Source organism: Mesoplodon bidens (assembly GCF_964165515.1).
Source record: "Mesoplodon bidens genome assembly, chromosome: 14".
Classification (NCBI taxonomy): Eukaryota; Metazoa; Chordata; class Mammalia; order Artiodactyla; family Ziphiidae; genus Mesoplodon; species Mesoplodon bidens.
The window spans coordinates 73,618,160-73,762,338 of NC_138170.1; the positions used below are offsets into that span (position 1 = coordinate 73,618,160).

The 144,179-nt window shown below is 41.7% G+C and overlaps 2 protein-coding genes across 3 annotated transcripts; one reads left to right on the plus strand and one right to left on the minus strand.

Moving 5' to 3' along the window:
- Positions 1-16,409: 16,409 nt before the first annotated feature.
- Positions 16,410-113,307, plus strand: LDAH (lipid droplet associated hydrolase). Its single transcript, XM_081253668.1, is given in 10 exon segments — positions 16,410-16,477; positions 17,167-17,745; positions 18,128-18,211; positions 30,016-30,171; positions 39,616-39,759; positions 52,314-52,483; positions 84,386-84,475; positions 84,479-84,620; positions 97,686-97,768; positions 110,936-113,307. Coding segments are annotated over 8 exon segments (1,014 nt in total). The 5' UTR covers positions 16,410-16,477; positions 17,167-17,745; positions 18,128-18,174; the 3' UTR covers positions 111,128-113,307.
- Positions 113,308-126,706: 13,399 nt separating this feature from the next.
- Positions 126,707-130,803, minus strand: GDF7 (growth differentiation factor 7; the record flags this gene model as incomplete). 2 transcript variants are annotated; one of them, XM_081253687.1, is made up of 2 exons in its annotated part: positions 126,707-127,653; positions 130,413-130,803. In XM_081253687.1, 2 exons carry the CDS (start codon positions 130,801-130,803, stop codon positions 126,707-126,709), a joined length of 1,338 nt encoding a protein of 445 aa, XP_081109813.1. The 2 variants fall into 2 exon arrangements, with proteins under 2 accessions (XP_081109813.1, XP_081109812.1); XM_081253686.1 differs by having other exon boundaries at positions 126,707-127,665.
- Between the last annotated feature and the right edge of the window lie 13,376 nt (positions 130,804-144,179).

Below are 144,179 nucleotides of genomic sequence, written 5' to 3' on the forward strand. Positions count from 1 at the left end.
GGAAAAGATTACTTTGGAGGGGAATATAATATTCAGAGTCGACATAGGTCAGAAACCATACTGGATGAGAGAATTCCTGAGTTCAAGTCGTCATTTGAACTGAGAAAACACTTGTGAAGAACAAAGGAAAATGTAACTGACTGAAGTGCCCTGGACCTTGCAATACAATCAATGGTGATAGAAACAAACTTCCATCTCTATGCAGGTAGAATCGGATACGGAAAATCCATATACCTCTAAATTGAGCAACTACTGTAGGAAAGGTATTTTCCTGTTAAAGCCATAAGTAAAAGTAAGGTGACATCAAAGGAAGAAGATTTCTGTGAGAATAAAAACTACTTTTTTCAGGAGAAAATCAGTTGGTAAATGGAGTTGGGGCATGGGAGGGACTTAACGTGTTGGAATCTCATTCACAAGAGCTTGGAAAGCTGGTGAAGAAGTTGTGATGAAAACTGTCATCCTCCCAAAACTTATTTATGCTATGGCTCATGGATGATCTGGCAAATTTGATTTAAAAAAACTGTGAATTTCTTCTCCATAAAAATGCATAAACACACAACTTTTAAATGTTTTATTTCATTGAAAATTGATTTGTTCGATAACCTGGTATCGATATTGCATAGTGGAAAGAATATTGAATGGGCTCTGCCACTGACATAGGTGAGTTCATGTAACCTCTGTGGGTCATCTGTAAAATGAGAGGGTTGGACTAAATGACCTCTATGTGCCCTTCTAGAACTAACATCATACATGTTTGTAATTGAAGAGAAATTCCATATTCCTTAACGAAGGATCTTGCATTGAAAGCAGGCACTCTTGGGGAAAAGGGTGTCTTCCCCCGCTCATTCTTTCCTCCTGAGTTCTCCCTTACTCTTAAGGTCCCTGGTTGACTTTTGTAGTTACCATCATGCTGACTTCAGAAGGACTCTGTGTATCCTCATGCCCAAGATGGACACAGGCCCTTGCCTTGGTCTCCTGAATAATGCTTAGATGCACCTGAAACATTTAAAATGGAAATACACACAGAGAGTAGCACACATCTAGAATAAATTGACTCATAAGCTATGACTTACTCATGCTCACTTTGTGATCTGCTGCAGGGGTCCCACTCAGTCTACATCCTCATGGGCCTCCAGGGATAAAAAGGCAAACTTGAACACTCCTCACCTGAAGGTGTCCTTATAGAAACCTAGACTCCTCATAGATCAGGCTCAGAGAGGGTGAGAAAGGCTCAGTTATTTCTTTTATCCACTGAGTTCCCCCTTACAGTGGTTCTGGCCTCTCATCTATATGACAGAAACCAAGAATGATCTTTTGAGACCTGAAACCATAAAACGTCTAGAAGAAAGCATAGGCAGTATACTGTTTGACATCGGTCTTAGCAAAATTTTTTTGGATATGTCTCCTCAGGCAAGGGAAACAAAAGCAAAAATAAACAAATGGGACTATATCAAACTAAAAAGCTTTTGCACAGTGAAGGAAACTATCAACAAAATGAAAAAGGCTGCCTACTGAATGGAAGAAGATATTCTCAAATGGTATGTCTGATAAGGGGTTAATAGCAAAAATATACAAAGAACTCATACACTCAACACTAAAAAAAAACAAAACCAACCAACTTGATTTAAAAATGGGCAGAGGACTTGAATAGACATTTTTTCAAAGAAGACATACAGATGGCCAATAGGCACATGAAAAGATGCTCAACATTACTAATCATCAAGGAAATGCAAATCAAAACCACAACGAGATATCAGTTCACACCTGTCAGAATGGCTATTATCAAAAAGACAACAAATAACAAGTGTTGGCGAGTATGTGGAGAAAAGGGAACCCTCAGGCACTGTTTGTGGGAATGTAAATTGTTCAGCCACTATGGAAAACAGTATGGAGATTCCTCAAAAAGTTAAAAATAGAACTACCATATGGGGACATCCCTGGTGGCACAATGGTTAAGAATCCATCTGCCAATGCAGGGGACATGGGTTTGATCCCTGATCCAGGAAGATGCCACATGCCACGGAGCAACTAAGCCCGTGTGCCACAACTACTGAGTCTGTGTGCCACAACGACTGTAGCCCACATGCCTAGCACCTGTGGTCTGCAACAAGAAGCCACCGCAATGAGAAGCCTGTGCACTCCAACGAAGAGTAGCCCCCGCTCGCCACAACTAGAGAAAGCCCATGCGCAGCAACACAGCCAAAAAAAAATAATTAATTAATTGATTTTTTTTAAAAGGGAAAAAAGTCTTTAAAAAAAAAAAAGAACTACCTTTTGATCCAGCAATTCTACTCCTGGTTATTAATCCAAAGAAAACAAAAACACTAATTTGAAAAGCTATATGTACCTCTATGTCCATTGCAGCATTATTTACAATAACCAAGATATGGAAGCGATCTAAATGCCCATAAATAAATGAATGGATAAAGAAGATGGAGTACATACTTACAATGGAATACTACACAGCTATAAAAAAAAGAATTACACCTTGCCATTTGAAACAACGTGGATGGACCTAGAGGGTATTGCACTAAGTGAAATAAGTCAGACAGAGGAAGACAAATACTTTGTGATTTCACTTATATGTGGAATCTAGAAAACAAAACAAAGGAACAAACATAACTAAATAGAAACATAGTCATAGATACAAAGTACAGACTGGTGGTTGCCAGAAGGGAGGGGGTGTGGGAGAAGAGAAAGAGGTATGAACTTCCAGTCACAAATGAGTCACCGTATGAAACGTACAGTGTGGGGGAATATAGTCAACAATTATGTAATATCTTTGTACAGTGACAGATGGTAAAAAAAAAAAGGCAGAAAAAAAATGAATGACCTTTTGGAAGACCTCACCCTCACCACCACCACCAATTCAAGAGTCATGCTTTGGCGGGATTCCATTTGATCCTTCTATTAGGACACAACACAGTAACCCCAGCTCTCCTACTGGGAAATAACACAGGAAAGATATATATGAAAATAGACCAATATTATACACTTTGGTAATTGCTGTAAGGCAGATGTATCAGTCAAGATTAGAGTTGGTGCATGTAACAGAAGACCTAAATAGGGCCAGGTTAAAACACAATAAATAAACCTCTGTCTCTCATGTGAAGAGTTCAGAGGTACATAGTCCAAGGCTGTTAAGGGAACCTCACAGTGTCAATCTTAGATTTCTCCTTCTTTCTGCCCCACCATCTCTAACACACGGTATTTCTTCAAGGGAGCCTTGTGGTCCAAGATGAATGCTGGAGCTCCAGCCAATACATCCACATTTCAGGCAGTATGTAAAGATATAAAAGGCCAGTTCCAGTTTTCGCCTTTTGAGAGGATTTCTTAGAAGTCCCACTCACCATCTACTTGTATTTCATTGGCCAGAGATTGATCACTTAGCCAAAAGGAGTTTAGGAATTGGGCACACTGCCACTGCAAATAAAATCAGGAATCTCTTATGAATGGAAGAGGGGAGAAGGGATATTGGACTGGCTGTAAATTAGCCGTCTTTACTTCAGTAGGTGTGTACAAAATACAGTGGGAACTCTGTAGGATGCCTGAGGCAGGGTGGGAAAGGCTTCACTGAAAAGGTTTAGAATTTGAGTTAAAACAAAAGGAATTTATTAGCTTCCCCAGTTGGTGAAGAACATCCCAGGCCACACAAATAGGATGTGCAAAGACAAAGGGATCGGAATATAGGTTGTAGGGAAACTCTAGAAAGTTTAGACTCCTGGAGGGTGGAGATGAGGCCAGAATGGAAGATTAGGACCAGATCGTGAAGACCTTATTATGCTCGATAGAGTGTGGGTTTCAGCTTTTAGGTAAGAGGGAGCCAAGAAGCAATATATTTTTTTTAAGTTTATTTATTTATTTTTTTAATTAGTTCCTGCTTTATAACCAAGTGAATCAGTCATACATATACCTCTGTTCCCACATCCCTTCCCCCATGCATCTCCCTCCCTCCCACCCTCCCCATCCCACCCCTCCAGGCGGTCACAAAGCACCGAGCTGATCTCCCCGCGCTCTGTGGCTGCTCAAGAAGCAATATTAAGCATGGGAGTGACACAGTCTAATGTCCGCAGTTCAGAGGTCACTCAGCAGCACGTTAGGATGAGTGGTGCAAGGGGAGTTCTGTCACATCCTAAAAGGCTCACCCCAAGAGAGTCACGAAGAGACGTTAAGAACATCTCTAGTGCTGGGAGACAAAGAAAGGAGGAGCAAGGCAAACAACTGGGCTAGAATCACTTTCCAAGGGCTTCCCTGGGGGCGCAGTGCTTGGGAGTCCGCCTGCCGATGCAGGGGGACACGGGTTCGTGCCCCGGTCCGGGAAGATCCCACATGCCGCGGAGCGGCTGGGCCCGTGAGCCATGGCCGCGGAGCCTGCGCGTCCGGAGCCTGTGCTCCGCAACGGGAGAGGCCACAGCAGTGAGAGGCCCGCGTACCGCAAAAAATAAAAAAAAAACCACTTTCCAAAGACACACACACACACACACACACACACACATGCAACACACTACAGACACACCCAATATAAACACATTCCAAATCTGCAGAAGTTTACAGGGAATCCTGGGGCTCAGATGAACATAAAGGAGGGAAAAAATTAAGACATGGATAAAAAAGTAACACTTAATTCTGATCTATTCTTTTGTTCTGTCTTTTATAGATCAGTCTCCCCCACCACCACTTAAATCCTATCTCACTCTTAACATAATGGAGAGCCAATTTTTTAATCAAAAGCCATTTTTAGGATCAAAGAGAAACATATTTCTAGGCGGATAGTATGTTAGTTATATCTTGTAACATCATATGGTAAGGGGTATTCAACTAAAATTAGAGATGATATTCACTGAAATTCTCAAAAAAATCAAATGCCTCCAAATCCAGGGGGGGAAATTGAATCTTTTTTCTTCCAGGATATTTTTCTCAAGTACCAGCGGAAGTGCTAATGAGAGACAGGCCTCCTTGCCATTCAGTGACAAATGTAATAGGTTACATGAAACCACAGAAAATGAGTCTATTTAAAAATGTCAGATACAACACTAAAGGAAAACTAGGTCTTGTAGTTTTTCCTCTTGATCATGGTCTAATAGAGACAATTCAGAAATGATTTCTTCTGAACTTGGTGATATTCATGATTGAAATAGTGTTGCTAATGATAACAATGTGTAGAATTATTACATGGAAAGTACTAATAATGCAAATCATATGGTCTGTAGTTGCAGTTCCCCTGCAGATTATTTTTTCCTAGGCATATCTGATTACTCAGAGATTAGCATACTAAAACTCAGATTTGTACTAACATATAGAGAATTGGGGTTTATAAGAACAAAGTTAGACAATTAACCAAATTCTCACTTATGCCAGCTTTGCCATGTAAAATAATGACAATGTAAGGCAGGGGGCACTGAACCAAAAACATTATATTCAAATATCTTTGACATCTTACATTTTTGCTTAGATCTATCAATAAATATTTAATAGTCTATAAGACATTACAATATTTGAAAAAATTATATAAGCACTTGCTAAATCAAAGGCACAACTCTTAATTTATTGTGTTAAAAATAAGATGCATATTTTGGAATCTTTAAATATTGCCTGACTTCTTAACTATGTTTTCAAGAAAAAAATACAGTATTTTCTTTTCCCTGTTTAGAATTTTTTAAACTATCTTCATATCCCATACTTTTTATATATCTGATGGTTATAGAAGACCCTTTTTTTCCTTCTATAAGAGAGATCATTTATAAAGATATATTATATCGCTATGATTACAGGTCATATCCACTGGTTTTACGGAGTAATAAAATGAGAATTTAAAAGTTGCAAAAAGTAGAGGCAGTGTCCTTTTTCATATTAGTGAATTTCTATAACCATGTCCCAAAGCTGATGGGTATAGAGCAATGGGATTTTCTCAAAGAAACAAACCTGTAATGGAGGAACTTTTTTGACCAAAGGCTTGGCATCAAACAAATCATGACTATGACCACAAATGTGTCATAAAAGCAAAGACACAACTATAAATTTTGATAAAATTTAATTAGCAAAAATTACATCTTAAGTTCCATAAAATATACTTATTTGTTCAAAAGATGTTACTATGCCATATTTGAGTATGCATGATCTATTATATGTATATATAATATAGTATATAAAGGTACATATAAAAGAATATATATACATAAATATATTCAATATATGCTGTGTCAGACAGTTTTGCCAGCTGATGATGCAATAACAAAAAAACTCAGAAATCTCAGCAGTTTACAACAACAAAGATTTAGTTCTTTCTCCCATTACACATCCTTCACTGGTTGCTTCCACCTCTATTCCATGTCTTCCTCATTCTGGGACCCTGGATAAATGAACAACCCCAATCTGGGACATACTGATCTTGGGGCAGGGAGATAAGAGGAATGACAGAATCCCACAAGGGTAGAAACCCTCAGTGGACCATCTGTTAACATTTCATTGTCCAAAACAAGCCACAAGTTTGATACCAATGGGACACAAAATACAATCTCTCAGTGGGAAGGGCAGAAAATTATCGGGAATAACTTTATTGCTTAAGAGACTTCCTGGAAACATGTTTATCCAAACAATGGACTGTTCAGCTCTCTTCTTCACAGTAGATCTCTCAACTGGGCAAATCTGCTTGCTTATCAAATGACTTTACCCATCAGTACGTCAGAAATATGGGATAAAAGCAAAGCAAAGCTCAGAAGAAAATTCATAGCTGGAAAGTTTATATTTACAAACAAGTCTCAAGGTAGGAAAAAAAGAATGTCAAGGAAAGCAGAAGGGAAGAATCATAAAAAGTATTCAATAATGAATTTGAAAAGAAAAAACATAAAACTATTACATAAATCCAAGAGCTGCTTCTTCCAAAAAAACCCCGTAGAGATATATAAACACAAACCATTATGTCATCTGATCAAGTGGGGAAATGAGAGATAGCACAAAAGTACAAAAGTTGAAAATGATGATGGAATAACCACAAACAGAGAAAACTGAAAGATTCATAAGTGACTACTTTGCTCAACTCTAAGCAAATAAATGAGAGCCTGAATTAAAAGGGTAATTTTTAGAGAAAATATAAATTATTGATAGTTCCAATACTATTTAAATTGTTCCAGAGCATAGAAAATAAAAAGAATGAAAACTTCTAAATTCTTTTTATAAAACTAGTGTAATACTGGTAACAAAACCCTTAAAAGCCACAAATTAATCCCACTTAAGAATATCAGTGTATAATTCTATGTAAAATATTAGTCAATAGAATATAGCAGCATATTAACATACCATTTTATTATTATTTATATTTTTGACAAGACCCCCAAAATAGTACCCTTCATTGGGATTCTGAAAAAACTGAGAAATAAGACCCTAGTCTTATTTATGCTTACAGAACACCTAGAGGCCTAAATATCATCTCGATTTCTGATAAAGGCTATATTAGGGCCCATAGCTAGCATGCATATCAAAAGGGCTTGCAAAGTGAACCCCAGAATTAAACAGACTTACCCACTCAGTCAGAGGCAATCTTCTACGGGGTGGAGAGTTGCTTAGGTTATATCATGGAAGAGCAAAGACCTCCTACTCCCTATGGGATGCTAGCTCCCAGAAGAAGAAAACAGAAATGAGTTAAGCATGAATAGATTATTCTCCCAAAAGTTACATTATCAGGCAAGTCACTCCGCTTTCCCTTGGCAGAGTGCAGAGGGGCTTGAGAGAGGCCAGGACTGTTAAACTAACTGAGGTCCTTCATTTTGAAAAGAAACATTGAGAATGAAAATTATATTCCAGGTTGTTGGTTTTTTAAAAATTCATTTGGTTTGACCATTAGCCTATGGTCTATATCCATCAAGAGAGAGACCCATTAGGAGAGTATTGCTCCCACCCTCAGGAGGCTATTCTACCAATAACTGCTCTTTGGATGTCCTTCTAGGACCACTGATGGACAAGATAGATTTTGCCTCCAGAAGGCTATCAACTTGCTTAAGAGTATATTATTTAATAAATCCAAGGCCATGCTATGATTCATGCTCAAACCTAAAACTTTATTTTATCTACATTTTATTTTCCATTTTAAATTTTGTCCTTGCTACACTGTCTAAAATAGACCATCAGATGCTCTGCAATGAGAGTAAATGACAACATTAATATACTCCAGTGGTAAAATGCAAACACTTACTGTTGTCCTAGAAGCCCCAGATTGGAACCATGAGGACACAGTCAGCTAGATCCATTTTAGAGAAATTGAATATGAGATGGATATTTAAAAACATTAAAGAGCTATTGTTAATTTTGTGCAGTGTAATAGTGGTATTGTTGCTCTTTCTTTGAAACTCCTTATCTGTTAGAGATTCATACTGAAATATTTAAGGTTAAAATATAGTGTCTGGAATTTGCTTTTAAATATTCCATCAAAACAAATAAACAACAACAACAACAAAAACAGTCGTGTGAACATACAGTAGATGTAATAAATGTAAGACTACAGATATGTTTAAGGTATCTTGAAAGCCAAGTAGTCTAATTCTGCCTAGGAAAGTAAGGACAGTGATATTTGAGTGTTGAAAGCTGTGTAGGAATTTTCTGGGCTAATGGGGTAGGGTTACTGGGGAAGAGAATAGCATTCCAGGCAGAGGACGTGAGATATGTAAGGTCACGAAGGTTTGGAAACTATGTTGAAATGGACATGAAGGAGCACAGGGCAATTCTTCAGTAGAAGCTGTGAACAACCTTAGTGAAAATATTTGAGGTAAAAGCATTATTCGTCTTATTCTCCAGGATAGAGCATATCTTGGGTCACAAATCAAGCCTTGGTAAATTTAAGAAAGTAGAAATTGTATCAAGTATCGTTTCTGACCACAACGCTATGAGACTAGATATCAATTACAGGAAAAAAAACTATAAAAAATACAAACACATCGAGGTTAAACAATACACTACTAAATAACCAAGAGATCACTGAAGAAATCAAAGAGGAACTCAAAAAATACCTAGAAATAAATGACAATAAAAACACGACGACCCAAACCTATGGGATGCAGCAAAAGCAGTTCTAAGAGGGAGGTTTATAGCAATACAATCCTACCTCAAGAAACAAGAAACAACTCAAATAAATGACCTAAACTTACACCTAAAGCAATTAGAGAAAGAAGATTAAAAAAACCCGAAGTTAGCAGAAGGAAAGAAATCATAAAGATCAGATAAGAAATAAATGAAAAAGAAATGAAGGAAACAGTAGCAAAGATAAATAAAACTAAAAGCTGGTTCTTTGAGAAGATAAACAAAATTGATAAACCATTAGCCAGACACATCAAGGAAAAAAAGAAGAGGACTCAAATCAACAGAATTAGAAATGAAAAAGGAGAAGTAACAACTGACACTGCAGAAATACAAAGGATCATGAGAGATTAATACAAGCAACTATATGCCAATAAAATGGACAACCTGGAAGAAATAGACAAATTCTTAGAAAAGCACAACCTTCTGAGACTGAACCAGGAAGAAACAGAAAATATAAACAGACCAATCACAAGCACTGAAATTGAGACTGTGATTAAAAATCTTCCAACAAACAAAAGCCCAGGACCAGATGGCTTCACAGGCAAATTCTATCAAACATTTAGAGAAGAGCTAACACCTATCCTTCTCAAACTCATTCTACGAGGCCACCATCACCCTGATACCAAAACCAGACAAAGATGTCACAAAGAAAGAAAACTACAGGCCAATATCACTGATGAACATAGGTGCAAAAATCCTCAACAAAATACTAGCAAACAGAATCCCACAGCACATTAAAAGGATCATACACCATGATCAAGAGGGGTTTATCCCAGGAATGCAAGGATTCTTCCGTATATGCAAATCAATCAATGTGATAAAGCATATTAACAAATTGAAGGAGAAAAACCATATGATCATCTCAATAGATGCATAAAAAGCTTTTGACAAAATTCAACACCAATTTATGATAAAAACCCTCCAGAAAGTAGGCATAGAGGGAACTTACCTCAACATAATAAAGGCCATATATGACAAACCCACAGCCAACATCGTTCTCAATGGTGAAAAACTGGAACCATTTCTTCTAAGATCAGGAGCAAGACAAGGTTGTCCACTCTCACCACTATTATTCAACATAGTTTTGGAAGCTTTAGCCACAACAATCAGAGAATAAAAAGAAATAAAAGGAATCCAAATCAGAAAAGAAGAAGTAAAGCTGTGACTGTTTGCAGATGACATGATACTACTATACCATGAGAATCCTAAAGATGCTACCAGAAAACTACTAGAGCTAATCAATGAATTTGGTAAAGTAGCAGGATGCAAAATTAATGCACAGAAATCTCTTGCATTCCTATACACTAAGAACGAAAAATCTGAAAGAGAAATTAAGGAAACACTCCCATTTACCACTGCAACAAAAAGAATAAAATACCTAGGAATAAACCTACCTAAGGAGACAAAAGGCCTGTATGCAGAAAACTATAAGATGCTGATGAAAGAAATTAAAGATGATACAAACAGATGGAGAGATATACCATGTTCTTGGATTGGAAGAAACAACACTGTGAAAATGACTCTACTACCCAAAGCAATCTACAGATTCAATGTAATCCCTATCAAACTACCAATGGCATTTTTCACAGAACTAGAACTAAAAATTTCACAGTTTATATGGAAACACAAAAGACTCCAAATAGCCAAAGCAATCTTGAGAAAGAAAAACAGAGCTGGAGGAATCAGGCTCCCTGACTTCAGACTATACTACAAAGCTACAGTAATCAAGACAGTATGGTACTGGCACAAAAAACAGAAATATACATCAGTGGAAAAGGATAGAAAGCCCAGAGATAAACCCACACACATACGGTCACCTTATTTTTGATAAAGGAGGCAAGAATATATAATGGAGAAAAGATAGCCTCTTCAATAAGTGGTGCTGGGAAAACTGGACAGCTACATGTAAAAGAATGAAATTAGAACACTCCCTAACACCATACACAAAAATAAACTCAAAATGGGTTAAAGACCTAAATGTAAGGCCAGACACTATCAAACTCTTAGAGGAAAACATACGCAGAACACCCTATGGCATAAATCACAGCAAGATCCTTTTTGAGCCACCTCTTAGAGAAATGGAAACAAAAACAAAAATAAACAAATGGGACCTAATGAAAATTAAAAGCTTTTGCACAGCAAAGGAAAACATAAATAAGACGAAAAGACAACCCTCAGAATGGGAGAAAATATTTGCAAATGAAGCAAATGACAAAGGATTTATCTCCAAATTTACAAGCAGCTCATGCAGCTCAATATCACAAAAACAAACAACCCAGTCCAAAAGTGGGCAGAAGACCTAAGTAGACATTTCTCCAAAGAAGATATACAGATAGCCAAAAAGCACATGAAAGGATGCTCAACGTTACTAATCATGAGAGAAATGTAAATCAAAACTACAATGAGGTATCATCTCACACCGGTCAGAATAGCCATCATCAAAAAATCTACAAACAGGGCTTCCCTGGTGGCGCAGTGGTTGAGAGTCCGCTTGCCAATGCAGGGGACACGGGTTCATGTCCCGGTCTGGGAAGATCCCACATGCCGCGGAGCAGCTGGGCCCGTGAGCCATGGCTGCTAAGCCTGCATGTCCGGAGCCTGTGCTCCACAACGGGAGAGGCCACAGTAGTGAGAGGCCCACGTACTGCAAAAAAAAAAAAAAAAAAAAAAAAAATCTACAAACAATAAATGCTGGAGAGGGTGTGGAGAAAAGGGAACTCTCTTGCACTGTTGGTGGGAATGTAAATTGATACAGCCACTATGGAGAACAGTATGGAGGTTCCTTAAAAAACTAAAAATAGAACTACCATACGACCCAGCAATCCCACTACTGGGCATATACCCTAAGAAAACCATAATTCAAAACAGAGTAATGTACCACAACGTTCATTGCAGCTCTATTTACAATAGCCGGGACGTGGAAGCAACCTAAGTGTCCATCGACAGATGAATGGATAAAGAAGATGTGGCACATATATATACAATGGAATATTACTCAGCCATAAAAAGAAACAAAATTGAGTTATTTGCAGTGAGGTGGATGGACCTAGAGTCTGTCATACAGAGTGAACTAAGTCAGAAAGAGAAAAACAAATACCGTAAGCTAACACATATATATGGAATCTAAAAAAAAAAAAAAAAGAAAAAAATGGTTCTGAAGAACCTATGGGCAGGACAGGAATAAAGATGCAGATGTAGAGAGTGGACTTGAGGACACAGGGAGGGGGAAGGGTAAGCTGGGACAAAGTGACAGAGTGGCATGGACATATCTCAACTTTACCATCTGGGAAAAAAAGATCAAAAAAAAAAGCGAGAGAAAAGGAAAATGAATGTGGTTCTCTGACCTCTCTGAAATGTTGCAAAAATGAATGATGCTTAAACTAAAAGTTAAGATGCTTTAATAATGTGAGAAATTCAACAGTTAAAAAAATGTTTTTGTTTAACACTATCAATTTCAGTGAGGAATTCTAAAGAAGACCATAAATGAAAATGTACTCTGTGCTAATGACATGACTACATTTTAGTTTTCAGGAACTAGACTCTGAAAAGATAGGAAAGAACGAGACTCTTTTAAAAGGATCTAAATCGAAGAAAGCAGAAGTTGAACAGAGAAACCATAATAACAGAACAAGAGAATAGTAGACATTTTAGTTCCTCTGTTGTGTGGTACCCAGCATTGTGGAGAACAATATCTCTATTGGATAATTCACAGAGAGCTAAATCATAGGCCTGGGTCTCATTAAGGTTGCTACTGAGAGTGTGAAACAAATATGTTAGTCTGGTTGGTTTGGACTGAGAATAGAATTCCTTTGCAGTTTTTAAGGACACAACATAATGAATTTTTAAGCTATAAACTTAAAAACTAATACACATGGCTAAGCCAAAAGAAATCCAAACATTAGAGGAAAACATAAATTAGTCAATTAGCTTTCTCTCTATCAAGATTAAACACTTATCAAAAGTCATATGAAACAGGAATACAGTGGTCCCTTGGTATCCACAAGGGATTGGTTCCAGGATTCCGGCACCACCAATTCCAAAATACGCAGATGCTCAAGTCTCTTACATAAAATGATATAGCACTTATTCAGCAAATAGCAGAACAGAGGAACAATGAAAGAGAAATGGGCTTCTGTCACGTTTGGAAGAAGTAAGAGAAGTCTTAGGATTTGGGTAACAGCCTGTACTCTGAAGACTGAATTCTACCTGGCTAATATTATTCACTTGTTTACAAAACAGAAATGTCTAAGCCTTTATTTAGTAGGTATATTAGTTTCCTATTGCTGCTGAAACAAATTACCACAAATTTATTGGCTTAAAATGTATTATATTACAGTTCTGGAGGTAGGAACTTCAAAATCAGCTTCACTGGGCTAACATCAAGGTGGTGGCGGGCCTGTGTTCCTTCTGGAAGGCCTAGGGGAGAATCCATTTCCTTGCTTTTTCCAGCTATTGACTGCCTGCATTCCTTGGTTTGTGGCCCCTTCCTCCATCTTCAAGCCAGCGGCATAGCATCTTCCGATCTCTCTCTGACTGTGACTAGTGCTTTCACCATCACAGTTTCTTCTCTCCTTCAGCTTCCAGTGTCACATAGCTTCTGTGACTCTGGTCTTCCTGTTTCCCTCTTATATGAACCCTTGTGATTACAGTGGTCCCACCTGGATAATCCAGGCTGCTCTCCCCATCTCAAGATCCATAACACATTTTAATCATATCTGCAAAGCCCTTTTGTCATGTAATGCAGAATACTTATAGATTCCATGGATTGGGACAAGGACATCTTTGGAGGGTCATTACTCAGTCTATGACGGTTGAATAGATGGATAATACAGATAGACATTTTGATTTATGAAAAACTCCATACTTATTTTACTGGGGAATATAAAGTCTCCATTAAAAAATAAGAAGGAACAATGTGTAAAAGTTCTGTAGCAGTATAATTAGCCCACAAAAACCTTGTTGAAAAGAGCAATTAGTTCCTGAGGAATCCAATAAAATGGGAACATACTATACTCTAAGGGGGTATTCATCTGTAGCTAGTCCCAATCTCTACTTTGTTTTTAATTTATAGAGATAGTTGAACTACATTTCCCATATTTTTCTTACCCTTAACATACCGTGCTCTGCCACTAAAAGCTTCTTTATGGTATGGTTTCACTGAGGGGGACTAATTGATCATATCAATGGATAACAGTAAAACATTTGGAGTTGCAGTTATATAACATGTGGTGAATGACCTTGAAAGTCTTAAAATAAAAATATTATTCTAGTCTCTTTCATATATACGCACATATATGTATATATATACATATATATTATTATTTTTGATGGCCTGAACATCTAAATGTTGATGTTTGCCAGATTTTTTTTAGTTCATTCTTTTTATTAGCCAAGTGCCTCTACGAAGGCAATGCTATCAGTGAACAGTCCTATAGTGAGACACTCCAAGTCTCACAGTTCAAGTGTGCTGGCTTTTAGGACCAGCTATCTCTTGGTCAGGAGGAACAGTATAACTATAATATGGGGGTTAAATGTGGTTTGGTCGATTTTTAGCTACTGATTTTAAATTTATCTTTAAGAGAATCATTATGTGGACTTCTTGACCTAAAATGTTTGAAAAAAGACATTTATGTAGATCTCAGGGTACACCAGAGCCATCGTAAGGAGGCTGCATGGAGCAATGGTATTTTTACAAGCATTTAGAATTATTTACACTTAAAGATTTACAAATGAGAAAATTCACTATTAGAACCAGCGGAAAACCACAATTCAAAATTCACTGATACTCTCTCTAGAATATATATTGAAGATAAATCTTAGTTGTCTTCTACACTTAGAAATAAATCTTTTTTTCTCTTATTTCCTTGCTCTTTTCTTCTTTTTCTTTCTCTTGTTCCTTTTTATATAATATTCAATCTAAATATCTTAATTCAAAGGGTGTCTAAACTAAGAGTTTCAACTTTCTGTGTAATGAAATAATAAGGAAGATGGGAACATACTTTATTAATAAGTGCAGGTCCTTCTAATATTCTCATAACATCCACCAGAAATATTCTTTCCTGTTTTTCAAAACAAAACAAAACCACACTCGTAGATACAGAGAACAGACGGGTGGTTGCCAGAGGGGAGGGAGTTTGGGGGTAGGTGAAATGGGTGAAGGGGGTCAAGAGGTACAAACTTCCAATTATCAAAGAAATAAGTTGTGGGGATGTAATGTACAGCATGGTGACTATAGTCGATAATATTGTATTGCATATTTGAAGGTTGTTGAGAATAAATCTTAAAAAGTTCTCATCACACACACACACACACACACACACACACACACACACAAGAAATATTCTTTCCTATCATAAAGATCTAAGTGTTACCTACCACTCTGTCTCACTCTCATTGCTATTGTGGGCCCTCAATCACTTCTGCAAAGTGTCCCCAACTACTCTCTTACCTCTGCTAAAGTGTCCCCAACAGCTGTGGCAGTTTCTAGGAGCTGTTTTTAAAGATCCCTGCATAGTTGATCTGGGCCATATCAGAAATGCAAACTTTTTATTTTTTTCCTCTTCCTCTTCAATGATGTTGCCCATGAAATGGCAGGAGGCTGAGACACTACCTCCCCTGCAACTTCTTCCCTGTAAGTGCTACATGTGGTTGACAGTCTCCTTAAATCATCCCCTGTCCACGGGACACTGCAGAGCTTCTCTGCTCAACAGAAGGCAGGTTTCCTTGGTACTCTGTCACAGTGGTTCCTGAGCTGCATTGCCTTGGGATCCCAAAATCTCTCAGAGATTTTGTGGGAAATTTCTTCTTTCTGCTTCCTGCCATAATCCTTCTCTTGCTAGGACTCAGACGTGAATCCATATGGTTTGGGCAAAGAGTGGACCATTTATCTGAGACCATCATTCTGAACTCTGTCCTCAAACTTCTCTTTCCCTTCTAGACCTATGTAAAGCACTTAGCACAAAACTTGGCACAGTAAATGTTCAGGAAATATTAGCCATTACTCTCATTTGACAAAAGTCTCTCCTAGTAATTTACATTCCTTAGAGTTCCATAATTAGAATAATTATTCTACATAAGCCTAAATTTACCTTTTGAAGCTTTCTTTCCATAAATTATTCCTTGCCATGCAGCCATGAAGTTAAACAGTCAGAAGACCCTGCACTGCATCTCTTTGTGGACACTGCTAGATTAATGAAATGTGGAGTCATCCCCTGAATGCTTTCATAATGAGTCCCCAGATGCCCCTGGAGTAGGTCAGCCTCTGGCCAACAGCCAGTGAGGAACAGTGGCTGACTAACAATCACGTGACTGAGCTTAGTGCTAGATTTTCCACCCTCAGTGGAGCTTCGAGATATCTGCAGCCCTGACCAACCAGCTTGGCTGAAACCTCAAAGACTTTGAGCTCCAGGTAGGCTCTCCGGGATTCCTGACCCTCAGAAACTGTGCGAGATAATAAATGTTTTAAGCTGCTATGTTTTGGGGTAATTTGTTAAGCAGCAGTAGGTAATGAATGCACTCCTCACTCTCTTTTACCCTGCCTTTTAGTTCCTCTTCCACTTTCACTATATGTCAATGTATTTAATTTGTTTATTTTGGGCTTTGGTGAGAGCAAGTGTTTTTCTCTCTGGGTTGCCTTTGCGTCCTCTGTGCCTGGAAGGGTGTTTGGAATGTAATAGGTAGTCAATAAACACTGAACGAGTAATGGGAATCTAAACTTCTTATAAAAGGTGAAACTGTTTCAATTTCATTTATTGTTTTTAAATCAGTATACAATGGTCTAATTTTATAGCCATGTCTGCTTGTAGTAGACACCTTTGTGGAATGTTTGCCTGCTCACTAAAATCCCCTTAACTGTAGAAGGTCCCTGTCTACAAGGTACAGTATGACCCCTAGTGCTTGTTACTGATGATTGGACAATTGCTGACAACCAGACCCAAGATGAGGCAATCAGAAAGTCTCCCCTGAGTATTTAGAATTAAAATCAAGAGCATGCGAAAAAAGATCCTCTCTGTGTGGCTGTCCCTGTGTATCAATTAGGACAGGCTACATTGTAAGAACACCAAAAGTAACAACAGAGGTTTCTTTCTTTCTCCAAAGTATTCATCACAGGATGGTCAAGAGGCTTTATGTAGCAGCAGCTACTGAAGGACACAGGCTCTTGGGACAGACATCATTCAAATGTTGCCATCACCTCACCAAAGGAAAAAGCAAAGTTTTGGAGCATCTCACACAAGAAATCAACTGCTCAGCTGGAAGTGACACAGCATTCTCCTCACAACTCATTGGCCAGAATTACTCACATCCCCTTGGTCCCTACCTTCCTCCACTCCCCACCCTTGAACTATAAGGGAAGTGCAATCCTAATAAGTGCCTAGAAGGTAGAAAGTAGAAACTATTTGAACTGCAAATAATATGGGGATAATAACACAGACTGGCCAAAGGTCTGGAAAGATAGATTTAAAAAAAAATGGAACCCCTTTGGTTAACTTTTCTGGCACAGCCTTATTTAATGAAATCAGAGACACAAATCACTTGAGCAATGCACCATAAATGCATATGCAAGAACTGAAAGAACTGCTGCATTTGAACCACACTCATCGGAATTTTGCACACATTGAGCTGTGCATTAGTAACGAGGGACAACACCTTGAACATAGCATGTAATGTCACTGCAGTGTAAGCATTCACTTATTTTGTGCATTTGTCTATGTTTCCAGACTCTATGGTCACACGTTAATACTGACTTCATTGGGGTTGCTGTGAGGATTAAAAATGAGTTGATTCACGAGAAGCTCTTAGCACAGTGAGTGGCATCTTCTAAACTCATTGGGTTAACTATTATATTTAGGAAGTAAAGTGAAAGCAGGGAAGGTAATGAAGAGGTACCAGTCAACTTCCAACAACTGGTTGGAAGGTGGTGCCTATCACTAAGATGTTGAATGAAAAAGGATCAAGTCTTCTCTATGTGTGGGGGAGATTACTGATTTGCCAGTCTACTTGTCTGCTTCTACCCCTGGCTATAAAACTACTTTGTTTTCTCTATTGCATTTTTGAACAGATATATGCCACTCACCTATTACGTGCTGAGGATGCCAAGTTCGCAAGATGAATATGACTTTTGTCTTCATGGAGTTTGGATGTGGTAAGCTCGAAATACCTCTGGAATAGGCATTTTCAGCATTTTGCTAAAGGGCCGAGTAGCAGAGGCTGGGCATATTAATGCTAATAAACAGGGCAACTGAGAACCAACTTCCCTGTGAATGTGGGGAAAGGAAGGGAAGAGATGCAACCAGTAACGCAGGAAGGGAAACATGGGCATGGGGGAGAACCGGAGAACGGGAAGCTGAGGTGTCTCAAGGATGGCTAAAATAAGAGGCGGATGAAATTCATATGAAAGGGAAGAGAAAGTTCCAGCATAGCGACCGCTTCCCAGAGGTCTCGCTGGATCTGGGCCACAGGGCCCAACCCAGGGTCAAGAATCTCCCAAACCCCGCCACACCCCACGTCCTAAGGGCACCAATTCTCGGGAGCGGCGCGCGGCGCGGCGCTGTGACGTCAAAGGGAGCCGGGACTTCCGGTCCAGTGACGCCTAACCAAGACGGCCACGGTAGAGCCAGCTGCCTTCTAGTCTGACAGGTGAGGACCTGCCTCCCACGCTCGGGGTGACTTTGTAGGAGAAAGGGCGGCCGGGCAGGCACGCGGGAGCTGGAACCCTTCCTCTCTATGGCTCCTCGCAGAGCCCGTGCTGTCCTTAGCCAGACGGCTGCGACCGCTCGGGGGTTCGGGGCCACTTTGGCCGGGAGCCCCTTTGGCTGCTTGCCCAGCGGGAACGTATCATTTGTACTGCTAACTGTAGCCCGCCTGTGGAGAGTCTTATGGCGGCCCCTCTGGGGGGTAAGGTCCAGGACGTTGGGCGACTGGCAGGGAAGAAGTGACTAGAATTCCTCTTCCACTCTCTTCCCTCCCTGGCTCTCAGTTTCCAACCTTGTCCATTAACGGGCTCTTTTGGTTTGGAATCGAGTTTCTCATCAGGATCAGCTTCCTCCCCCACGCCTCTCCCAAATTTGTTACACCAGGTTTCCTTGAGAACTGACTCTTGAACCAATTTCTGAACTTGACACTCCCCTAACCAGTTGTTTGAGGTTCACTCTACCTGCTGTAATATTTCTCCGTGGCGCCAAGGTCAAAACGGCGCTTGCTCCCTTGAATTTGGAGTGCAGCATTTTGGGGAAACAATTGCGGCTTTTGTTGCCTCTACCGAGTGCCATGCATCATGGTATTTTTCAGAAATAGTCTGTCTCACTTTTTCTCATGTATAAAATGGGGTACATTAGTAGCCACTTGATAAGATTATTTTATTAACTGAGATAATTCATACAACACTTGGAACCGTGCTTTACGTGTAATAAGCACTTAGTAAACATCAACTCTTAAAGAATGACCCGTACACTGACTTCCACAGCTGTCTTGAAGTTCTTTGCAGCAGACACCTAGTGCTAATGCTGCTTTTCATCCACACATAGGCCTTACTGTAAACTGTCACCCTTGGGTTTTTTTTATTTTTCTACACGAGACAGGTTGCATAATTCCTTTAAGATCCATCCAAGTTGTTGAGTGTGTCAATAGTTTGTTCCTTTTTATCGCTGAGTAATCTATGGTATGGTTGTACCACTGTTGGTTTTACCATTCACTTGTTGAAGGACATTTGCGTAGTATCCAGTTATGGGCTGTTACAAATAGAACTGCTGTGAATCTTTGCTTGAAGGTTTTTCTGTGAATATGTTTTCATTTCTCTAGGAAAAATGCCCAATACTACAATTGTTGTGTCATAAGGTGTGCATTTAGTTAATTCATGTGATCATATGTTTTTTCTTTAGCATCTTGATATGGTGGACTACACTGATTGATTTTTGAATGTTGAATATACATGGAATAGATCCCACGTAATTCTTCTAATACATTGCTAGATTATATTTGTTAATATTTTGTTAAGGTGTAGATATGAGAGGTATTGGTGTGTAGTTTTGTTTTGGGGTTTTTTCTTGGTTTGTTTCTTTGGTTTTTTTTTTTTTTTTTTTTTTTTTGGCCACACCACATGGCTTGTGGGATCTTAGTTCCCCGACCAGGGACCAGGGATTGAACCAGGCACAGGCAATGAAAGAGCCAAGTCCTAACCACTGGACCGCCAGGAAATTCCCGTGTAGTTTTCTTTTTTTGTACTGTCTTTGTCCAGTTTTGGTATCAGGGCAATAGTATTCTGTCGGGTCTTTAGTGATAACCCCTGTTTCATTCCTGATGTTAGTAATTTGCATCTTCTCTCTTTTTCAGTGGTGGTTTATTGATTTTATTGATCTTTTTCAAAGAACTAGCACTTTAATTTTTCTGTTTTCAATTTTATTGATTTTTGCTCCATTTTCTTCTGCTTGCTTTAGGTTTATTCTGCTATTCTTTTTTCTAGTTTCTTGATTATTAATTTGAGACCTTTTCTTGTTTCTAATGCTAGCATATAGTGCTATAAATTTCCCTCTCAGCATTGCTTTTGTTGCATCTCACAAATTTTGGTGTATTGTCTTTTCATTTTCATTGAGTTCTATGTATTCTTAAAATTTCTTTTGCAACTTCCTGTTTGACCCGTGGATTATTTATAAGTGTGCTCTTTGGTTTCCATGTATTTGGAGATTTACCTGTTGTCTTTTCTGTTACTGATTTCTAGGTTTATTCCATAATGGTCAGAAACATAAGCTGTATGATTTTAGTTCTTTTAAATTTACATTTGTTTTATGGCTCATGGTGAGGTGTATCTTGGTGAATGTTCCATGGGCACTTGAAAAGAATGCATATTCTGCTGTTGTTGGATGTCAATTGCATGTCAATTATATCCTGTTGGTTGATGGTATTGTTAGGCTCTTCCATATGTTTTTGATTATCTGTCTAGTAGTTGTTTCCATTGCTAAAATTTTCCAACTATAATTGTGGAATTTTCTGTTTCTCCGTTTAGCTGTATTGGTATTTGCTTTATGTATTTTGAATGTCTGTTGTTCAGTGCATATATATTTAGGATGTCTTCTTGGTGGATTAATCTTATCATTATGAAATGTCCCTCCTTGTTCAGTAATTTTCTTTGCTTTAAAGTCTACTTTATCTGATAGTTGCATAGCCATTGTTGCTTTTTTAAAAAAAATAATATTAGCATGATATATCTTTTCCCATTCTTTTATTTGCAACCTACCAATGTCATTATGTTTGAAGTGAGTTTCTTTTAGGCAACATGTAGTTAGGTCATGTTTCTTTTTAAATCCATTCTACCAATCTCTGCCTTTTAACCAGTATAATTAGACCATTTGTATTTAAAATGATCAATGATATGTTAGGGCTTAATTCAGCCATTTTATTATTTATTGTTGTTGTTGGTTTCCTCTGTTAACATTTTTCTGTTTCTCTTTTCTTGCCTCCTTGTAGGTTACTTAAATGCTTTTTAGAATTTTATTTGACTTATTTACATTATTGAGTATATCTCTTAGTATACTTCTTTTTTTCATGGTTGCCCTAGGTATGACAGTATATATACATAACATCACACAGCCTACTTTTGTATTGACATTTTACTACCTTAAGTGAAGTGTAGAAACCTCACTTACATTTACATCCTTTTACCCTTTCCATTTTTTAAATAGAATTATCAGATTTCCGCTACATACACTCAATACCACATTAAACTTTTGCTTCAACCATGAAATATTATTGAAGAAGCTAATGACGAGAAACATAATCCATTATATTTACCACTGCTTTTACCTATTCCATTGTTCTTTTTTTATCTGAAGTTAAACCTTATTCACTTATTCCTTTCTGTTTGGAGAACTTCCTTTAAGAGACCTTACTTGAGAGGTAGATATGTTAGTGACAAATTCCTTTAGTTTTTCTTCATTTGAGAATATCTTTATTTCTCCTTCATTCTTGATGGATAGTAAGGATAGTTTTTTCTGATAAGGAATTTGGGGTTAAGAGTTACTTTCCTTCAGCACTTGAAAAACATTTGCCACTTCTTCCTAGCCTCCTTGGTTTCTGAAGAGAAATCTGCTGACATTCAAATTATTGTTCGCCTGTAGGTAATATGTCATTTCTCTTTGGCTGCTTTTTAGATTTTTTTCTTTGTTTTTAGTTTTCTGAAGTTTGACTATGATGTGCTTTGTATTGTATTTCTTTGGTTTTATCCTATGTGGGGTTAACTCAGCTTCTTGATCTGTGGGTTTTATGTGTTTTGCCAAATTAAAGAAGTTTTTATCAATTATTTTTTAATAACATTTTTCAGCCCCATACTCTTTCTTCTGTTTCCCTGGGACTCTGGTTATACAAACGTTGGGCCATTTGTTATTTTCCTACCAGTTCCTGAGATCCTGCTCATTTTTTTAAAAGTCTGTTTTCGTCTTGTTTAGATTTAGTAAATTCTATTGATGTGTCTTCAAGTTCACTGATCCTGTTCTGTCAATTTAACTCTACTAGTGAACCCATCCACCAAGTTTTTAAAAATGTACTATACTTTTCAATTCTATAATTACATTTGGTTCTTACTTTTATAAAGTATTTTATCATTTAAGGAGAATTACTTTGAATATCCATGTAATTTCTGAGCAAAATTAATGATAGCTGTGGATTATTTGTGCATATAAACTAATCATCTTACTCAAGATTTTAATCTTCTCAGCAGAATTATTGCTTTAATTAGCAGAAGAAAAGTGAACACATGTAATTTTTCTCTCCTTGTTTCAGGCAATTTCTTATTAGAAACCTAATAAAAGGGAAGTGGGGAAGGAAATGAAGAAGGAAATTTAGGCCTTGGTAAATGGCAAATTGTAGTATCCCACTAGCAGGTGGAGTGGGAATTTTGGAATTCTAGAAAAAAGAAACCAAGAAGCAAAAATGAAATGAAAAATTTACATTTGCTTACTAAAACTTTTAAAGGAGTTTTGTGATACAGTTGCAGATTCAGAAAGCTCCCTCCTTTCCCCCTTTTTCCCTTGAGTAACACTAACGATTTTAAGTACAACAGGTAACTTTCACTGGCCATACTTGAGATTTAGGTAATGTTGATTCTTGGTTTTATTGGTTCGATTTCTACCCTTACCAAATAATTAAAAATTAATCATGGACCCAGTTGCCAGATTCACTGACATTATAGCACTGTGATTAAGAATTATTTCCCAGTAAGTATGAAAATTTAATATATGAAAAAGTGGGGAAAAGATGATTTTTTAATTAAATAGGATTATCACAAGTAGCTCTCTATTGTAAGAAAAACAAAATTGAATTCTTATATAGATGGCTTAAAAGTTAAAATGTAAAAACTAGAATAATAAAAATTAAAATAAACATCTAGGAAGCTATATGTTAAATTTAGGAGTCCAGAGAAGGGTTAATATCAGCAATATACAAAGTTGTCTCACAAACCAATAAGAAAATGATAAATAACCCACTTGGAAGCCAGGCAAAGGATATGAATAGACAGTTCACAGAAAAGAAAGTCCAGAAGGCCAGCAAACATGAAAAGATGTTCAAATATACTAGTAGTCAGAGAAATACAAATTAAAGAGTGAGATATTTTATACCCAAAGACTACAAGAATTAAAAGTAATGGTACTGCTTATTGATGATAGGATCGTAGTGTTTCCATTCCCCTCATCTTTAGCATCAGAATCCAAGTCATCTTTGTCACTTTCCCTTCCCTGGATTCCCTTACAGAATTATTACCAAGACTTTAGTCTCTCATTCACTCCTTTCCCATTCTTGCCCTTATTTCTTGCTTAAGTTATTTTGATAGCTTCCAAACTCTAGTGAAATCTTGTGTTTTTTCTGTCTTTCACAATCTTCTTAATAATATAATTTGAAAGGGTCTGCAGAACTAAAATCTTTGTTTAACCTATTTTGACAGATTGTGTTTTCCAAAGTTGGCCACAACAATAACTCCCATACCACATACTATTCATATGATATGATACTTCCCTTATTTAGAGAGGTCCATTTTGCTCCCCTTGCATATTGGTGAGCTTGTGGTTAATATGGAAGTAATGCTGTGTGACTTCTGAGACTAGGTCTTAAAAGGTGATGCAGTTTCAGTCTGTTCCTCTTGAGACAGTTGCTCTTGGAACCCAGTTCTCATGCTCTGAACAAGCCCAAAATAGTCCATGTGGAGAGACCATACAGAGTGGACATGTATAGATATTCCTGGCCAGCAACCTATCTGAAAGCAGCATCAGTCATCAGACATGTGAATAAAGATACTTCCAGAGGACTCTCACTTCCAGAAGACTCTTGCCCCCAGTGAACATATCACACCCACCAGTGACCACAGGAGAAGCAAATAATAATATTAATAATAATAAAGATAAATAAAAGAAATAATAACATTAAAAACCATAGGACAGCCCTCATTGAGGGCAGTGGGAGAGGAGGGGCTGCCCGGAGTGTGGTCCTTGCCTGGATTTTGACACAGCAACTTTCTGTAGTGAGCACTTTGTATGAATTGTGGACTTCCTTTTCTCAAGGTGTGGGTATTTATTCTGTAATCTGTCTAGAGCACACATTGAAATCCAACTTCTAATAAACATAATGGTGCATTTCCTACCCCCTGCCCACAGTAAAAAGTCTCCTCAGCTAAGGCCCCAGATATTACAGATTAGAGATAGGCTATTCTTGCTATGCCCTTTCTTAATTCCTGACCCACAGAATCCATGAGTATAATAAAATGGTTGTTTTAAGCTACCAAGTTTTGGGATGATGCAACAGGCATAACTAGAACACCCATATAATGTATATAATCTTGGTGTTTGTGACTAATGACAGCTATCTTTCTTCCTATCCAATCTATATATATTTATTTCTCTTCTGTGTCTTATTACATTGGCAGAGACCTCAAGTACACTGTAGAATAGAAGTGTTGACAGCAGACTTTCTTGTCTTGATGTCAAACTCAGAGGTGCTTTTAGTATTTCACCCTTAGTAAAATATCTGCTGTAGGTTTTGTTGTTGTTGTTGTTTTTGCTGTAGGTTTTTTATAGATCCTTAGATTCTGTAAAAGATAATCCCTCTATTCTTTTTTAAGAGTTTTTCATGACTGTGTTGTATTTTATCAAGTGTATTTTCTATATTCGTTGAGATGATTATATATCTTTCTCCTTTATTCTACTAATGTGTTACATTGATTACATTTTGAATGTTTAAACAACCTTGCATTTCTGATTTATTCACAATTTGGTTGTCGTGTATAACCCTTTATGTATCACTGAATTTGGTCTCCTAATATTTTGAATAGAGTTTTTGCATCTATCTTTCTGAGAGAGGTTGTCCCATATGTTTCCTTTCTTATAGCCCTTGTTAGGTATTATACCAAGGTTTACTGGCCTCATAAAATGAGTTGATAAATGGACCCTCTTTTTCTGTTCTCTGGCCAACTCTGTAAGATTGGTATTATTTCTTCCTAAAGTGTTGACTCTCATCTGGACTAAGAGTTATGAATTCAATGTCTGCTGGATATAGGACTATAAAGATGTTTCTAGCCTTTTTGTGTTTGTTTCAGAATTTTCCCACCTCAAATTTATTGGCATAAAGCTCCTCATAATATTCTTTTATTATCTTTTTAATGTCCATACAATCTGGAGTGATATCTTCTCTTCACTTCTGATATTGGTTATTTGTGCCCTTTTTCTTGATGTGTCTTCTCAGGGGTTTATTTATTTATAGGTCTTTTCAAAGAGCAAACTTTTGGCTTTGTTAATCTTTTCAAATGTAAACTTTCTTTTCCTATCCCATTAATTTCTATTTTTTCTTATTTTACTTTTTCTATTTTATTTATTTGGATTCATGTAGTTTTTCTAACTCCTTAAGATAGATAGTTAGATCCTTGATTTCCAGCCTTTTTTTCCTACTATTTTAGAAAATATTTTAGAAAGTATTTTAAGACTTTAAATTTTCTTGCATTCATGCCTTTATCTGTATCCTATACATTTTGATATATCATATTTTCATTATTTGTTTCATTATTGTTTAGTTCTAAATTGCATTGTGACTTCTTTCCCTCATCAGTTATTTAGAAGTATATTGCTTAATTTCCAAAAATTGGCAGATTTTCTTATTATTTTTGTTATTTATTTTTGGCTTAATTCCACTGTGGTTAGGGAACATTCTCTATATTATTTCAGTTCTTTGAAATTTGTTGAGTCTTGCTGTATGGCCAAGTATATGGTCAGTTTTGGTAAATGTTCCATGTACACTTGAAAAGGATATGCATTTTGCACTTATTTGGTATAGAGTTCTATATATGTCAGTTATGTTGACTATGTTAGCATAAATATTAATTATGTCAATCAAAATTTATATATTTTTATTGATTTTTTTTTCTGTGCTCATTCTATCATTCTAAGAGGTGTGTTAGAATCTTTCACTATGATTGTGGATTTGTCTATTTCTCTTTTTACTTCTCTCCCCATACAATGTTGTTACAATATTATTGACCATAATTCTTATGCTGCATATTACATCCCTGTGACTTATTTATTATATAACTGGAAGTTTGTACCTCTTAATCCCCTTCACCTATTTCACCCACCTTCCTACCCACTTCAGGATCAAACTTAATTTTAATGTACTTTTTTTTTTTTCTTTTTGCGGTACACAGGCCTCTCACTGCTGTGGCCTCTCCCGTTGCGGAGCACAGGCTCCAGACACGCAGGCTCAGCGGCCATGGCTCACGGGCCTAGCCGCTCCGCAGCATGTGGGATATTCCCGGACCGGGGCACGAACCCATGTCTCCTGCATCGGCAGGCGGACTCTCAACCACTGCGCCACAAGGGAAGCCCTAATTTACATTTTAAACTAAAAAAGCCTCTCTAACTTAAAACAACTCCTAGACTCACTTCTATTATATACCAAACATTTAATATACTACAGAGATCACCAGCATGTCAAAGTTTGCTACCAGCCTAATTAAAAAAAAAAAAAAAGAACTTGGAATAAAGCTTCCGCTGCCAATTTTGTATGTATTTGTACTTCTTATATTGTATTTTGATAACAATTACAAATTTTGTATCTCTTCCCTGGGCCTTTAAAAATTTGATCCGCACTTGTCTAGTCACTAAATACTTTACAAGTAGGTTTAGTACTATGCCCAGGAGTACCACTAATTAACTGCCAGTCAAAGTGCAGATACATGCAGAGTGTATGCTCTGCTTTGTGTAACTATGGGACAATAACACAGGTCACAACTTACATTTGATAATAATATATATGAAATTTTTCTCATTTGAAGAAGTTTCAGCAGCTTCTTATCTGCCTTATATACATGATAAATAATACGAGTTATTTTTAGATTTTGTTTGTGCTTTAACTTTGAAAGGAAAGTATCTTACTATCTCTTTTTCAAATGTAATGTAGTTTCATTGAAGACTACCTGGACATTGCAGTGAGTTTAAAAAAAATTTCTTTTATCATGTGCAGTTCTTACATGATGGATAAAGTAGAATTTTGAGTAGCCAAAATAAAATGCAGACATTACTTGGATGCTAAAGCTGAGTGAGGGACTCATTTGTAGTGATCAAATGCTGCTTTTCAGTTTTGTGTATTGTCTAGGTTTGTATAAGATTTAATTGGAAAAAAACTCTTTTACTAAATAAAGTTAGAAACCCATTCATATAAGCAGATGAACACCTATGCTTAGCTGAGTAAGGATTGCCTAAGTTGTACAGATTATATCTACACTGTACACATGGTTTTTATCCAGGCTAAGTCTTGCTGCTTATCAAAACTGATCATTAAAATTGCTTGTAGGTGGCAGCTGAAGGCGCGGCCATCAGCCTTTAATAATATATATTAGAACACATTGTCCTGTCTTAACCTGCCCATTGTTGGCAGCATTGAATTATCTTGGGTTCTTAGGTAAGGAAGAAAGTAAAGTTTTTCTTTACTTTTTTTCTTTGGCTGTGTGAGATTCAGAAACATAAGAATGAAGTAAAATAAAAAGATGCTTTACAAATACATACATTAACTCAGTGTTTCTCAGTTGTATTTTACTTGAAGTGTTTTAGAGTTGTTACTTTTTTGTTTTCTAATTTTCATAGACTGTTTAAGTTTCATATCTACTTGCATTCTCATTAAGTTTGTGGCTAATCAAACTCCTAAGATGTCATTTACTTTGAAGTTAAGTATTTATGAGTTGAATACAGTTAATAACTTTGGATTCTCTTGTGGTGCAAATCTTAAATTTAGCCAGTGTTCTCTCTGTCAGCGCTCTAATTTAATACCGTGTATAACAGTTAAATCTAATATTGTTTCTAACACTTTACAAATGTCATAAGACCTTTATAAATGTACTGTATTTTGTGATAGTTTCAAAGATTGGGCTACAGTGACGTTTATAAGTGAACTAAAAATACACAAGAAAAGGTGAGATGATACTTTTATTTATTTAGTCAGTCAGTATATTTTTAATATAATTTTGAAAGGAGCCCCCACTTTTTAAGTGAAAATTTTTCATTCCAGATATTTTTCCAACCTTGGCACTATTGACCTTTTGGGCTAGTGATTCTTTGTTGTGGGCACTGTCCTGTGCAGGGTAGGATGCTTAGCAGCATCCCTGGCCTCTACTCACTAGATGCTGGTAGTAACACCTCCCCTGATACCAAGTTGTGACATTGAAAACTATTTTTATTTATTGCCATATGTCTTCTGGGAGCAAAATTTTCTCTGGTTGGAAGTCACTGCTCTAGAGAGACCTCACAGCCTGAGCACGGGGGTGAGGGGACAAGTGCTCCAGAAATCTTCTGAGAGGGTACATTGAAACCAGGGGAGGAATCCTTCTTCCTGCAGTGTCTCTCTTCCAGCACACTCTTCAAGGTTAACATCATATCAGTTGGCAGAGGAAGAATATTTAAAAGACCCAGATCCATTTTTCCAGAGAAGGCAATGAAGGATGAATTTGGAGGCAATAAATTGATAAGTTGCACAAGGGGGAAAGCATTCCAGAAGTGGTGGCAGAGTAAAACCATTAGCAAAGGTATAGGAGCAGAAAAGCATGAAGACACTGAGGAAATGCAGGGACAAGATAGACCAGAGTACAAGCTTGGCATAAAGTGGTAAGAGGAGAAAAAGCTTTAAGGGTACTTATAATCTAGACTCTAGAGGGCTCTGAATGAAAGGAGGATAGTTGACGAGGAGGCTAGGAAGAACAATGAAAGTTTGGGACATGGTCATATTGATAGACACAGGGAAGGCAGATGTGGAGGTGGAGGGGTAATATAAATAATTTGGGACTGCATTTTTGCACATATCTTGATTATTCAGAAAATTGTAAATGATGTTATCTCATATTCTGTTTTCTTCCACCTATCCATTTCATAATTTAATAATGTAATGCTTTAATAATGTATAAAAATATACTTACAGAATTTGGGATGAGAGGATTAATAGAGGAAAAAACTCAGAGCTCATCAAGGAGTTCACTGTCCCTCTTTACAGTTCTATCTGAGAGAGTACAAGGGCAGCCACAGCCTCTGTATTTTTTCACCAGACTTCACCAGGTGAAGGTAGGGGGACTTCTCTCATTGGTAGAGCATATAGCTATACAAGAATTCCAGCAGAGGGAAAGTGGAAGTTAGCCATGGATATTGTCAATTTAGACTGGAGAGGAGAGTGGTGGGATTTTTGTTTTGATTCACACTCCTCTGTAGTCTTTAATTTCACCAAAGACATGCCCCTCTTTCTCTCTTCTCTTGTGGTTTAATTTTTTTTTCAATCCTGTAATCTAGAATAGCTGAATAGTCATATATCTCTCATATCTCTTTGTGACATTTCCTTCTAGGTATATTGAATTTTGTCTTTTTTATTCTTGAATATTGTCTTTGGCTCAAAGTTTTATATTTTAATGACTCTTCATATTGTTCTTCTCCCCTTATTTAGAAATGGACTCAGAAATCAAGGAAGAAATTCCTGTGCACGAGGAATTCATTCTATGTTGTGGAATTGAAACCCAGATTCTAAAATGTGGGCCCTGGACTGACCTCATTAGTGATCAAATTGCCAACAGGCCTAAGCTGCTTATTTTCATTATTCCTGGTAAGTTTAAAAATCTGGATGAGAAGACTGTGTACAGATACTTGTAACTATTTCTGATTTTAAAAGAATTTGATAAATATAAAAATCCTTATAGAAGGAAATAGAATCACTCAAACCATTGATAACAACCACCCTTGATACTTCAGTGGCTGGATGTTTTGTTTGTCATCTATGCATTAATAGTATATATATTATATACATTTTAAAAATCACAATGTATACCATAAGTAGTTTTATAATCTGCTTTTTAAAATTTCGTAACAATATTTAGAATAATTAGAACTTTATCAAATAATATTTTTTGACAGTTTTTAAAATAATTTTTACTGTCTCATTTCAAGATGATTATAAGATTATGGTAGAACATATATTTATTCTGGGATTTGTCAACTAGGTCATTTGTGACTTATGCTGGATCAGTATCAATAGAATGTTAGGGGAAGATGCTTGATTGTAGGTATTCGAAGCACTTTTTAAAAATATAAGCTTGAAAAATATATGTGCATGTATATATATATATATCAGCCTAAAGGTTGAAAATGAAACTGTTAATATGTATCATATTGTATCATCTCATGTACATAGCTAGGCCTATGGGGTATTATGATTTCTTTTCTTGTACATTTTTGTTTGTTTTCCCTGGATTAATGGTTGTCCCTTTTATTTGCTTAGTTTTCTATGTTTCAATTGGTAATTTATCCTAAAATTATTCTCAAGAAGTGAAAAAAACTTCTCATTTTTTGAGTAATAGGGTTTCTGTTTTGTTCTGGTTTGTTTTTTGGGGGCTGTCCCTCCCAGAACTCTGTGTTCCTCGGCTCTAGTCTAAACTGGTTGCTCTCTAGGCTTCTTACACAGGCCATCCTGGGGACTCCTTTCACTTTTCTCCTGGTTGGATTCCTTTTTTCCTGTATCCCGTATTTTTTTTTTCTGGGTTTATTCCCTTGTTTTTGCTGGAGCATACCTTCTAGGAGCTTCCTGAGAAGAGGTGTATGGGAAGTAATCTTTTACAGTTCTAGCATGTCAGAAAACGTCTTAGAGTTCTAGGTCGGAGATTATGGTTTCCTTAGAATTTGGAGGGCATGTTCATTGCTTTCCAGGGTTCAGACTGTTTTTGAGAAGTCTTGATATTATTCTGATTTTTTATCTTTTGTATGTGAAGCTCCCCCCATCCCCCAGCAAAAAAAATATTTTAGATCTTTTCTTTGTTGTAAGATTCTGAAATTTTATAGTCAGCCACCTTGGTATGGCTGTTTTTCATACACTGGATTTTGGTGGACCTTTTTAAGCCAGAAACTTAACTTCAGTTCTCAGAGCTCTGTGTTCTTTCTTTTTTATAGTCTTCTGTTTCATGTGTTTTTTGGCTTCCTGCATTGTTAGAGTTTTTGCTGCATTCCTTTTTCTGTTTCTATTAGTGTTTGTTTTTCCTCAAATGTTTGATAATCCTTGACTACCCTTTCATTTTGAAGAGAAGATGTAAAAATTTTATTGGAAGCTTGTATTCAGGGGTGGGGCTTGTCCACAGGTATGCCTAGGGTGACCAGCCATCCTAGTCTGAGGGGTGTTCCAGGACACATGACTTTCGGTACTAAAACCATGACAACAGGATGGGCAAAACGGAGTGGTTGGTTACCTTAGGTAATCCTCACCTTAAGGTGATTGGGTAGGGACCCAGCATTTCATTGGAGGATTTCCAGCTTTCAGTATCTGTTGCTGTTTCTTGGATTGTTCAGTTTTCCAGGAAGGAATCTTCCAAGTATCCTAGGAATGGAAGCCTGTCTGCTAATGTTCAGAGCTGAACAAGGGAGAGGAAGTTGGAGTTTCAGTGTTTCTTCTCAGTATAGTGCTTTTGTTCTCAACTGGGCTAAGACTTCTGATCCAGAATCTCTCTTTGGTTTAACCTGTTCTGAAAATAAACTTCCAGTGTTCTACCATGATGTAACAGTCTTTTTGGAAAGCAGTCTGTCAGCATCTATTAAAATTAAAAATATAGGGACTTCCCTGGTGTCACAGTGGTTAAGAATCCACCTGCCAGTGCAGGGGACACAAGTTTGATCCTTGGTCCGGGAAGATCCCACATGCCGCAGAGCAACTAAGCCTGTGTGCCACAACTACTGGGCCTGCTCTCTAAAGCCCGTGAGCCACAACTACTGAGCCTGCTCTCTAGAGCCTGTGAGCCACAACTACTGAGTCCGCGTGCCACAACTACTGAAGCCCATGTGCCTAGAGAGCCTGTGTTCTGCAACAAGAGAAGCCATCACAATGAGAAACCCGTGCACTGCAACGAAGAGTAGCCCCTGCTCGCCACAACTAGAGAAAGCCCGCGTGCAGCAACGAAGACCCAACGCAGCCAAAAATAAATAAATAAATTTATTTTAAAAAAATTAAAAATACATATGCTCTGCCAATAGTGAGGGAGAGTTTGAAATTATAGTCATGACAAGTGCTATTAGATGAAGCAGAGATTTGGAGGCAATGGTAGAGTGTGGGATTGAGAAAATAATTAGAAACATTATCTTGGACTGGAGAAGGAATATCTTTCTGAGGCTAGAATGAACGAGGTGACGTTGGTTACTGAAATGGAGAAGTGTGAAGGTGTGTCAGAGGAAATAAAGTAGTTCCTGCTCCTGACCTCTGTTTTCTCTGTTAATTAAGAGTTGAGGTGATCTGTGGAGAGTAAGGATGGCAGAGGGTGGATTGGGGCCTTAAGGAAATTGGTCAGCATTGAAAATAGCAGATATGCAGGATGAAAGGAATTATTGACCAAAAACAAGTAGATAGATTTTGAGCAGGGCTGTGATCAAATAGCAAATATTGGGAGTGAGGTCTAAAAGGGTCAAAGATTGAGCTGGAGAAGGACTATCAGAGTTAGGATGCTTTGGATGTAAACCATTTCTGGGTAATGAAGACATAGGCCTGTCATTGTTACCGTTGTTGTCAGGTTCAGCAGCATCACCTAAGAACCTGTTACAAATGCAAGTTTGGGGACCCTATCCTAGGTCTTCTGAACTGGAGACTCTAGGGGTGGGGCATCTGGGTTTTAAGAAGCCCTCTAGTGGATTTTGATATGCACACCACTGATCCAGGCTGTGGCTACTGGCATTAGTTGCTTAAATTGGATATAGGTGAAGTTCTTTGAATTTGATCGAGATAATGAATTATGGGACAAAGGTGTTGGCTCAGTCAGTCCTCCCAGATTTTGCAATCACCTAACTTACGGAATGGCAAGTGAAACTGACATTTAAGGGTCAAGGTTTTCAGGGAATGTGTGAGAATGACGAGAAAGTTGAAGATGGAAGCAGATGGCTTCAATCTTAGAGGAGGAGAGCTTCTTACAGCAGGATGAACTATAAGTGGAGCAAACAGCCCACTCTCTACTTCCCCAGTCAGAGGTGTTTTCACTCACTCATTGGTATTAGGTGCTAGGAATGGTGTGTTGCAAAAGCCTTTGCTCTCATTGAGGTATATGAAGTGTTAGAGAAGAGTGAGGTCTCTTCTGCAGGGCCTTGAAAGGAAGAGAGTCCAGCATAGGGGAGAGCCAGGTTTAAAATACGGTGAAGAGATAGAAGGAGCATTCATTGAAGACACTGAGGAGAAAGGGAGGTTTAAAATACTTGTTTTTTAATAGTGTCATTGTTTTATAGTGGCTTTGACATTTTCAGATCATTTTGTTTCCTGGTGTTCTTTTATGTTTGCCCTTCTATTCTCCTTGCTGCCCTTGGCCCGTTTCCCTGGGCTTTGTGCAAGCTGTAGGCTCTTGCTGCTCTTCAGTTTGTGGAATTCAAAATTGTATTTTATTTGGGGAGCTAGTCCTTTTATATTATTGGGAAAATTAGGATGACAGTATTTCAAAGATCGTTCAGCCACTATAGACCTCATGTTTGGTCCATCTCTGATAGACTGATGTAACATTTTATTTTAAATCACTTTTTTTTAACATCTTTATTGGAGTATAATTGCTTTACAATGGTGTGTTAGTTTCTGCTTTATAACAAAGTGAATCAGCTAATCCCCATATCTCCTCCCTCTTTCGTCTCCCTCCCACCCTCCCTGTCCCACCCTCCCCTCCCACCCCTCTAGGTGGTCACAGAGCACCAAGCTGATCTCCCTATGTTATACAGCTGCTTCCCACTAGCTATCTGTTTTACATTTGGTAGTGTATATATGTCCATGCCTCTCTCTCTCTTTGTCACAGCTTACCCTTCCCCCTCCCCATATCCTCAAGTCCATTCTCAAGTAGGTCTGTGTCTTTATTCCCGTTTTACCCCTAGGTTCTTCATGACATTTTTTTTTTAATTCCGTATATATGTGTTAGCATACGGTATTTGTCTTTCTCTTTCTGACTTACCTCACTCTGTATGACAGACTCTAGGTCCATCCACTTCACTACAAATAACTCAGTTTCATTTCTTTTTATGGCTGAGTAATATTCCATTGTATATATATGCCACATCTTCTTTATCCATTCATCTGTCGATGGACACTTAGGTTGCTTCCATGTCCTGGCTACTATAAATAGAGCTGCAATGACCATTGTGGTACATGACTCTTTTTGAATTATGGTTTTCTCAGGGTATATGCCTAGGAGTGGGATTGCTGGGTCACATGATAGTTCTATTTTTAGTTTTCTAAGGAACCTCCATGCTGTTCTCCATAGTGGCTGTATCAATTTACATTCCCACCAACAGTGCAAGAGGGTTCCCTTTTCTCCACACCCTCTCCAGCATTTATTGTTTGTAGATTTTTTGATGATGGCCATTCTGACCAGTGTGATGTGATTCCTCACTGTAGTTTTGATTTGCATTTCTCTCATGATTAGTGATGTTGAGCATCCTTTCATGTGTTTGTTGGCTATCTGTGTATCTTCTTTGGAGAAATGTCTCTTTAGGTCTTCTGCCCATTTCTGGATTGGGTTGTCTGTTTTTTGATATTGAGCTGCATGAGCTGCTTGTAGTAGTTTAAATCACTTTGCTCATACACATAGCAAAATTAGTTCATCACTTTTAAGTTAGTAATGATAATGAGGAATTATTTATTGGAAGCCACAGATTGAGGAGCTTTTAATTTAGTTTCATCTTTTCCAATGAACTTTTGTTGTAGTATTTCTGCTAATAGCATCCTTGGACTTCCTTTAAGTAGTGAAATAAGCAAAGGGAGGCAGTATGAGAACTCACTGTAGAACACAGTGAATCATTATAATTCTCAAGTGGTCATATGGGGATAATGGAATCATGTGGCATGTCTTGTGTTGTGAGTACAGTGATTGGAGATGGAGCAGACAAGGCTCCATGGAGAAGCCCAAAGTTCTGTCCACATGACAACCTTCTCTAGATGCCATGCCACATTAACTTGATATATGGAAGTCTTGTCCCCTACAAGATTAACTAGAAGGCATAAGTCTACCAATTGCAATGTTAAGTAGTTAAGGGTTTATTAGCAGTCAGGGTCTAGAGATGATCACCACAGCCTCTGTTATACGTTGCTTAGGCATTTCACTATGTGTATGTTCAAGCATGTGTTTATAACACCTTTTTTGATATCCTTTGATAAAATGTATAACTTGCATTTCTGTATTGGAATGCTTTTGAACATCTTTACACCTGGAGATAGATATATATACATGCATATATATCTGATTTTAGTTGTATAAACAAGACCCTTTTAATTTTCTCTGTGATCTCCTAACCAGGAAGTTTAGTTCATGGTTCATAAAGTGTAACATAAGCCATAACATTTAAGTGGTGAAGTAAGCAATGACATTTAAATGTTTTGCATTATATTTTCTACCTCTGTCTCTGTTATAAGTTGGATCTCCATGTTACTGGCCAATGTGGACTGTCTTCAGGAGCCAAACTCTTTATTACTTGAGGGCCTTTGCACCTATTCTTCCATCCTAGTATTCTTCTCCCTCAAATCTTTACATGGTGGATTTCTTCTCATCTTTTGAGTTAAGCTAAATGCCACGTCCTCAGACATTTTTCTCAGGCCATCCTAATCTTGTCCCTTCTCTATCATATGATCCTGTTTATCTCCTTCATAGAAATTATCACACTCTTGAACTATCTTATTTATCTACTTAGTTATGTGTATATATTCTCCTACTAGAATATAAATTACAAAAAAAATAGCTAAAAGAATACAGTGAGTCCCCTACATATGAACAAGTTCTGTTCTGAGAGCACGTTTATTAAGTCCAATTTGTTTTTAAGTCCAACAAAGTTAGCCTAGGTACCCAACTAACACAGTTGGCTATATAGTACTATACTGTAATAGGTTTATAATACTTTTCACACAAATAATACATAAAAAACAAACACACAAAAAAGAAAACAGTTTTAATCTTACAGTACAGTACCTTGAAAAGTACAGTAATACAGTACAACAGCTGGCATACAGGGACACGTTCGCGTCTTTGAAAGTTCACAACTTGAAGGTTCATATGTAGGGGACTGACTGTATACAAAAGAAGCTATAGTACTGAATGGAATAAATGGACATGGAGTAGTTGGCATTATCATTTACTTCATGGTGATAAAACAGTAAATCAGAAAGTTTAAGGGGATTTGCTTAAGATCTTACAGTCATTAAGGGAAAGAACTCAGACTTAAACCCGGAGATAGAGAGGAAAAGTTGTTTTTTAGCAGTTGCATTATCTAGTACTCATTCATTCTGGTTTTATGTATCCTATCATTGCAACTATTGTGTCTAAATCATGTAGTTGTTATCTTTGGATTCTCCTTAAAGTTAAACCGGTTTAACACTCTCTACATCCTAAACTTACAGAATGCTACATGTTAAATCTATTCAACTTAAAAAGTTAAAAATTAAAAATGTAATAATAATTGTAGTAATGATAGCAATGGTAGTAGTAATGATAGTAATAATAACAATGGCTGTCCACTCATTATCCTTGGTGATAATGTCAGCTACTTTATAGCGCTGTTGTAAGATTAACTAAAACAAGGTATGCAGAAGATCCTAGACTAGGTACTTTTATGTTCTTTTTAAAATTCAGTATTATTTACTTTTTATGTTCTTTCAGTCTTCAGATATTTATTGAGCACTTATCATTTGTATGATAACACTGGTAACACCTTTGGCAAGTTATTTAACCTCTCTACCTTAGTTTCCTCACCCATAAAATGAAAATAATAATAGTACTACCTCATGTGAAGACTAAATGAGTTAATATATGTAAAACACTTAAATACTGCCTGGCATGTAATAGGTTATAGTACTTAAAAGTGTTATTATTTTCTAGTCCTATGAAGAAAACTATAAAACTTTACTGAGAGACATAAAATATTTGAGTATGAGGCATGACACATTCCTAGAAGGTTATACTCAGTAATGTGGAAAATATCAAATATTTCTAAACTTATGTATAAATGAGATAAAATTTCAATCAGAATTCCAAAGAAATTTTTAAAAATTGAAACTGTTGAAAATAATTCTAAGGGCCTACCAGTTACTGAAACATTAAAAAACAAACAAACAAACAAAAAAACCACAATGTAGTAATCAAGACAGTATGGTGCTGGCAGAGAAGAAAAGGAAAAAATAAGTGGAATTATTTGGAATCAGAATTAGCAAACAAATGTAAGAATTCAGTATTGGATCAGAAGACATTTCAAATCCATGCAGAAAGAATGGGTAATATAATAAATGCTCTTGGGACACTTGGCTATTCACTTGAAAAGAAGCTGGATTACTGCTTTATACTTTACACTCAAGAATATTCCAACCGTACTGAAGATTTAAATATAAAACATGAAACAGTGTCATCACATGCACCATTGATGTTACAGTAACTCTGTGCTGATACACACCCTGTTTCCCTTCTTCTCTAGCTGCACAGCAGACAATTAATCAGCTGACCAAAGAACACATTACTGTATTTGAGGAAGTCTTCACCTATTTAACAAAGATGACACTAGCACCATCACAAAAAGGAATTTGGAACTTGAGTCACTAGGTCAGAATGCAACAGAAGCAAAGTAACAATAGGGGTGATAAGGCCTTCATATATTACCATCATGGCTAGACACTGATGACAAGTTTGAATAGCTAACATTTATACAGCAAGCAGTGTATTGAGCAGTGTTTAAGTATTTTACATATATTAGTTCACTTAGTTCTCACATGAGGTAGTATGATTATTATCCTCATTTTATGGACAAGAAAACCAAGGCCTGAGAGGTTAAATAACTTGCCAAAGGTCAAACAGTTGGTAAGTGGCAAAGTAAGAAAACCATTCCAGGCAGTCTGGCTCCAGAGTCTATGCCCTTAACCACTTTGCTACATTGCTTATCTAGGAAACTAAAAGATATAGACAATGAAGAAGAAATCAGTAAAATTTGACAAGGATGGCAGAGGTTACATCAGTACAGCAAAACCCTGTCATGTAATTGCAAACAGGAGAAAACCTAGCAGCATGGAGAAATAGATAAATTGATTGGAAAAATAGATATTGATGGAAATGGACTAGTATTTTTGAAGGTGTTATACAGATGATGATTGTAAGATGAAAACCCCATTTCACTCTTTTCCCCCAAAGATGTATCAGATTTACTATTTTTTAAAAAGATCATTTATTCATTCTGTCTCTTTATAGCAAACCCACCTCAAAAATACCTTCTGTACATACACAAGAAAAATCTACATGTATTAGTTGGTGGTCTTTTCCCCCAAAGATCAAACTATACATCTCCACAATATAAGTACTTGTGATAAATGACCAGAAAACAGTTAGTAGACTCCTTGAAGTTTTCTTTGTGAATAATTCTGACACTGATTGGTTTTTGTGCAGCTTGGTAACTGATCATAGTCAAATCTTGAAGGGGCTGACAGGCAGTATTAATGATTTTAGACGATGCGAAACCACTGGAAGGTGTTTAAGTAGGGTACTGCTGTGATTCAATTTGAGGTTTGGAGGTATCTCTCTGAGTACCCTGAAGAATGGGTTCCCAGGGGACAAGAGTAGATAGAAGACCTGTTAGGAGGCTGTTGTGGGAAACCCAGTGGGAAATGATAACACTAATGGAGAGAATGGGACAAAGCTGAGGTGTATTTTGGAAGCAGAGTTGACAGGACTTACTGATGAATTGGATGTGAGGAACAGGAAGGAACCAAGAGTGACTCCTGCTGTTAGGACTTGAGTATTTAATTTATGATTGGTGCTTCCACTTTTTAAGATGAGGAACATGGAGGAAGAATTTATTTGAAGCAGTTGGAGAACAAAGCAGGAGCAGAAATTTTCTAAATGATAATTCCCAGACTTAAGGTATAAAGGATATTAAAATTGAGTTGTATGGGTAAATGTTACTACGTTTGTATAGTAACATTTAGGGAAGTATAAGGAGAAATAGATCTTTCTTTTTCAGTCAGCACATTGTCTTATGTGAGTTTATTGCTTTGGTTAATCTAAAAGTCTGTTTCTTTTCTTAGGTAACCCAGGTTTTCCTGCCTTTTATGTACCATTTGCAAAGGCTTTGTATTCTTCAACAAAAAGACGCTTTCCAGTTTGGGTTATCAGTCATGCTGGGCATGCCTTGGCCCCCAAAGACAAGAAGATTCTTACAACCTCAGATGGTATGTGTTTGTTAACATCTGCTTTCCTTTACAGTGAGTGGGTGTTCATATTTCTAGAAAGCCTGCTAAGGTTAAGAGTTATACCAGTGGAAACCTCCACTTGTGGCATTGGGCCCATGATGCCACATTCTGGCAATTTTAGGATTTGGGGGGTCAAATAATTCTGCAGGTAATTTTCTTTAAAAGATTGGGCAGAGCTTCCCTGGTGGCACAGTGGTTGACAGTCCGCCTGCCGATGCAGGGGACATGGGTTCGTGCCCCAGTCTGGGAAGATCCCACATGCCGCGGAGCGGCTAGGCCCGTGAGCCATGGCCGCTGAGCCTGCATGTCCGGAGCCTGTGCTCCGCAATGGGAGAGGCCACAGCAGTGAGAGGCCTGCATACCACGAAAAAAAAAAAAAAAAAAAGTTTGGGCAGATCAAACAGTTTGTCTAGGACTTGCCATCTGTATTTACCAACTAGTAACCAACTGTATGTTTATCGATCATGTACTATAGTCCAGGGTTGTATTAAGAAGAATGGCGAAGTAGTATAAGACGACGTGGTCCTTAGCCATGGTTCCTACTCTAAAGAAGCTCTCATTCTCATGTTAGAGAGTGATTAAGTGATAAACTCTGGCCTGCTGATCATGTGGATACTTAAGGAGTAAACAAAGGAGAGAGTAAAAGAGTTTTAACAGCTGAGTAGAATTTGGAATTGAGGGGTGGAGGTGGGTGCATTCTGTATAATAGGCAGAAGGATTAGCATAGCAGGAAGAGAGATTCAGTAGGTACTTGAGTGCTAGGCAGGGCCAGATTGGGAGGAACCTTGAAAGCTGAAGGGAGAACTAGGACTTTACATGGTAAATTTCTGGAAGCCTTTAAATGGAGGAAGTAGTACCACAGAGTTGCAAATTACCTGCTTCTAATTCATGGGTATTCTAGCGTGTTCACTCTTCTAAAAAAAAGTGAGATGAGAGGAAAAAAGAAAAACATAATTTCTGTGTGGGCATTCCCTAAGGGTTCCACTTTGTTAATCTGAAGTGGGAGAGAGGTGGCTATGGCTTCATTGCCTAGTTTGCCCCTGGTTCTGGTATGCCTCTCCTATGGTATGAGCCTCTTCTTATACTTATTGAGCCTCTAATGATAGGGAAAACCATGTGTGGGTAGGGAGGGAGAAAGAGGTAGGTGATATGGGAACTTTCTGGACTAATCTGTTCAAATTTTCTGCAACTCTAAAACCATTCTAAAAAATAAAATCTGTTAATAAAAAAATACTGGAGGGCTTCCCTGGTGACACAGTGGTTGAGAGTCTGCCTGCCAATGCAGGGGACACGGGTTCATGCCCCGGTCCAGGAAGATCCCACTTGCCGCGGAGCGGCTAGGCCCGTGAGCCATGGCCGCTGAGCCTGCATGCCCGGAGCCTGTGCTCTGCAATGGGAGAGGCTACAACAGTGAGAGGCCCACATACCGCAAAAAAAATAAATAAATAAAAATAAATACTGGAGGTTTTTAATAATTTTAATATTTACATTATACTTTTTATCATTGTATTAGTTCAGACTCCCATAAAAAAACCCATAAACTAGGTAACTTAAATAGCAGGAATTTATTTTCTTATAGTCTACAGACTATAAGTCCAAGATTAGAGTTTCAGCACAATTGTGTTCTGATGAGAGCCCGCTCCCTGGCTTTCAGGTGGCTGCCTTCTCTTTTAGTCCTCACATGACAGAGAGAGAGAGGGAGAGGGAGAGAGAGAGGGAGAGGGAGGGAGCATGATAGAGCTAGAAGGAGTGCAAGCCAGCAAGCTCTCTGGTGTCTCTTCTTATAAGGGCACTAATCCCTTTATGAGGGCCCCACCCTCATGACCTCCTCTAACCCTAATTACCTCCCAAACTCCCCATCTCCAAATACCATCACAGTGGGGGCAGGGGGGTTGTTCAACGTAAGAATTTTAGGGAACATAAATATTCAGTCCATATAATCATGAATGGGAATGTTATGTATTAACATTTTAAATCTGATCACAGGTATAGGTCAGCATATACATATGACATTGTACCTGAGCAATAGTAGAACATACAAATTATCTCTTAAAACATTTTTGCTAAATATTTGTTCAAGTTTTATTAGCTTCCCTTTGGTCCATCCTCAGAAGTATTATCTTACAGTTGTTAGAAGCAGGCCCTTTGAAGCCTCGATCCTGTTGAGTAGCAAAGGAAAAGTTTCTGTTCTAAGTGGCAGCTCCTTCCACATTCATGAACATCTGCAGGCAAGCTAAATTATAATATTTTTTTTATTTGAAGAAGTGGGTGACAATTAAGAGGTGATTCCTATTTCTATCCATGTCCTATTTTTGGCTGTTAACATACATATGGTCAGGACACAATGTAGTTATTGCAGAATTTAAGAAATGAAATCACCCTGTGCATACAGAGTAGGTAGATACTCTTTGGTTCTGTAGTTAGCATGGGATTTGGTTCTCTTTTCTTTTCCCTCCTGAAGTCATAGCTCAGACTATTCATGTGTCATCTCACTGTGAACATCACAACTCCCTGGCTCTTGATCTCTTCTCTTAACTCTCACATATCGTGGTATAGATCAGCTTCCTGAAATGTTAGTTCTGGTTCCAAAATCCTGTGTTAATTTTAGATTGACTTTAACATCAGATGCCAACTCTTGAGAATGGAATTTAAGCTTTCTTTTTTCCTAATTCCATTTACTCAATTTAATCTTTTTTGAGTACCTGCTGTGAACCTGCCTCTTTGCTAGCACTTATGGAAAAATACCTCGGTGCTTAAAGCAAATCGGTTGCACTTACATTGTTTATTATTAGGTTATCTCACCACCCAGACTTCCTGTGTCTTTCTTTTTAAGGCATCACATGTAAGATTACCTTTATCTTGGCTAATCTCCTCCTCTCTGTTAAAACAGTTTCCACTCTCAGTGATCAGGCCCTTGATAAGCAGGATCATCCAGACTTTGTTTCAGCTCTTTAGTTGCTCAGATTTCTTCTACTACCACTTTCACCTACTGTATCTTTTGTATTTCCCTAATTATCTTCTATTTAGAATTATAAATTTACAGATTAAGTGCAATCCCTATATAAATTCCTACAAAAATTACAGCTGCATTTTTTCACAGAAATAGAAAAAAATGTCCTAAACTTTGTATGGAGCCACAAAAGATATCAAATAGCCAAAATAATCTTGAGGAAGAAGATTGAAGTTAAGGTTCAAAGGTGAAGTTATCACACTTCCTGACTTCAAACTATATTACAAAGCTAGTAATCAAAACTGTATGGTAGTGGCATAAAAACAGACCAATGGATCAGAATAGAGAGCCCAGAAATAAACCCACAAATATAGGGTCAGCTAATCTTTGACAAGGGCACCAAGAATACACAATGGGGAAAGGACAGTATCTTCAGTAAATGGTATTGGGAAAACTGGATATCCACATGCAAAAGAATGAAATTGAACTCTTCTCTTATACCATACACAAAAATTAACTCAAAATGGATTAAATACTTAAATTTAAGACCTGAAACCATTAAACTCCTAGAAGAAAACATAGGAGGAAAACTCCTTGACATTGGTCTTGGCAATGATTTTTTTGGATATGACACCAAAAGCACAACTAACAAAGGCAAAAATAAACAGTTGGGACTGTATCAAACTAAAAAGCGTCTGTACAGCAAAGGAAACAGGCAACCAAATGAAAAGGCAGCCTATAAAATGGGAGAAAATATTTGCAAACCATATATGTGATAAGGAGAATTTCCAAAATATATAAGGAACTAATACAACTCAATAGCAAAAAACATTTAATAGCCTGATTTTTTAAATGGGCAAATTTTTCCAGAGAAGACATACAAATAGCCAACTGGTATATGAAAAATGCTCAACATCATCAGTCATCAAGGAAATGCAAATCAAGACCACGATGATATTATCACCTCACACCTGTTAGGGTGGCTATTCTCAAAAAGACAGAAGTTAACAAGTCTTGGAGAAAATGTCACTTGAGCAGTTAGCTAGGTTACCCAAAGCTTTCTGAAAGGAAAAGCCTTCATGGGTGGGGGTGGCCTAGTTCCTTATCTGGTGGTTTTGCTAGTAGCTGGGTCATTACAGCTGGCAATATGTTTATTCAAAGTGGATGTCTCATCAATCAAAAGCTTAATGTCAGGCACTTACACTCAGTATGTGAGGTGATGCATGTGTTACTCAACCTGACTGTGGTAGTCATTTCACAGTGTATATGTATATTAAGTCATCACCTTGTACACCTTTAAAAACAGTCATGTTGTACAACCTAAATATATACAGATTTTATTTGGCAGTCATACTTCAGTAAAGCTGGAAAGAAAAAGGAAAATAATTTTTGAAGCTGGACCATGGGTACATGGGGGTCTATTATACTATTCTCTGGACTGTAGTGTATGTTTCAAAATTTCCACTATTAAAAAAAGGTTTTAAAGAAAGAAAAAGAATTATAGGATCTTAGAGCTAAAAGTATCTACCATATGATCCAGCAATTACACTCCTGGGTATATAACCAAAGAAAGTGAAAACACTAATTAGAAAAGAGATATGCATCCCAGTGTTCATAGCAGCACTGTTTACAATAGCCAAGGTAATGGAAGCAACCTAAGTGTCCTTCAGCAGATGAATGGATAAAGAAGATGTATACACACACACACACAGTGTTTTACTCGTCCATAAAAAGAATGAAATGTTGCCATTTGCAGCAACATGAATGGACCTGGAGTGTATTATGCTTAGTGAAATAAGTCAGACAGAGAAAGACAAGTACTGTATGTTATCACTTATATGTGGAATCCAGAAAGTAAAATGAATGAATATAACAAAACAGAGAAAGACAAGTACTGTATGTTATCACTTATACGTGGAATCCAGAAAGTAAAATGAATGAATATAACAAAACAGAAACAGACTCATAGATATAGAGAACAAACTAGTGCTTACCAGTGGGAAGAGGAATGGTGGGGGGGGCAACACAGAGGCAGGGGATTAAGAGGTACAAACCACTGTATATAAAATAAATAAGATACAGGAATATACTGTACAGCATGAGGAATGTAGCCAATATTTTATAATACTTTTAAATGGAGTATAATCTATTATATAAATGTTGAATCACTATGTTGTACATCTGAAACTAATATAATTTTGTAAATCAACTATATTTTAATTTAAAAAATCAACCTAAAAAAAAGTATTTACATTAAATTGCATCTTGAACCCTTATTTTTCAAGGAAGTAAAGTAAGGCCCAACAGAGCTACATGACCTTGTGCTGGTGAGTGGTAGAACGCAGACAGGAAGCCAGCACTTGTGATCCTGAGGTCAGTGCTCTAGTCCTGTGGTAGGTCATCTCAGGTAGCTGGTGCAAAGTGCTAGTGATTAGCCCTTCCATGGTCACAGATTGTACCCTGGTCTGTCACCCCTTTCCTGCTATGACTTGTAAGGGGGACAGGATAAATGGAGTGTAGATGAAACTATGCAACTCATGGCAAAATCTTGCCTAAATACCTCAAAGTGCCTCTTCTCGTAGTGTCTTTTTCTATCTGTTTACGTGCGTGTGTGTGTGTTCCTCTGTGAATGCAATTTACTTTCGAGCCTTTTACACTTAAAGACTAGGGTATGCTTTGAAAGGCAAGCAACTATTGATTACCTAGCAGTGAGAGATTTTGTGAAGTGAAACCGAATATACAGATTTTATTGCCTCGATTAAAAACATTTATTTCAACAGCTGTCACAGAAATGTGGCTGAATGTGAATCAAATGTATAGTATATACTTGCTTTACCTTGAAATAGTTTAAAAGATACATATTTATTGAGTTATTTCTTCATATATACCCAAAGAAATTTGGGGGTTTTAATACCACAGTTTTTCCTCTGTCAGGAAATTTGTACGTCTGCTTAGAATGTGCTTTGGCTGTCTTATGTGGTATTGGAAAACAGAGGTGTTAAAAGAATTCTTAGAAAACAGGCTTGTTTTAACATGCTAAATCTCGAAAAGCTACCAGTTTTGCTGGCCTGTTATCTTAACTCTGGCAAGAGAAGAGAAAACCAAGGACTGGAGGAGCTAGGAAGTAGTGGAAATACCTCATAGTACTCATGAAGGATAATACCTCTCCTTTCATGGTGTTCAAACTTAGTGATGATTAGCTAACATGTCTTATTCCTATATTCTTACCTCAGTGAGAAAGGTCATCCTAATAAAAGCTATATATTGAATTACCTAATGAAAGCAACATCCAACTCAGTTATCACAGTAAGCCCTTAAGTCATACTTGAAGACAAAACAAACGTTGAGCAGAACATGAGTAGCAACTTTGAAAGTTGAAAATAGACTCAAAGAGTAACCCTGCATCAGGGGTTCTCAAACTTTGGCTGGCATCAGAATCACCTGGAGGATTTATTGAAACACAGATTACTGGATGCTACCTCCTGAGTTGTTGATTCACTACAAGTAGGGTAGGACTTGAGAATTTGCATTTCTAACAAGTTCCTAAGTAATACTGATGCTGCTGGTCCTGGTACCACATTTTCAGAAGCCCTGCCATAGATCTTCACCAGTAAACAATGGTGGGGAAAACCAGCAGAAAGTATCTATTGTGTCTGAATTTCTGAGAAATGTCTAATTCTTGTTTTAAATTGACATATTATTTATAACTTTATTTTGAGTATGCTTATTGCTTAGGCTGCTTGTGTGCTGTTGAGTTAATGACTTAGTAATTAGAGCCTGGGTCCTTTGCTACTAATGAGAACAGTGCCATCTAGAGGCATTAGCCCAAAGGGCCACCACAGGGCCAAAGGAAGCTGTGGTTTCTAGAGGGGGGTGAAAGGGCAACTCATCCATCATCAAGGATTTATCGACAACCTACTAGATTATTATGTGTGGTGCTACAGAGGTATACAAAGAAATGAAAATGCTGTCTTTTAGTGACTTTCCATCTGTGTTGTGAGTAGCCCAAAAGTTCTATAAAGGGCACATGGGGCTCTGAGCTTCACTAGTCCCCCCCATTCAACCAGAACAGTTCTGCCTTCATCCGTTTTACAAATTGAAGCTTATGTTTATAAATGCATGCTACAGTAGACTGAAATGGATAGGCAGGACAGATATATTATTCATCATCCAAGATTATTGTTCTAAAGTACAGGTTTTCTGACATGCAAAATATGGTGTGAAAAATATGTAATCATTGAGAGAAAAGACATAAGCTATAACCACACATCAAATGTTGAAAGTACGTTTTGCTTCATATTAGCACATGTAAAATTATGAACAGTTGGAAATAATATTCTAGTTGCACCACATTATCACAATCATAAATTGGGTATAATTGGGAGAACAGATGTTCACCAGTGTCAGAAGGAGGTGACTCAGGAAAAAAAGTGTGAAAAGAAAATTTGAGGAATTAGAAGTATAAACTCTTTCTGGCTTTGATTTACTATGGAGTCAGCTTACTTGATGGCAGATTCATTATCAACTATTTTGTCATTTGTTCCAAACGTGTAACAGAAAAGCTAGAAATCATAGTGGTTTAGTTTCAACTGGTAAAACATTACCTAAAAAAGTTACATAGTCTTTCAACTAGTGATGAATTTGCGTCATGTTTATCCCGAGAATCATTAAACCACTCCCAAAACTGAAAGAAAGAGAAAAACCAGTAGGGCTTTCTCTTGCCAGGACTCTGATTGGCAGAACATGGAGGCTACAGGGAACGACTAGATTCTCCCGAGGCAGGGACGGTTAGTCAAGTCTCAGGGCTCTCAGTCACTAGAAATAAGCAAGTAAGTCTCTCAGTAGGTGGGAAGAAGCAGAAAACCAAAGGGTAGAGCAAGAAGAAGAGTTAAGAATCGAGCAAACTGTTAGATTCTCAGGGAAGACAGAAGTAAGAAGCAGACAAGAGGAGGGAGAAAAGCATTGTAGCTGATGTCCTGTAACACAGACCGGATCGTTGTCCCTCCCTTTGAGATCCTTGGGCATCTTCTCACTGCTCACACAGTGGAGTCCAGACTCCTTAGTTATGTTCAGGGTCCTACTTGATCTAGTCTCAACCTTCCTTTCTAACCTTATTTGTTCCATCTCTCTTATAACCACAAACCGGCACAGTACTCATCGCAGTGTCCAAAATTACACCTCACACTTTTATGCCTTTATGTTCTAGTATCATGAATTTAGAGTAAATTTCATTTCTCTTTTTTAGTTATGTATATGTAATGCTAAACAATACATGATATTGTTTTGTGTGTTTTTTAAAGCTTGACCTAAAGAGTAAACTGTATATTCATCTTGCTCAAAGCATTCTTTAAAATATGAAGTGCTATTTTTAGCCTTTTAATCTCCACCTGTAAGTTGTTTAATTAAAGTTATTATTAAGGTATAGCCTTGGAGTAACGATGGGAGCAGGATGGAAGACTTCACTAGTTGAGAAAATTCTGGTGTAAGATTTAGAGAGTTTCTGTCTGCAGACTCAGTCCTAGCAGAAGGCTTATGTAGCCCTAATCTTTGGTCTTGTTAGCTCTGTGGTCGTTGGCGACTTGTAAATACTGTTTGTGTGACAATATATAGTAAAACTTATGCATTTTTATTCAGTGTGTATCTAGATAAACATATATGTGGATGTGTTGTTAAAATCTGTGTTGTTAATTTTAGACCATTGTGATAGTATTCAAATGTGTAGTTAAAATTACACAGTTATAGTAATTTGTATGTAGTAAATAGTATTTTCCAGGTATCTCTCTTGGTTTATTTGGAGAAAGGCATAGTACTTTTTATGAATTCAAAGGGGCAGGGCTTCCCTGGTGGTGCAGTGGTTGAGAGTCTGCCTGCCGATGCAGGGGACGCGGGTTCGTGCCCTGGTTTGGGAGGATCCCACATGCCACAGAGCGGCTGGGCCCGTGAGCCATGGCCGCTAAGCCTGCGCGTCCGGAGCCTGTGCTCCGCAACGGGAGAGGCCACAGCAGTGAGAGGCCCGTGTAACGCAAAAAAAAAACAAAGGGGCATTACCTTTCTACTTTGATCCAATAAAACCCTCTTATTTTCTCAAGGAAATGCTTGAGCTATACTTACTTCAGTGTTTTGTAATAATGTTTTTATCTACTTCTGTTTCCTCTTATTAGACTGTGAGCTCCTTGATGACAAAGGAGTATATTGTATTTATATCTGTGTTTTCAATATTATCATGGGCCAATTAGTCACTGTTTTCTGTCAGAGTAGTCAATTTAGTTCATGAGAAATGGAAGAAAATAATAGTTATCAGATTTACCTGTCTCCTGAAGCTATAAAGGATGCATGATATTTTGATCCAGAATTGACAGAATTTTAATAACTGGATCAATCAGTTTGAACAACTAGTTGAAAAGTAAATGTGAAGTACTGATATTATTTAATTCCCCAAAGAACTACTTAGGAACAGATTATACCTACCTTTTGAAATAAACTCCAGAATCAGTAAATGATCTATGAAGTGAATTCCATTGAGATGGGTCTAAGAAACAGGCTCGGGTTCTAAAAGGCAATTGTCAGTAGCATATTCAGGGCCATATATTGATAAAGAATTGGTGACTTGGATTGCCATCTATCAATTCAGGCAGTTTTCAGTTTAGAAACAGTTTACTTTCCAAATATACTTAGTTGATTGTAACTTGGAGTACATTTTCCCTATAAAAAGAATGGTATAAATCATTTCCATGTTATCACTCTGATTTTGATATAATTGAATGTGTTTTTTTACAATATTTTTATGGAGAGTAAGTAACTGATTCCTAGAATTTGTTTCAGAGTATATTAAAATCATAATAGGAGAGAAAGTATAGAATATACAGTCCAGTATATAGATATTCTTTTAGCTTTTAGTTTTTGCTAGTAAAATAATATCCAGAGAGCACATTGAAATTTTCTATCATTGATTATTTATTTATAGAAAGTACTTTCCCCATTAATCTCATTACTTCAGAAAACACTAAGTAGTGTGTTTATCTTGGAAATCTACTGAGCAATTCCCAGAGGCAAAGCCAGACTTACCTCTGAAATATTCACTTCAATAATGATTTGGATTGTAATGGTCATTAAAGTTCATCTGAAATATGTTTTAGGGCCTTATTTCTAGTATCAGTGAAGTTTCTAAATGTTTATTGTATTTAGCTCATTTTCTTTCTCTTTGCTCTAACCATATAAGTGTGTATTTGAGGGAGGCCTTAAATGACAGGAATTGAAATGATAGCAATCATAAGTTTCATTTCTCAAATACTTTATGCCAGACACTTCCTATGTGCTTTAAAGTGTTACGCAAGCAACATTCCTTGGAGGCTAGAACTACTATCTCTGTTTTATATATGAGGAGAATGAAGCCAGAGGTTAAAGTATTTGCACGGAGTCACATGGTAAGGTGCCTAGCTGGGAGTTAGAACCAGATTTTTTTTTTTTTTTTTTTTTTTTGCGGTACGCGGGCCTCTCACTGTTGTGGCCTCCCCCGTTACGGAGCACAGGCTCCGGACGCGCAGGCTCAGCGGCCATGGCTCACGGGCCCAGCCGCTCCGCAGCATGTCGGATCTTCCCAGACCGGGGCACGAACCCGTGTCCCCTGCATCGGCAGACGGACTCTCAACCACTGCGCCACCAGGGAAGCCCAGAACCAGATTTATCTTGTCTCCAACGCCCTTGATCTTTGTACTACACCATAATGTCCCAATGAAAGGAAGACTTCAACATTTTCAAAAGCTGTATATTTTTAAAAATAAAGAACTTGGGTTGCAAATATTATGGGTATTTGTTTTGGGGTATCAGAACAATACGATCACTCCTGGGTAGAGTGATCAGAGAAGATATATGAGAGTAGTGGAATATGAACAACTCAAACCTAAATAGAATATTAAATAAATAAAAACTTGGATTTGGAGCCATCAGAGGCCCTATGAAAATCAAATTTCCAGATTCTGTCTCTTTGCAATTCTGTTTTTTGGGGAACTTCCTTGTTAAATAGAGAATGACTTCTAGGCTTACCTGGGAAGAATGGTTAAAGCAGAACATGTCTCACCTGGGAAATCTCCTGTTTCAGTGGTACCCCTGAAATGGGGAACTAAGCCTCATTAATTCAATAAAAAGCGCTTCAATAACTGTATGCCAGGCATTGGAGAAAGAGATAAGCAAGACAGGAAGTACAGAAGTAAATTAGGAGTAGTGTGGTGAGACGAACATGGGATGTGGTGGAAACTGAAAGGAAGGCTACTTTACTCCTCATCTACTGAATCATAAAAAGGCTTCTCAGAGGAGGTCACACTTGTTGAGAGTTTGAAGGATAAAGAGGAGTTAGCCAGATTAACAAGGGGAAGCTGAGCACTGAAGGAAGACAAACCAGCATGTACAGAGAAAACTGAAGAGCAGTTCTTCCTAATGAGTTTGGGGTACCTTTGTTATAGTTTGCATCAGTACCTTGAAGGCAATTGACTACCTTGTGATATCTTGAAATATTACACCCTGTCATTGGGGTTGTATATGTGTTCATAGGGAAAGCCTATTGAAGTTTTCTCTGCTCATAGAATATCAGAGCTGGCAGCATCCTCAGATTGTCTAGTCATTTCATATTTTCATTCAACAATAATATTTACTGGGTGCCAGTCACAGAGGACACAGAAGTGAAAGATGGACCTTGCCTTCAAGGAGTTCGCAGTCTCAGGGAGGAAACAGACAGTTATACAAGTATGATAAAGTGCTATAATAAGAAGTGAATACTAGTTAAACACAAAGGAAGGCTCATTCATTTTTCTTGAAGATTAGCTAGATAAAGTTTTGAGTAGATCTTGAAGAATCTTAAAGATGTTCATTTGTGAAAGGAAGAAAGAATATTTCAGGTCAGGACTGTGCTGGTTAAAAGGAACAGTTGAAAACATTTCTACTTATGCCTTTCAGTCTTGACTTCTTCAAACAAAGATTATCTAAAATAATGAAGCAGTGTCATGGATTTTCTTGGTTATATATTAATCATGTAACTTAGCCTAACCAGTGGTTCTCAATGTGTGGTCCTGGGACCAGCAATATCAGCATCTTCTGGAAACTTAGAAATGCAAATTTTCGGGCTCCAGCCCAGACCCACTGGATCAGAGACTCTGACGGTGAGGCCTAGCAATGGGCGTTTTAACAAGCCTTACAGAGAATTCTGATGCATACTCAAGTTTGAGAGCCAGTGGCCTAAACTGTAGTAGTTCCTGGAATAGTTGAGAGTTCATGGGCTTTGAGGACAGACACCTGGGTTTGAATCTCACCTGTCCCACTTAACAAGTATGTAACTGCCAATCTATCGCCTAACGTCCGTGAGCTTTGGGATTTTCATCTATAAAATGAAGACAGGAATACTTCCTTTCCAGGGTTGTTGTGAAGCTATAATTTAAATAAAATGCCAACACTGTGGCTTGCACATGGTAGGATTTCAATAACTGATAACTACTGCTATTGTTATTGGTTTGGGTTTTTTTTTAGGTATTTTCCCCAGTGAAGTGATTGCGTTCACTTATTGAATGAAAACATAACATATTTTTTCTTTTAGATCCAAATGCTCAAGAAATTAAGGACATCTATGGACTCCGTGGTCAAGTAGAACACAAACTAGCTTTCCTGAGAACTCATGTGCCAAAGGAAATGAAACTTGTGGTCATTGGCCATTCCATAGGCTGCTACTTCTCCCTTCAGCTTCTGAAGCAGGCCCCTGAGCTCCCAGTAAGTATGCCTCAGGGGGTGACTGTCGGTGCTTGATTGTGCACTCGCACAAATCCTCTCAGGTTTCCTTTTTTGTCTTGCTTTTTTGAATTGATAAATAAAACACAGAGAGGGATACTTGGTAGCTGCCTTTATCCTTATCTCTATATTACTGTGGGCCTGTGTGAGTGTATGTTCATACATTTCCCATAATGTTTCAAAAAATAACGCTGAAGGAGGTAGGAATTTTCTGAATAAATGCCTCTTCTTTTTAAATTGAAGTATAGTTAATTTACAGTATTTTATTTGAACAAATGCTTTTTAATCTAGGGTTATCTGGAGTTCTTAAGTTACATACAACTTGCTGTCTTTGGTAAAGGAATACTTCTTTTTTTAATATTTATTTATTTTTTGGCTGTATTGGGTCTTAGTTGCAGCATGCAGGCTCTTCGTTGCGGTGTGCGGGCTTCTCTCTAGTTGTGGCACGTGGGCTTAGTTGCTCCGCAGCATGTGGGCTCTTAGCTCCCTGATTAGGGATCAAACCAGTGTCCCCTGCATTGCAAGATGGATTCTCAACCACTGGGCCAGCAGGGAAGTCCCTGTAAAGGAATATTTAAAAGCAGTCACCAACTAGGGCTGAGGCAGTAATCTTGTCTAGGGAGAGTATTATGCAAATATTCATGCCTCCTCTCAAAAGGAAGAAAAATTATTATTATCACCATTGTTGATAGGCAAACAGTTATTCTTAAGGAACATTAAATCTTTATTTAGTCATAGGTCTGAATCCTTATCTGTTCTATAGCTTGGCAGCCTTTTTGAGACACTCATTTATTCATTCATTCATTCATTCATTGACAAATACTTACTGGGTGCCACTATGTGCCAGATATTAAGTGAGACACTGGAGATATAAAGACCTATTTAAAGTGCCAGGAAAGCTAGTGAACTATACAGCACTTCAAAACAAAACAAAACCTCATACTTTCACTGACATATACCATTGAAATGACCCATTAAATGAATGTGATTCACAACATAAATTATTTCTTCATTCAACAAACTTATATTAAGCACTTGCCATGTATCAGGCCTTGTGCTGTGTTTTGAAGACATCCCAGTGAATAAAATAGTCTTTGAGGTAAGAGCCTGAAGTCTACGGGAGGACACAGACTAATCCATAGATGTGATACCTACTTCTTATGTAAATAGAGGGTGTGTGAGATCATGAAGGAGTGCTGTTTAACCTGGTAATCTGAATACAAGATAGGCAGTGATTCCTTCCTGGAATCTCCCTATCCTAGGATATTGACTTTTCTCACTCCCTGTGTTAAAATATCTTCAGTGGAGTCTTGGAGCTCGCTAGGAATTTGCTTCTTTCCCCGCCAGCTTGACACACTTACTTCTTACTTATAATTAATTGCCTTTGGGAAAAGTACAACTATAGCCTCCTTGGGTGTGGTTTTTAATACCAAATGGAGTTTGTTAATTTCTTACATTGGGTATCAGAAAGTATATTTTTCATTTCTAAGTGTGAATTCAATAAATTCTAGATTGCATTCCATTCACTATATTATTGCTTCTACTCTGGTTTTTTTTCCCCCTAAATAAGGCATCTTAATCAGAAAACGGGCTTTCCTTTTGTTTTTAGCATTTTGCGTGGCTTCTAACCTCTGTTGTGCCTCTAAAGCTCCTCTGGTACCACGTTATGAGTTACTGTTTTCATAGTGTCCAGTCTTAGCCCTTAGCGGTTCTCTTTGCACAGTTGCCACAAGTCCTCACTCTAGAAACAAGACACCTACGTTCAGGTACTTGCTGTCATATTTTGTCTTGGTGACCTTGGGCAAGTTATTGAGTCTCTGTACCTTTGTTTCCTCATCTGTAAAAGGGGGATAGTAATATGTTCTTCAAAGGATTTTTGTGAGGAATTATATAAAGAATTAAGAATGGTGCCTAGAACTTAACAGTTCCATATAAGTATTAGCTATTATTATTATAATGGAAATGACTGAAAGCACTGGCTCAGTCATTAGGTTAACTACTGTGTTAGGAATCTACAGCTGTGTAACAAGTTACCTCAAAACTTAACAGCATAAAACAATACACATTTATTCTCTCACAGTTTCTGTGGACCTGGGACTGGTCACAACTTAGCTAGGTTCTGTGGTTCAGGGTATCTCACAAGATGGTAATCAAAGTGTCTTTCAGGGCTGTGGTCTCATGTAAAGAACTGAATTGAGGAGGATCTGCCTCAATTCACTCCCTCAAAGGTCGTTGGACGGAGGGCCTTGGTTCATCAGGGGCAGTTGGGTGGAGGCCACCCTCAGTTCCTTAGAATGTGGGCCTTTCTAACTCGCCCCATGAGAGCAAGTCTGGGAGAAGAGCCAGAGAAAGAGTCTGCTGGCAAGATGGAAGTCACAGACTGTAACCCAATTACAGAAATGATATCTCATTACTTTTACAGTATTCTCTTTGTTAGAAACAAATCACTAGCTCCAGCCCAAACTAAAGGGGAGGGGATTACACTAGAGCATGAATATTGGAAGGTGAGGATCACTGGGGGCCATGTCAGAGGCTGCCTACCCCACCACTACTACAGTTAGGGTTTCACTTGTGTGATGTACCATCAAGCATGTAGATATATAGGTATATATCAATATATAAGTTAAAATACTGAATTTATTTCCTGGTGTAGGAAGTAACTTGGTCCTGTCAAATAAAATGTTGCAAACTGATATGACATATAATTTTTGGCTATTAGTTGTTCCAGGTGTTTTAAAGAGAGTACTTGCATGTTTGAAATAATAATAACATTATTATTTGTGATGGTTAATTTTACATGTCAAGTTGATTGGGCTAAGGGATACTCAGATAGCTGGTAAAACATTTCTGAGTGTGTCTGTGAGGACTTTTCTGGAGGAAATTAGCGTTTGAATTGGACTGAGTAAAAAAGATCTGCCCCCACCATTGTGGGCGGGCATCATCCAATCTGTTGATGCCCAAATAGAACAAAAACTCCCAGGAAGGGCAAATTCTTTCTCTCTTCTTGAGCTGAGTCAGCCATCTTTTCATGCCCTTCGACAGTGGAGTTCCAGGTTCTCAAGCCTTCGGCATCATCTGTTCCCCTGGTTCTCAGGTCTTCGAACTCGGACTGAATTATACAACTGGCTTTCCTGGTTCCCATCTTGCAGATGGCATGTTGTGTGGGACTTCTTGGCCTCTATAATTGTGTGAGCCAATTACTATAGTAAATGTTCTTTTATCTGTATCCATATATATAGTCTGTTTCTCTTGAGAACCCTGACAAATACACTACTGTAAACATAGGGAAGAAAGTAACCATTTCTGAGTCCTTCAGTTTGTTAACTTAATCAGAGATCTTTCCTTTTGGTTTTTGTTTGTTTGCTCCACATTCATTCTGCATGTAATGTATAATTTCTCTTATGCATATTTGAAAACAGTTGTTCAACACATTTGTTTTGAACCCATCTCTCTTTTTTGGCTTGCGTTCGCAGTGTCTGTTGGGAAAGCAGTACAATGCATCTTAAGGTTAATGTAGCTTCTTATAGCTTCCTCAGCTCTATAACTTTCTAATTAAGGCTCTGCTTTCAGGTGTTCTTACCCTTGCAGGAATAGTGGTGAAAAGGAAAAAGGCAGATGAAACATGAGCTTAACCTAGTCTAATTGTGAAGACATAAGTCATACTGTGATTATAGAGTTTTCAGAGAGACATGAGAAAGTGTGTTTTCTTAAAAAGAGTGTACTCTAGAAAATAACGCATATAATAAATTGTCCACAAAGGTTACCCGGGGAGGAGGGCGAACATCTGTATGATTTTTTTATTATTCAAAAGCTTTATCTGGTTTCAGTTAACTACATTATTGAAGTCCACGCACCCCCCACCCCCGCCTGGCTTAAACACCTGGCCCAGTTAATATTGGTGGTGTGACCCCTGCTGAAGTGTTGAAATTTCAGTGTCTCTGGGCTACTCTAAGATGGCACAGTGCCTGCATGCCTGAAGTTAGCATGACACACTCCATTTAAGATGCATTTGACAATCAAATAAGTTTGTATTAGCCAGAGTGTTGCAATCCCTAATCATTTTGCCAAAAATAAGTTAGCTGTTATGTTTTACAACATATGAAGTGTGATAATAAGAAACTTGTGTTTCCATCTCTCTGTTATTTTTACTGGAATATTTGACTCCTATAAGATTTTAAGGACATATGTGTAGTTTAGTAGCTGGTTTATTTGGTTTTATTTTGGTTTAATTCTTTATAATATTTTTGTAACTAATTATAGGAAACTTTGGTCTTAAAATTATTTTAAGAGACTTACTGCATATTTTAGACATAATGTCTGACTTATTTTTTCATATTCTAAAGAAAATAATTAACTCAAAAATCTGGCATTAAAAATTCTGTTTGTTTCTTTAAGCAAATTTGGTACATAGAATTATAGAAAGTCTTCATATATTTTGACAGTAATGTCCAGAATAAAGCACTTAAAAAAGAAACTTAAGAAAATAGATAAGCGGAAGATTATTAAATAGTACTGTCATGACTTAAAATAATAAACACAATTTCAGATTCATAGGATTTTTAGAGAGAGTCTAGTCCCGTCTTTAATTTTATAGGTAGAAACTGAGAGAAAAGTGCCTTGCCAGGATCCAGCCAAGGCTCTGTCTTAATCTAGGGGTGGGGTACGGTTATGTTAGCTGTGGATATAAAGACAGTCTATGAAGATATCTGATGGTTCTCTCAACCTTTGGATGATGGCAGAGACTCCAGATAGTATGGCCTGTTCCTGGAGTGTTCACAGCTAGCTCCACGTGAGCTCCTCATTACATTGCAGCTCAAGGAGTAGGAGACCCCATGAATACTGTTCTAGCAGTTGGGGGCAGATGGGGTGACATGGGAATAAAAAAGTAATCATCTTACCCCCGCTATCTAGAATCTTCTTTCCCTCAACATCAATCCTCGGTATGTTTAAAATGTGCCATCTGATTTTGCCAAAAAATTGCATAAAGTTCAAGGTTGGGAGTTGAAAGCCCTCAATTTTTTTTTTTTTTTTTTTTTTTTTTTTTTTTTTTTTGTGGTACGCGGGCCTCTCACTGTTGTGGCCTCTCCCGTTGCGGAGCACAGGCTCCGGACACGCAGGCTCAGCGGCCATGGCTCACAGGCCCAGCCGCTCCGTGGCATGTGGGATCCTCCCGGACCGGGGCACAAACTCGCGTCCCCTGCATCGGCAGGCGGACTCTCAACCATTGCGCCACCAGGGAAGCCCTCAATTTTTTAAAAAAATAAATTTATTTACTTTAGGCTGCGTTGGGTCTTCGTTGCTGTGCGCAGGCCATCTCTAGTTGTGGTGAGTGGGGGCCACTCTTCGTTGCGGTGCACGGGCTTCTCACCGCACTGGCTTCTTCCGTTGCAGAGCACGGGCTTCAGTAGTTGTGAAAGCCCTCGGTTCCTAACTGAGCACTGCACTAAGTGCATGAAGCGAAATTCAAGTAACTTAACGATTATTTTCCTCTAAGAATTTATATGGCATTTAATGATAATACTTCCTCCCCTTCCAGGGGTATCAGATCCTTCAAAACTTAATTTTTTATGTTATTTGGCCTTCCTTCGGGAAGATGCACAATAACATAGACCTTCCTTTGTCTATCTGGTTGGCAAAAACATCTTCTCCGTAAATGAAATTTCCACATCACTTAAACTGCCTCCTTTAAGCCCCAGACTATTTTATCCAGTTGGGTAAAAATTTGTCTAAAATATATTTTTTACTTATTTGCCTTCTTCAACAATGTAGGTTGATTATGGAAGAATTTTTCCCTAATGATTCAAGGACATCATTTTGATACTGTTCCTATACTACGGTAAAATACAATTAAGGGGATTTTGCCTATGTCCTGAAATTTCTTAGGTGATAGTGCTTCGTTAAAAAAGAATTCCCATGTTTGTTTATTTTATAGCTTTTCCATCTCCTCTAGTAGTGTTAGGTGCCAGTTTCTCTTCCCTACTTATACTTCGTTGCTACTAATTTGCTGCAGATAGAGAAAACAGATAACCATGTTAGAATTTTGTCTCAAGTAAGAATGAACACATCTTAAATGAAGATATGAGAGTAAAATTGACAAAATTAAGTAAATGGATTTTGTTATTGTTCAGAGCAATGAAAAAAAAACCTTTCTTTTGTTTCTTTTGGGATCCCCAGTGGTGGTGTACATACTCAGGATTTTAGAGACTCAAAACACACCACAAGTACAGCTGAGAAGCTTGAAAAACTTTACCGAAAGAGTCAAAATAGTATGTTAGATCGTGTATGTGTTGAATCAGGAGTACATCTCATCTAAATTATGAAAAAAATAAATTCAAATATTCTGGAAGTAATGAGATCATTGAGCCTGTGGTGTATTTACACTATTCTGATGAACCTGCGTATCTGCAAGTTAGACATGCTTGTGAGAAACATTTATATGACGTCACTAAGTTGTGTTCAACAGTCAAGATAATCTGGAGGTGGGGGGAGAATAGGAGGTAATTCACTTGTCAGAGTAACTGTTGTCAGAATCCTGTCCCTAGATTAATTGATAAGAAGCCAAAGGCAAAATGAGGAAGTACCGTGAGGCTCCGAGTGTTTTAAAAAGAGAGGTGGCTTCTAACTGGGAAGATCAGAAAAAGCATCATTAAAGAGCTGGTATTTGAACAGAGGAAGGATGAGTCAGTATTTAGAAGTATTTATAAACAGAATTTGATGGGGTTTTTTTGGGGGGTGGAGGTTGCTATGCCTTCTAAGCAGTAGGAAATGTATGAAGAGAAGAGAAATGGGCTTTACCACTGGGCACATGAAGAGAGCAGTGGATGGTCGGATTTGGATGCAGCACAGTGTGTGTGAAGGGAGCAGTGGGATAGCAGAACCTAGGCTGATAGAGTGGAAAGGCAAGAGAGTTTGCACTCTGTTTTCTGGACAGCAAGGAGCCACTGAAGGATCTGCGATAATAATAGTCATTCATTGGGTAAATTAATGTCTCATTGAAAAGGAAAATAAGGGCTTCCCTGGTGGCGCAGTGGTTGAGAGTCCACCTGCTGATGCAGGGGACACGGGTTCGTGCCCCGGTCTGGGAAGATCCCACATGCCGCAGAGCGGCTGGGCCCGTGAGCCATGGCCGCTGAGCCTGCACGTCCGGAGCCTGTGCTCCGCAACGGGAGAGGCCACAACAGTGAGAGGCCCACGTACCACAAAAAAAAAAAAAAAAAAAAAAGAGGAAAATAAAATGGAGAGAGAGTATAGAGTAAAAAGTGAACAACCAAGTGATAGGCAAGTTTGCTAGTCCAAATGAGAAATAATGAAGACAATATATGGGATTTGCCCAGGGAAATTGTTAAGAGAGAAAAGAAACAGGTCATAGATGCGTATTAGGGGAGTGACTGTATTTGGTGGAAAGGAGGATGAAGAGGAGGAAGCAGAGAAGAAGGCAAAATGTATAATAATTTTCCACGCTGTTGGCTGCAGTCTATTAGTGGGTCTTGAATTCACTTCAGTGGGTTGCAACTAGTGGATTAGTCAAGATGCGGTAGACTATGCCATGGTAACACAGTGTCTGGGGCTTTTAACGACAAAGATTTGTTTATCGCTCATGATATAAGTCCTTTGAGGGTAGGCTGCCCTTGTGTAGTTCTCTCCATGCACTCTTATTCCAGAATCCAGATTGATGGAATAGCTTCTATCTGGCATATTCCAGTCTCGTGGCAGAGAATAAAAAGGAAATAGTGAACTACATGCAGCATTTTAAAACCTCTGCCTGGAAGAAGTGACATTTGTCACTCCTCATACTGCATTGGACACAGCAAGTCACATAACCAGGTCTGCCAACAGGTATTGGTAATCGGAAGGCCATTAATGGCCTGGAAGAGAACATTTTTAGTGAAATAATGGGAGAAGGAGCTTGCAGGAAGTTAGGTGATCCAGGAATTGGCCAGTGAAGGGGAGAAGACAAGAAGATAACTTAAGGAAGAAGCTAGTCAAGGGAACATCTTTTCCCTGTAAGTGGGAGATAATTTAGCACATGCTGGGGGGAATAACCCATGCAGAGAGAGAGATGCTGAAAATGAAAAAGAAATAGAAATGTTTATCGGAGCAGATTTCCTTCTCTTTGTCCTTTAAGCCTGCACACTTGAAAACCAGGAAAATTGGATTTTTCTTTTTTTTTTTTTTTATTATTATTTTTTTTTTTGTGGTACACGGGCCTCTCACTGTTGTGGCCTCTCCCGTTGCGGAGCACAGGCTCCGGAAGCGCAGGCTCAGCAGCCAAGGCTCACGGGCCTAGCCGCTCCGCAGCATGTGGGATCTTCCCGGACCGGGGCACGAACCCGCGCCCCCTGCATCGGCAGGCGGACTCTCAACCACTGCGCCACCAGGGAAGCCCTGGATTTTTCTTAATCTTCACATCGTTGCAAAAGTGTTTTGGTGCCTTATACTTGGTTCTTCATTTGAGCCCAGAGACCTGAAACAGTTAAAAATTGAGGTTATTGTCATTACTAACAGTTATACATGCATTTGAAATTTACAAAACATGTTCATATGTAACAAGGTTATTTAACAACCTAATTTTTTCCCATTTTACAGATGAGACCGAAGTTCCAAGGAGTTATGTGTCTTATCCATATGTCAGTTAGCTAAGTAAATGGCAGGACTAGGACTCTCTATTCTGTTCTCTAACTTTTCCATCATCAGCCTTCAGGTGAATTAGTTAGGAAGGTTACGATTATAAATAATTAGAGCAAGTTACTTCGACAAACCATCAAAACCTATTTAACCTAAACTTAAGGTTTCTACTGTTATTTCTTTAAGAACTGAGGTCTTCAAATACACAAGGAGGGTTTTAGCAGTTAGTGAGTGAATGCTTTCGGGGGAGGTCAGGGAGAATTGGGAGAAACAAGAACATGTCTTGAGCGTCTGGAACATAGAAGATCAAGGGAGCTGGTGGTGAGGTATGGACCAAGGGCAGAAATTAAACTCCGAAGACAGTGAATCAGAATCCTAGAATTGAGCTAGGGCAGAAGGAAGATTCGAATGTGAAGGGAACTGGAAGATTCTGCAAACACAGTGCACTATAGTCTACAGTTGTGTCTGCATAACCCATTAGTGAACCCCAGTGTGTGAAAACCACAGGGGTCAGGCAGTTGACAACTACTCTGGTTTGTGAAAGACTCTTCATTTCAGAAAACAACAAATCCCCTATTCTGAGGAAAGTTCATACTGAATATGATGAAATGCTATTTTTCTAATCACTTATGCATTTATTTAAATATATATATGTTATCTGTTTATGTGTACACACACACACACATTATCTTTTCTGAATTACCCACAGACTACCTTATTGAAAACTAGACACATGGAAAGTTTCAACTTTTCAACTGCAGCCATTTTTTAGTTATCTGCATATTAAAAAAAGATCCTGAAATTGCTTTGAAAGTGGAAAAATTGTGTGGGCTTTTTTCATTTTTCATAACTCAAAAACTATTTAATATATTTTTCTCAAACTTTGCAAAAAAAAAATCACCTTTGGGCTGAAACCAAGCATGGAAAATTTCACCACAAAGGGCTAATTTTTTGGAAAGCTGCAAGAAAATGAAAACAGTGGTTTATAATAGAACGTTCTTCATGCATGTTAATACTTAGTACTTTATCTAATGCATTTCATCTGAGAATTTCTGAACACTTTTCAGATTTAAATATTGAGCCATTTTAATATATGTGTATCCGTGATATGGAAAATTCCCCCCATGCTCTCAAAGGTCCAGTATGTATTGGGAGTTAGTGAGATGTGTTTAAAGGGACAGGTAGGACAAATGATGTGAAGTGGCTACTAGCCAGAGAAAGCCTTACATTTACTGCCTAAACATATTTTATCACCACCTCTTCCTGGCCCAGGAGTAGTTGTGAGTAGAGTATACTTGATGACATGAGGTATTTGATTCATATATCTGAGCCAGTAGTTCTCAAACCAGTATCAGCATCACCTGGGATCTTGTTAGAAACACAAATTATTGGGCCCCACCCAGACTTAAGAATCTTAAACTCTAGGGCTGAGACTCACCAGTCAGTGTTTTAACAAGTACTCTAGGTGATTCTGATGCATGCTCTAGTTTGAGAACAAGAACTTTTTCCAAAAGCTTGGAACGTAGAATATTCTGAGATGTTATGGACAATTAAATTTGTCCTCGGTCTTTCCATACATGTCATCTCTGTCTTCTCATATCATTCCTTGGAAGTAGGAGGAATACTTACCAAGTTCTCTAAAAGAAAGATCTTCTTTTCTGTATTTCATGTATTCTAGCTCTTTGCACCTATGACCTTATGCACAAGCACAGTGAGCCCCCTTGAGTAAAGATGTTGATATAGGGAAACAGCACTACCAAGATGTATTTTCTCATTTCCATAATTCAAGCCTGGGATGGGACCATATATTTCATTCTCATTTCTTTGAAGTCTTAAGATCCAAGATTTAAGCAGCAAGGTAGCAGAGGTCTGTCAGGGGAAGCTGATTTAAGCCCTGCTCTTTTATGGGCAAGTTCTTGATCTTAAGTTTCGTAGGGGCCCTCTGCATTCCAGCAAACTCCAGTGTCAGTATTTTTGTGTTTAGGCACTGAAGTAGTTGTGTATGTGGCATTGTAACAAATTTTGAGTATATTCTCCTGATGACAGAAGTGGACTTTTAGCTGATCACTGGTGCCCCAGCTTGTAAGGGTGAAGCTTAGGTATAGCCTGGGAGAGGTGTTTAAGCAGTTTAAGGTATATGTCTTCAGTTGCAACCCATCTTGACAGAAGCATGAATATAGCTATCTAAGCTAATATCAATGGAAAGGAAAAGGAGACATCTTTTTTAATTGATCATTTAAAATTTTTATTATGAAAAGTTTCAAACAGAAAAAAAAAATTGTTTAATGAATCTCCAGGCACCCATTATCTAGATTAACATAGCTACTAATATTTTATCTTTACCTCTTTTTTTTTTTCCTCAAATACTTTGAGGTAAATTACAGCCCTCATAATATTTCACCCTTAAAAACTTCACTGTGCATCTTTTAAAAAGGACTTTTTCTTATATAACTACCGTGTCATTATCACACCTAGCAAAATTAATGGTAGTTCTTTGATATTATCTAATACAGTTCATATTCAGATTTTCTTAGTCCCCAGAATGTCTTTTTACAATTGGTTTGTGAGATCTTTCTTTAAATTAGAGGCTTTTTTTCCCAAGTATAAAAGTTACTATATTTGTAAATTTCAGGAAGGTAGGAAAAGCAGTAAAAAAAAAAAAGTAAATGTGCCTTTGAGGATTGCTGTTATCCAGAGAGATGTAACATACTTACCACAAATTGCTTTTATAAAACAACAAGTAGCCTCTTAAAACAGAATGTGAAATTGTTTAAAGAAGGGTACCAATGGGTCTGAGAATAATTTGTTATAAAGAAATTTGATATAAGAGTTCATGATTTTAAAAGTAATTAATTTGTTCCTTGAGTTTTCATGCTTAGACCCGAGAGGATAATGCAATACCCCTTTCAATTTTGTTTTTATTTAATAAGAAAAAAAGGAAAACGTGGGATGTTTTTGCACTACTATTTATTAGGGTGTATTTAAGATACTTAATTCCCTCATAGATATTTAGCATAATTAAAGGTTAAGTTATTAACTGTTATATTACTATAATTATAATGTAAGGACCTTATTCTTTCAACAGCTCTTGAAGGGGGTTATTCTTTTCCCATTTTATGCATGAGGAAACTGAGACTTAGGAGGACAGAAGTAACTTGATCAAGTAGACAACTAATAAGGGGCTGTGCTGGGATTTGAATCCACATTTGTTTGGCTCCAAAGTCCATGTTCTTAGCCACTAGGCTAAAAGTTAATTTCTTACTATAAAGAATTTGTGGACATCAGTAAAAAGAACAGCAGCTTCTCAGATAAAGGTGCAAAGGACATGAACAGATAATTCACTGAAGAAGAGCTAGATAATAAAGTCTATCAAAAAATGTGTACTTACACAATGTATGACACAGTGCTTAATAAACTAGTGTCTGGTAGTAGTTAATAATGTCTGCCTATTAACTGAAAAAGTTCAGTGTTGTATGTGTATACTTCTTTATGCATTTTTAGAAAGTCTGAGCAGGTAAATACCAGGTGGCTTACAGTGGTTATCTGTGGGGGTTAGAGGTAAGGGTATATATAGGAGCTGGAGACTCTACATTGTTTCTACTCTTTTACAATGACCATGTGTTACCAGAAAAAAAATAGTTCCTATAAAAAGTGTTCATAGCCTTTGAACCTACTAATTCTTTTCTTTGGAATCTATATTAAGAAACTAATCTCAAAAATAAAGAACACATTTGTGTACAAACATTATTTATTGTATCAAAAAATGGTAAACATCCTAATGTCCAACTCTAAAGGAAAGTTTGAATATGGAATTTGCAACTATTAAAATTATATTTTCAAAAGACATTGTAATACATGAAAGTTAATTGTAGAGTATTAAGGATGTTAAAATATAAAGAGAATATAGAGTAAACTATATGTCAAAGAAAACATACATTTAAAAGCTTGAAAATAAAATGACCAAAATGAATACAGTGGTTATGTTCGAGTGGTGAGTTTTGGAGTGATTTTTTTTCTATTTATTTTTTGTCCTTAAAATTTCTTTCAATGGCATGTATTTTTATAATGATTTAATGGTTATGTATTTTCTTTCCTTTTTTAAAAAGCAGTTTGATTTTATGACTTCATAACAGAAAGTTGGTTCAGGAGAGATAAAGTTTTCAGTAACTTGTTACACAGCAAGAGACAACAATCACAAGGGGAAAGTAAGAGGGTGATGTAATGTCAGCTTTACGGTTTCTCTGCAGGAAAACCCACCCCCGAGACCAGCAGTGGCCCTTGGTTGTTAGCAGCCATCCTAGCCTTTTAACTCATCCTACTCTACTCAATTAGTGAGGCTTTTCCCCTTCCTTGCAATTTTTTTATAAACCCTGCCTTCCCCCCCTTTGCAAAATAATTTGGGTTGTTGTTAGGTATATATTTTGATGGCCTGCCTCACGATCATTATTTGAATGTTTTAACAAAACCACAGGTTGGGATTAGCATCATCATTCATCCTACTGCTACGGTGAAGCAAACCTTATTCAGATCTCATTGGACTACAAGTTTCACAGTGGCTAGGACTTCAAGAGGGTCTGAGGTGTGAGTGAGTGAGTGACCCATGCTAAGGCAGAGATGTTGTCTTTGTGAATACCCTGGCAGTTGGATGGATACAGGTCTGAAAAATATAGCTTGTGCCTTGCTACATTTAGACCTTGTTAAGCCAATGAACTGGATGTTCACAGAAGAGCAGATTCTCAGAGCCTCAGTGGACGGAGCATAGCAGTCAGAAAAGAGATAACATAGAAGAAAAGTAGAAACAGATGAGCAGAATTCTGTGAATTTGTTTTTTTGTGGCTATTGTTGATTCCAGCCAGAAGATTCTTTTCAGGCCTATCAGTTTGTGGAGATGAGAACTATGAATATGATCTTTAAGGAAGGAAAAGACTCTTTAACACGGTTACCCTGTGTGCATGAGGCTGTTTTACCCTCCCTTCTTGCTAGTATGGAAAATCTGTGAACAATATGCAATGTAGGCCACAAAAAATTCCCTGAAGTGGAAAAAGCCTAGCAGGCACTAAATGAAAGATGCTTCACAAGAATGAAATGTGGTTGCTTTGAGACCTTACATTCCGAGCCAGTTCAGACCAATTGTGTTTGGTTGGGAAGAAGCCAGATTATCAGGTATCAGGGAGGTGTATTGACAAACGGATAAAGACTGAAGCCAGCATCATTTCTGACAACCTGTTCCTAGGAAACCAGACAGTAAATCATTTCCCATTATCAGTCATACAGAGACCAGAGGAAACATGCATGAATGAAGTCTGCAGACAGTCCAGAAACTCCATTTCAACAAATAATTTTATCTCCGCACCAGTACAGTTGTGGGAACTTCTGTATAAGCCAAACTGAGTGTTAGAGATTCAGGCTTTTCCTCTTTCTTAACCTACTACCTTCAGAAAAATGCTGAGGAGTTTCTCGTGCCTATTGCAGAGGAGAAAAGTTCTAGGACTTCAGTAATATTACACAAATGTTGATTGACAGTGATTCAGAAGTGATTTCATAAAATCTTAGGGACAATTCTGATTATCTGGGTGCAAGGGGAATTCTCCTCAAGGTCCTCTGAGGGAGATGGCCTCAACTTGTCCCCTTCGGTTGTAGTCCCTACGCCTGCCCTGTACATACCTAGTACTCTTCCTAACTATTATTATTTCTTGTTGTCCACTTCCTTTCTGTTTTTCCTACCACCACCTAACAGATGGTGTCTATCCACCTTTTCAGGTCATCTCAGTGCAAACTTCTGTGTGAACTCTTTCCTGATTCTTCCCAGTTATTTTTACTGTCCTTCCTTTATAACCCTTTTTCTCAAAATTCTACCTTGTATTACAGGCATTGCATATTTATTTGATTCTCCCTATTAGATCTCTGAGCTTTTTTTTTTTTTTTTTTGCGGTACGCGGGCCTCTCACTGTTGTGGCCTCTCCCGTTGCGGAGCACAGGCTCTGGACGCGCAGGCTCAGCGGCCATGGCTCACAGCCCAGCCGCTCTGTGGCATGTGGGATCTTCCCGGACCAGGGCACGAACCCGTGTCGCCTGCATCGGCAGGCGGACTCTCAACCACTGTGCCACCAGGGAAGCCCTGAGCTTTTCTTTTTTAAAATTAAGGTGTAACTTTCACACAATAACTCTTTTTTCTCTCCCTGCTTCCATCTGGTTATTCTGTCCTATTTTCCAGTTCACTAACTCTCACTTCAGCTATGTGTAAACTTTTAAACCCATCTGTTGAATTCTCAATTTCATTCATTCTATTTTTTGCTTATAGAATTTCCATTTTATTATTATTATAGTTAGCCATTTCCTAAAATTCTACATCTCATCATTTAATTTCTTTTTTTTAATTAATTAATTTATTTATTTTTGGCTGCGTTGCATCTTCATTGCTGTGCATGGGCTTTCTCTAGTTGCGGCGAGCGGGGGCTACTCTGCTGTGGTGTGTAGGCTTCTCACTGCAGTGGCTTCTCATTGCGAAGCACGGGCTCTAGGCGCACAGGCTTCAGTAGTTCTGGCACGTGGGCTCAGTAGTTTTGGCTTGTGGGCTCTAGAGCTCAGGCTCAGTAGCTGTGGCACATGGGCTAAGCTGCTCCGCGGCATGTGGGATCCTCCTGAAGCAGGGCTCGAACCCGTGTCCTCTGCATTGGCAGGCAGACTCTTAACCACTGTGCCACCAGGGAAGCCCTTGTCATTTAATTTCTTGATCATATTAATCACAGTTATTTTGAAGTTCATGTCTGACTTTATTCTCCTTTGTACTGCCAACAATTTTTTGAAGTACAATTTTACTCTTAAAAAATAAAATTCAGAGGTGACATATTTGAAATAAAAATAAATGAAAAGCATAACTGATAATTTTAGTGTCTAAGCCTCTTGTAGTTACATTTCTTTTCTGCTTTTTCCTTCTTTGTTTTTGGTCATGTTGCCTTGTCCCTCAGTATGTTTGTATATTACTCAGGGTTCTCCAGAGAAACAGACCCAATAGGATGTGTGTATACATAGAAAGTGACTAACTATAAGGAATTGGCTAACACAGTTATGGAGGCTGACAAAGGCAAGATCTGTAGTCAGTAAACTGGAGACCCAGGAGAGTCGATGGTGTAAGTTCTAGTGCAAAAGCAGGCCAACTCGAGACCCAGGAAGAGTCAGTATTTCAGTTGGAGTCCAAAGGCGGGGAAGAAAAAACAGTGTCCCAGCTCAAAGGCAGTCAGCAGAGGAATTCTCTCTTACTCAACCTTTCTGTTTTATTCAGACCTTCAACTGATTGGATGAGGCGCACTAACACTGGGGAGGACAATCTTCTTTACTAGGTCTACTGATTCCAATGTTAATCTCATCCAAAACATCCTCTCAGACACACCCAGAATAACATTTGACCAAATATCTGCTAATCCCTTGGCCCAGTCAAGTTGACACAGAAAATAAACCATCACTGCTTGGTAAGGTTCTTTTTAAATTGAATACCTGACATTATATATGAAAAATTATTAAGACAATATGAGGCTTCTGTCTTCCTCCAGAGAGGATTTACCTTTGCTTTTGACTAGCAGTTATAGTGAGGATCCACCACTTTAATGTGATAAGGAATTGGACTGAATCAAAACTATCTTTGTGAGGCCTGGTTCATCACTGCTTCTAAGGGGTAACCCATTTGTAGTTCCCACTGAGAGCCCAGGTGCCTTCTCTTTAATGGGCACCAAACGCCCAAGTTTTGACCCTTGAGCCACAGAAGATTTTCAGAAACTGTTCAGCTTCTTGGCCTTATAGCCATTGCTTGCAAATTGGTAAATAACTGAGAAGAACTGTTTCAGCACACCTCTCAAAGTTTCCTTTTTCTCTAGAATTTTGGCCCTTCAAATCTCCTCTGCCTTTGATGCTTCCAAAGAGACTTTTAAAAAGTGCTTTTTCCAGCTTTTCTAATTGTTCTTGGCAGGCAGATGGCTCTGCAGTAGGCTAGCCTGCCACGCCCACTCCCCATGGCCACCATTACCACTGCTGCCTAGCTTCCAGTTCTTCAGGCTTTGCCCTGAGAAGTGTTCCATTTCGAGTTTTTTGTTCTTTATGTGCCCTGTTTTTTCTCTGGACAGTTTTGGAATCTTCAGTTTATCTCCATTATATTTTGTGATGATACTCCTTGGACTGTTTATCCTTTTTAATCTGGAAACTGGCATCCTTACGTACTGAAAACTTTTCTCGCATTTTTTTCTACTTGTTTTCTGATTATTCATGTGTTAAACCTCCAGAAAAGATTATCTTGATTTATTTCATTTTCCATTGTTCATCTTTCTCTTCTCTTTTAAAGTTATATACGATGAGAAATGGATATTTTTCCCAGCCTTATCTTGGAATTCATCTAATTAAACTTTTGATTTCAAGCCTTCATACAAACAGTTTCTAAGATAATTTCTTGTTCCTTGTTCCCTTTTTGTACAGTCCTTTTTATTCATGGGTATTTCTCTCTCCCTCTCTCTCTCTGAGGAAAGCAAATTTTGGGCGTTTTGCTGTATTCTTGTGCTGTCTCTATTCATTCTGAATTTTCTTTTTCACGTTTTGCTTATGTTTATCTATAATAGAAGGTTTCTCAGATGTCTAACATTCCTTTTTATCTATTCACATTTAGGAATGAAGCATTGGAAATCCTAGGAGGTTTGTGTTGGGGAGTGGGCCTTGTCAGCTAGGCAGCTTCACCACAGGGTCATGGGACAGGGGTCCTGACTTTCTTTTTTGGTGCTGTTTCCCAGTGTCACTATTAGTATGTTCCTTCTCTAGAGCCATTCAGTTTCTCCCCCTAAAATCTTCAGATCTCCTGCCTGAGAGCAGCATCATCTAAGTGAAACATGAGAGGCTGGTGTTTGCTTGTGCGAGTGTCAGCATTCATGTTGGGCTTTCACTTGATCCTCCTTTCCATTGATGGCCCTTTTCCCCAGCCATTCCCTATGCCTGGAAAGCTCTCTGCTTCAACTTCTGTACACAGTAAACCTCCATTCCCGAGGTGCAGCTCCGGAGGAGGAGCTGCTTGGGGGTACTGGATGAGGCAGTCAACATGGAGACCCTGCCCCTTAGCCTGACTTTCATTTATTCAGTTTGCTGTGTCCTTGCACTGTCACTGAGCACCTGGTATGGACTTAAAGGCACCCATGATCAAAACAGGAAAAAAGCCCTGACCTTTCAGAGGTCATAGTCTGCTAAGGGGAGATGGTAATAAACATAAAAATTAGTATGTTCAAAGGTGAGATTGCCTTGATAAAAAGTGGAGCAAGATACGGGGATTAGAAGTGCCATGGCTGGGGGATAGAGGGCAGTGGTGGACTGTACTTTATTTTTTAATACTTTATGTGGAAATGATTTAAAACTTACAGAAGAGTTGCAAGAATAAGAATAGTACATAGAACATCATATACACTTTAGCCCGATTTACTGTTGTTAATATCTCACCTCATTTTACCTGTTATTTGCTCTCCTTCTTCCGCCCCCTACTGCTCTCTCTGTCTCTCTCATACATATATATGAGGGAGGTAGGGAGAGAGTGTGTGTGTGTGTGTGTGTGTGTGTGTACACATACATATAAGTAATATATATATGTGTGTGTGTATATATGTGTATATATAAATATATATATATATATAATATTTCTTTCTGAACTACTTGAGAATAAGTTAAATATATCATGGTCCTTTGAGGTGAATGAATGTTTTTAGTTGGTGGCTAAAATTTGAACTGGTAACAGAGTATATGATCCCCATTTTCATCATACAGTATTTTCAGATACCATGGGACATTTTTAGTTGATAAATTAGTGACTATCATATTTGTATGTCAAGTGCAGCGTAACAGTTGGCAGAGATGTTTAAAGGCTCTCGGGAATGCAGGCCAGTCCTGTTAGGGAAGGTAGGGCCTCCCCAGCGGCATTTGGCCACTCTCTGAGCTCTGTAGAAGCTGAGGCCTCAGAATCCCAGTGAAGCAGAGGTAAGACTCAGGAGCTAGTGCGGTGTTTGGCTAAGCCTAGGAGTTATCATGGCAGCGCCAGGAGGGTTGCTACCCTCAGGAAGCTGGTGTGTCTGGGTGACAGTGGGAGAGGAAGCACCCCCTTCAGAGACCTGTGAGGGAAAAGATATGTTAAGATATGTACATCTCTGATACATCTTTATTTTTTCCTGAGTTGAAAGGAGGACAGATTCTTACCTGTTTCACTATCATAGCTGGTATTAGGGTTTATGGACTTTCTTCAATTATTTGGGCCTAACTTTTTGTTGTGAGTTAACTGCTTTTTTCCCCAAGTTTTAATGTGTATCTCACGGGGTCTTAGCTTCCCTAACTGTTGGATTTGCCTGCTGTCAGATAAAATGGGACATACTTTGCCGTACTTTGTGCCTTCCTTTTGACTTCTGAGAAGCTAGGAGTGTTTACTGGGACAGCTTCTGTGGCAGAAATCCCTTGTTGTCTGGTGCTTTGGCCTGCACCCAGTGTGTGTCTCTGCCATGGGCCCTTTCATTGTCTCACTCTCCCTAGTCTGAAGCCCTGTGATGGATAACTTTGCCTGGTCTTCGTACAGGTACGAAAGTGGTATTTTAGCGTATGGAACTGAAGCGTATACATTTCACAGTGTCTTTCAGCAAAGTTAAACAGGGAAGAATCTTTTTTACTGATTTCCCTGGATAACCCTGAGGTCTGTCAACAGCACTTTGCTTATGTAGACATTCAATGAATGTTTGTCAAACAGTTTCTCTTTCCATGGCCCTTTTCAAAGGTTCCTAGATGCCAACTTAAAAAAACTGCAGAACATGAGAGCTGTGAGTTAAGTTTTACTGGGGGCAAAATGAGGACTATAGTCCGGGAAACAGCGTCTCAGATAGCTCTGAGAAACTGCTCCAAAGAGGTAGGGGGGAAGGTCAGTATATATGTGATTTTGGTGACGGGGGAGTACATGCAATCAGGCACATATTTTTTGCAGAAGGTTTCTGCTAGTCACGAGGAGCAGACGTCACCATGAAGGATTTTAGTGCTTTTCTAGATTTGAGGAGATACAAGAATTGGGCTCATAAAATCAGCTCCTGAAAATACCTAACTATCTGCAGACCTGTCCTGCCAGTTTTCCCCGGAGCACAGAGGCCTCATTTCTGCTCTCCACCCTGAGCTCCTTTCAGCGGGTGTTGGAAGTCAGCAGCTACAGCAGCACATGATTTAATCCTTGTAGAGGTAGATGGCAAGTGCCAGTGGCAAGTGCCAATTTGTAGTTGACATACGCCACAATGAATAAGAGGTTTCTCGTGCCCATTTTATATGTTTCTATGGTACTCTTTATTTCCCTTAGCACGGTACCTATCGTGCGTTACTGTAGATACCTCTCCCATTCGACTTTAAGTTCTCTAAAAGCAGAGGCTCTTTCACCATTTTGTCTCCAGCACTCACCACGGCATCTGGTGTATCTTAGGTGCCAATATATCTTTAATGAGTGAACAAATGAACAAACTAACAAACAATCAATAAACCCAATGAACGACTCTTCCCTCTCAAGTGGCTTAAGCTTTTCAAGACTGGCGTTTCTAACTTAGAAAAGTCCCAACCCCATTGTCAAATTTCTTGCTTCCTGACTCACACAGAGTATTCCAGCTCCAAGTTTAAGGAATTGCCAAGTAACAGTTTTTTGATCAGCAAAGCTATTCTTTCAGATTCTGTGTAGCTTTGCCATTATTAACCAAGAGAAAGCTGATGTTGCCGAAGGCCATAGTAGCTACGTGAGAATATCAGAGCTGTAGACATGAGGATGGGTTTGTTATTGTCACCATTCACTGAATTCTGAGGCTACCTGGAAAACACTGTTCAGTTTGGAATAACAGTTGCTCTGTAATAGATTGCTGTACTCCAGAGCAGCTTAAGCTTCATTAATTTTCTGTTTGAGTTCTTAGTGATTCTGAATCTGAAAGACTCAAAAGGAAGTAGATTACAAGAGATTTTAAGCTGAGGAGAAGAGTATTTTGCTTTCAAAATAAAATAAATCTGAAGTGTATAAAATGACAGAAGCTTGAGAAGAATGGGTTATAGGAAGATTTTGAAGCTATGTTTCAAATATTTAAGTGTAATCATATGCAAATATCACTGCAAATATGCAGTGTTCCTTGTAATTAACAACGCTGACATGTAGATTAAATGCATGAAATGGCTTTTTTTTTTTTTTTTTACATTCAGGTAATTAAAGTGTAGGAAAATCTCTGCCCCAGAAGATCTGAGTATAATTCACATGAATGGGAAATGGTAAAAGTGGTCAGTTTCATGAACGCCATCTATCTTAAGCAAAACATATTGAAGTGGCATAATTTTTTTTCAGTATCAATTTTGAAGGATCTTCCTTCTTAGGATTTAACGTTATTTCTGAAGCTGAATGATTTGAAACACTTGTAAATGTTGAAATATTGGCCTATCTGTAACAATAATGGTAGCAGTTGTTTAAACCACAGGGAATTATGTCACCAAACAATAATTATTATGAAATTCTTTTGTCTGCAAGTATGTCACCAAACATTAATAATTATTAAGAAATTCTTTTGTCTGCAAGTATGCGGTGTAATTAATGGTTAATGGCATGGGCTCTGAAGTTACCCTCCTTGGGTCCATACTTCGTCTTTATCACCTAGTAGCTAAACCTCACTTTTCTCATCTATAGAATGAAGAAATTTACTTGATGAGGTTGTTATGCATATTAAATGAGATTATGTATATAAAGTACATCAGCCTAATTCCTAGAAGATAGTAAACTGTCATGACTACTGTTATTCTAAGCAGTTCCCTACTGTGGGGCATATTCCTGTCTTACTAATGTATAAAATTGTTAAGACAGGATATAAGATCTCAAAAAGCAAGCTCTTGATCATTAAAATAGAATGGAATTTGCAGTTTATAAGCTGAATACATACGATTAAATAAGCTGAGTAGTCTCATCCTAAAGAGAGGAAAACATGGCCTTTTGGGGAGAAGAGATAAACTAAACTAGGATTATTCCTAGGTCTGCGTTTTGACTACTAACAGCTTTATCTTTGAAGGCTGCCTGGTTTATATTGCATGTTCTCTGACATGTCTTAACAATGTTGGCAGTCATACGAAAGGAAAAACTATGTGCTATGTTTTCTTGTTTTCAGCTTGTTATAGTAGGGAAGTATCCTGCCATTACTGCAGCAGGTGGGCTCAGCTGATAAGCAAATAGGGAAAGTAGCAGTGATGCCATTCTTTCAAAGATGTTGAAGTACTGTTTATCATGGCTTCATTTAGTCATAACATATAGGCATCATTGCTGCACCCCAGAAAAATAAGCTATCTGAACAGTATAAGTGTATTGAGGATATTTTTTAGATTTTACTCTGTTTAAAAATAAAATGCCTATTTAATGAAACAGGTTGTACAAAAACCACACCTGAATATCATACTCCTTACTTTATGGCTATACTTCAAATTGTTTCCTAACTTCCTTTCTGGAAAATGATTAATAATAATAATAAATTCAGGAAAAATAAACATCAAAATACTGCCTCCAATTCCCCAAACGTACCCTGTATAAAAAGTCCCACTGTGTATATTTGCTTTCCCATACTAGTCAAGAAAACATGGTTGTGCTTCATTATCAAAAGTTGACTCAGATTTCAAATGAGAATGTGAAATATATAAAAATGTTTCCTTAGAGTAGAATGAATTGGCCAGCCTAGAAGTTCTTTCTTTAATGAGACAGTAACATAAGAAAACGTTTTGTCATGTACACAGACTTGGAAACTTTCTCTGCACAGCTGTGTTATAAAATTGGGTATACTTCCTTGACCTCAGTGATTTTTTTGCCAGTAGGTGTCTATACGAATAAAAGAAATTTTTATTACTGTTCCTTAACCTATCATATTTGGACTATAAATTTCATTGAAATTATTGTTATGGTATCTAGGAAAAGTATAAGTTTCACCCAACAGGTAATAACTGTTGCTCTCCAAAGGCAAGAGAGGAAAACCAGTTTCATCAACTATTAGTTGTGATAAACAATCTTTGGTTTTCTTATATTTCTGAGAGGCAATGATGCCTTCAGTGTACACATTAGAACTTCCTTATTGTTTCAGTACATTCCCATGATTTCAGAGTGCACTTTAATTCTCAATTTATTATTGATATAGATCAACCAAATGTAACCCTGTAGTTCCTCGTGTATTTTTAGAGTTTTTCCTTGCATGCAGTTTTGTTTAACACAGGTCACAGTAATGGATCATTTATACAAAGTAACGGATTGTTTCCTCTTTCTGCCGACTGATTTGATCAGCCTGAAGTTCCTTAGATACTGTGGGTTACATAACTAGTATGGAATCTATATGGTACATTTTTTAGTATGACAGTAACTGTATTAACCATTTACTCCTTTGGACATTTTAATAAACACAGGGAAGCCCGTTATTTTGAAGTGAATAAACTTGAAACTAAAATGAGCAATGAGTTACCATACCGGACTCAATTACCAGACTTCTTGGAAAACAGATTATTTTCATTAGTTGATTGTTCTGGTTAACTGTGGATTGGCCAGGGAAAAAAAGACAAAAAACGAAAACCATTTCTTTCGAACTTTCCCCTTTTAAGTGTTTGTAATGTGTTTTAGCATATTCTCCTGCTTTTATAAGCAGAGTACGATAGAACATAATTTAGTTTTACTTTCCTGAAGAATTTGTAACACCTAAGAGTCCTAGTTATGAATATTTTCTCTTATCATCTCTGGTGCCATTATAAATGCAGAAGGTTTGAGAGTTGAATAGTTAAATTCTAATCAGTGGAGACTGCATTATTCAGTGACATCTAATTTTCCAAGTATCACTTATAGGATATAGTTGAAGAACCTGAAAATAAGCAAAATTACCTTTGTCCTTTCAAAATAAAAAGTTCAGAGAACATATGAGCCCCAAGGCTTAGAATGTCTTCTTTGAAGCTTGCTAATTACCTTTTATTCATAATTCCAACTATCTGGTTTCCAAGAAGAAACAGAATTTGGACACCCTCATTGTCAGCACATGCGAGTCTGCCTAATGTTCATTATAGCATAGTATTCCATTAAATAGATATATCATAATTTATGTAACCAGTCCTAATTATGGACATTCATCTCCAGTCTTTTGCTATTCTAAATAAATAATTCTGTTTTCCAGTTTTCCCAACTGCATTTATTGAACAACTCTTTTTTTTTTTTCTCCACTGATACCTTTATCATAAACTTAATTCCCATATATGTTCAGGTCTGTTTCTAGACTCTTTTTTGTTCTGTTGAGCTGTGTGATCCTTTTCTGATCATACAGTTTTAACTACTGTAGCTTCATAATATGTGTAATGTTTAGTAGAGCTAATCTCCCCTCTTTCTCTTCTTTTTCAGAATTTCTAGGTTTAGTGCCTTTCATTTTCCAGATGAACATTAATATAATTCGTCAAATTTCAAAATAAATATCATTTTTATTATTTTAATTGGTATTGAATGAACTGAATTGATTAACTTTGTGGGAGAATTTATATCTCTTTTGCAATGGAAGAACAAATGTCCCTTTGGATTTTAAAGTTTTCTTTATATAACTGTAGTACATTTCTTTTTACAGTGGTATTTAGGCTGTTATTTTTATACATGAGATTTTGTTAATGTTTAAACCATAAGCTGAAAATAATGGTAATTTTACCTTCCCAATATTTCTAACTCTTACTTTTGTTTAAATCTTGTCAAATTTCATTGATATAGTACTTCTAGGACAGTATTAACAATACAATAACCAGAGTAATCCTATTAAGATGGAAGCCAAACATATCACCCCTGTTCTCAAAACCCTTCAAAGGCTTTTAAGTTACTCAGAGTGAAATCCAGAGGCCTATTGGACAGTCCATCATCTGCTGCCCCTGCGATCACAGCTGCCACGGCCTGAGCTGCTGTCCTCTCACATACTCGGCTCCCACTGTACTTCTTGCTTTTTCCTCAAACACCAAATTAGGTTCTGTTTTATGGCCTTTGCACTTGCTCCTCCCTCTCCCAGAAAAACTCTTTTCCCAAATATCATCAGCCTACTCCGTAACAGCCTTTGCACAAAGGTCACCTTTCACTGAAGCCTTCTGTAAACACCCTATTTAGAGCTACACCACCACTTCCAGCAATTCCTAGTCTTTTTTTCATTATCTTATTTCTTTCCTACCTCACCATAGGACTTGAGATTTACTAGTATTATACATCTCTTAATTACGTATTATTAGTTTATTTTTATAATTATTCATTCCTTAGATTGTCATATACTTATTTTTAAATTATTAATCGTTTATTGTGACTTACTAACATACACGTTTTATTCATTGTTATATCATTTACTCGGTTCTTTATTTAGTATTTACTGTCACTTATGTTTTTATTACTTACATCTTTCTCATGCAAAAAATGGTAAGAAAGAAGAAAAAATGGGGTAAGGAGATACAAAAACTAGAAAGCACAAAATAAGATTTTAGATTTAACTCCAGAATATTGGCATTTTTTAAGTGAAAATGTAGTAAACGTATTAGTCATGTTAGTTAAAAGACACAGACTTTCAGATTAGATAGAGATAATAATCCAACTCTCTTCTAAATATAAGGCTATAGAAAGGTAGAAAGTAGAAGGGTGGGAAGGGTATATCTTGCAAATTCTAACCAAAAGAAAGCTGGTATAGCTATGTTAACATTAAACAAAATAAGCCCTAAGGGAAAAACATTACTAGAGATGAAGAGAGTTCCTTCATAATTATAAAAGGTTTACTCTATCAGGTACTAATAGTCAATAACAGAATAAAAGAGGTAATATCACTACTGGTGGTCCAGAGATTGATGTATAATAACAGGATATTATAAATAACTTCATATCAATAAATTTGGACGTTTAAATGAAATGGATAAATCCCTAGAAAAAGGTAACATCAAAACAGATTCTCTAGGGCTTCCCTGGTGGCGCAGTGGTTGAGAGCCTGCCTGCCGATGCAGGAGACACGGGTTCGTGCCCCGGTCCGGGAGGATCCCACATGCCGCGGAGCGGCTGGGCCCGTGAGCCATGGCCGCTGAGCCTGCGCGTCCGGAGCCTGTGCTCCGCAACGGGAGAGGCCACAACAGTGAGAGGCCCGCGTACCACAAAAAAAAAAAAAAACAGATTCTCAAGGAGAAATAGAAAGCCTGAATGGTCCTAAGCCTTTAAATAAATTGAATCAATCAATAGTCAAATCTTTCTAAAAATAAAACTCTAGAGATTTCCCTTGGTGGTCCAGTGGTTAGGACTCGGCGCTATCACTGCTGTGGCCTGGGTTCAATCCCTGGTCAGGGAACTAAGACCCCATAAGCTGTGTGGTGTGGCAAAATCAAAACAAAACAAACTTTAGGCTTCACTGGTGAGTTCTATCAAATATTCAGAGAATAAATCATTCTATTATATTACAAAATCCTCTGAATAATGGGAAAGGAAACCATAGTCTCCAACTCTGTTTTCTCAAACTAACAAAACCTTATATGCAAACCTGGAATAAATAATATAAGAAAAGCAAATTATAGGCCAGGCTTACTCATCAACATGCAAAAGTCCTACACAAAGTATTAGGAAACCAAATATAGTAATATAGTAACATGAGAAGGATGTATCATGACCAGGGTGGGTCTATCCCAAAAATGGAAAGTTAGTTTCACATTAGAAAATCAATTGATAGTTTACCACATTAATAAATGAAAGGAGAAAAATCATACGATCATTCCAATAGGGACAGAAAAGTTATTTTATAAAACTCAGTATCGATATATGGGTTTTATCCATATAAAACTCATATCCGTATCCAATGCAGAGAGCCAAAAATACTCAAGGCATTTTTGAAGAACAAGAAAATGGGGTTTAAGTTAGTCTACCAAATATCAAAATATAAAGCTTTAGTAAATAAGACGTGTGCTCTTGGCACAGAGTTAGAAAAGTAGGCCAGTAGGACAGATTATAGAACCCTGGAAAGGACCTATTCACATATACCCAGGATTTACAACAGAAATGTCACTGCAGAAAAGCAGGAAAAGGGCAGTCTTTGCAGTTAATAGTGCTGGAACAATTGAGTTTCCATATGGAAAAAAATTAAATTAGACCCATATTTCACACCACACATAAAAATCAGTTTCAGGTAGATTATGAACCAAAAAGTGAAAAACTAAGCCGTCGAGCTTTTAGAGATATTATTGAAGAACATTGGCTGCCAAGGAGCCTGCAGTGACCGTGAACTGTGGCCGACCTGGCTTTCTTACCGTATCGTGTTCCTATAGCTCCAGGTGGGAGTGACAAACGAGAGCCCAGCTGAGACTGAGAAGTCAGTTTCTTCATCATTGTCTTTGCTGCCACTGCAGCTGCTAACAAGAAACCTGCTCTTCAGCCTCGAGGGAGAACTCTTCCTGTGGGGTGGGGAAGGGAGCTCCTTCTTAGCCCTTCAGCTGAGAGGCCTCAGCAGGGCAGTGAGAAACCCTGCCTCTCTCAACACCAAAGATTGCTTTATACAAATCCACCCCTGTTTGAAATCTCTCAAGACTTAAGTCCAACAGAACATTGGTAGCACTTACAGGAGTTGAAGGACTCATGATGTTAGAATTACGTCAAGAGATAGGGGAAGAAATCTGAATTTGAAGGTATAAAAGTCAGTGGTTAATTGTAGTACCACTCCAGTTGCTAAAAGATTTTTTATCGTTTCTACCCCTCAGTCTTAAAGCGTGCTGTTTGGTATCCAAGTGAAATGCCAGATCCCTGAATTAAACTGCTAACATTAGACAATATGATAAAATTTACTTTCTATGTGAGCTCCAGACACCTACCAAAGGGATCATACTTTCGAAAACAGAAGAATAAAGGCTAATAATTAATGCCATATTGTTTAAGAGTTCTTGCTGATCCACATCATTAGTACTTGGTATTGTTAGGTTTCTTATTTTTTGCCAGTCTGAAGGGTCTATTCCATATCTCTAAGAGAGATAGCGGCCCTGTTTGACTTTGAGCCATTGGGAGCAGTCCTGAAGGATGTCTTTGGACAGAAAAGGCAAAGGTGGAGCAGCAGCATACCCACTGCATGTGGAATACGAGAATACGGAGACCTGTTCAAGAGCCCTGGAGACAACGGGAAGCTATCAGTTTCTTTACTTATGCTTCCCAAGACTGAAGGCGACTATAGTTAGGATGCTCATGCTACACATGCTGCTTACCCTGTGTCCTCAGCACCATAGTCATCACTGATGGATCAGGAATGCTGTGTCCCTGTGTTACGCTAGAAGGGGAAGAAGAAGGTGACCAAGTATCAAAAGGCCCAGGATCCCGAAGCTGACTTCATTCCTCCTGTGTTTGTGTTCAAATGCATTGAGTTAGGGACTTCCCTGGTGGTACAATGGTTAAGAATCCACCTGCCAATGCAGGGGACGTGGGTTCGATCCCTGGTCCGGGAAGATCCCACGTGCCACGGAGCAACTAAGCCTGTGCATCAAAACTACTGAGCCTGCGCTCTAGAGCCCATGAGCCACAAGTACTGAAGCCTGCGTGTTCTAGGGCCTGCCTGCCACAACTACTGAGCCCCCATGCTGCAACTAGTGAAGCCCACGTGCCTAGAGCCCGTGCTTCGCAACAAGAGAAGCCACCACGATGAGAAGCCCACGCACCGCAACAAAGAGTAACCCCCTCTCGCCGCAACTAGAGAAAGCCCGTGTGCAGCAGTGAAGACCCAATGCAGCCAAAAATAAAATAAAAATAAAAATAAAAAAAAAACCAAGACAAATGCATTGAGTTAGAGTTCACACTGAAATTGGCATCCAGGGAGAATGATTCCTTTAACTGACTTTTCTTGTCCAGTCAGACTTCCCAGAGATCCTGTAACATTTGTGTAAATCTTTATATATAACCTTTGTATAAACCCATTGTAATACAGGCAGCTGGCTCTGACTGGAAGATTCTGGATCATCCCTGACATTCTGGAGCCCACAGTGATCTGCATCACAAGTGCCCATGAATGCCCCATAAAGGCCCCAAAGGCCTTTATTAAGCACAGTCCATGCAGCATCTCCTCTGCTTTGTGCTTGAGAAGATGCCAAGGTGGCAGAAACTCCCATATTCTGGGTGAAACTCAGCGTTCATTCAAAAAGCACATTATGAGCACTTTGCCATGTGTTGTTACCAACTCAGCATTTTAAAAATCATCTGAAAAGGCTGTGCCTCCTTGCTCCCAAAGAACATCAAGGCCACAGGGAACAGTACATTCTTACTTATGTGACAGAGGAGGAGATCTAGTAGAGATCAAATTACTGTGACCAAAAATAAACAACTAAAATATCTCAGATATTGTTGAGAGAAAAGGAAAAGTCTGCAGGAAATGGCTAAGCACTTAGCTGATAGATATGACCAAGGAAGAACAAGAAGATAGCATGATTAGAAAGAAGAGTCCTCCACAGTTTTCACCCTCAAATCCCTGTTCTCTATTAGTGAGACAGACATGAAGGCAGAATGACAGGTGTTACCTGATCAACTTTAACATTTGGTCAGTGCCATCAAATAGGTTACTATGAAAAAGGACTGTCAACAGTGGAAGGTAAAAAAGAGACTGAGTCCACAAAACCCCACCTTTACTGTCAGGTCCTACCAGGAAAAGTGCATCAAGTTCATCCAGAAGGAAGAATGTAAATACATAAGGGAAGTGGCAGATCACTGATGCCTGAAATCAAAGGAACAGACTCACAGCTGAAGTTAAACACAGCCCAAGGCTTAAATCCACATTGTAGAACAGATAAGAGGTAGCATGAAAAAATAATATCTTCTAGAATTTCTTAAACCACAGACAAAGAACAATAACTGTAAGAGAAAAGACTGTTAAATTCAACTGCATCAAACTTAAGATCTTATCTCCATTAAGAAAAAAAAAAAAAAGAATAAGGGTTGAACAGGCAAGCCAAGAACTGCAACATGACAAAGGGCTGGTATCTAAAATAAAAAGCAACTTCTACAAATCAATAAAAAATAAGACAGTCTAATAGAAAAATGGGAGACTTAAATAAGACATTTGCAAAGGATATATAGAAAATGTCCAAAAAGCATATAAAAGCCTTATCAGTCATCAGAGAAACACAAATTAGAGCCACAATGAAATACCTCTAAAACACCAGGTTAGTCAATTACAATTATAATTACAAAGTTTGCCAGTACCAAATGTGAGGAAATGTAACAATATGAACCCTCATGTCTGATGGTAGGGGAGTAAATTGGTATAAGTACTTTGAAAAACTATTTGGGAAATTGGGATTGACATATATACACTAATATGTATAAAATGGATAACTAATAAGAACCTGCTGTATAAAAATAGATAAAATAAAATTCAAAAATTCAAAAAAAAATTGGAACTACCTATTAAAGCTGCACGTGTGCAACCATATGACACCATATTTCTACTTCGAGGTGATACAGTCAACAGAAATACATGCACACATGCACAAGAGATGTGTGTAAAAATATTATAACAGCATATTTGTAATAACACAAATATCTGTCAGTAAAATAAATTGTGTTATGTTCTTACAGTGGAAAACTGTATAGCAAAGATAATGAGCTATCGCTACATGTATCAGCATGGTTGGATGTTATAAACAATGTTGAGTGAAGCAAGTAAAATACAAAAACATACTCTGCATGATTACATTTATATAAAGTTCATTAACAGACAAAAATTAACTATGGTATTAAGGGATAGGTATTAGTCTGCTCAAGCTGCCATAACCAAATGCCATGGACTGGGTGGCTTAAACAACTGACATTTATTTTCTCATAGTTCTGGAGGTTGGAAGTCCAAGATCAGCATGCCAGCATGGTCAGTTTCCAGTGAAACTTCTTCCTGGCTTGTAGATGGCCACCTTCTGTCTGTGTGTTCTCCAGACCTCTTCTCTGTGTGTTCTTGGGATGAGAGTAAGCTCTCAGGTGTCTGTCCTTATAAGGATACTAATCCTGTCCATTAGGGCCCCACTCTTATGACCTTATATAACCGGAATTACCTCTCTCTACATGCAGTCACCTTAGGAGTTAGGGTTTCGTCATATCAATTTGGGGGTGACACAGTTCATGATAAGCATTAATATAAAGCAAAATAAGGAAGTGATTGTAGTATTAAGGAATGATAAGTATTGATATAAAGAAAAGTAAGGAAGTCAGGATAGAGATTACCTAAGATGTGAGCAGAGGAAGGGGTTGTGATGGGAAGATGCCATGCTGGCAATGTCTTGTTTCTTGACCCACACAGCTGTTCATTTTATAAATTATTTGTTAAATTGAACATTTATGTTTTATATGCTTTTCTGTATGTTATACTTAACAATTTAAAAGGTTTTTTTAAAAGTAAAATCATGTGTCCATTCTCATTTCCTGTTCTACAATCTGCTGACATTGATGAGCTCTTCCATTTATGTTATCCTATTATTTATATGGATTATACTTAACTGTTTATATGATCCCCATATAAATTATTTTATATATTAATTTTTTTAATATTAATATGGTAAATAATGGTAAATTTTAAATGTTTTAGTGATGCTCTTTTCATCTGGTGTATTATTAAAATATATTTCATGATATTCTAATGAATTGAGTTGAAATGATATTTTTGTCCTTAAACATTTTCCCACATAGATAGAAATTCCCAGCTTCTTTTGTCCCTGACCTACACTTTATTGAGGTTGAATCAGTTGCTAAAAATATATTTGGTCCTATTAGAGATTATCTTTGGCTGGTAAGATTAAGGAATAGAGGAGCTTTTCAAAAGTGAACTATCTCCAAATATAATCAATAAAAGAAATTCTGACTAGAAATGGAGTCTTTTATGTAGCTTTATTCTCTTTTGGCATCATTAGTCAGTCAAGTTGGTATAACTACTAACATGGTACATTCATTTCTACTTTCAGCAATCCTTCAAAGGGGTTGTGAGTTGCTGTCACAATCAAGACCTTATCTAGGAATCTGATTTCCTCCTCACCCTGAAAATTAACCCCAGCAACTTAAGGGACATCCTTATATCCTATCCAGGTCGGTTGAGGGCTGAGAAGGCAGTGGGTGGTACTTCTTCTCAGTCTGAATAGATTGTTAGCCATATTATAAAACCCAGTCCTTTGTGGATACGATATAGAAGAAACAATAAAGCAATGACTTATCCCTTAAGAAAACTCATCAAAGTGTTTTTTTTTTAACTGTAGGTAATTCGCTCTTTTCTGCTCTTTCCAACAATTGAGCGAATGTCTGAGTCACCCAAAGGCAAGCTCGCCACTCCACTTTTGTGCTGGTTTTGATATGCTTTCTATGTTCCTGGCTACTTACTACTTAAACCGTGGCCTGAGAAAATCAAGTCCTTGATGATCAGAATGCTCCTTCGAAGGATGAACCTACAGAGTGAATTTTCGTTTCTGAATATGTTGGAACCGTTCTGCCTCAGTAAGCACATTTTAAAATGTATATGTTTATTCTTGTATCAGAAAGTGTTAAGAGAATAATCTCAGACAGTGGATGAGTATCAAGCAAGGAATTATTTGTTGTATTTTTCTCCCAAAAGTTTAAAACTAGAAATAAAAAGAAAATAGTGAAGGGTATTCTAAATGACAGAAAAGCCTCATCAAGCTTTAATTTTAAACCTTATCCTTCTGATTCTCCACTCTAGCTACAGGATGATGAGAAAGAATTCTTCTGTATCGAGTATATATGGAGTCCTTACAGGAATCCAGGGTGTGCCCTGTTAAGCTCAGTGTGTGCACTTTGCAAAGATCAGCCCAAGGAAATCAGGCCTAATATTCCCATAGAGTGAACAGGCTATGATTTTACTTTGCTCTTTAAAAGTTTTTCGAGAAGTTTAAATTATAAAACTAATAATAAATAATAGTCATGGTAATGCAACACTGGATGCGTTACTGATTATGGTTTCTGAATGTGCCAGGGGATGTTTTTGCTACTTTACTTCTTGGCTTCAAATGTTGTTTTTGAATGTAATTTATCTGTTTAGTTAATACTAATTTATATATTTACAAATGATTTTAATAATAAAATATGCTACTTTCTTAATCCATAAAATGGGATAATAATATCCCATACCTCAAAAGATTATTATAGGATTAAATGTGATAATATATGCAAAGTGTCTATCTAGTATTTTGTTTATAATAAGCCTCCAATGAATGATATAACAACAGTTGCAGCAGCAGCAGCTAATAGCTGCTGTTCTAAGCTTTAACCTGTAGTCCTCAGAAGAACTAATAAGGTTTAGGTATTATTATTGTCCCCATTTTACAGATGAAGATACTGAGGTTCAGAGAAGTTACATGATTTGCCCGAAGTCACACAACCAGTGGGTAGTGTTCAAACTCCAGCAGTATGCCACTGTGTTAAGCTTCCTTTTACCATAGCTGCTGCTATTATTGTCTCTTTGCTCCTTTTAGTCATAAAAGCAGGACTCCTGAGTAAAGTTTACCATGCTCACCTACATCGAGTGCCACGAGATCATGTGCATAGTGAATCCAGAAACAAGTCACAGCTCTGCCTTTAGAATTGTACAGCTACAGATTGTATGGGAAGTGTTTTTCTAAATATGTAGCAAGAAGCAGTCATCACAAATACAAAGTTCAATATATTTTCTGTATTTGTGGATTTTTATGCTCTCCCCAACTTTCATTCTTTGTTATAGGCTTAGCATAGTAGCAGCAGAAGATGAGATAGGGAGTAGGGAAGCAAGGCTCAGGACAGTCATAAAAATCACAAAACACTGAAGTTGGAGATGTCCCTTGAAGACTTTCTGGTCCAGCCCCTTATTTTTCCCTCATAGAAGAGAAAGAAGTGGCCTAGTAAGTGAAAATGGCACTGACTACAAGTCAGAAACCCTCAACTCTCATTTTGGTTTTGCCTCAGACTCCCTCTGTGGCCTTAATTTAGTCCCTTCCCCTCTCTGGTTCTCAGTCATTGATCAAATCAAGAGTTAGACTGGACACATTTGGAAATTAAGATCAAATGGAAATCACTTGAAATTCTGGCAAACATATATAAAACTACTCCATGTATACTTCACTAAGTCATTACAGTTTACAGGGGTTTTTTTTCCGTTCTTTAATCTTTTTCTTTTTACCCTTAGAAAGGATTTTAAAAAAGCATTCTCTAGTTAAGGAATCCATTTTCCTCCAAGGACTTCTGCTTCCAGGAAGATGAAATAGATATATTCTTCTCCCTGTTTCTCCTACTAAGTGCTAAAAATCCTGCATATTATATGTAAAACAAATATAAGACTCTGAAAGGCTGAGAAGAAAGCAGACTATGTAGGGACCTTGGGACCCACAGAGCAACACAGTGGTAAGTTCCGTGGGTTTTCTTTTTACCACGTATATCCTAGACTTGGAGCCAGTGACCCAGAAATACCAATGGGTGTGGATTTTTAAAAAGCCCTGAAAAAAGCCTGCACTCTGTAGCCAGAGGACCAGGAAAATGACAACCTTTCTAAAAGAAACTTTTGGATAATGACTGCCCTAATCTAGCCATGCACCATAGTAAAAACTGTGGCCTTATCCCTACCCAAACCAACAAAGGCCAAGTGGGAGGCCTGGACTTTACCCCACACCCAACAGTAATGAGGCACCCCTCTCCTTCCTCACTAGGGTGGTGTCCAGAAGAGGCTGATTGGAGAGGCAGGACTTTCACCACTGCCCAGCAGTAATGAGGCCACTACCACCACCACTCCTATGAGATCAGTGGGGATCATATGGGAAAAGCAATAAGGCAATCCTACCTCTCCTAGCTGGGATGGTAATAATGGAAGCCTAGTGGGGAGTCAGAATTCCTACCCATGCCCAGCAATAATGAGGAGCCCCTCCACCCCTTGGTTGTCAATAGAAACCAAATGGAGAACCTGGATTTCTGCCCCACCTGGCAGTAGTGAGGTGGCACTTCTCCTTCCCCACTTCCCTTGCTGAAGAAGTGTCAGGGAAAACAAAAAACAAAAAAAACCCCACCTAAAATAGAAAGTTTAAATAAGATCAGGAGTATCATAATATCCCATTGTCCTTGTTTTAGTTAAAAATCACTTGTCAGGGCTTCCCTGGTGGCGCAGTGGTTGAGGGTCCGCCTGCCGATGCAGGGGACACGGGTTCGTGCCCCTGTCCCGGAGGATCCCGCATGCCGTGGAGCGGCTGGGCCCGCGAGCCATGGCCGCGGAGCCTGTGTGTCCGGAGCCTGTGCTCCGCAGCGGGAGAGGCCACGGCAGTGAGAGGCCCGCGTACAGCAAAAAAAAAAAAAAAAAAAAAAAAAAAAAAAATCACTTGTCATACCAAAAACCCAGAAAATCTCAATTTGAATGGAAGAAGACAATAAATGCCAATACCGAATGACAGAGATATTAGAATTTTTTGACAAAGATTTTAAAGCAGTCATTATAAAAATACTGCAATGAGCAATTAATAAACATGTTGGAAAAAATGAAAAAATAGAAAGTCTCAGGAAAGAGAAGATTTAAAGAAAAACTGAATGGAAATTTTAGAACTGAAAAATATAATAACCAAATTAAAAGCTCAGTGTTTGAGCTCAACAATAAAATGGAGGGGACAGAGGAAAGAACCAGGGAACATAAAGATAAAACAATAAATATAGGAACTTCCCAAATTTGGTAAAAGACATAAACCTACAAAATTCAAGAAACTAGATGAACTCCAAATAAGTAAACCCAAAGAAATCCACACCAAGACACGTAAACATTTGAACACTAAAATAAGGAAAATATCTTGAAAGCAGCCAGAGAGAAATGATACATATTTATAGAGGAAAATCTATTCGGTGACAACTACTTTCTCTTCAGAATCTATAGAGGCCAAAAGAAATGGCATATATTTCAAGTGTAAATAGAAAAGAACCATCAATACAGAATTCTATATCCAGCAGAAATGTGCTTCAGGAAGGAGAGAAAATTAAGACACTCTCCAATGAAGGAAAACTAAAGGAATTTGTAACTATTAGACCTATCTTAAAAGAATAGCTATAGGAAGTTCTCTAAACTGAAAATAAGTGATCAAAGAAGGAATCTTCAAACATTTAGAAAGGAAAGAACAGAAAGAAAAAATGTGGGTAATTACATTTTCCTTCTCTTCTTGAGATTTCTAAATTATGTTTAACAGTTGAAGCAAAAATTATAACATTGATATGATCTAAGTGTATACAGAAGAAGTATTTAAGGCAATTATATTATAAATAGGGAAGGGTAAAATAACATAAAGGGAAGTAATATACTTCTGTACTTCACTTGAACTGGTAAAATGTCAACACCAGTAAACTGTATTAAGTTACATATATAATGTAATACCTAGAATGACCACTTTAAAATCTATAAAAAGAGACATACTCCAAAACACTATAGATAAATCAAAATAGAATTCTAAAACATTTATTAAAAAATATAGGAAGGCCAGAGAAAGAACACAGAGAAATAGAAAACAGACAACCATCAGAAAACAAATAATAAAATGGCATACAAGCTCTAACATACCAATAATTACATTAAATGTAAATGGTCAAAATATACCAATTAAAAGATAAAGATTGACAAAGTGGATTAAACAACATAACCTAAGTATATACTGTCTTCAGAAAACTTGGTTAAAATATAATCATATAGGTAGACTGAAAGTAAAAGAATGGGAAAAGATACATCATGCAAACATTAATCAAAAGGAACCAGTAATGACTATATTAATATCAGATAAAGTGGACTTCATAGCAAAGAAAATTACCAGGAACAGAGTGACGAGACATAATAATAACAATAAAAGGTTCAATTTACCAAGGAGTCATAGCAATTCTAAATGTGTATACACGAAACAAGTGAGTGGCAAAATATATGAAGCAAAAACTGATAGAACTGAAAGGAGTAAAGGACAAATGCACAATTATAGTTGGACGCTTAAACACCCCTCTCTCAACAATCAGTCAAATAATAGAACAGAAAAAATTAGCAAGGATATAGATAAATTAGCAACAGTATCAACCAACAGGATTTAATAGACATTTATAGAACACTCCACCCAAAACATCTGGGTTTCTGATAGGCATTAGGTAGGGAGCTACCTGTGCTTTCCTTCTACCTCGTTAGAAATATTTTCTAAACCCAAATCAGCACATGGGATATAAGAAAGTTTTATTTGTTTTTCTATATATATTTAGTGACTATGTAACACATCAAATATGACATATGACGTGTTTAATGTTTTTTCATTAAAATGGGTACTTATATAAAGATTTTTTTTCAATTTTTCTACAACAGAATTGTAAACACCCTCTTGAAGAAGCAGGCTCCATAAGCTGCACTTGAGAGAAAGGAATCTTCCTTTCAGCTGCAGTGATTGACCTCTTACTGAGTCTTCCTGGAGCCGCAAGTGCAGGCATCAAGGAACAAGACAGTTTGGACATAGGACACATTCCCCTCCCTGGCTCTGGAAGGCAACCAGAGCCTTCCAGCTGCATTGTTGCTTGGGGAACCCTGGGATTTCTTTCCCACAGTAGAGTTATATTGTGTGCAAAATAGACTTTTAGACCAGACTAAACACTCAGCCACATTGCTTTATCTCTGTTCCAAACAACCAACTTGCAAACAAACTTTTGGAGCACAGCTCTTAGGTTTCTGACATCCTTTTCTTCTCTGATTTTCTGTTCTCTTCCTTCTGGATCTGCCTTTCTGATATCCAGGTAACTAGTACTTCAGTAGTCTCTTTTGTTTCCCCATTACCCACCCTGTCTATATAACCTTGGGTAAAGAGAAAGGAGGCAAGAATTACTTGTCTTCTTGCTGCTTTCTGTTCTTGGTTTATTCTCTACATGGGAACTTAGTTCAATCTCCTAGTAGTGACCGTAGGCTAACCCTTAAGCAAGCATTGCAATCATCCTAGCCGGCCTCTTTATACCTCTCCCCTTTGAGTCCCGTGTCACCCCTGCTCCTCTTGCAACAGCTACCACAAAACCTGCCTTTACCCAGGCTTGCCCTGGCCATCCCTCTAGTGATTCCTGTTCCCTTGCTCATGACAAATGCGAGAAGGCCCCCACGGAGAGGGACTGATACTCATCAGATAAGACGCTGGCCCTTGTGGATGATTAGTGCACTCCTCCCGAGCTTATATCCCATAAATGGTGAAGGGTAATCGATATTCAAACCAGTCACTTGAGTTGGTGACATGATTTTCATGTTACACAAAGAGAGGGGTCATCAGGGGAAAGGAATACCAGGTCTGAGATCATTTTCAGTGGTCAAATCTGTGCCGTCCGGACCTTCCTCCAGACCTGCTTCTCTGTGGCTTGACTGTCATCCAGACAATGACCTTTAGCGTACCAGTTTGACTTTTAGGAGGACTTGGGGTGTTTTCACATTATGTAATGTCTGTGCTTCAGTAGAAATCTTACGGAAACAAATAGAGGAAGTTTGCCAGTCCAAGTAGTGGATAATAAATCCTGACCTATCTGGATAGAAACTGATTTTCCATATCCTTTAGTTTATACACATATTTTTTTATTGTAGTAAGGTCTGAAAAATTCAAGGAACCAAATTATTCAAGTATTTCAAATGCTGTTGTCCTTTTGGCAAAAATGGCGCTTCTTATTGGCTGAGATGCTGTGTATTAGCCTTCTTCAGCAGGCTGAGTGAGTAAAACATCCCTTCCTATCCAGCATTCAGGATAGAGTAGCCCTAATTCAATTAGGATACTTTATAAACTTTACCACAGTGTTCATTAGTTCAAATGATATAACTAGATTGTTTTGAATGTTATTTTTAAAGAAAATATGTGGTTTTTTCTTTAATTTTAATTCTGGAATATTTGCTACTACATATTTTCTTTAGAATAGATGTTCTTCTGTTTCATGAGAAATAAATTTTTCAGGGAGACAGCTGAATTGGATTTTCTGATCAAAGCTAGAAGCAAATATATTTTAGCTTAGCAGTATCACAGGTCAAGATAATTAATGTTAAAAAATATTCTAGGGTCTTTTTGTTAGGCCAAATTGATGTTTTAATTCCTTTCAGTTACCTAACTAGAAAAACACAGTGCAGACAAAGGGCATTCCTGGTAGATTACGTTACTTCTGTTGCATACATTCTTGTAAAAGACATTTTCATAATCTTTCCTTTCCTTAATCAATACGGAAATAACTTTTAAAAACATGTACAGTGATACGAAATGAACAGAACTATTCAATGAACTGACACATAAGCCTCACTAAAAAATCACAAATTTCTTCTCAGAATATTTTTTACTTAATCCCAGAATAATATTTTGAATAAGACAAAACCAGACTGCCATGTTACCTATTCTCTCATTTATGTATGTAGCTTAGGAAAATCCATTTATAAAAGGCAACTTCAGCTTTAGTTATTCATGGAAGTTTAGCCTAAAATTCAGCAGTGAAGGAAAAGATTTTGTGTGTGTGTGGTCAGTATTAGGATTTAGGGCAAAAGGTGATTAGATACAGTACTAGAATATCATCTCTGGTTTAGAAGTAAATGACTCAGTGAAGGTTTTATTATTTTTTTCTATAGAAATTTATATATATATATCTTTAAATTATCTGCCACTCTAAAAAGTTGTATTATTTTTTTAAAAATCATACACCTTGAGTTGTATGTTTCACTTTGGTGAACTCAGTGTCACATAGATAAGATTATCTGTTTGCAGACTAAATCAATGGTTATAATAATGAAAGTCTTGGCTTATGGAGAAACATGTGAATAGTAAACATTACTCCAAATTATGCAGAAATTTTAGAATGGGAGAATTGCTTTTTTAGATCTGTTTTTCACATTGTTAAAAGCCACAACTGGCACAAATAGCAACTGTAGAAAACGATCAGGAAAAAAAGACCTACCAAAGAACTGGCCCTTGTAAGACTTCATCTGGGTTTCTGAGCATGTGTAGTCCTGCTTAACTTCTGACAAACTCTCCTGGTTTATGCTTCTTGATTGCCTAGCCTTAACTTTGCCTGAGCAGCTCTGGACGGAGCTCTGCTGGAGCGTGGGATACTCACATCTCCGGTACTATCCAGTTTCACAGTCTGTCCTCAGCCCCAAGAATTTTGCTACCTTGCAGCCCTGCTTGGCTCTCACCTAACTGCTCTACATTCGGCAACATCTTGCCAGCCTCAGGACCAGTTAGAAGATGTGCTAGGAGGGGCTATCCTTGGAACAGCTTTTTTTTTTTTTTTTTTTTTTCTTTTTCTTCGGTACGCGGGCCTCTCACTGTTGTGGCCTCTCCCGTTGCGGAGCACAGGCTCCGGACACGCAGGCTCAGCGGCCATGGCTCACGGGCCCAGCCGCTTTGTGGCATGTGGGATCTTCCCGGACCAGGGCACGAACCCGTGTCCCCTGCATCGGCAGGCAGACTCTCAACCACTGCGCCACCAGGGAAGCCCGGAACGGCTTTTTTGCACTCAGCTCCTACCTCTTCCCTCCTATAGGGAAGATCTAGTATGTATAGATAAGGCTTGATGCCACCCTGCTCCGCTACTCAAGTACCAGAATCTGATAGGAACTTGACGACAACATCAACCCCTGTTAACCAAAAACACCCAGAAAATCCAGAGACCCCATTTTTATTTGCTTTTATTAGCTAAGACTGAATTTGGCTATAGATAACAGAAAACTAAATTACAGTGGCCTAAACAGATAGGGATCTATTGATATTTTTCTCATGCACCAAGAAATATAAAGGGGAGATAAATAGTATCTCAACAGTGCCATCAAGGATGTGGGTTCTTTCTAGATTTCCACTCTTTGTCCTCAGCACATTTATCCTCATGCTCGTCATCTCATGATCACATATGACTTCCACTGCTCTAGGCCTCATGTCTGACATTCAGATGGAATTAAGGAAAATGGGGCAAAAGCAGAGGCTTATTCCTGATGAGGCTTTGGCTTATTTAGGAAGAGAAGTCCTCCCCCAGGAACCTTGCCTCTACATTAATAGCCAACACTAGGCCATATCCCTAGCTATAAGGGTTGTGGAAAAGCCATATGTTTTGACTTTCCCATGTCTCTTGTCAAGGAAATGAGGGGTTTTTTATTGGCTTTTGGGTAGGTACTAGTATTTACTACATCCCTACTTCAAGATGGTCTTGGACCTACCTACCTACTCATCTTCCATGGACCTACCAAACACCTAGCTAGTTAACTCCATCCATACTAGTTAACTAGTAATCTAGACAGTTAACTCCATCCTCTTCACCATAAGTAAAGTCCACCACATCCATGTCCCCTCCAGAGTGTCTTTGGGCTTCACAAGCCCTGACAAGACCACCTCAGACTGGGGTCTGCAGTTTATTTATGGGAGACCCTCTTGGGAGCACCTCTAGATGCACCTATCCACAGGAGAGCCTGTCTTGGTTCCCATGATTATTAGTACTACCCTTATTATTTTAAAGAGAATTTAAATGAAAACTTTTTGCTGTTTACCTCTATTTGTGTGCTTACTAGTGGCTTCTGTCCTCAGCCACCCTCCCATTGTGGAGGTAAATATACCAAACCCTTTTTCTAATCCAGCAAATCTTGTAAGGAGCATTTTTTTAAGAGACTGGTTTTTTTCTTCTAAACCTTATGGCATACTTTGGACATACAGAACCTAACAGCCATTTTAAAGAAAATTAAACTGACTAGAAATAATATCTTGGTCAGAACAGACCAGGAGTAACAATCACATTTTACACTGCAGTGCACACACCCATGTATGGGAGATTTCCTACCTCCAAATTTCACCTGCCCTAATTAAACTGTGCCCAGTTCAAGTAATTCCCTTTGCTTCAGCACCATCAATCCTCCCTCCCCAATATAAAGGCAAAACTGAACAAACTGGGGCATTCTACTGTGAAACTGTGCTAATGGCACTGGATCACATACCACCAAAACAGCAGGACAACTTGGCTTCCAACCCCCAAGTTCTACTTCAGAAAACTATACATACATCTCCCCCAAACCTCCTATTGTATCATTAATTGTGGTTTTTCTTCCCTCTGCATTTTCTCTCACTGCTATGGCCAGTGCTTTATGTGGCCTAGTTTGGGGCCAGTCTCAACAGAAGCTCTTAGATTGCCACTCTTGCCTGCAATGATTTGTCCCAGTTTTATACCAGTACCTGCCAGCTTGGCTTACCATGTCAGTGTTCTGGCCTCTCTTGTGATGTCAGCTCTTGCACCACTTCAAGGAAGGCAGCAGGTTTTTCCTTCTGACCCGTTTCCCTCCTACCCCCGCAAAAAAGAAAAACACTGGCCGAGTCCCTTCCCATTTATTTTATTTAACAGCCCTTAACTCACAGCTGCCATGAACCAAGCACTTGCATAATCACTGGAGAGAATAATAAATGAAATATAGGTGCTGATATATATATATATATATATGGCATGGTAGGGGAGATAAATGTGAAGAATTTTAACATATCACAGTTACGACTGTTATGAATACAGATACAGGTCAGGAATGGTACCAAGAAAAGGAGAAATTAGTTCTATCTAGATAAGTAAGGGAGAAGACAAATGAATTTGGACTTGAAGATGAGTTGGGAATTTTCCAGACAGACAAAATGGCATCAAGATAGGTGATTGAGTTAGACAGAAGGCAGCCTTCTGTTGTAGATTATGTGTACTTGGAGAATTTAGTGGTACCGTTTAGCCTGTGAGATGAATGTCCTATTGGTCCTCCAACTTTAGCCCTCACTCATTTCGTTCCTTAGCCACTCCACTGTGAGTTGATGTCCTGTAGTGATATTTAAACACTAAGCAGATTTCAGAAGATGATGATAGCAAATAAAATAGAACATTAGACTCAGTGAGGTTTTTATTACACCTGTATTTAGATTTTTAAGGAAATAAATAAGTACCATTCTTCTAAACCATTCTCTTCCCTTCGTGTTCTGTTTCCATTACTCCTGCTCCTAGATATTTCCTTCACGATGGTGCTTGAAACTGAAATCAGCTGGGTTTCCAGGAATGCTGTCGATGGTCATTGCCAGGAGAAATGTGTTTTCCCCTTAGGAAATTACACTTCCATTTAGTATTATTGTTTCTGACCACTGTGCTGTGTTATGAGCATTTTTTTTTTTTTTTTGCGGTACGCGGGCCTCTCACTGTTGTGGCCTCTCCCATTGCGGAGCACAGGCTCCGGATGCGCAGGCTCAGCGGCCATGGCTCACGGGCCCAGCCGCTCTGCGGCATGTGGGATCTTCCCAGACCGGGGCACGAACCCGTGTCCCCTGCATCGGCAGGCGGACTCTCAACCACTGCGCCACCAGGGAAGCCCTATGAACATTTTTGAGGAAAGAAATAGAAAATTGCTTCCTTGGAGCAATTACCGGAAAGGAAACTGGTATTCTACTTTCTAAAAACAAACAACAAAAGAGTACACTTAGATGGGAAGTTACCAGGAAAAACAAGAATAAGAATAAAGGTGAAGTGAGGTACATTCCCTGATGAAAAATTTACTTTTAGAAATGTAAGATTCCTTACAAGTTTTTTGAATGTTTATATTTTTTCCAATTCAACACTACAGAAAAGTGCTTAAGACATAAATGTTTACCTCCATGAATTATCAGAAAGCAAGCTCCCATATAACTCCCACTCAGCTCAAGGATCACCATTGCCTCGATCTCAGAAGCCTCTTTTATACCCCTGCATATCCCACAATCCACTTCTGAGTTCATTCAGGTTGTTGGCAGAATCCAGTTCATGTGGCTTTTTGACTGCAGTCCCCATTTTCCTGCTGGCTGTCAGCCAGGGGTCCCTCTTAGCTCCTGGAGGTCACTTTCAGGTCCTTTTCACATGAGCTCCATTTTCAAACCACCAGTGGTGCATTTAATCCTTCTAGTGCTTTGAATCTGTGACTTCTTCTTCTGCCACTAGTCAGAGAGAACTCAAATTTTGAAGGACTCGTGTGATCAGGGTGGGTCCACTGGGATAATCTCCCTTAAAGTCGTCTCAACTTTATAACATAACCTAGTCATGGGAGTAATATGTCATCATACTCACAGGTTTCACCCACACTCAGAAGGGAAGGATTGTAAAAGGGCAAGGAGTATTTGTGTCGTCTGGGAATTCTGCCTACCACAGACCACCTGTTTTCTGCTGCTCTGAAATGCTACCTTTGTCAAAAATTAAATATCTATATATGTGTAGTCATTTGTGGAAGAATTTATTTAAAATCAATATTATTTCTTCCTTAAATGTTTGGTAGAGTGGACCAATGAATTCATCTTGCCCTCGAGTTTTCTTTGTGGAGAGGCTTTAAATTACAAATTTAATTTCTTTCATAGATATAAGACGATTGAGGTTATCTATTTATTGTTAAGTAAGCTTCAAATTTGTGTCTTTGGGCAGACTGGCTGTTTCATCTAAGTTATTGAATTTCATGACATAAAGTTGTCCACAAAATTACTTGATTATCCTTTTGATGTCTATTATCTGAAGGGTTGTCATTTTTCTTTCATGATACTGGTAATGTTTTATGTCTTCTCACATTTTTTTCCTGATCAGTCTGGCTAAAGATTTATCAGTTATTGAACTTAATTTTAGTTTCATTTAGTTTCTCAATTGTCTTTCTGGTCTCTATTTCATTAATTCCTGCTGTGAACTTTATTATTTACTTTATTCTGCCTACTGACTGGAGTCAGACCAAATATTTTTTATATCAATATACATGAGTATGTTAAGTCCCTTTATTTAAGAGAGAGAGACTTTAAATTTTGTTTTTAAAGAAATCTATGTATGATTTCAAGCGACATACTTAAAACAAAATGACAAAAGACTAAAAATAAAAGACAAATAGGCAGATGATGCCAAAAAGAAAGCGAAGTAACAATAATAACACCAATCAAAGTAGAATTCAAGGCACAAAGAATCAAATGAAAATTTGTGTAGCAGTACCAGAAAATCACATAAATTCATGTTATCTCTGGCATTCTTCCTTTTTCTCAGTTATTTGACATCTTGAAAATGAGGGTCACTCTGCTCATTCCGCAGTCAGTATAATAGAACTAACCCTCGTAAGCAACTCTTAAAGATCACTTAAACCTGTTTTAAAATAAACATTCTTTTTAGTTGTGTCCTTTTTAAAAAATTATCAAGATGGTTTCATGTTCATAACTATGGGTGGTTTCCCTGGTATACATGATTTATCTATCAAAATTTGTGATTCTAATCCTTAAATCATAAAAATGCCTTGATCGGGTATGATTACACACATCTGCTGTGGTATCTGACATTAGGCCATCATACTGCTATCGCTGCTATTGAGAAAGCCAGGTGAGGGTGAGAGAGATTATTCCACAGGGCATGCTCTTGTTTCCAGAGACAGTGCAGGTTGCTGACTCACATGCCTCTCTTGGCCTCACTAATATCTCACATCACATAGCACTTGGCAAAAGAAAAGAGTAAAACAGGAATATACTACAATTAATTTGACATTTGTGTTTGTTCTATATATTCTAAGTGTTTGCCTTTTTTTTTTTAATGTAGTTAATGCTGCCTACCTTGGGAGCCAAGAAATGATGGAGGTGGTGAAGAGAGACAATGAAACCATAAAGGAACATTTATCTAAGGTAATCACTTTATTGCTACAAGGAAGTAAGTAGATGGGCAGAAATACTTACTGAGGATGAAAGGCTAGAGTTGGTTAGAATCTGTTAAGACCTCAAGGGTTTGTAAATTTCAGATCAAGTTCTACTTCTAGTTAACATTAAGGCAGTCCTTGAAAGTTGCATAGAAAGTAAGTAAAGCTGACTACATAGTTACTTAAATATGTTTTGCCACTTGTTTTTGTTGGGTTTATTTTTAGAATCGATACTTCTCTCTAGAGCTTTGTCCTGAAAAGACTCTCAATAATATTTATGGAAGAAATGAGTTACATTAAAATACAAGTGAAACATTGGAAAAGAACTAACATGCCTATGATCTGATGATCCAGTGAGCCCGTCTCTCTTATTCTCCAATGCATTAGAGTAGGAATGCGCAGCTGACACCAAGGCGAGTTTTCTATACAAGCAGGTGCAGAAAGGCAACAATTGAAATATTTAGCATTTTTGAGTTGCTGCTGTAAGTGCTAGAATCTTAACACAGGTGTATTTGGAAGCACAGTTTCTGAAACTGTGAGGGGCCATGGTTTAGAATATGTCTAAGCACCCTAGAATTAAGGTGGCCCTGGTACTCCCCTGGCATCATTTGTCTGTCTGTCCATACAGCTGTCTGTCTGTACAGCTGAATAGGATAGAGCTGTACCATCTAACACGGTAACCACTAGCCACATGTGGTTATTTGTGGCTACTCTGAATTGAGATGTGCCATGAGTGTAAAATACACATTGGATTTCAGAAACTTAGTACCAAAAAAATAAGTAAAATAGTTCATTAATATTTTTATATTGATTACCTGTTGAAATGATAATATTTTAGATGCGTGGGGGTAAATAATATATATTATTAAAAGCAATTTCATTCCTTTATACTTTTTTAAATGTAGTTACTAGAAATTTTTAAATTACTGTGTGCCTTTGTATTTCTGTTGGACTGTGCTAATATAGAGCTTTGCAGTCCAGTGCTGAACCATGACATCTGCTGGATGCAATGAAATGAGGCCCACTGAGTGACCAACTCTTACAGGGCCCAGGAACCTACAATCTGCAAGTAAAATCTTAGATATCCTGCTGGGTTTAGAATCTCTTCATAAACTTTGAGACATTTGACTTAAACTTGCCTATAGTGTTAATTCATATTTCTATAACCTCCCAATACAATTATCTTAAAGCAAGAAATGTATATGTTCTTAAAACAATATTTTTAGAATATCGATCTATCGTAGCTTCACCCAGAGAGGACTTTTGAAAGTGCCAGTCTGTGTTTGTCTTATGGCCATAGTGGTCATCATATTTCTAAAATAGCAATTGGCCAGAGATTGAAATTTTGAAGACAGAGGAAACCCTCATTAGCTGAATGGAGGAGGTTGGGGCCTCATAACGACCCTCTTTCCAGGGCTTTCAACTGTTTCCACTCATTGATGTACGTGAAAATGCAAGAAAAACAGTATTTTATTTTTTAGTTAAATTATAAGTGAATTTGTTTCAAAGCTGTAAGTTCTCAAGGCTGGAAGTTCATAAAAACAACTCAGTTCCCAGTTAATAATAAGACTGGCGGATGCTCATTTCCAAAACTCACACTTGCTGAATGACTAGACCCATCATGTGTCAAAGCCCGTCTTACCACCTGTGGAAGCCAGCTGCTGTAAAGTACTCATCATTCCTGGATTCTGTTTGTATGTTGTGCTCAGAAGGAGGTCAAAGGAAGGTGCTAACTTATTCCTGTCCTAAGTTAAATCCATATGCAAGTGTAATCATTCCCAGATAGAGGGCTGCTCATGGTAACTGTGTCAGGACCATACTTTACTGACACTTTTGTGGGAGAAATATGGGGGTATAATGGTAGATGGCAGGCATTTCAAGGTTAATATTAACACACGGTCACAGGACTAAACTTTTCCAACTACAGGGAATGGTTTTATTTTGTTTTTAAGATAACATGACATGTACTTGTGGAGTTTGGGAAAGCAAGGCACTGTTTAGTTTAATGATGCACAACTACCTGCGATTAATTGAATGTCCTTTCTACCGGCTAAGTTTGAACTCTCCATGAGAATAATACAATTCCAATTCCTAAGTGAAATGAGGTATAGAAAGACAGGAAGTTTATTGCAATTTTTTTGTTTCTGTAATGAAAAAAAATGGAAACATGCTGTAATTTAATATTGGTAAAAGTTGAATCAACATATGTCTCAGTCTGCTTGAGAAAGTAAGGAAACTTAAAAGGGCACATAGTTCTAGCAAAATAGTGGGCATTTTCCCCTGCCTTCCAAACAACCCTGATAATTAGTCAGACTTGAAAATCAGTTCCCAAGACTAGACATATCCCTACTTTAAATATTCTAGTCAAGGATACTCTGTCTCATTCCTGCCCAAATACAAGCATTCAGAAGCTTTGTGCCTCTCCAGGACTGTCCACTGTAAAGATGTTTTGAGCCACACTTTTCGTTGCAAAAATCGTTAAATAGATCTATTATTCAACTTTTAAAACAGGTCTGGAAAATGTATCTTTGTGCCATCCAGTCAGGAAGCCACAGGAGATTTAGTCTAAAAACAGTCACTCTACTACCACACGTGGATGGCTTTTGGATTCTTTCTCCTCCTCTAGAAAACTATTATATCATAATCAGCAGACTTTGGTTCTAAATTCAAATTTTCTACCACTAAATTTCCACATGAAGAGAACTTTTTATCTTCTTGAGGGAAATGCGCCTTTTTAACTCTGAAAAATCTCCAGAGCTGATTGTCTCCCTTCCTTCTTTCCAAGGTCTAGAGACTTTACAGATAGTGTCAGACAGTGCTGCAGTACTACATAAGGTTATTTCCCTTTCCTGAAGCAAATATGTCAGACTCAGTTGTTTCCAAAAGAATATAGTAGGGCCTATGGCATCATAGGTTGTGTTCTTTCTTCACCTGACTAAATTCTACCTGTCCTTTAAGACTTGGCTCCATTGTCATCTTTTTTTTTTTTTTTTTTTGCGGTACGTGGGCCTCTCACTGCTGTGGCCTCTCCCGTTGCGGAGCACAGGCTCTGGATGCACAGGCTCAGTGGCCATGGCTCACGGGCCTAGCCGCTCCGCAGCATGTGGGATCTTCCCGGACCAGGGCACGAACCCTTGTCCCCTGAATTGGCAGGCGGACTCTCAACCACTGCGCCACCAGGGAAGCCCTCCATTGTCATCTTTAAGAGGCCTTCCCCAGCCCCTGGTTTTGGTTAGAAGTCCCTCCCCTCGGCTCCCATGGCTCCATATGTAAAGTTATAATATTGCATTTATCACACAGTATTTAAACAGTCGGTTTTCCCCTCTCACCCACCTTGAAGGTTTTTCTCATCCTGGTATCCCTGTGGCCTAGCACAATGCATGATACCTGGTGAACAATCAATAGATGTATACTAGATGGATGGACAGGAAAATTGTTACAGATTCTAAGCCTTTTTTGTGCCATGGTCCTCTCCAGCTGTGTCGTGTGTGGACTCCTTCTCAGAATAATATTTTTAAGTGCATGAAATAAATACATGAGATTACCAAAAAAAAATTATATTGAAGTATAGTTATCAAAATATATTAAAAGCAAATTTGTGATATATAGTTTGTGCATCTTTATTAACAAACTAAATAATGAGATATAATAGCAGTCAGAATTACTATTGTAAATATGTAGTGATGTGCATAAACTTTTAGTTACTTAAAACAATTTTACTGTAATTTGAAAATGTCAGTAATTTTATAGATGACAAAAGATAGGTATTTCTAATATTTCTGTGGTTTGTTGCCTGTATTCATAATTGAAGGAAATACTAAATTATTGTTAGAGGTTAGCAAAAAAAATGATATATTCTTTTTCCCATCCAAGTTTACATTACTCCGCTCCCCTCAACTGCCACTGCATCTACCCATGAAACTGCGTGGACCTGTAGATCCCAGGTGAAGAAGTTGCTTTGAGGCACTAGAGAAGGTTAGGGAGTATGGTATTGTGGTTTGGGCACTGGCCTGAGAACAAGAAGCCATGATATGCTATACTAAAGAGATTATTTTGAGTTGTTAGGGAACCATTGAAGGATTTAAGGAAGGGGGTAATAATCAGGGTGATACTCAGAATGTTTGACAGCCATATGACATAACCACTGACCCATCAGAACATATGCCATCTGTGAACAAACAGCCAGTTTCAGAGGTGCCAGTTCATATCAGTTAGTCCTAGGAATGTGGCTAGATTAACCAATGAGAGGAATTATTTGGGGGGAAATGTGTATCAGAACGTTGGAAAAGAATGAAATTTGAAGTGGGAAAACTGTTTAGAAGACTTTTACAAGAACTAAGGCAGTGGAATTGGGGATAAAGAAGGGGTAGAATTTGGAAAGATTTGGAAAGTAGAATCAAAGACACTTAGTACTCATAGGATATGAGAGAATGGAGATGGAGTCTAAGATTATTTCTCTGTATTTGGATTTTGTAACAAGATAGGGAATATGGGAGAAGAAGTGCCAGCAAGTTGTGGGAGCTGGTTGAGAAAGTAGTTCATTTTGGTACTTTTGTTTGAGATACCTGTGGGACATCCAGGGGGACACATGTCTGGCAGGTAGCTGGATATATGGGTGTGAAGCCTAGAAGAGGAATCTGGGCTGAATTTTGATTTGGGAATGAGGAGGATATATTTGGAGTCATGAGCATGGAAATAGTAACCCAAGGAAGTATGTAGTATAAGGAGAGAATACATCTAAAGGCTGACCCTTGGGGAACACGTTTAAAGGTTGGGAGGAAGGAGAGGAACTAATGAATAAGACGGAAATGGAGGGGGGGCGGGATGGGAATGAGAACCAGGATGGAATGAACCAAAGTAAGAGAATCAACTGTACATTTTCACCACCCCAGTCCCAATCCTTCTGGGAGCCGCTGGGGTATGCTCTGCATTAGGAGGCACCTGGTGTGTCTGAGGCAAATAGGAGGTCAGCATTCCCATTCTGTCATTGTTCTCAGCTATAAGGGGATGTATTCTCATTCAAAGAAAAGTGAGTTAGTGTTTGGTTTAGAAACTTGAAGTTTTCATTTAAAACCCACTTAGGAGGGAAATTCTAAACTGCCGTGACCATCCTTGGCCTAGGCTTATGGAAACAGCTGGTGTGTGCTACTGCGAGACCAAATCTGAACATCACTGTCAGTCAATAGGGGTCTGAAATTGTTCCCAGCGAGAGCGCATGAGACGCTGCTTTCTGATGAAGGTAGGCAGCGGTGGAAGGACTTCCTGCAAAGTGGTGCTGCCCCTGCCCCCAGAGGGCCAGCCTGGGGCCAACAGTGTGGTTGGGAAAGGGGCAGGGTGTCCTCAGGAACAGGGACCCCTCTGCTACGGCTCTCCCCATCCTGCTTAGCCCGCCTGAGCCCAGAGGCGCATGTTGCCTTTGGGAACAAACAAACCTTGCACAGTTGTTTGCAGATCTGGGCATGCAAATCCTTCGGACATGCACGCGTCCCGCTTAGTGGAGCATAGGATGTGCTCTCTGGACCAGCTAACCAGGACTGCCTTTCCGCCAACCTCGGTCTGAAACTGATTGTGTTAGTTCTGCCTGTTTAATTTGAAGCCTGTTCAGAATATCATAATCATCCTGGAAATAGATAGGTTTGTTTGTATCTCAACCATTTTGACCTTGAGAGCTTCATTTTAGGCACTCATTTGTGTCAGCATACCCTTGAGTTTTCTAGTGGAGCGTGATCAGGGAGCAGAGTCTTCAGAGGTACAGCCTGAGCTTCAAACTCCAGCTCCACCATTTGCTTACTTATGTGGCCTTGGTTAAGTTACTTGACCTCACTGTGTCTCCTTTCTTCATCAATAAAATGGTTTAATAATACTATCTATTCTCATACAGTTGTTCCAAAACTATAATGCTATATGCAAGTCATATAAAGACCTTGCAAGAGTGTCTGGCCATGTACTAAGCATTCAGTAAAAGTTTATTATTATTATTACAAAGTTAGTTATATCCTAGATATGCCTCTGAGTACTTTAAAAAGACTTTGCCTAACTTTTCCTCCCCCTGCGCACCCCTTCAGATATTTTCATTCTATAATGAAAGGTTTTGGTAATATTAAATATGTAGCCAAGTGACCCTGGAATGCCCCAATCCCATTCTGGCCACTGCTTCCCATAAAATGCCTAAGGGAGATGTTGTATAGGAACAGCAGTGAAGGAAGACACAGGAGTACTTAAACTTTACCAGGACTTGGGCCCAGTACGGAGAATTCAGATGAGCTGCAATTGGCCATTTCTCTAAGTTAGTTAAGCAAGACCCTTCCTGGCACATCTGCCAGTTTCCTGAGCCATATAACCAGGGAGAACCAGAAGCACAGGAGGATAAACTTGCTCCCAGTGCCTCACCAGAGGAAGATAGAGGCCTTGGGTCAGCTTCTCACTCCAGACCCAGGTAAGAAAGAGATGAAGCTAGTTACTCTGGAAGGAGCAGTGACTTACGTTTGGGAATGAACAGGTTCTGGCCCTTTACACTTGAATCATGCAGAAAGAAGAGAGCCCCACTTTGCAGGGCTTTTGATGCATGATTGTTCCAGCTACTGGAGGGTAGCCCAGTCCCTAACCCGCTTGGACTTCCTACTCCTTTCGCACCCAATTCCCACTGCTCCCCTAGATGCCTTCAGGGGGAGCAGGGCTCGGTGCTTGTGAAGGATTGTGTGCTCACCTTTGTCCTCAGCCACTTCTTTTAATTTTTAGGGATTTTAATTCCCTTTTTAAAAAAATAAACTTATTTATTTTATTTTTGGCTGCCTTGGGTCTTTGTTGCTGCACGCAGGCTTTCTCTAGTTGCAGTGAGTGGGGACTACTCTTCCTTGCGGTGCACAGGCTTCTCATTGCAGTGGCTTCTCTTTTTGCGGAGCACAGGCTCTAGGTGCTCAGGCTTCATTAGTTGTGGCTCACGGGCTCTAGAGCGCAGGCTCCGTAGTTGTGGCGCACAGGCTTAGTTGCTCCGTGGCATGTGGTATCCTCCTGGACCAGGGATCGAACCCGTGTCCCCTGCATTGGCAGGTGGATTCTTAACCACTGCACCACCAGGGAAGCCCTAATTCTCATTTTTTTAAGAATGGGAATTGAGCCAGTTCTAGATAAAAGAAAGAAAGGAAACAAGGTAAATCGGAAAATGACTTTTCTAAACTATCTCCCTTTCTTCAGCAGTTGTTCAAGTTCTTAAAAATGGTTGCTCAGAAAGGCTGCAGTGAACTGTTAAAGCTTTGTGACTGCTACCTCTCTGTTCCTGAGAGGGATGGGATTTCCAAATAACTGAAAGGAGGTGCTTATGTCTCCTTTAAGGTTGCAGGGTCGAGGCTTCAGTGTCTGACTTCGCGGGGAGGGTAGAAGCGGCAGCCTGTTGCTCTTGTCCAGCAATTCCTGTGATGCCTGTAGTCCTAGTCAACTACTGAATAGAAAGAAGTAATTCAGATAGAGATCGTTTTTCCAGTTTCATTGAGATAGAATTGACGCATAACGCTGTATTAAAGTGCACAACGTAATGATTTAATACAGGTATGTGTATTGCCCAGTGATTATCACAAGTTTAGTAAACATCTATCACCTCACTTAACTACAGTTTTTTTTCTTGTGATGAGAACTTTTCATGTCTACTCTCTTAATGACTTTCAAATATACAGTATAGTGTTAACTATAGTCACCATGCTGTATATTACATCCCCAGAACGTTTTTATCTTATAACTGGAAGTTTATACCTTTTGACCGCCTTCGCCTGTTTCCTCCACCCCCTACCCCCTGCCACTAGTAACCACCAGTCTGTTCTCTGTTTCTGTAAATTCGGTTTTTTGTTTTAGATTCCACATGTAAGTGAGATCATACAATATTTGTCTTTGTTTGACTTCACTTAGCATAAAATATCTTCAGGGTCCATCCATGTTTTCACAAACGGCAGGATTTCCTTCTTTTTTTATAGCTGAATAACATTATCACCAGATAGAGACTTCTGTGTGTGGCTTTTTTCGTGTTTAATATTTTAAGATGTTGATATATCATTGGAAGTGATTTTTGTTAGTTATTAGCTAAATCAAATATATAAACTTGTATCATAAGGTGGTTTCTAATATGTCTTTTGTTCTTAAAATAAATCCTCTATGAGTAATGCATAAAAGCCAGCAACTCAATGAGTACTAAAACAAAGCTTTGTTGCATCAATCAGGGCAGAAGTCAGGTTTTCCTGCTTCTGGCTCCTACAGTACTTTGTTCGTACCTCTCTCTGCCTGTTGTGTTTAAGGGCCAGCTTGTACATGCCTGAGTTCTTCGCTACTCTGGAGCTTCTCCAGGTCAGAGCTGTCTTACTTCTGAATTTCAGCCATTTAGCCAGTGCCAGATGGGAGATAGTTTTAGGGTCATTTTGGGTGGAAATGCTGGGAATCTGCAGTTTCAGGGGCAAAAAGTTAAAAAAAAAAAAGCCATTGGAAAAGACAACTGTGGCTGCTCTATGGGGGCAAGCTGCAACAATTTGCAGGGACATTTTAACAGGGACATGTCTCCTTAGGGGCAACTGAAGAGTTAAAGGAAAATATATCTGTGAGCACAGAGACTATCTGTGATAACTATGGTTATCACAGTAACCATAATTCCACCTTACTGTAGAAGGTACGCAGAGAAAAGCAAAATCCTGGGCAATCAAAACCTAGAATTGAGAAAGTTAAATGTTGTGTTTAATAGAGAAACGATTACTTAACATAACAACTTGGAAATAGAATAATTTCCATCTCAATAATGTATACGCTTTATCAACTCTCATCCATATCAAAGCAAGTGCCAAGGAGAAATAAACTATAGGAAATAATTTATTTTCTTGTAAACATTTGATTTAAACATCCTTCTGATAGCCTGAGATTCTTGGTTAACAATTCCAGTATTTTCATCACCCCTATGGCATTCAGCACCCCAGAAGAACTGTATACATCAACTTTGTGCGTGTCGGTGATTGTCACATTCAGGTAGTTTTCATAACCAGTTTAAGACCTCTCAGTCTTCAGATTTGTGTTTTCATACCATGGTTCAGTTTATTCTTAATTATAAATAGTAGTAAAAGGTACTGATTAGGAATGCCATCTCTGGATTTATAACTCAGTTTTTCACTGGGTTATATTCACTAATTGTTTCAACTTAAGCAAGTTAGTATCTCTAAGCCTAAGTTTCCTTTTCTGTAAAACAGGAATAAAATACCTTCCTCAGAATATTATTATAAGGACTCAGTGAACACAAAACTTAGCATAGAGCCTGGCAAATCATTCTCAGTTTTCATCAGGTCATAGTTATTTGCTGCAAATCATTTTTACATATCGACGTAGTAGTAGTGTACACTCTTCACCACTACGCTTTGGTGTCCGATTATTTCTTTCTTTATACCTCACCTGTCCTTCCCCGTCCCCCACCACTACCACCACACACCCCATACTTTTCCAGTTTCCTGTTTCAGGTTACAGGTGCAGAGTCCTCTGTTTGGATCTATTGCCTGTGACTTATAATCTGTAGGGATCAGGAAGTATCTTGAGCCAGTGTATGCAAAGGCAATAGAAATAACCACGTGTTTGACTTGTAAGCCAAGATTTTCTTACAGAGCCCTTCTGAAGAAGAAGAACTTAAATAAACAATACAAAACAAAACAAAAAGACCTTACCCCACTATCACTTAGAAATGTAACCAAATACAGCCCCCTCAAAATGATTACAGTATGGAGGGTTGAGAGGTAAAATCAGATGAACATATGGGAAATCTACGATCCTCATTGTTATGCTGTCTTGAACACTGACGTCATTTTGTGTTGAGGTTCCTAGCATATGCCTTGGGCAGCGCATGCCCCATAACTACTTGGACAGGACTTGTCTCTTGATACCTGAAGGTAGGGGTGGGTTCCTGTAATCCATATTTATTACTCCTGCTCAACTATCTGATACCTTCATGCATGAGGGAAGGAATGGCATTTCCCCAGTGCTAAGGCTCATCAAGCTGGATTTCTCAATGGAGACAGTTCCAGTTGTCATTGCCTCACTGAAAAGGAAACACTCCATAGAAATAGTCTTTGAAGAGTTAGGCGGAAAGTAACAGCAGGTGCCACAGTGATGCTTTCCTCCTTGTCAAAGCGACTTCACTGGGGGAGGTCTTTCCTGCCTTGCTTTCCTTCTAGTTGACGCTTTTGTATTAGGGTTTTTCACAAGACCTCACCACCATAGCTTGTACTGGTGTGAGGACTCCCACAGTACCCTTCTCAGTGCCCCAGTGTCTTCGGGCAAGAGCGTGCCGTGGAGCAGAAGAACAGACCTGATGGACACGAGCCCAAGCCTGCATTTTGCATTTCTAGATTTCTCCACACTGTTTCATACTCTGAGGAAGTGCTGAACAACTGTGCATGATGACTGCTCCAGACGCTGTTTCCTAGATATAATTTAAAGGATTCTTGGTGCTAAGAGTAGGGAGTGGTTTAGAGAGAATCTAAAGTTATTAGCCCTATTGGTAGATCATGAATGCCTGCGGACAGCTTGTACTCCCAGCAGTATTGCAAGGGGAAGCTGTGGCAGGGTGGTTGCTGAGAAATTCTGAGAAATTGATTTTTTCCACAACTGGCCAGAATAGTCACCCACTGGTTGTGAGGTTGGAGCATTTTAGAGCTATAGAGAGACCGGCACCAGGAAGAAAGAACCAGGCAACTGCCAGGCTCTCCTGTTCTCCAGGAATCAAAAGGAACTTCATACACTGCTGAGAGCCCTGGCAAAATGAAGTGTGGCTTGGGACCTCAGGCATGCCCAGAAATGGTTGTAGTGACAAAAACAGGAGAGTAGGAAGAGGAAATTCAGTGAGAAATCTGTGAGCCACAGATCCTTTGCAGCTTTCAAAACCAAAGCCCAGGTGAAAGCCAGAAAAATCCCTATGAAGTGTTTTGGAATAAGTCTACAACTCAAAGTTTATTTGTTAGTAATTGACTCTCTGGAGTACTACATTAAATATTCTCCTCCTTATAGTGTTTTTTAATTAACCATCTCTTTAAATGTTGGTTACATCATAACATTACTGTAATAAAAGCTGGTATTTTTATAAGAGTGACCTCACCTGTCCATATTCAGATAATGGATTTAATGATCCAAGTAGAAAATTATCCAGTGGGCAATAACACGTATTTCCCATATCCTCCTCCCGCCTCTGCTTGATCCCCTCCAATCTCTTCGTCACTGCAGCTGGAGTAAGTTTCCTACCATACAGACTTAATCACATCACTTCATTGTGTGAAGTCTTTTGTTAGCTCCTGTGGACTTCAGAACAAGGTACAACCTCCTTAGTGGGGCACAGAGGCTGTTCATGACTTCATCTCTCTCCACCAGCTCTCCAGACTTATCTCCCATATTCCAGCCTTTTTTTTTAAATTAATTAATTTATTTATTTTTGGCTGTGTTGGGTCTTCGTTGCTGTGCGCGGGCCTTCTCTAGTTGCGGCAAGTGAGGGCTACTCTTGGCTGTGGTGCGCGGGCTTCTCATTGCGATGGCTTCTCTTGTTGTGGAGCACGGGCTCTAGGCGCGCGGGCTTCAGTAGTTATGGCATGTGGGCTCAGTAGTTGTGGCGCACGGAATTAGTTGCTCCACGGCATGTGGGATCTTCCCAGACCAGGGCTCGAACCTGTGTCCCCTGCATTGGCAGGCGGATTCTTAAGCACTGCACCACCAGGGAAGCCCAGCCATTTTAAATTACTTCCAATTCCCAAGCGTGCCATGCTCCTTCATACTTTTTATTTGCTTGGTATACTCCCCACAGTGTGCTCCCCCAACTTGAAGACTCAACTTGGACATCAGTGCTCTAGGGAACCTTTCCTGCCCACTGGTTCCCACCAGATGCCCTTATCTGGGCTAATTGTCTTGTGTACGTGGTGCCTCCAGTCCTTCCCTCCCCCAGAGATTGTCTTATTATCTGTTTTCCAGGTTCCTAATGCAGAGTAGATGCTCAATAAGTATTTGCTGAATAGATGAATGATTAAGTGTTTGAATGAGTGAACAAATTTGGTGTGTTATGGAAACTACAAGTGACTATAACTAACCACTTACAGCATAACTTTTTTTTCAGTGATAACAGATGTCATAGGGGCCTTAAAATTTAGTTTTGGGGGATTTTTGGTAGAAATTACCAGTATGTACCCTTCTGAATAGGATTTCACTTTTGTTGCCTTTTTTTTTTTCAGAAATACAGAAGTAGAACATAGATTTTCAGTGAAGAACAGCAGCTTAGAGCTAGACGTAGAGATAAAGATGCATGTGTGTATACGCTTATAAATGTATATGTGTATATACACATAAATACACATATATACATATTTATATATACATAGGTGGTGTATATATGCTTATGTGCCCATATGTATGTACACATATGTGTGCATATGTACACATTTGTATGTGTATATACATATATGTGTATGCATGAACATGTGTGTGTATGTGTATCGGGGATTGGTACAGATCAATAGTCAATAAGTGTCTTAGTAATGCCTCAAAGGAAGCTCTGTCTCCATCCAGCCTGCTTGCTGTCACCTGAAGTATGACTGTAACACCTCCCCACTGAATCAGCACACTCTCCTGCTACCTGGAACCTATTCCTAGAAATGTCGTAGTCACTCTCAGAGTTCTGATAACATTTCATCTGCTACATTAAGAAGCAGAGTCCATCTTATTTATCTTTGCATCCATCCAACAAACATGTCCCATGTGCCTAGCATGTGGCTGTGTGAAAACTATTAAGTGTATAATGAATGGTTACTAGCTACTCAGTGATTATGTCTCAGTAACTCTTCCTTGCCCTCATCGGCCATCTCTCCAGTGTCCATCTCAACCTCAACATGCACAACTTTGCTGGTGAGTCCTTTTAGTGAATCATGGGTGATGTATCACACCAAGCTCCCCCTACATGTGTTTCTTTCCATCAGATGCCAAGGTTCGCTCCCATAAACCATGAAAGCTCACTGCCTTGAGAGAGCCACTCTCTGGAGGGAGCCTTGGGACTCGCTTATAGGGCCAGGTGCAGGAGCTGTTTTCAAAGCATTACAGGTTGCTGGTGTCATAGCCGTGTTGGGAGGGGAAGTGTTTGCTAATAAAATGTTTCTGTCTTGTCTTCTAGCTTACATTTTACTATGGTACTATAGATGCTTGGTGTCCAAAAGAGTACTATGAAGACATGAAGAAAGATTTTCCAGAAGGAGATATTCGACTCTGTGAGAGAAAAATACCTCATGATTTTATCCTCAATTTTTACCAGGAAATGGCAGACATGGTAGCTGACTGGCTAAAGGATGATCTGTCCAAAATATGACTACTGACACAATGAGCAAGCACTGACAGCTAGTACATAAAGGCAGTAGGTGTACTTAGTAGTAAGTGGTATACTTAGTAGGTACATGTTTAATTTTCATGTTGGATATTAGAAGAGAAAAAAAGTGAGACCTTCTTGGCTTAAAAACTATCAGCTCCCCATGCTACAGACTGAAATAAACACAGTCGATCAATATTCCATAGGATTAACAACACATTTTCCAAGACTCAGGGAACACACTGATCTAAACAAAGTCTCTTATGTTTGCACGAGATGCCCAGTGGCACCATACAGTTTATTTTGGTAGGCAAGATCCTTGCAGACAAAAGGAAATCTAAAGTTAGTTGATTTTAATTGAGTTACAATGTAGAATAGGCTCCCCTAGAGAGAATTATGAAAGACCTACTAGAAAATGTAAGAGACCGCTGAATGTTAAGTGTGTAGTCGGATATGTGAAGCATATGAGATCATGAGAAGGATACACTCAAGTCCAGTAGCAGGAAGTGATGAGCAGTGGATCTTGGCAGTGGACCTGGGTCTCTCTTAAGGACAGAAGCTGAAGATCAGCCCAGACTAACTTTGCTCAGGTCTTGGCTGAGATCATCAGAATCAGACTGGGTATCAGGACAGCCTGCACAACCCACCTGTTACTACCTTGCAGCATGTCTCAAACCACCAAGTCAGCCTTCTCTCTGGCCGCCAGTGGCACAAGCCCCAGCAGAGCCAATGGCAGGGGAAGCACTGCTCGTCTCCTTTCCCGAGGAGTGTGACTTCCCCATCTGCCTGCTGTAGTCAGCAAATAAAGCTCGTCAGACATTCCTCTGGTCAACTAACAACTAATAAGAGTTATTGAAGGATCCCAATTCTGCCTTCCTCCACAGACAGCCAGCAAGCTCTGGCTGTGAGCTCCCTGCAGGCTTCTCTTCTCCAGAGCCAGGGTGGGGAGGCCCTAGGCTGTCCCAGATCAGCCTTATACCTGCCACATGCAACTGCCCCTTCTGTGATTTTTTTCAGTGAAACTCCACTGAGGACCAGCAATGAACCAAGTACTATAAAGGCATTGTGGATAGATTGTTAGCTACATTATGATTCTTTTCTTCTGAAAATCTTCTAGTAAGTAATTTTTGAAAGGGCATCTTTAAATTGCTGAATAGAGAATTACCATAAATGATTTCTCCATTAATTTTGGTTAGTTGGAAAGAAATTGTTTTACTAATGAACCAAAACAACCCATTAAATTATGTGAATTCACCCTCTCCGGGCACCTTGAGGTCCAGTAAAGAAGAAACTTGTTCTCTGCCCTAGAGCAGGCCAACAATATTGCTTCCTTCCCTAAATTGACACAATCTTGGGACCTTAGGAGCCAGTAAGTCCCACCGACTGCAGAGATGGTTGATGATAGATAGAAACATTCCATTTTCTCCTAGAGGAAATCCCTCACGGTGTCCTATTCCTTAAGGACAATGGGATGTTGTCCTTCTTCTCAAAACCTAAAGCCCCCTGATGAAAGATTCACCTCTGATATGTGCCAGCCCAGTGGTGAGTGTTGTATGAGTTATGACCCTTTGGCATGGCTGCCATGTCAGAGCAAATGACTTCTCAGAGGGGAGGAGCCAAACTCCAGGCAAGCAGTGCTCTTGGCCCCGGAAAGGAGCCGGTAGATGCCTAAGCCACTGGCGCAGGGCTGCATACAGAGTCCTTATTGGCAACTGTGTAGGGAGGCCTTCTAGAAATCTGATGTTAGGAGCTCGGCCTCATGGCTCTGAAGTGCCTTGCATACAGGAGATGCTCAGTAGTACTAAGCAAGTACTGGGTAAGTCATGCTACTGGAATGAAGAGTAACACACCCAGCTTTTCTGTTAGCGTGACTTTACAACATTACTTCCTATTTCAGGAGTCCACATGTATGAAATTATGTCTGATAAACCAAAGGTTACCAGAGCTTAAAAAATGATAAGAAGTAAAATGATAAAGTAAATTTCCTGTTTATCATCTAAGCACCAAATGAATTTTCAAAATAAGTGTTTTACCCACACTTTCTGACCTTGCCTGGCCTGATCTCTGTGTGTTGGGGGAGGAGGGGTACAATCTCAGCATCCTCCTGAGTTAGACTCAGGTCAGAGTCTCTCTGTTAAATTGAAAAGCCACTTTCTCAGTGCTTCTTTTAGAGAAGGAAGAATCAGACTTCAGGAGATTAAAGTTCATTTTATTTCATTGGAAATTAAGCAAAAATGTTTCCGTGCATATGTATGAGGTGATAGGGTATGTGAACTCTGGAGGCCTTACTGTCTGTGTGATTTTAGACAACTTCATCTAATTTCTCCATGCCTCAGTGTCCTCATTTATAAGATAGGATTAATAATAATATGTACCTCATATTGTGGAAGAATTCAATGGGATGATTAAATGAAAGCATCTAGCACAATGCCTGACCAAGAGTATCTTCTCAATCAAGACTGGCTATATTAATAATTATTATTATTAAACATCATCATAATAAAAAATAAAAGACTAAAGTTGGTAAGCAGTGGATGAAATCCATTTTCCAGAAGCATTTCTGCCTGTGTATCCTGGTCAGCCACTTGAATGGCCCTTGTCAAAGATTTAATAACTTCATCTGGGGTTATCTAGGGCTGAGTGAAAGGCCTAAACTGGAAATCATGACCAGTTGTTCCCAGTCTGCTCTGGACCATGGGGGAGAATCTCCAGAGGCAGCCCCTGTGGCTTTTCGTGGCCAGGTGTCCAAGGCAGCAGCCCTCTCACCATTGGCCTCTCCACTCAACCCTTGGAGAGCCAGTGACCTCCAAAGCCTTGACTTTTCGTTATCCTACATTATATTAAAATTAAATTTAATTCCAGACGTGAGGAGACACAACAACTTAATATAATACCTGATTCTGGATTAGATGTTTTTGTTATTAAAAAAAAACTGTTGGGACAGTTTGCAAAACTTCATTGAATGGGATCTGAAGATTAGCTGGGAATAAGAGACCAATGTTACTTTTCTGATCTCACTGGTTGTATTGTGGACAAGTAGGAAAATGTCCTTATTTGTACTGAAGACACACAAGTGTCGGGGAGCCATGGGGCATTATGTCAATTTACTCTCAAATGGTTCAGAGAAAAAAAAAGTTCTTTGTTCTTGCAGCATTTTTGTAAGCTTGAGATGATTTTGAAATGTATACAAATAATTACTTTAAAAAAAAAACACACTCTCCTTCTGCATCTGTCTCTTAACTGCTTCTTTTCCAGAAAGTGAATTACTTCTTCTAGGAAGTAAGTGAAGACTGGGGTTCAAATCATGGCTCTGTCATTTATCAGGTTTGTGATGTTCGGAGGCGTAACCTCCCAGCGCCCTCTCCTTCACTCCCCCACTGGCCCTCATCTGTGAAAGTACGTTAGCTTTTGGACTTCGGAAGGGTTTTTGTTTGTCTTTAACGGGGTCAAACGAGGTCTTGCATATGGTATTTAGCACGCTGCCTGGTAGATGCTCTATTAAATGGTACCTAAAGGAGAAGGATAGCCAACGTGTTTGTCTTTTACACTTCCTTCTCTTTGGTGCAATGGAGGACTCCTCAATATCCCAGCTTCTGCATTGTTTCACCCAGCCTGAAATTTGATCCTAATCGTCTCAGCGTTTCTGGTTCATACTGGTGAAGGAGGAGGCCACTCGCTCACCTGACACAGCTTTCTGACCCCAGGCCATTGCAGGCCTCCCACACACAGCCCAGGACACCCAAACATCCCCTCGAGGAGCTCATAGTCCTTTGAAAAGATGTAGGAAGCAAAGTGTTTCTTAAATAACACGAGGCATCGTCTTTGTTCCTGGCCCCCTCTTGCCAGAGAGAAGAGATGTCCTTGGGCTTCTCCTTTCCTTGCTGGGTGGGGCTTAAGGAGCGGGCAGTGCCTGGGACTGAGTGTGCTCTGTGAACTAGTACATCTCTGAGGACTTAAGGCTGAAGCTCTCCTGTGAGAGTGCCGAGGACAGGAAAGATTTCCGTTCCCAAGGGGCTGAGATTCCTGCCTCTGCGCCCTGGAGGTGTAAGTGAGCGATCACAGGGGCCCACGTGGGGAGCCAATGTGGGACATGGGTCCGTCCTCTCCAGCAGGCCGAAGGCATCTCCAGAGCCAAACGGTGAGGGCCGGAGAAGGCTCCGGGTTGCCGCAGTTCTGTAAAGAGAAACCTGCTGGAGAGAGGGTGTGGCAGGGCTGCTCCTGGTGCCAGAAGGACAAGTGGGACTTGGGTGGCTTTGGAAGAGCAGAGAACAAGTCCAGAGAAAGAACGTGCTGCTCGCCCTGCACTTTCACAGCGTCTCGTTCAGGCCTCACGGTCGAGTGTTACCACGAGGGTGCCAAGCAGGTGACGTGCTCAAGACCTCACAGCTACTGAGTGAAAGCTGGGCTCTGCCCCAGCGACTCGGCTTCACCCCTTCCCACGCACCGTGCTGCCTCCTGAAGGGGACAGCGGGCAGGCGGCCAGAGGAGTGGGGGCTTGGGGAAGGGGTCACGCGAGGGCTGGCGAAGGCCAGGTTGTCAGGGGAAGGGAAGAGGAGAGGGTTGGGAACAACTGAGTAGCGTCAGAAGAACAGAGGATACAACAGACGCGGCTTTGGGGTGCGGGGTGCGTATCAGGCAGCGGCCTGTGCGGGTCAGAGCGGGGGCTGAGTCCCGCATTCCAGTCTCGGCAGCTTTGCTACGGCCACTGGGTGCTCCAGACGCACTTACTTCCCTCTGCTCCTCCAAACTTGTGCTGTGCCCTGAGCCTTTGGGATCAACTGCTCCAGCTTTGAGAGTGCCCGTGCCTCGACCCCTCTCCAGAATACAGCCGCTTCTGCCCCACAGAGTGGCCTCTCTCTGTCTTTCTCTGTTTCTCTGTCTCTCTGTCCCTCTCTGTCTCTGTCTCTCTGTCTCTGTTTCTCTCTGTCTCTTTCTGTCTCTCTGTTTCTCTGTCTCTGTCTCTGTCTCTCTGTCCTCTGTCTCTGTCTCTCTCTCTGTCTCTGTTTCTCTGTCTCTCTGTCCCTCTCTGTCTCTCTGTCTCTCTCTCTGTCTCTCTCTCTGTCTCTGTTTCTCTCTCTCTGTCTCTCTGTCTCTCTCTATCTCTCCCCCTCCCTCCCTCCGTCTGAACCCTCACAGTCCCCTGGTCATGTCCCTATTGAAGGACTTGCCATTATTTCAGGAATTAGATTTTTATCCTCCCTGCCCCACTATCAACACTCCTTCCTGCCCTTAAAAAGAGAGTCCTAGGAGATGGGACTTGTATCTTAGTCACCTCTCTGTTCTCAGGGCTTATAGAATAGGGCTGTCACACAGAATAGTCAATAAATATTGTTTCCTAAATGAATAAAAGTTGCTGCCATAGGCAGCAACATAGCATGGGTTGCCTAATAGGCAACCTCTCCAGAAATACAGTTCCCTCAGTCAGTCAGACTATCAGGGAATCACATCGCTGGGACTCCTTGTCCCTCAAAACTGAATATGTAACTGGACGTATGACACGGACTTGCTATTTTATCCCTTAAGCATTTCCTCAGCCTTGCTCTGCACAGTTGGGTCAGACAGATTCCAGGACAGAGACTGTTCACTGTCTGGCACTAGCAAGGCCACGGCACGTCGGGGCGCATTCTTCAGCCCGTCCGGCTGCAACTGTTACTTCCATTCTTCTATGATTAGAAAACCTCTGGAGTTTGGGTATTAGCAACTACCAAGTATGCGGCTATTATTTGTTGAGCGCTAACCCTGTGTAACACCCCAAGTGGGAATTACAGCAACAATACACGAGAGCCCGCTCCGGGACAGCAGAGCGTTTTCATTTTGTATCGCATTCCTCAGACACTCTGGCAGAGGGGCAGTGCTGACCTCCCCACACTGGGACAGACTTCCTTGCTGGGTGAGTCTATGGGAAAATTCCTCTTCCCGGGGATGGGAATGTGACCCTGTGACTGGGCGTCCATGACAGCCAGGAGTGCGGTGCACCTGCAGGGCTCCCTCCCTCACAGAGGGACCAGGATCGCACCTCTGCAAACCTACTCTGCTCGGGCTTCGCAGAACATCTGGGCTTCCTCCCGCTGGCTGCGGCTGCAGGGCCACGCACCTGCATGAGATTAGGGCTCAGCAGATGCCCCCAGCCTCACGGTCGGTGGCTGCACACTGGTGACACATCACAACAGATGAGTTTCTCCCCAGATCACTGTTCCTTCTGAGCAGAAGAGCTTCCCAGGGGCACAGGAGCACAAGGCATCCATAACCAGGTCAGGCAGCTCTGCCCTCAGCAGGGCAGCAGTTGGTGGCATCTTTGCTTTGACGTGCCTTGGAGTGAGCAGAGAGCGGGCATTCCAGGGCATACCAGGGCCGGGGGAGCGGAGAAGTCAATCTTCGCCTCCTTTTAGCATCAGTCGTTGCAGGGCCTATAGACCGTCTCGCATCAGTGTTCGGGAAATAGGATGAAATTTTAAATGCCACCCCTGACTTTCCTTTCTCCGTGTAACTAGCCCTTCTCAACTGAAAGTGTACTCCTGTAACCACAGAATTCCAGGGTAGGTCAAGTGGAGAGTGAAAAATAAGGAAATGAAGAACTGACCAAGGATTGTTAAAGCAAAGCAATGTAAGACTTTACACTTTTCAGTGGCAGAGTCATAAAGCTTATACGTTTACAGCAACCTGCCCAATGAGCTAGTTACAAGGTGCATTTTTATTCCAAAGAAAGAGACTCCTTTACTTGGTAGTAATGAAAGTAAGAAGCAAAAAGGGAGCAGACTTTCTTGATGTACCTTTCACCAGAGCAGGACACATGACCAAGGGGGCAGGCGTTAACACCCTGCAGGGACATTGGATTACAGTGGCCGTGTGCTGCCATTGCTCTGCGAAAAGGTGTGTCACACTGGCCCGATCCGTATCCCAGAGGAGGTGATCCTGGTAACAAGCCATTAGTGAGGGCACGTCCTTGTCATCTTCCCACAACTGCTGTTCCATCACTTATCCTCTCCCAGAAATACTTGGGAACAGATGAAATAGCTTTCTCCTTCAACTATAGGAAACAGGTGTGAGAGCCAGGGCAGCGGTGGAAGGCTGTGTGGTCGGTCCTCTCTTGCCTGGTCTAGGAGAGATGCTGAAGGAGGCAAGACAGTGTTACAGAGCACAAGCACTTTGTACTTGTCCAGAAGAATACTGAGCAAAAGTATCCTGCCAAATTCGCTGTAGGACTTTGTTGGTTTCCCTAGAATATGTAATTGGCCTTGCAGAGGAAGCTGCTGCAGTTGGGCTTCTGCCACTGGAATTCAAAGGCACAACTGTGCAGCCTCCAGAGTGGGAGTGCTCAGGCTTTCTAGATCCTGCAGGAGCTTGATACGTCTGAAAACAGAAAACCTTTCCACTCACACTGTGCTTGGAAGGACAACGATCACTCATTACAAACGCCAGCGCTCGTTTTCCAAAGAGAATGTTTTCCACTGCATTTTGGCCTCTTCTCCCCCGAACCCAAGCTGGATTCTTCTACCTTCCCGTGCAGTGTCTTCATACGGTGTGGGGCTGCACAGCATCCTATGCAGTGTCACACCAGTCACAAAGACCCAGGAAGCAGCAGCCCCCTGCCTGGGGCCCCCATCCTCCTGGACTTAGAGCCTGAGGTGTCTCAAGGGGGACTGGTCAGCTTAAAGACTCATGGGCCTGGAACCCCTGTTTCAATGCAGTTACTCCTAACGCCTCAGTGGTTGGCTGTTGTTCTTAACATGGGAAGGCCGGATCTCAAAAAGTAGTTCTTTAAAGACCAGTCAGGAGCAGTTTTATCAATAAAATATTTAATCAACTTAATCTGTACAAAATATTAAAACGGTTAATGAAGAGTACACAAGCATGTTTAACAAATATATACTGCTATATCATTGTCAAGAAAAATAGAGATTGCTGTTTTACAGTTCATTTACATTTCATTATGTACATCTATTTAAATTTGAGAATACATATACACAGTGGATTTGTACCTGCCCTCGAAGAGTTCCCTGCTGGCCGGCCTGGGCACAGGGGCAGCGTTCACGACGTCAGCTTGCACTGCCCAAGTGGCCAAGCAGGGCAGCAGGGAGCTGGCCCGATCTCCAGCCCCCAAGCCTCAGAGTTCTGCCGTGGCCGAACCAGAGCTAGAAAACAGGTGACAAAGGAGATTCCAGCTTGTGTTAAATGAGTTTGAAAACCTCTCCCCCTTTCCCACCTTACTCCCAAGCCAAGCTGAGAAACACTAAGTGTCATTGCAAAATGAAAGGGACTTCTATCCCTCCCCCCAAATAGTTAATTTTGTCTTCAGCTGCTGAGGGAATGGCGTGTCATTGAGCTGTGATGGCAACACCGTCACTTCGAGTTTTGCCCATTTCCTTAAAATCACAGTATTGGAGTTTGGAGTGTGTGTGTTTGTTAAGGGGCAGGGTGCCCATCACGTCAGATGCCGCTGTCCACCCAGGGCCCACTTAAACAGCACCGCAGGTAAGCTGGTGCAGGACTTCTGCAGAAGGCTTCACGGTGAGAAGAATTGCTTCTTTATATATTTAAAAAAAAAAATCTATCCAAACTTTTCAGAATCCCCTATTGTCATCTGCCAAAGGACAAGTAAAAATCTTAAAAAAAAAAAAAAAAAAAAAACCTTGTAAAAAATCATTAACTTTTCATTTGGGGTGAAATATTTGCAGCTAAAAGACCTAAAGTGACTCGATTATGATTCTTTGTCATAAAGAACATAGCACTACAGCATAAAGTGAAATACCAAAACAATTACTCTAAGGATGCTCGTATTCAATCCATGATTGATCCAGGTGGAGCGTGACCAAGAAGTTCCCCTTTCCAGAGCCTCTGTTCCTGGCTTGGAACTTGAGTATTTCCCAGCCAGAAAACACATTTTATCACGAGCTTGCTTTCTCCCTGAACTGTATCATCACTTTCTAAACAGAATGCTGAATGGCTGACTTTGCTCTGACTCTGACAGGCCCTGACCCGGAAATAGAAGTTGCAAAGAAATAAGCCCGACTCACGCGTGCACCCCTTCCTCAAGCCAGCCTGCTCACCTCAAGCCAAGCTGCTGTTGCCCTGAGCCACGGGGATACGTGCATCTTTTTCTGCCCTTGGCAGCCTTCGGTCACTCAGAGATAAACATGCAGACAAGGAAAGGTCTTCGACACACCTTGTCAGTGCTTTTCAGACCCACTCACCCTACTGAAAACTCCAGGTGAGGGCCTCTCAGGGGTGAGAGGTCTGAGAGAAAGCAGGCTCATCAGAAAGAATGTACAACAGGCCCAAGTTGTGTGCAGCTGCACTGAACCACCAGCTAGAGGCTGCCTTTCCCCATCCTGCGGCCCAGGGAACGCGCTCAAGGGAGGTTCAGCCTGTGTGCTTCCGACGGGTTTATGTTTACCTCTAATTCAGCAGGACTCCTGTGAATAAGCCTGGCAGGGTGGGAGTCTGGTCTCTGTCAGCCACGAGCACACCTCAGCCCCAGAAGGCTCAGCTGAAGTTCTAGATTCTGGCAGCCAAGTGTCTGAGCAGAGTCCAGGCTGGGAGCAGACACCTCGCCCTGCCTCTAGATGCAGTAACCACTGGTCAGATGGAACAGCACAGAGACGAAAAGAAGTGGCTGCAAAGGAGACAGCCGCTGGCCCACCCCAGCCCGGCCAGATCTCCAATCACAGCGCCACCACATTCCTGCTCGCCTGCATCTTAAAAGACAGTGAAAAAGAAATGCAAAAGCTAAACGGCTGGCCTCGTCCCAGAAGGTCTGTGCCACCAGGCCTAAAGGTGCCTGGGACTTGACCATCAGAAGGTTCTCCGTGGTTTTTAGACAATTTATTTCACATCTCATTACTGACTTAGAAGATAAAAATTTCTGCACTGCCCTAAACCAGCAGGAGGAAGTTCATCAGGAAAAAAGAGTGAAAACTGTGTTTCACACACCAGCAGTTTAAGCTGCCCTGCTTACAGACTTACCTGCCTGCAGAAACACCTCTCAGGAAGCCTCTGCGAACACTGCAGCCCTCTTACGTTGGAGGGGGGTGCGTGTGAGAGAAGCCAGTCCTTTCTTCTGCCAGCACAGCACACACACTATATACTAGAATGTACTTAGAAGGGGCCTGCAGGACTGCTCCCGGAAGGTCCGCACAGGCAAAGAAGCGGACCACCACTCACTGCTTGTGCTGCTCTGGGGATGCGTTTGTACTTTTCAACAACTATAAGCACGACTTGAAATGCAGACTAATTTTTCAATGACCTCACACCCTTCGGTTCCACGCTGGGAGGCCTGGATGGCTCTGCTGTAGCCGCTGCTGCTGCTGCCATGAAGCCCCAACGCGAACACTGCCTACGGCTAAGACCCAGGCCCGGGGCACCCAGGGTGCCGGCAATTGCAGGGCGGGTGGGAAGAGGCTGAGCTCTGGGTGCACAAACAGCCCGAGCAGACAGCATCCCTGAATGAGTGACCAGCCCGTACCGCAAAGGTCAAATCCTCGGTCACCCCCGCTGACTGACTAGGCTGACTTCCACCCCTCTCCCTGCAGTTGCGTCCAGGCAGGTGGCTCTCTGCAAGGCTGCGATGGTGGCCCTCCTGGAAAGAACAGGCTTCTCTCGCCTAACGCCTCTTTGCAAGTTAACTGTTCGTGCAGTTTTCAGCTCTGGGCACAGATTAAAGTGCAGGACAACACAAAGGGAGGAAGAAGGCTGCTCCAGTAAAGGCCCGGAAGGCTCCAGGTACCAAAGGCCGAGCTATCTGAAGAATTAGAAGTAACATCTTTTTGCCCCCTCCTTTCTAGTGTTCCTTAGTGTTTAACTCTGCCACCATTTTCCAGGGCCTAGAAAAGAAGAGAAAGAGTAGCTCTCTGGTACCTGGCCCTGGGTCGCAGCCCCGGCAGCTGGGTCGGACACGGGCGTGGCAGGGAGGTAGCTGAGGGGCGGGGGGGGCGGGGCCTGGCGGAGCAGTTCATCCTCAGAGGGGCTGGCTTGCCTCATCCAGGGACTCCGGGACAGTCCGACTTGCCAACAAGGCACAGCCTCTTCTCTCCTCTGCTCGCACAGAGGCACCAGCAGCGTGGGCGCCTGCCCAAGACCGAGTGCGGCTCTACCCACCCCGTGTGAGCCCAGGCAGAGCTTGAGCAGGGCTGGCAGCGCCCCTCAGCTGGGACACAACGTGAGAAAGGTCGTGACTTTGGTGAGCTGAGCCCTAACCGCCCCCCCAAGATCGTGGCCTCCCCCACGCCTGCCTTGCCCCAGGGGGAAATCAAAGCACCATCCAGGAAGCACCAACAAAGGCTAAGAGTGTAATGAACACACACACACACACGCAGGCAAAAGCTGCAGCACTTGTGAGAGCGGCTCTGGGACTGGGTCTGAGGGAACCTTCTCCAGAAAGTCACATCTGCTCTGCCTTTGAATGACGTGAGTGGGCTCTGGGGACAAACGAGAATCCCAGAACCATGGGACCTGAGCGCTCCTCACTTTATAGGAGCAGAAGTTGAAGCTCTGAGCAGGGCAGTGGCTTCTGCAGAGATGCCTTGTGGAGCGGGCTTCCTGCGGCGGCCATGCCGGGTGGGGCAGTTCAGTCCTGGGCGTGAGGAGGCCAAGGTGGGCTCGGCCGCCAGCGCCACCCACAGCCCCTCAGAGGGGTCTAGCTGCCTCCCATTCCCACTGTCCTCTAGCTGTTGGGTTCACTCAGCCGCTGACTCCTCCCTGCCCAGGCCAGGCCCTCTCTGAGAGGACGATGTCGGCCCCTGGCCCCTTCTAACTGCTGCCTTCCAGAGCCTCTCAGCCCACCCGACATCCCCCAGAGGCCCTCTGGCCCGCAGCCCACTGAGCCAGCCCTGCTTTCTGGACCTGCAGGAGGTTCTGTGTCCTGAGAATCCTTTGTGGCCCAGAGATGGCTGCAGTGCTTCCTCTTGCTGGATTTTCTGGAGAGCACATTCAAGCAAGGGAAGAATCTGACTTTCTCTGTGCACGAGCTGCTCTTGAAAAGCATTCAGTTTTTCTCCCTGCTTTAAGAAGATCAGTCTACAGTCCCTAGTTCTTTTCTGCTTTGAGTTTGAATGAAGTTGCGAACAGAATAAGTGACTGGTAGGGTTTGAATCACACTGGGATTACATCCACAGCGTGCTCGGTACTCCCTTGAGCACTGGGAGAAGCGAGGCTTCTCCTCCTGCCGACACCTCCGAGAGCTGTCAAGGGGGAAGTCATCGCACTGGGGTTTGACGGGTGACTCGCCCATCACACAATCCACCCCTCTTCTCCCTCCCGTGCCACGTTAGCAGTAAAATGCCAGGACAGGAGGGCGAGGGGGAGCGTGTACTCGATGAATGGCACAGCTCAAGCCCGCTTCCCCAAGCTAAGCTGACAAAGCCTGCCACCCTCTCCGGAGGACCCAGCCCCCCTGACTGGAAAGCCAGAATCCAGCCAGGCAAGCATTGTGGCATCGGTGGGCACTGCCACCTGCCAGTGCAAGGGTCGCCCTTGGTACAGAAGTCTGGCTTCAGGCAGCAGTGACCAGACTACCTGGGTGTTTGACAGACCTGGCGCCAACCCCCTGAGGGCCCCAGCTGGCCTGCCCTGTGCTCCCCAGGCAGGGATGCCAAAACCCCCTCTCTAGCAGGAAGAGTAGTTTGAATGATCTCAACTAGCAGGACAAGATTCTCCCCCAGCAAAATGGAAAATGTGATTTACTTTGAGAGGAATACGTTGGTGACCACGGGTGAGATGGGGGGAGCCACCTTCGCTCGCAGTCCTGACACACTCCGTCCCTGATTGTCAACAGCCAGCTCTCCCACCCGTGGGGATGGGAGATTCCAGCTGGGTGATTCGGCCCCGCTCCCCGCTGCCTAGAAGACAGACAGACGGTACAGGGCACTACCAACTGTGCGGGCGGAACACGCTTCTCCACATCTTGACAAAGCTACTCAAACCACAGCTCTGCGCAAAAACCTGTCTGCCTCCACACGTGATGGCCCTTTTGCTGTCTTTTTTACAAAGTGCAGCACGTCATCCCCTCCATTCACCTGCTTTTAACTCTGAGATGCCAGAAGCCTGAGATGGGCCACGGTGGTCCCTGGTGGTTACATGCAGCTCGGGAGGAAATCTAGGAGGCCTTCCTTTTATGTGATAAAGAACACACAGGGCATCAGGGGCCACCGAAGGAACCGTCACTGACCAAGGACAGCGTTCCCCATCCAGGGGTGCTGCCTGGACTCAAGATGCAGGGAGACACCCCCCTTCCGCCGTCACTTACAATGCCCTTTGGGAGAAGCAAGTCAACAGAGGAAACAGAAAATGAACATTTTTTTCCCGCCATAAAAAGCTTAGGCTAAATCGACATTTCTTCCTCCCAAATTGTTGTTCCTAGTCACTAAAAAAGTATCAAATGTTTGCTTTTGTTCAAAGATATTATATATCCTAGAATTTCTTCAAAATAATATTTAGCTATAGTTTTTCAGCTCCCTTTCTAAATCTTCTAATACCACAACTTTTAATACTTGAGTGCCATTTAAAAAATTCTTCATTATGACAGACGTCAGAGCAATCACCATGCAATTATTATTGAAATCATAGTTTAGAAAAGGAGAGTGCGGCTTCCCTGGCAAAATTCATAAATGTTTGCCCAGTCATTGAAATCGGACGGAAGTGTACCATGGCAGCCGCTTTGGGATTGTGTTATTTGTTCGTTTTAACCTGAAGAGACCGTTGAACTTTCAGGTTATGTGTAGCTACTCACATAGCCACAGCATATAAATTCACATTATAAGTGTGCTTTCTCCTCCTTTGGGGGAACTTTAAAGGATAAAAAGGACTCAGGTGGGACCTTTAAATAAATTAGCTGTATCTAAATCTTTCAACTTTCTCTCTTAAGAGTGTAATCACTGAGAATTAAAATTTGTATAAATTGTCTTGGACCTTAGCATCCAAGACAAGAAGGGCAAGATGAATGCCTCTTGGGGACCCTAAAGGAGAAAGCCCAGCACAGCTGTAAACGGGAGGACCCAAGAGGGCTGCAGGGTTTCTCAAGGAAGCCCTCAGAGCCCCAGACAGGTGGAATCCAATTTGTTTCTCTTCCCTCTCCCAACCATTTACACAGGCTACAGAGGACTCCCAGGCAGAAATGAACCAAACAAGACAACGAAGTCTGGCATGTTCGACCTCCCTTTTACATGGACAGACACTCCCACCATCAGCAAGAATCCTGGGAGCAAAATACAGAGGCTAGGGAATAGGCTTCCACCTCCAGCCCCCATACCGCCACCCTTCTAAAGGGGCCACAGCAGCCGAGCTGCAGATGCCTTTCCACGGAGCAAGTAGGGGAGGGGCCGACCTGCCTCCTGCTCTGAACCACTGGGTTGTGGGGAGTTGAAATCTCACAAAAGCACTTTTGTGTGTTACTGTCGCACTGCCAAAAACCGCAGCAACAATACAGTGAAAGCACGTAAAAGCCGACACAGACTTGATAGCTAAGCACAAGCACGTGTTGGCCACTCGAGGGCACCATTTGGAAGGGGCTGTGCCTACCTGGCAGACAAGCCCCAGTCCTCTGCAGGAGTCCGCCCCAGGACACCTCCGGGCCTCTTTCAAACCCTAGGAGCCTCCCCCCAGCTCCTTAGGAAAACCTCCTCGGGGGTCTCTAGGGAAAGTCATAGCGCCCCCTTTCCCCATCCCCAGACATTGCACTAGCTTCCTCCTGCGCGCCCCCAAGGCACTGCGAACACCTCGGTCTGCCCAGCTTAGGAGCTGCAGAAACTGGCAGATGCCACGCACCCCCGACCCGATGACATGTCAGGTCAGACTGGCGCTTTAAAACCTCTCCCCCATCTCACCTCCCCCTTCCGAAAATTTTCTTTCCACTTTCTAGCTCATTCCCGATTGGAATTTGTATTTTTTAAAAAAGGTGGCGCTGACCGTCGCAGAGATCTGGGAAGCTCCACAATGCAGTCTTTCTGACAAATGTTCCTTTTCAAAACTGGGAGAATGTTAGATTTTGAAAGTTCGAGGGAAAAGATAAGGCCTTTTGCAGCGGTTCCTCCCCAGAATAAATGGCCCCGATGCAACGCAAGCCTTCGGAAAGGGCATTACAGCCCTTCCGTCGGTCTCAGGTGCAACACCGGGAACTCTGCCCCCCAGCGGGCCGTGCCCCACACTCAGCCAGAAACAAAAAGGGGTGAAATGAGACTCAAGTATCCCTTTGGCTCCCCCATGCTGAAGCCCCCAATTCCCTAACCCGTTTCTACCCGATTTGGTGCCGGTTACTGTAACAGCAATGCAAAGCCATCCTCTCCCCAAAAGGGGGCGGTGGGCGCAATGGTGATCTGTTTGCAAAATACACATGACTGCGACATTCGGTAGCGTCAAGGTCATCTCTTCCCAGGGCTTTCGGATGTTTCCACCGTAAATGTGCGCATGAGTGACGAAGTGTGTGGGTGTGAGTGTTGGTGTGTGAACGTGCGCTCTCCCTCCTCCGTGCGGCCGCCGGGCCAGACTCCGACACGCAGCCACGTTAGGTGACAGGCTCGGCCCGAAGCTGCTCTCAGCGGGGAGTCCTTGGTGGCGCGGCTGCCCCCTCCCTGGCCCGGCCTGGCCCGCATGCTACCTGCAGCCGCACGCCTCCACTACCATGTCCTCGTATTGCTTGTAGACCACGTTGTTGGCGGCGTCGATGTAGAGGATACTGATGGGGCTGAGGCGCGCGGGCACGCAGCAGGAGGCCGGCGCTGCGTCCGGCGCCATGGAGTTGAGCAGTGTCTGAATGATGGCGTGGTTGGTGGGCTCAAGGTGCGAGCGCAGCGGGAAGTCGCAAACGCCCTCGCAGTGGTACGCTTCGTAGTCCAGCGGCGCGATGATCCAGTCGTCCCAGCCCAGCTCCTTGAAGTCCACGTGCAGGGGCTTGCGGCTACAGCGGCTCCGGCCCCTGCGCCCGTGGCTCCGGCCCTCGCCCCCGCCGCTGCCCTGCGCTGCCCGAGTCCCGGCCAACGCCGTCCGCCGCCGCCTGCGGCCGCCGATGACCGCCGTCAGCAACCCCATGCCAGGTCCCTGATCCGGCGGCGGTTCCGCTGCCAGTGCGGCCCCGAGCGCGCGGGCCTGGGCGCGGATCTCTCGGAACAGGCTCTCCTTCCTCTGCGTGCGGGAGGAGACGACCAGCAGCGCGCGCTCCTCCGCCGCCGCTCCACCTCCGCCCCGCGAGTCGAAGCCCAGCAGCCGCAGTGCCAGCGGGACCGGCGCGGGACCCGCCACTCCGCGCAGCAAGAGGCAGAACGCGCGGGTGGCGCGCGGCTCCCGACGGTGGCGCCGCAAGGCGTCCGCCACGTCGAACACCTCCCAGCGCGCGGCGTCCAGGGGCTCGGCGGCCCGGGAATGCAGCAAGCGCGGCGCGCGCGCGGCGCTGGGGCACGTGGACAGCAGCAGCAACGGGGGAGTCGCGCTGCCGGGGCCCCGCTCCGGAGACTCGCGGCGCAGCACGCGCAGCTCCGCTCCCACCACCTCGTCGGCGTCGGGAAGGCTAGACACGTCGAACAGGAAGTTCACGCCGGTCTCGGCTGCCGATTCGTCTGCCGGGGACGGGCAGAAACAGAGAAAGAGCGGTGTGAGAGCGAAGCCGGCACGCCTGGCCGCGGGGCCTCCTGACTGCAAATAGCCCACCTGCCCTGGACTTGAGAACAAGGCTCGCTGGAGCCGGCGCCTGCCCGGGCGTCTCGGCTCCAGCCGGAAAGCCGCCAGCCTGGTCCAGAAGAAAGGGAGCCTTAGGTTTAGATTATCTGGATCTGGGTTTTCGTTCATCGAGCCAAACGATTTCCAACCCACGGACATCAACTGAACGCACCCCCGCACCCGAGACCAAGACTTAAGGCCACTACAGTCCCGCTGCCTGCCCCAGGGCCATGGGTTTTCGAAGACTAGGTCGGAGGCCAGATTTTCAGCCGGGGGCAGAAAGAAGGCCCGGTGGGCGCATCAGAGGTCGTGCGCCTCTTCAAGACCTGGAGGCCCGGCCGGCCGCGGTAAGGGGACTGCTCGCTGTGGCCCTGCTTAGCCGCCAAGAGAGCCTCGGAGTCGCGGTTGTGCGAAAACGGAAAATTCTTGTCCCCTGTAAACTGCTACGGCTACCTCTCTTCCCCAGCCCAGCCTGGACATTCCAGCCGGCCACGATCTCCCATGCAGGCGGGGGCTGGTCTAGAAGGCGAACGCGCCCTCAGGGCTGCAGAGACCCTTTAGTGCCTCCAGCCTCCTCGCTTTGCTGAAGGGGAACTGAGGCCCAGATTAGGGGCACGGCTCAGCCCCTGGTCGCGATGCGGAACTCCAGGCTCAGCTTCTCCCAGTGTTTCCGCCACCTCCGACGGAGGGGAAAGGCGGCAAAGGAGCGCAAGCAACCTTCTGGGAAGGGTTTGAGGCAGCCAGGACTGCCTTGCTGCAGTGAGGGCAGCGAACCGAGTGAGGTCTCCCCGCCAGTACCCTCTGGTCCCCTCGCAGACTTATTCTTTCCCTCCGTTATGACTCAACTCGGGCTTTGGGATTTCTGGTTGTGGGCACTTTTTTCTTTTGGGGCTCAGAAAGGAAAAAAGAGTTGAAATTCCACCAAGCAGCAGATAAGGAGCTCCCTTTGAAGAAGGTCATATGGTTTCATTTTGCCCCAAACGCGAAGAGACTGTGCAGACTCCCCCCACTATTGGAGATTTGCTCACCAACCACAGATGCCATGCCATCGACTCCTGGGGTCTGAAGTCTGGGTGCTGCTGGTGACCTCAGGCAGCCCTGCTCCAAGCTGAGGCTCAGGGTGGAGAGGGAAGCAGGAGAGGTACTGGGCAAGCGCTCCCCACCCCTCCCCCATGCTTTCTCCCAAGGGCTTGCTCGCTGCCACACTTTCTCTGAGCTTCTCCTGCAGCCTCTCTCAGCTTTGAGATGCTGCCACTGCATCCTCTCCCTCCAGAGAGAGGAAGGAGAGGCGGCCTTACGAGCCTTGCCAACCAAGCAGAGCTCCCCAGGAAAGGATTTAGCTCAGGCTGAGACTACTGAACGCCTAACTCGACCTACGAAAGAACATCTGGTGCCTCTACAAGCTTAGGGCCCTGCACATCTCACCTCTCCCACAGCTGGGAGCCCACTCTGCAGAGTTAGGGCTGGGGCCTTCCCCGGCTCTGTACACCAGGACTTGGGCTCCCTGTGAGTACCCTAGCATCCCATCCAGGATGCAGGCCAGGCCCTCGGAGAATGCTTGAAAGTTCCCACCAGACTATAAGGCCATTTGGGCCCAGGATGCCCCTGTATCCCAAATAAAGCAGTCTGGGTAGACGTTATGTGTATGTTGGAGGGGACGAGAGATTTGATCACTGCCCCGCCTCTACCTGCTTTCCCAGGCTAGGGTCGGGCATATACAACCTCCAGTGGCTCCCAGGCAGGACCTGGATTGCAGCAGCACTTACTTTCCGGCCCTATTTGCCTTTCCTTCCTTTCTGCCTTCCATTCTGGGTCTCTGGCTGGATAGAATTAAGGCCGAAATTACTTGCATTTCCTCCTGAAATTAGTTAAATTTTCCCTATCTGTCTGTTTTAATGGCTTCAATAGAGATTAATAAAATCCAGATGACACTCACCAACCACCACAGTCTCACCTAAGTCCTACCTTTGGAGGGCTCAGGGCGGAGTAAGGTGGGGTACTTGGTCCCAGAGAGGCCTGCATTCCTGCAGGGTCGCTGGCCCTCCTCTCCTCTCTACACAACCGGAGTCCTTCACCTCTGGCTCCCCCAGGGGCCCAGCACAAGGCAGGCACCCATAGCTACACACCTCTACCCAGACGCAGCCTGCTGAGAAGGGCCCTCCCCATACCTGGTGATGCCACCAGCCTCTCCAGAACCATTTACTTTAGTCTGATGCCTGCTGTGTCCCGCATTCCCCTCGTTTCCCCGTTTGTACGGCTCCCGCAAGACTGGGAACTGCAGAGCAACGAAGCAGCCGCCGCCACCACCACTGCGCAGTCCCTCTGGGCCGGACCCCCTCCTTGCTTCTCCGGATCTCCAAAACAGCCTGCCTCCTCGAGGGGACCCGCCGGCCGGCAGGGCCCGGGCAGCCCGGCGGAGGGACGGGCTCAGCCCTCCGGGGCCGGGCCCCGCAAGCTGCCGCGGCTCTAGCCACAGTCCAGGCGCTGCGGGTTCGGGTGCGTGGGCCTCGGCGAACTTTCTAACACCTGAGGCTGGGATGTGCGGGGACCAAGGCCCCCCGAATGGAATGGTGCCGGGACAAGGCTCCGGCGGTGACCTCAGCCTAGGACCCGACAGGATGGACGAGCGCAGTGGAGGTGTGAGTACCTTGGGTCGCCTGGTCTGCGAAGCCGGTGATTGTGTCCGCGCGGCCGTGGCGGCCAGAACCCGAGGTGGAGGCGGCGACTGCCCCGGCCGGAGCCCTCCCGGCCAGGCTCCGGTAAAGCGACATCATGAACTGGTGCGGCACCACCGAGCCGTTCCTGAAGCCGGAGCCCGCGGCGCGGCGCGCGGCGCGGGGCCCGGGAGCCGCGGCGGCCGGGGCAGCGGAGGCGCCCGCAGTCGCGGCGAGGGTCCTCCCGCCGCCGCCGCCGCCCCCCGGACTCCCGGTCGGCCCTGCCCCCGCCGCTCGCAGCACGGCGGCCGCTTCGAGCCCGTCGCGGGGGCGGCAAGCGCTCAGCAGCCAGAGGCACAGCGCGGCGGCCGCGCTCAGGTCCATGGGCTCCGAGGGCCAGGCGGGCGGGCGACGCGGGCTCCGTGGCTTCGGGAAGTCCCCCGGCGCCTTTTGAACATAGTGTTTAATAATGGGGGAAGTGTGCGCAGCAAGCTGCGGCCCCCCCTCCTCTCCCACCCCACCCCCGCCCAACGCCCGGAGCAGCGCCCCCTGCTGAACACTCGAGCGGCAGCGCCGCGCCCCCTACTCCGGCCTAACGCTGAGCCCAGGGCCGGAGCCTCCTCCCCACGCCGAAGCGCTTCGCCCCCACTCTCGCCAGGGGAGTGTCACCGGCCGGAGGCCCCGCCTCGCTCTCCCAGGGCAAAGTGACCCCCTCCGCCCTCGCTGCGCCCGGGCCAAATGCGCCCTCGGGAGTCAGAGGCTCCGAGATACCGCGCGTACCCGCCCAGCGTCTTCCCCACTCCCCTGCGGAGAAGCACCCGCCCCCCGCCCGCTCCTGTTCTGCAGGGGCCCGAGACGCCAGAAGTGCAGCCGCGGAGGGGCTCGGCCTCGCCTGTCAGTGCCACGATCCCGTGGCCATCGCGCACAGAGAGGCCACCAGGGCGCGCAGGGTTGACACAAAAGCGCGTTTTTGATCACCGGTTCCGCGGTTCCCCACCCTGGCACAGCTTCCAAAGATCGGAGCGGGAGGCCGGAGCAGGGGAGGGGACCCGTAGGGAAGAGAGGGCTAGCGGCCGGAAGGACAGCGGGACAAGGACCGACGGTCGAAAATCAAAGGTTTGGGCGCGGAACACGCGCTTAGACGGGAGCCGGGATCTTAAAGGAGTTCAGGAACTACGAAGGCAGCCCCAGGGTGATGAGGGGACTCCCGCGCGGGAGCGGCTCCCCGAGTTCGTCTGTGCGTCGAAAGTGAGGACCTTCCGCCCGCCTCCCAGGGGACCCGGCTAACAGAAACGGGCTACCGGGTATGTTGGGGCGCGGGCAGAGCCGGGAGGGCGGGCGGTGAAGAGCCTCGGGGTGGCGCCTCCGTACTTCCTTCCCGGGCCTCGGTTCTCCCGCAGGGCGGGGGATGGATGGAGGGGGTGCCCGGGACCGCAGCCTCGCGGGCAGCTTGGCACTTGGGTTCGCAGCCCGCAGGGGTAGGTCCCCGGGAGGCCACATCTCAGGGAGACGCGCCAGGGAGGGTGGTCGTCGGCGGGTGTCGGCTTAGCTCCACCAGCAGCCCGGACATCCCTCGAATGCAGGAAAGCCCAGCGGATGGACGATCCGCTGTTGCTCGGACGGAGAGCTGGAGCCGGACGTATCCCCGTAGCAGGGCAGGCGCGTCTTTTTATTTTAAAATTATATTTGCTACCGAACTGGAAATCTAGGCGGGGGTAGTGTGTCACGGTTACTCTGAGTGGGCCATCAGCGTCAACCCGACGCCACCCGACCCAAAGCCGCGTGAGTCCCTCTCTCGCCCGGCTGCCCCACACTCTGACCCACGGAAGACGCCCGGCCCGGGGAGCTCCTGGGCCGAGTGCGGCCCCAGGCTTCTGAGTTCCCCAACACCCGCTGCTTCGTCCCAAGCGAGCTCCTCAGTCGTCGCCCTGCCGACCACCGCGGAGACGCAGCGCCCGCTCAGCTGGGGACTTTGGGCCACACACCTCTCGGGGTCGTATGGGAGCAGGAGAGGCCTGGCAAAAGGTCGTACCTCGTGGACCCCAGGCGGATCAGGGGGGCGGAGGAAAAAGGCCCGAGGTTCGCGAGGGAATGTCTGCGCAGGAAGGGCGGTGGGAGGCTGGGATGACCGGGGCTGCCTTAACCCACCTTGCCTTTGGGGCCGAGGGCCGAGAGCCCCGACAAGGTCGTGGTCACGGGTCTCCCTCTCTGCGAGGTCCCGGTACAGAGCGGCCCTGCACGAACCCACGCAGGCTCTCTGGCAGAGCCGCCCCCTAGAGACACTGGTCAGTCAAATAAGTGGCCGCCCAGCCACCGGTCCCGCCGCTGATGCCGGTGCTGCATCCCTGCTGTCTTTCTTGGTCTCCTTCCCTCCTTCAGCCACGCACAGAAGTTGTGCATATCATCTCGTCTGTGATTTGCACAAACACCCTAGGAACCCTGAGCTGGGGTCAAGTAGTCCTGGTTCTGGTCATGGCTTTGCTCTTAACAACCAGTCCCTTGCATCATCTGGGCTTCGACTTCTCCAGCTGTGTGAGGGAGAGAATGGAAGGGTCCTGGCCCAGGCTTGGCACAGCAGGTGCCAAATAAACGTTTGTTAATTACGTGATCCCTCCACCTTGAGGTCACCTTGGGGCTTAGGAATTAAGGACGGGTTGGGGTCCATGTGCTCTTGCTGTCCCTGTGGGAGCAGGCCATTAAGCTTCTTTGAGACTGAATTTCCTCATCTATAATATGGGGAGATTCTCACTTCAGGAAGGTGGTGTGTGTCCAGGATAACAGGCTGGCACAGAGGAGGCTCAGTCGCCCTGCCTCTGTTAGTCTGTTCTGGGGCCCCAGGGAGATGATGGCCACGAGAGAAGTAGCTTCTAGGCACTGGAAGGCTCTGGAGGAGACTGCTGGGGGGAGGGGTGTGGGATGCTGCTGCTCGAGCCACCACCCACCAGCTGCGTGTGCTTGAGCCAGGCCTCAGCTGCTGTCACCTGTGTTTCTTGGTCTGTAAAGTGAGGCGGTGATGCATTCATTCATTGTTTATCCATCCCTCTATTCGTTCCTCCTTTCCAGTAAATACCGTGAGCAGCCTTCCATGTGTTGTGGATTCAGCAATGCACAGGACAAACGCATGGAGCTTTTGTAAGGGCAGAAGAGACAGGGAACACGTAAATCCATAAATGCACGTGAATGTACAGTGCACTGTTAGGTGGTTCAAAGTAAAGTGATGGGAAGGGGGGATGGGGGGCCTTTTTGACCAGCCACACTGGAGGGGAGGGAGGGAGGGGAGCCTGGGCCATGTCCAGCTCCCTTCCCTTCCTCTCAAATAGTGACGATAGGGCTTCCCTGGTGGCGCAGTGGTTGAGAGTCCGCCTGCCAATGCAGGGGACACGGGTTCGTGCCCCGGTCCGGGAGGATCCCACATGCCGCGGAGTAGCTGGGCCCGTGAGCCATGGCCGCTGAGCCTGTGCGTCCGGAGCCTGTGCTCCGCAACGGGAGAGGCCACAACAGTGAGAGGCCCGCGTACCGCAAAAAAAAAAAAAATTAGTGACGATAACTGTTAATAATGGTCACCGTTAACCAAATAATGATGCTTCTTCTCCAAGTGCCAGGGGTCCTGCCAACTGCTTAACGTAACTCATGTCACTTCATTCTCACCACTGCTGTGTCCTGTGAGGTAGGTATTATTATTCCCATTTTACTGACAAAGAAAGTTGAGTCGCAAAGAAATTTAACCCCTTTCCCAGGTCACCTAGTGAGTGGCAGAGCCTGCAGTCAGCAACGCTTGGCTGGGCAAAGGGTTACCCCTGGCTGCCCAGAGGGGAGGGGAGATTGTGGGGGGCTGGACCTGCAACACCCTCCCCAACTCCAGTGGAGAGGCAGAGGTTCCTGGCTTTCCTTGCAAGCTCTTTGGAAAATTCTCGGCAGAAAAAGAACTCTCAGGTCCAGGTGAGGATTAGGAAAGCATCCTCTTAGGGGCTCCTTCCTGCCTCTGGCGTCAGCTGGGAGCTCACAACACCTGCCACTGCACCCACTCTGTCATCACCAGCACCAAGGCCTGCCGTGACTGGAAAAGCCACGGAGCTCAGAGTAGGACGGGCTAGTAGGAGCACGTGGTCCAATGGCTAAGTTTACATGATGTGACATGATGGCCTAGCGAGTCAGGCCCACAGTGAGGGCTTGACTTGACCAGGACTCTGGATGCCCTGTCCAGAGCTTCCCTGGGACCCATGACTGAGCATCAGGCTGGAGTGCAGGCAGCACCCTCCCTGAGCACAGAGGAACTTGAGACCAGGAGTTCCCAGCCCTCTATCCCTGACTCTGTGAAGCTGAGGCCTTCTGGTGAGCAGGTGGCCTTTTGGGGCCACAGTGTCAGGCTGGCCCAGGCTCACCTGGGGCTTCCTCCTGGGGGACACGGGGAGCCTTTGGTAGGTGGGCCACGCAGGAGGGAGCTAGTGTTCCCAGCCTGGAGACCCGGAAGTTGTATCCTACCTGCTGCAAAGTGCACTTTGAAGGTGGATTCCTATTCCTCTGTGTTGCCCCAGCAGTCAGTGTGCAGCTGGGGATGAGGCTCAGGGGCCGGTGCAGGAAGTTTAGAGAGGCTGGGAGAAAACTGGGGCTGGAGTTCCAACTGCCGTTCTTTATCAGTCTGAAGACCACCCCCCCTAGTCTCCCAAGAGCGCCAGACTTCAGCTGTTAGCTCCTCAGGGAGGGGAGATGAGACTGGCTCCAACAGGGGGAGGAGGAGAAAAGCAGTCTGGTTGGGGGCGGGGTGTGTTTCTTGACTGGGGTGGGCAGGAGCTGTCCCCACATTCTCATCCCCAGATCCTTCCCTCGGAGAGCACTTTGCCGCTCATCCGTCCTTTGCAGAAGCTGTTTGCTTTCTCTGCCCACCAGGTTTCTGACTCAGGTCCTAGAATCCAAGGATCTGAAGGAATATTTTGGATTATTTGGGCCAACTTTTCACGTTATGCCTGATTCATCACAAACTGCTACCCAGGCTGTGCTTGCATACCTGCAGTGATGGGAACTCCCTCCCAATCCCAGGCAGCCTTCTCATAGCTCTGAAGGTGGGGAAGTCTGCACATGAGACCCGTGAGGGCCACCACACTTCTCAAAGGCACCTCTACTGATGGGACTTCACACGCCACCTGGGAACATGAGCTGGCACACTGGCTTGATGCTACTTAGGAAGCTGGTCTTGGATTCTCCCAGCTTGGACCACTGGAAATTGGACCCCCCCCTCCTGCTGCAGCCTGCTCAGTCTAGAGCCAGTGTCTCCTGCCACACCAGGCACGAGGCCCCACGTCTGATGACAAGAGCATCAGAAGTTTCCTTAGAGATGCCCTGCTCTACACCTTGCATTGCCCACATAGGGCATCCAAGCCCCCAAGGAGGGAAAGGGATCAGTACCCTGTCATTTGGCATCACAGCCACCAGGGATGATGGGGCCCCTCTGAGATCCTGTGCCTCTGCTCTCTGTGCAGCTCAGAAGGTCTCTTCGCAGCTCTGCCCCGGGTACCCTGGAGGTGAGGAAGAGGAGGGATGAGGGCTCAGCCTCCACCCTGTCCATTGTTAGGGGTTCTGGGTCCCTGCAGCCCAGCACTATTGTGGAAGGTAAAACAGATGCCCCCTGGCTATGATGTTGATGGTTCCCGAGAGTCAAGAGGCCAGAATTCAAATCTGGCCTCTATCCTTGGACCGCAAGTCCCTTGGCCCTTCCTGGCTTTCGATCCCCAAAGGCACAGTGAGGTTGACAATCAAATGTCCACCGAGGGTCTACCTGTGAGAGGTGGAGAACATGTGAAGATGGGACCCAGTGCCAGGGACCTAACCAGGAACCTGCCCACAGTCTGGACCTACCATGGCTGTTGTGATTCAGAGCTGGAGAGGGTTCGAGCTGAGGAGGCAGGGTTAGCCTGTGGCTCTGCCCCCAAGAAGGTGTCCCTGGGAGGGCGGGGGAGGGAATATGGTGACAACAGACTCCAGAGGGAGCCACCTACCAGCACATCTGGTGCTGTTCTCCATTCAGCCAGACATGTGCCGCAGCCATCTCCCCCAGAAAGACCAGGGATGCGGCTGTGGGTATGGGGAGATCCCATCAGGGTTCTGGCTCAGTCCCATCTGATGTCCGGGTCTGGGCTTCCTCAGGCTCAGAAGCATTTCCCATGCCCGATGGAGGGCTGCCTCCCCCCGGGTTACCCAGGACAACAGCTCTGGAATCCACACCAGGGTTGGCTGCAGCCTGGCCCCCGGCCACTGGCTTGGCCTACCTTTGAGTGGGGAGGGGAAGGGACCGAGAAGAAGGGAGTGAGATAGCTTCTTTTCCAGCAGTTTCACGGGGGACCTCTCAGAGCCCTTCCTTGGGTTTGGGACAAATGGCAGCAGGCTGGCGGATACTGCCATCTGCTGGTCACTGTGTATAACAGCACCACAGTGTGGCTGAACTCCCTCCTGCTCGGATTTACAGACCAGGCCAGTCTGGGAGAAGACTCAGGAACCCCTGCACCCGCACCCTGCAGTCGAACCAGCTTACCTGGAGCTCTAAGGTATCCTGGGAGTTGAGGGGACAAGGATGACACACCTCCGCTGAGGTCAGGAAAGAAACTAGAATATGGGGTCATGATAAAGACCTGGCTTCCAATCTACCTTTGCAGTGCACCAGCTTTGTGACCTTGATTAAGTTAATTAACCAGTCAACCTCCATCTTTAAATGGAGACAGGGATTCCTACCTGTCAGGTGTGCCTAAGAATAAAGGAAACAAAGTAGGTAAAGTCCTTACCATAGTGCCTGGCTCAATAAATGGTGGCTTTTACAGTTTTCTAATTAAGTCCTGGTTTAACCAGTTGGAAGTCTAATCTAACCTGTCCATCCAGTCGCCTCTGTACAGCCACTGTCTTTGAGGCATTTCCCCTCTATGCATATCGCTAGTCTGAAGTTGTGTCTCCATTAGATTTTTCTTGGAGACCTCTGTGGACACATAAGATTAAAACAAAACAAACTCCTTTTGGAATAAAAACTGGCAATTCTTAGAATGTGCAGTGATTCAGAATGCCCAGTCCTCCAATCTTGGTGAGATAGGAGCCCAGGGATTCTGTTCTAGACACACAATGAATAGAGAACCAAACTGTCCTCTTTGCCTGGGAAGATAGGTGCTGACAGACGTCAGGAGCGGAGTTGGAGGACCCAGAAGTTGTGTCCCCCAGTCCAGGATGTGAGACTTTGTGGACGCCCCAGAGCATGAGGACATTGGGACCAAAATGTCTCCTGGTTCCCACAGCAGAGTGTTGAGCAGGAGCATGACGGGGCTGAGCCAGGGACCTGGTGTCACCAAGTTGGGTGACCTGTCTCAGGTCTTCTGGCCCACATGGCAAAGGCATCTGTGAGCTCCTCGGGGGGCTAGTCTCTGAGGCTGCCCTGCAAAGGGTGAGGCTACCTACAAAACTGGGGACTTGGCCTTAAGCCACAGCAACCCCCGTGTGCTTTCCACTTTCCTAGGTAGCTGATCCACCTCTAAATAATACCTTAATTCAGGGCAGAGACCCAGCTGGGTTCTGTCCTCCCAGACATTTTTTCCTGGCTTGGATAAAGAGTTGGAGAACTCTGATCAAAGTGCTTATCCTGACTGCTGGGGGCACAAATCTGAAAGAGAAAAACATAGGGTGACAGAATCAAAATCCCAAAAGTCACCAGCAAATCATTGCAAATTAAAAGAATAGTGGGGTGCCATTTTTCTTCACTTCTCAGGTCAGTAAAACTGAAGAATGTAAAATCCATCATTGGTGAGAGGAGAAACAAGTGGGCATTCTACACACCCTTGGTGGGAATATAAGTTCAGAGAGATTTTTCCAAGAGCACTGTAACAGCAGCAATATTTTTTTTTTTTTTTTTTTGCTGTACGCGGGCCTCTCACTGTTGTGGCCTTCCCGTTGCTGAGCACAGGCTCCGTACGCGCAGGCCCAGCGGCCATGGCTCACGGGCCCAGCCGCTCCGCGGCATGTGGGACCCTCCCAGACCGGGGCACGAACCGGCGTCCCCTGCATCGGCAGGCGGACTCTCAACCAGTGCGCCACCAGGGAAGCCCACCAGCAGCAATATTTTAAAGAAGGAAATCCTTTGATTCAGCACTTTCAGTTGTAGAAATTTAATTTGTTACAGGTATACTCACACAAGTGAAGATAAACATACAAGGATTTTTAAAATTGAGGTAATAGTGAAAACTGGAAATGACCAAAATGGCATTTAATAGGGTAATGACAAAATAAAGTATGATACACCCTCACGTGGATTGGTTTTCCCCTATTATAAGAATGAGCTAGATTGCGGGCATCTTTCTGTGCAACAGAAAGATGTCCATGATATTGAACGCTGTACTACAAGGAGGGCAGAGTACAGCGGGCAAGGAGCAGACTCTCAGCTACCCACACAAAGGGTCAAGCCACACTGGTGGACGTGTGTCTGTCCAGGTGTCACTGTGTCTGTCACTGTCGTTCCACCCATGCTCTGTATCCCAGCCCTCTTACCTCCTCAGGGATCTCTCTCACTTCTTTCTGCTCTAAAAACAGATTCACATTTTTACATCATGAAACAATTAACCCTCCTTGGAGAGCTTCATTATCAGATTTCAATATAAGCGAATTCCCATGTAGCGCTTGAAGTGGAATTGACAGATCAGGACAACAGGATAGGGAGTCCGGAAGCAAATCACGATGTTTGTAAATATTTATAATACAATAATGGTGACAATTCCAATGGAGGAAAGGATGATGAATTCAATAAAACTTACTAATGAATGATACTGGGTAATGATACTAAGTATTTTGAGAAAAAGGAAAATGACCCTTGTCTCTTGACATAAACCAAAATTAATTCCTAGTGGATCAAGGAATTGATTGGAGACAGCATATTTGGAGGAAATATGTGAGTATTTACACAGTCTGGGGTAAGGAACACTTTTCTAAGTATAATTTCATTGTAAAAACAACCACCAAGAGAAATGTCCAAGGTTGGAACTACATAAAAATCTTAAAACCTGCATGTAAAAATATTCTAAAAACAGAATGGACCTTGACCAACTGACCCAACTCAACATCACCAGTCATGGGGACGTTGACATCACGTGTCACCTGATGTGGTCACCAGCATAGTGCTCCTGCCAGATGGTAACCTGCATCGAACCATGGAATTAATTAGACATATCCTAACCCAGGAGCATCCTAACCATTGGTGTGGGTCCCTCAAAGATGGCAGCGTCATGGATGATGGAAAAGCCCAGGAACTGTTAGAATAAAAGAGACTAAAGGAACATGACAATTAAATACAATGCACAGCCCTCCATGCCATTCTTGATGGGCAGTGGAGGGAGGGGAAAGCGGTTGTAAATAAAAGACACTATTGGGACAACTGAGCAAATTGGAATATGATTGTGTGTTAGGTAATAGTATATATAGTGTCAATGTCAAATTTCCTGCCTATGGCCTTGTGGTTATGAAGGAGAATGTTCAGGCTCTAAGAAATTACTCGCTGAAGTATTTATCAATAGAATGAAGCGTCATGATGTCTACAGCCAACTCTTACATGTTTCAGGAAAAACACAGAGACAGAGAGAGAGAGAAAGGATGAAGCAAACATGGCAATGTTAACAATTCTGCAGCGCATCTGAGACATGCAGCCCACTCCCCTCTCCACGACTGCAGTGCTTGTCCCCCTCTCCCTGATGCTGAGAGTACTGGCAGTTCTCTGCTCAGTCCTTCCTGGGGCTCATCTTGGCTGAAGAGAGCTGCCTCATCCAAGGTCGGGCCCCTCCTGGGACAGCCCACATCTGAGACTGGTCGCTGTCTGATGCCCGGAGTATAAAGGTCCATCCCCTTGTCTCAGCCCAGCTCCCCCTGCGATAGGCTGGGGTCTCTGATGTGTTTGCCTCACACTCAGCTCCCTCCACCCCGCCCCCTACCTCCACTACGTCCAGGTGACCTTCCTGCTGGTTCCATTTCAGACAGAACCCAACTTAGGTGAAGGGTGTACGGATGTAGTATGAACCCCTCCACTTTGCTGTGAATTTGAAACTTTTTCAAAATAAACACTTAGGGGGAAAATATTTAAACATAAATAAGGGATAATATGACAAAGTGTTAGTACCTTTAATATATAAAGCATCCTTACAAATCAACAAGAATAAGAGCTCTTTTAAATGTGCAAAGGAAATAAACAGGAGAGTTAGAAACATTCTAAGACCAACGAACTGGTGAAAATGTATTTAACCTCACTAGTAATCAAACAAATGTACTTCTAAAACAAGAAATATCATTTTTCACTTAACAAAGTCGAGAGGATTTAAGAAAATGAATCCAGGGCTGGAAAGGGTTTGGGAGGCACACTTCTTCCAGCCTTTCTGGGACAGTTTGGTGGTAGATGTCAAAGCCATGGAATACATTTTGCAACCCTGTGTGCTCAAGTTCTCAGCCTTCTGCGGTCCTCTTTCCCATAATATCCAAACAAAAAAGCTGGATTTGCTGTGACCAGGCAGTGGGAGCTCCTGAGGCTTCCCTGGAGCCTGTGCTTCCACAGTCACCTTTCAATCCATGCTCTTTCCTAATTGCTCTGACTTGTCACTTTTTGGAACTGTGGTGCTGTGAACTCTGCATCCCACACCTGGTGCCATTTCCTTCCCTTATTTCAAAGATCATTTCCCCAAGACTGGTGTGCATGGTGGCTTGGGAGGGTTTGGGTTACAGAGCAGAACGTGCCTTCTCCACGTGGCTGGGCCCCCCCGCCATTCATCTCTCCCAGAGCTCAGGTAGATAACTCCCCCTCAATTTCTTTTATTTCATAACACAAAGATATTAAACTCTGGGTTTCATTTATCTTCTCCCAATCTCCCAAGACCCTCCCTCGCTCCACAAAGTACACAGAGACTCACCAAAGTGTTTTCTGACACTCTAGCACTTTCCCTCCGAACTTCCCCCTCATGTATTTGGCTCAAACATCAGCCAGCATTTCAAAGCTCACCCAGCCATCTCCCACCACCCACACACCACCTTTCCATCGTATACACGTAGCTTAAGGACTGGCCAAGTAAGTTATGGTACATTTGCACACAATATTCTAAGTAATCATTTAAAATGATGATTTGCGAGGAAATTTAACATGGAAAGATGTTTACAGGGTAATAAATGAAAGAGCAAGTTACAAAACAGTATAGCCAGTAAGATTATGTATCGTTTAAAAGAAAAGCTAGGGACTTCCCTGGTGGTGCAGTGGTTACGAATCCACCTGCCAATGCAGGGGACACAGGTTCGATCCCTGGTCTGGGAAGATCCCACATGCCGCGGAGCAACAAAGCCCATGCACCACAACTACTGAGACTACGCGCTAGAGGCCGTGAGCCACAACTACGGAGGCCTCACGCCACAACTACTGAAGCCCGTGCGCCTAGAGCCTGTGCTCTGCAACAAGAGAAGCCACCACAATGAGAAGCCCGTGCACCGCAATGAAGACCCAATGCAGCCAAAAAAAAAAAAAAAAGCTAATTTCTTACACACAGGAATAGAAAAAATGTCAGGAAGGCACGAACAACAAAAACATTAATAATTGTTACGTCTGGTATCAAATGAGAGGCGCTTTTTATTTTATTTTATGTTTTACTATCCATATTTTCTAGTTTTTCAGCAACAAGCGTGAATTATCTCTGTGTAATAGTTCTAGAAAATCCTCGGCTTGCCTCCTCTGCTTCAGAATCGAGCTTCTGAATGGTGAAGATTGTGCCTTATCTGAGATGCGTTATCCGGTGCTATCGAAACATTGTGTTAAAACTATCTGGAGGGACTTCCCTGGTGGTCCAGTGGTTAAGACTCTGCACTCAATGCAGGTGGGCCCCGGTTCGATCCCTAGTCAGGGAACTAGATCCCACACACATGCCGCAACTGAACATCCTGCATGCCACAACTAAAGGCGTGGGGCAGCCACTAAATAAAGATTAAAAAAGAAAAAAAACCTATTTGGACTAATGAAATAAATTCTGAAGTCTACTGGGATAATTTGTATTTCTTTTCTCGAGATTTAATGCCAAAACTTTGTCATGTGCCTTAACTATATTACTATATGTTGTCCCCTTTAATAAACATTTTTAGCTAAGTTGCTTTTCTTCTTTAATAAAATATTTTAAGTGATTGTGAAAATAAAACAATATATTAAAAAAAAAAAAAGCTTCTGGAAGAGGGTGCCACACCACTGTCCTCACCTCCTCACCTCCAGTCCCCTCCTGGGCCCTCCCTGACTCTACTGTCATCTTCCTAGGCAGACATGGCTCATCACACCCCAGTCCCCCTGAAATAGTCTCTTGCCCTTTTGTTCATTCTGTGAGTCCACCCTCTGCTTCAGGATAAATGTAAACTCTTTTGAGTGGTACACAAAAGTGCTTTGTGTGGGCTCGTCTCCCACACACTTCCCTCCCCACACGGGAGGGAACCCCTCCCCACACGCTTCTCCCCAGCTCCCCAACCACACGGTGGTTCTCTGAAGACACCCTGGCTTTTCACTGCCACCTAGAACATACTTTACTTCTTCCTTTCCTCCTCCTCAATCATCGCTACCCCATATTGAACAGTTTTTAGGTCAGGCCTCATGGAAGTACTTCATGACTGTACCAATAAGGGATCCATTGCAGAAAACCCTACTTAGAGTGGTTTAAGCACTCACACAAGAAGTCCCAAGAAAGTCGAGGGCTGGTATCGTAGTTCATGTGCCATCAGGTCCTCAGCCTTTTCCATCCTCCTCTTGTAGGCCCCAGTTTCACATTCGTGTCTCATTGTCACAAGATGGCTGTTGTCTCTCCAGCATTGTATCTCCTTTCTAGGCAGAAGATAGGAAAGGTACAAAGAGCTTTCTCCTAGCAAGATAAAACCTCTGTAGGAACTTCTGTATGTATGGCCAGAATTATGTCACATGGCACCTTCTAACCGCAAGGGAGGCTGGGAGCATGAATGCTTTAACTGTCTCGCCTCTATGGTAGTAAGGCAAAGAGCAAGGGGCTGTGAATGGCTTTTGGGTAGCTCATCTACAGTGTCTGAATTTCCTCTCATTTCGGTCCCATTTTATCTCATTTAACTCACAGCAGTGCTGTGAATTAAAGATTTCCATCATGCCCGTTTCACCAATGAGAAAACCAAGGCTCAAAGAGACGGCACCCACTTTTTCATGCCCTGAGTCTGGCACCACCTCCTCCTGGAAGAACCCCTGTATGCCTCAACCCCTGGCTGAGTTGGTTATATTATGCCCTTCTCCAGGCACCCTGGGCCTGTACTCGTTTGGACATCTCCAACTGTCCTGAGTGGTATGTGAGCCCCGCCAGGGAGGCCTTCTGCATCCCCAGGGCCTGGAGAGGTCACAGGCCCAGAGTGGTGCCCAGGAGCATTTGCTGAGTGACAAATGAGGTGGTGGTCTTGCTAGATTTGGGGTGCTCAGCCCCCTGGAGCACTAGAGCATCACTACAGAGGACAGAGACAAATCAGCAGGTCCCCAGAAGACCCACCCCACCAGAAACCAGGACAATGTTGGTGCGTGGCAGGGCCAGGGCTCAGATCAGTCTCCCTGTGGGCTGTGGTGTCTCTAACTGACCACGCTGCCCTGAGGTCCGGCGACTTCCCTGGGGGACGGCTGAGGCCTGGAGCGTTCCTCCCAGGGCAGCGGAAAGGGGGGACTGTAAGATCCTAGGCAATGTGGTTTGTGTTACTGTGGCTTCAGCCATGGAAGGGGCTCCTTGAGTCAGGCA